The sequence below is a fragment of the Papilio machaon genome, chromosome 21, assembly GCF_912999745.1.
Source record: "Papilio machaon chromosome 21, ilPapMach1.1, whole genome shotgun sequence".
In the NCBI taxonomy this organism is placed as follows: domain Eukaryota; kingdom Metazoa; phylum Arthropoda; class Insecta; order Lepidoptera; family Papilionidae; genus Papilio; species Papilio machaon.
The window spans coordinates 4794938-4939116 of NC_060006.1; the positions used below are offsets into that span (position 1 = coordinate 4794938).

General features: G+C 33.0%; 9 protein-coding genes across 11 annotated transcripts; 2 read left to right on the plus strand and 7 right to left on the minus strand.

The window, feature by feature from the left end:
- The first annotated feature begins 20914 nt into the window (after positions 1-20914).
- On the plus strand, positions 20915-21944 carry LOC106714573 (alpha-tocopherol transfer protein-like). The gene is made up of 2 exons (XM_045683293.1): positions 20915-21119; positions 21641-21944. Exons 1-2 carry the CDS (start codon positions 20948-20950, stop codon positions 21793-21795), a joined length of 327 nt encoding a protein of 108 aa, XP_045539249.1. The 5' UTR covers positions 20915-20947; the 3' UTR covers positions 21796-21944.
- A 3698-nt stretch (positions 21945-25642) lies between these two features.
- Positions 25643-52475, plus strand: LOC106714613 (alpha-tocopherol transfer protein). 2 transcript variants are annotated; one of them, XM_045683115.1, is made up of 6 exons: positions 41838-42027; positions 42789-42960; positions 43428-43644; positions 44733-44919; positions 45632-45845; positions 52254-52475. In XM_045683115.1, exons 1-6 carry the CDS (start codon positions 42025-42027, stop codon positions 52406-52408), a joined length of 948 nt encoding a protein of 315 aa, XP_045539071.1. In that variant the 5' UTR covers positions 41838-42024; the 3' UTR covers positions 52409-52475. The 2 variants fall into 2 exon arrangements, with proteins under 2 accessions (XP_045539072.1, XP_045539071.1); XM_045683116.1 differs by lacking the exons at positions 41838-42027; positions 42789-42960 and adding an exon at positions 25643-25855.
- A 2165-nt stretch (positions 52476-54640) lies between these two features.
- LOC106714585 (alpha-tocopherol transfer protein-like) lies at positions 54641-60023 on the minus strand. Its single transcript, XM_045683277.1, has 7 exons — positions 59969-60023; positions 57511-57670; positions 57121-57283; positions 56521-56632; positions 55764-55895; positions 55128-55341; positions 54641-54828 (listed from the first exon to the last, which is right to left on the minus strand). The coding sequence occupies exons 2-7, from the start codon at positions 57668-57670 to the stop codon at positions 54680-54682; spliced, it is 930 nt and encodes a 309-aa protein (XP_045539233.1). The 5' UTR covers positions 59969-60023; the 3' UTR covers positions 54641-54679.
- A 7100-nt stretch (positions 60024-67123) lies between these two features.
- Positions 67124-71602, minus strand: LOC106714568. Its single transcript, XM_014507642.2, has 6 exons — positions 71349-71602; positions 69560-69716; positions 68551-68668; positions 68049-68183; positions 67475-67688; positions 67124-67340 (listed from the first exon to the last, which is right to left on the minus strand). The coding sequence occupies exons 1-6, from the start codon at positions 71509-71511 to the stop codon at positions 67186-67188; spliced, it is 942 nt and encodes a 313-aa protein (XP_014363128.2). The 5' UTR covers positions 71512-71602; the 3' UTR covers positions 67124-67185.
- An 809-nt stretch (positions 71603-72411) lies between these two features.
- On the minus strand, positions 72412-76375 carry LOC106714488. The gene is made up of 6 exons (XM_045683097.1): positions 76080-76375; positions 75445-75598; positions 74802-74916; positions 73530-73664; positions 72830-73043; positions 72412-72625 (listed from the first exon to the last, which is right to left on the minus strand). The coding sequence occupies exons 1-6, from the start codon at positions 76240-76242 to the stop codon at positions 72471-72473; spliced, it is 936 nt and encodes a 311-aa protein (XP_045539053.1). The 5' UTR covers positions 76243-76375; the 3' UTR covers positions 72412-72470.
- Positions 76376-77236: 861 nt separating this feature from the next.
- LOC106716509 (histone-lysine N-methyltransferase SETMAR-like) lies at positions 77237-77860 on the minus strand. The gene has a single exon (XM_014510029.2). It carries the CDS (start codon positions 77858-77860, stop codon positions 77237-77239), a length of 624 nt encoding a protein of 207 aa, XP_014365515.2.
- Positions 77861-79155: 1295 nt separating this feature from the next.
- LOC106714574 lies at positions 79156-82719 on the minus strand. The gene is made up of 6 exons (XM_014507648.2): positions 82557-82719; positions 81630-81783; positions 81406-81520; positions 80678-80812; positions 79836-80049; positions 79156-79310 (listed from the first exon to the last, which is right to left on the minus strand). The coding sequence occupies exons 1-6, from the start codon at positions 82717-82719 to the stop codon at positions 79156-79158; spliced, it is 936 nt and encodes a 311-aa protein (XP_014363134.2).
- A 2029-nt stretch (positions 82720-84748) lies between these two features.
- Positions 84749-89646, minus strand: LOC106714558 (alpha-tocopherol transfer protein-like). Its single transcript, XM_045683270.1, has 6 exons — positions 89478-89646; positions 87233-87388; positions 86400-86518; positions 85885-86016; positions 85493-85706; positions 84749-84919 (listed from the first exon to the last, which is right to left on the minus strand). Exons 1-6 carry the CDS (start codon positions 89644-89646, stop codon positions 84765-84767), a joined length of 945 nt encoding a protein of 314 aa, XP_045539226.1. The 3' UTR covers positions 84749-84764.
- Positions 89647-104653: 15007 nt separating this feature from the next.
- Positions 104654-106739, minus strand: LOC106714571 (TWiK family of potassium channels protein 12). Of its 2 annotated transcripts, XM_045683269.1 has the most exons (3): positions 105950-106739; positions 104841-105662; positions 104699-104726 (listed from the first exon to the last, which is right to left on the minus strand). In XM_045683269.1, the coding sequence occupies exons 1-2, from the start codon at positions 106680-106682 to the stop codon at positions 104854-104856; spliced, it is 1542 nt and encodes a 513-aa protein (XP_045539225.1). In that variant the 5' UTR covers positions 106683-106739; the 3' UTR covers positions 104699-104726; positions 104841-104853. The 2 variants fall into 2 exon arrangements, with proteins under 2 accessions (XP_045539224.1, XP_045539225.1); XM_045683268.1 differs by having other exon boundaries at positions 104654-105662.
- Between the last annotated feature and the right edge of the window lie 37440 nt (positions 106740-144179).

Genomic DNA, 144179 nt, shown 5'->3' on the forward strand with positions numbered 1-144179 from the left:
TTTTTTGTTGTTATTAAAAATCAAATTTTACGTAAAACAAATCTTTGATAATATCTTGGTTTTCGTTATACTCTGGCTGCTTATACAGCACGATGTGAAAATATGTAGAATTAAGATTGTCTCATCTTTATTTTCCACCCCTTCGTCTAGACGTGACACATGATATGGTATTAAGTGCTACCAGAAATAGACGGGAATGACGTCTTTGCTCAAAGGTTATTGATAAACACAAAGTGACTGGCAGTTAGTGGGCGTTCATAAATTACGTGAGGTGTTTTTTGAAATTTCAGATTTTTTTTGCTTCATTCAGAAAAAAAATTAAGTGATATTTGCCGAGACCCCCCCTCCCTCCAACGTAAGATTAGGTGAGATTTGACTCGACCCCTTCCCCCCATTAAACATCGTACGTATTTTATGAACTTGATTTTATCAAAATTTTTATTAAAAACTATCATATCTTTTTACTTTTACTTGTTTACTTTTTTACTAGTTGAATATCCTATATCCTATATACATTATTTTTGAGTTTCTTGTCTTAGTTTGGTTTCTTTTTTACCCAACATTACGTATCGATTATCGACCTAATTTTTACTAAGGGGATTCAATCAAATTCACAAAATTTGTTAAATTTTAATATTAATACCGGTAAATGTAAAATACAAAGTTATATACAAGTTATTTTAGTTACATAGTAGTAAGTTTTGTTATGTTATTGTTGTATTTAGAAACTTAATAAAAGCAGATTTGCAAGTCTAACCATGAAATTCAACAGTCATGGTATTAAAACATATTGTTGTCTGTATTTTTTAAAGAGGACGTTACGATAATATGTTGTTATACAAGTGTGTTAACAGTAAAAACCCACCTTAAACACTTCGTACATTAGCCAAGGTAAATCTTCGATACACGGCGAATTTAGTTGCTAAACGACTTACGCAGTATGATGTCATAGAAGTTTGCAAACAACGCGCATTACCGATACTTCTATCTCCAATCGCCAAAGACAGCTCGCAACCTATATGTCAAGATCGTCGTGAGAAAAGTCGCTGCAATTTTCAAGATGGCGGTGCAAATCTACACAGTTGACATGTAGACGCTGTGGTAGTAACTGACCGATTAAACAACACGCGTCGACGACTCAACTTTATCAGTACGTAGTGCACGCAACGCGAATCTCGCGACGTTACCATATAGTTACTTACAATATTAGTTTCGACGATTTATGTTGCTTTAAGCCATTCATACACAAGGGTATAGATGCCGGCAACGCGTGCTGTAAACGAACCTCTATGACGTTATATTTAGTCGCTTACCAACTGCACTCGCCGGGTTTTGAAGATATACGTTGCCTTGTGTACGAAGGGCCTAAGTGTTTGTTTTTGTTGTCAACGCAAATGATGTTATTCCCTATCGAATACCGAGAAGCACGCGTCTGTGGTTGTTTTGTGTGTCTACTTTAATTAACATGGCAGGCGATGTTACAAGTAAGTTTATTTAGGATAATGGATCAGGTAGGCAGAAATGTTCTACGTGACTTAGTCTTTGTTGAATTAAATCAATAATTTGTAATCAAACTAATTGAAATGTATTTTTTTTTTTGTTATTTTTATGTCGCAACTTTATTTGTGACTGTTGTTTAAATAAAAAAATAGCCGACTTCAAAACAAAAAAAAACTATCTCAAACAAAATGCGCTCAAAAGTAACTTAAAAAAACAATTTCAAACAAAATGCACTCAAAAGTAACGTAAAAAAACAATTTCAAACAAAATTCACTCAAAAGTAACATAAAAAAACAATTTCAAACAAAATGCATTCAAAAGTACCATAAAAAACAATCTCAAACAAAATACACTAAAAAGAAACAAAATAATGTCATGAAAACTTCTTTCTTTTTTTCTTCTCTCTTTCAAAAACCCTCTAAACTCTAAAGAAAGTTCTCTTCTTTCTTGTAACATGTCTATATTGTATAATTATTGTTATTTCGCAGTCGGTGTCGGCCGAAGTAAATAGGTGACATTTTATATTTGAGATGTATTAGACATACTTACGTTTATGTCCCTACTTAGGCCGAAACCGACTCCAAAATAACAATAATTATACAATATAGACATGTTACAAGAAAGAAGAGAACTTTCTTTAGAGTTTAGAGGGTTTTTGAAAGAGAGAAGAAAAAAAGAAAGAAGTTTTCATGACATTATTTTGTTTCTTTTTAGTGTATTTTGTTTGAGATTGTTTTTTATGGTACTTTTGAATGCATTTTGTTTGAAATTGTTTTTTTATGTTACTTTTGAGTGAATTTTGTTTGAAATTGTTTTTTTACGTTACTTTTGAGTGCATTTTGTTTGAAATTGTTTTTTTAAGTTACTTTTGAGCGCATTTTGTTTGAGATAGTTTTTTTTTGTTTTGAAGTCGGCTATTTTTTTTTCTTAAAATGTTTGTTTTATTTCTCAATTTTTAGTGAATTTGAAGTTTAATTACAAATTTCCTTAATACGTATAAGGACATAAATAAGACAAATAAAGAAAAGGACTTTCCTATTGTGTGTATACATGTGTGTACTTCAATTCAAAAACTAATTTAGAATACACCAGATAACCACTTATCCTTTAAACAATGAAATAATTATCAAAATCGGTATACAAATTGAAAATTAACGAACTAATACATCGTAGCGTGCCTTTAATTTTGTCCAGCCGCGCGCCGCAGTAGCATTTTTCGAATGCGCGTAGTTTTTAATAATTTAATATCTTCCAAACTATTGATCAGAATTACATAGTTTAAAGGCTAATGTAATCTGCATTTAATACTCTAGCCATCAAACATATTTATTTGGATAAGGATTCATATCGAATATAATATAATAGCGCCGTAAGCTTACGACGCTGTTTTTCGTGTGCAATTTAATCGAAGTTTGTTCATAATAACATGGTTTTTGTGAGACATCCATAGATGATAGATATATGCCACCTGAGACTTTTATTTAGCAAATTTAAGGATCTATAATTACTCGATACATCATTTTAATGTAGGTCATATAGTTTGACCTACGTAAGCCCAGAAAGCAAATTTGTGCTATTCATTGTAACGCGATGTAGCATTTTTCGTTTCCGCGTAATTTTATTCTTACGATATCTCCTAAACTATTAGACAGAATGATATAGTTTCAATTGCAAATATAATCTACATTTAATTCTCTTGATAATGAACATATTTATTTACATAAGGGTTAATACTGAACTTGAATAATAGCGTCGGAAATAGGGCATGAATTTAATTAATATTTCTAAAGAAAAAAATGGTTATTGTGAGAAAACTATAAAAGATAGATATATGCTATCGCGGACTTTTATTTAGCACATTTAAAGAGCTACAATTCGCCATACATCATTTTTATGTAGGTCCTATAGTTTAGCCTACGTAAGCGCTGAAAGCAAAAATGTCCCTAATTTCCGCAACAAATTTTGAAGCTATATTCAAAATCTACTAGTCTTCTAGTTATTTAAAAAAAAAAACAAAAAAATGGGACCCACCTGCAAGCACTTCCTTTCGATTAAAATAATTTTTATCAAAATCGGACCACCAGGGGCCGAGTTTCGCGGTAACACACATAAAAAAAAAAAAAAAAAAAAAAAATACAGTCGAATTGATAACCTCCTTCTTTTTGAAGTCGGCTAAAAATTTAAACTATATGTCTATAAATAAATTCTTTTTTAGAGTTTATAATTAGGTAAGTAATCTTACCTTTTTTCACTTACTAATTTAACAATTTACTAATCCAAATAAATAATCTTACTAATATTATTAAAGCGAAACTTTAGATGATTGGATGGATGTTTGTTTTGAAGGTATCTCCGGAACGGCTTAAGGGATCTTGATGAAATTTGGCACAGATGTAGAACATAGTCTGGAAGAACACATAGGTTACTAACAAAGTTTTTTTTTACTCCGCGTGGACGGATCCGTGGGTGACCCCACGGGGTGAGTAAAAAAAAACTAGCTGTCAAGCTAGTTGGGTTTATAAATAAGTGCTTTGTTTATTTATTGCATCCAAAGAGTACAACGATTTTAAAGTACTTTAGTGTACTAGAATAATTTTGTTTCCTACAGGAAAATATCATTGTTAAGATGTATTCGTGACCTACGTAATAAATAAGAGCAAGCAAAATGTAAACCATTAGTGCTGCAATTACGGAACGGTAACGAGATTTGTTATCAAAATTGCCACTTAATTACTGCGTAGCCGCTGGCATGTTCAATTTTCATCCCTTGCTACTGCTTGCCAAACTATACAGGATGATAAAATAAAATTCATAATTATTTAAACATCACAATTTCCTTTCAAAAACTTTAATTTGTCAATTGGAGTCATCCTAATGCACTAACAAGAACTAATTGTCTTATTTAGTACTAAAAATGAATTGTAATTTTTAATTTAATTTTAACTCTCAGGATGGCAAAGGTTTTTCGTAATTATTATACATTTATCCGACTTTCTTACTATGAAGGAAAATATTGTGATGCAACCTGCACAACTGCAAATTATTTCGATAGTATGTGTGGAGTCTACCAAACCGCATTGTCCCAGCGTGTTTTTTTTTTCGTTGGTGACTCCCGGCCTTAACACGTTCTCTGCTAACGCGGTCAGTGCTGACCGTCAGTGTAGTTTCCCCTTAGGCTGATTAAAAATCATAAATCTGTTCAAAAAAGTTTTATTTATTTTTTGCTTATATCTATTTATCTTTTCCTCAAATGTTATTTGGTTGTAACTAAAATCAATTTGAGCCATTATTTATGGTAATAATTTACGTCAGGCAGCATTGACCGACGCGGCCTATAGGTTGCAAAAAGCGGTTTTCCGTTACGGGGGGCCGCGCGGGTCGCGGTGTCGGGTAGCTTAATGGCTATTTGTTATGTGCTTTAATATTGTTATGTACCAAAATCTTAAAGAAAGTTTCAGTGTTTATAAAGTTACATTTTTAGAAAATGATCATTTGTGTTATTTTTTTAATAAATTTTTATGTACGGTGATTGTTGATTTTTTTTGTAAGTTCAATTTTTTTTTTTTCAAAAACCAACTTGATATGAAGAAGCTATAGGGCCACGCGGGTCAATTAATATGAGATTTAGTTTGACAGCGCTGCTCAACGGCCTGTAACAACGAATTGAAAACCCTCGTAAAACGCGGTCATCACTGACTGACGTGGCTTGAACTGAAAGTCTATATGTCAACCATCACTGACCGACACGGCCTGGACAGGAAATAACTTTATTTTCTCGGCATAGAACGTGTTAAAAGGCCGGACTACCCATTATACCCTGCGGTGTTCTCCTTCGCCTGACCGGGCCGTGGCATCTACGTTAGTTTATTCACGACCCGGCTAGGGGAGCCCCTTGGTAGGGGCTCGACATATGTAGGGAAGGGCCGAATGTTAGACCGCTCCCATCCTGATCAATGATGCATTATGTCCTCCCTCGTTTTTTACAATGATTTCCATTTAGGATGAACAGGGATCATAGTATATTAATGGAGTATTTTTTATTGAATTACAATTTTCATGTCGGTAATAATTAAATCATTATATTTTTTTTTAATTACGCATCAAACTAAACCACCAATTTAAATGTAAATGAAATAAACGGAAACTTTTTATTTGCTACTAGTTTATTCTCACTTTGGCAAAGCATAATACAGCAAAGACTATAAAGATAAGCTGACGGCCACTGTCAGCGCCATCTTTCGGTATTGTTTGCAATACAAGTCAGGCTCCTGTTGTGTTTAGATGCCAAGTTTGGCCACTTCCAAGACTCCAACTTATATAACCACACTTTATGTATCTTTCTTAATAAGGATCTTGTGCTGATATTTCTTTCCGTATGGTGTACAAGATATCTTGATAATTACGTACCGTTGCGTTGGTTTCTCAAACCAAAATCTCCATTTAGAACATATTTTTATCTCTGTTTTGTCAAATATAATGACAGGGATGACGATATGTTTCATCTCATCTTTAAAGTGAAAAATGTAAATTACGTTTTGATTATAAAATTACAAATTTATGAAAATATGCTACCATAGCCTTTTGTATTAAGATGAATAAGTAATTGAAACGATTTTGAAACTCAAACAAAAATAATAAAAATATGTACAAACGAAAAGAAAATAAATATAAAAGAATCCTATAAAGAGCAAACATCTGACGTCAAGATACAATGCGTAATATCGAAGTCTATTTCAGTATTAAAAGATTCAAAATATACAGCAGCTCGTGGTTAGATTTTCATAGGTGGGTATTAGGTAGGGCTGCTGCGGGTAAAGAAAAACGCACGTAGGTATGTAACCTCCCCAACTATTTACGTTCCGATGATAGTTTAAATTCTGTTTTGCTCAGTAACGTTTGAAATTCGTAGCAACCATAAAGTTTGTATATCACTATACAATGCGTTATCAACCTTTTTCGCGCGACAGTCAGCTAACATAACAAGCCGGACCCTTTATATCCCGAGCTCCTGTTCCTTTATTGAAAGTATTTTCTGTTGTGTACTATTGTCTTTCTTTTATCTTCGACTTTATATCACGCGTCAACAGATTGGATATTGTTTATTTAAATTTTAGACGGCTATGTATACATTAATTTATATTAACATTATTAAGAAATAGCGATCGCCCGCATTTTTCCAGGTAATCTCCAGAATCTCAGAATCTCCAGATCTTTGATAGATCTTTGACGAAAAGATAGCTGATGTACGCAGACGTATTTATAGGTTATTTTTAACTCTGCACTGACGTAGTCGAGGGTGACGGCTAGTCATAAATATCTCAGTATAATAAACTAACCAAACCTATGTAAGCAAAATAACTTTTTATTTAGTACCAATAAAAGTAACTAAGGAATTTAATTTTATACATATCATGCTGTAATATTTCCTTGGATTTTAACAACGTGTGTAAATTCTGACACTTATCTCCGCACTTCAAAGTTTTCTCGTTAAATGCACTAAAACTTAGCGCCGACAAAGATCTAAGTTTAGAAACTTCCTGCCCATTGTGGTGGCATGTTAAGTTTGACAATTAACTTCTGCAGAGGGATTTTGCTCCTTACATTTACTGTTTTATTGATAAATCATGAAAGATGAAAATAGATCGCATTTGTTTTTCTTGTTTTTAAGATAACAATAATATATGTAAATAAAAACATTGCATAATGACTGCTAAAGTCGTAGAAATGTAGATTTATTAGTAACTAGCTGTCGCCCGCGACTCCGTCCGCGCGCAGTTAAAAAAAATGGGGGGGGGGGGGGTTATGAAAAATAGATGTTGGCCGATTTTCAGACCTACTGAAAATGCTCACAAAATTTCATTAGAATCGGTCAAGCCGTTTCGGAGGAGTACGGTGACGAAAACTGTGACACGAGAATTTCATATATTAGATAGTAATTATAATCATCTGTTGATGATTTTGGCCAGAGAGACAAACGCACCAAAGTCACAATAGAATTTACATATATACAAAGCCATATACATAAAAAACAAACTGACTACTTAGGCGCGACAAACATTGCCCTCTTTGTTAGTTAAGAATAATAAAAATTACACAGACAAACAGAAGACATTGCAAACATGTTAAAAACAGAAGTGGCCATCATTGATAATGGGAACGATCACTATTTATCTTTTCGACAAAAGATTTATAGCTTGAGTCATTTTTCCCAACTTTATAGCAACTTTTAAACACAATAATCAATCAATGTGACGCGGTTAAAAACGATTTTGGAAAAATGTATTAAAATTGTGTTTCTACAGCGAAACACTTCTACAAAAACGTACTCACGCTATTAAAAAACAAGCTTGTTACTTAACAGAGTATTGATGTTTACTGTGATGTTCTCCGTGACGTCATCTGTCATATTCGAAGCTTGCTATCTCTGAGTCTGCGATCGAAGGTGACAAGCTAATATGTATTTAGTCTTGAAGATAACAGAGTAGTAGTTATACATATAGTACAACTAGGTATTTAAAGAAAACTAAAAACTGTAAATTAAAACTTAACAATGATTAAAGTAATGTAAAATAGTGCACCACCAGCTGCGAAATCACATTACTCAGGCAACCAGTGATCAGGGTTACAGAGAAAGGAACCTCTTCACAATACGCGTGGTTTCCAAAATATCTGTCTTTTGCATCTTGCCCTTAATACAACTGTTTAACGAGAGCTTCTCAAGGAATAGGTCGATATTAAAATAAAATAATAGACTTGACTGATGCAATCTGCACATATCTGAGAAGAAATTCAATGATATGTGTGAATTCAACCAAACCGCACTGAGCAAGCGTGGTTGACTATGGTCTAGTCACCCCTAACTTATCATCTCTGCAAATTATTTTTTATAAAATATTTGAATTAACTATGAGGTGTTAGTTTAATTAAACACAAGGATAAAGCTAGAGTTCACAGTAAAACGAAATAAAAATACGAGTAGGGATGCAATGAGATAACATTTTGTGCTGCGATTTAATTTTATGTGTAAAAATATTGCGTTTTTATCTGGTTTTAATAAAATAGCACATAATAAGTTATTTAAATGTAACATTGTTACAATTTTACATTTAATATCTTGATTTAATGTAACATTTTTACAATTTTGTAAACATATCGTTTGTTACATTTTTTATAATTTATACTTATTGATTCTAATTGTTCAATTGTTCTTGTTAGTTAAATAATGTAGACTTAATAACTTGATTATAAGATATTTTATTAAATTTATAACTGAAGGAGAGGTGCTTTTTTTTATAAAGTTTTAAATGACGATAGGATCTTTAAGTTCTTTTTTTAAATCAGTAAAACGTCACGAAAAATAATGTCAAAGTAAAATTTAGTTTTTTTATAAGTTACTAGCTTTTACCCGCGACTCCGTCCGCGCGGAATAAAAAATAGAAAACGGGGTAAAAATTATCCTATGTCCTTTTCCTGGTTCTAAGCTACCTGTCCACCAATTTTCAGTCAAATCGATTCAGCCGTTCTTGAGTTATAAATAGTGTAACTAACACGACTTTCTTTTATATATATAGATAGACAAGATAAAAAAGTTCCTAAGTCCGTCTCCTAGTTCTAAGCTACCTCCCCATCAATTTTCAGCTAAATCAGTTCGACCGATCTTGAGTTATAAATAGTGTAACTAACACGACTTTCTTTTATATATATAGATTGAAGAGTGAAAACAAATCATCCCACAAAATATCAATTTCCCAGGTTTTCATTTATAAGGTGTGAAAACGGGTCTCGTCTAAAGGATATAACATTTTTTATTCATAACACGTCACTGACATTCCCTCCTCCAAAATCGAAGCGGGCGGACGTGTACAGAAATCATAATTTATTGTAAACATCTCTTGTCAAATTTCAAATCATATTTTTGTATTTTAGTTGCAAATCGTAATAATCATAAGTATAGATAAATCTGTAATCTGAAAAGCTTTAATTCTCGTAATATCAGGGTAATGTTACCACGACATACTCGAATTCAATAGAAGATCACTTTGGTGTTCCCGCCGCTCGTTTGCTCCCTTCTCTTATAAAAAAGTGAGAAATTATAAGACGTATATAAATAATTTTACTTTTATAAGGCTGTAATCACATACTTATAAACAATGTTTGTATCATCGAATTAAGTAAGCCTTATCACTTCACTCATCTAAGGTGATCATGCCTTAAGGCATGACAGGTTATTCGATTTGTAATCTTCCCTTAGAGAGCGGCAAAGTCAATTGATTCATCATGGTCTCCCTGTCCTTATTCCACTCAATTCAGGTGGGTGCATCAGTTTCCATCCTCCAAATTGTTCTATCTTCCGTCTTTCCAGATATTACACCATTCTTAATTATGTTCACGCAATACCTCTATTTCTTTGTAGGCTACTCCTACCGATGCAGACAAAGCCAGTCGATTTTATATGTTCTTTATATTTAATATTTTTTTAAAGAAAACATTGTGAAAGCTTCCGTTGTTGTAAATTTAGTAGGTAGATCACACCGATAAAAGTTTTCTCATTTTCACTTGGGATTATAATTAAGATAACATTCTACTTATTTAGGTTACGATGTAATAAATTTAATTAAATAAAATAATAAACGCCAACAACTTTCCATCATTACATGCGAATTTTCACTTATAAAACTCAACAATACTCACGCTTACATAGTCATTTTAATCTTAAAATTAATAAAATAAAGTTTTAATCTATATATGTAAAATAAAGTCGTGTTAGTTACACTATTTATAACTCAAGAACGGCTGAATCGATTTGACTGAAAATTAGTGGGCAGGTAGCATAGAACCAGGAAACGGACATAGGATAATTTTTACCCCGTTTTCTATTTTTTATTCCGCGCGGACGGAGTCGCGGGTAAAAGCTAGTAATTTATATTTACTATAAAACACCGTTATATTTATAAATGGAAATTTTATATATTTTTACTGATTATTAAATTAAAAATGACATATTAGAGAATTATTTTTTTCTAGCCAAACCATTTCATCGATCCACAACGAAGAACTCCTGGTATGTAGTAGAGAACAGTCGATTGGTCAGCAAATAAAACGCCACAAGTAGTTATGGATTGGCCACACCTTTATCGGGATCCCAGTCATATTCTCAGGGAGGCCCTGGAGTGGATTCCGCTAGGAATAAGAAGACGTGGTGGTCCTAAACAAACTTGGCGGCGCTCAATGACAACTGACATGAAGACAATCGGGCTGACATGGCTTGAGACCAAACGCAGAGCCCAAGATAGTGCGAGCTGGCGGCGCACTTTGGACGCCCTCTGCCCCGCTACGGGGACATTGGACGTTAAGTCAAACCATTTCATTCCAACTAATCTTGGGAATGGGAAGTGGATTTGACGGAGGAGGGGACGCATAGGAAGAGGATATATCCTTTATCTGTATGCCCCTTCTCTGACGATTAAAGATAGGCAATGCATCTGCAATTGCAGATGTCTATAGGCGGACTCAAATGGCCACTTGCTCGTTTGCCACCTTACGATATAAAAAAAATCTTACTCTACAAAAGAGTTCTAATGTTGTTGAATGGTGTATTCGAACCTCTCGCTTTATGTTATGTAATACCTTAGATAGACTTGTTTTTCAGTCAGTCAGTCAACAAGATAAATGGTAATTGTGTAAAATCCATTAAGGTTACATGTTACTACTTAAATTAAAGCGAGTTTAATTATGGACCAGCCAGCTTGCGGCCGCCACTAATGTTCTGAAGCACCCACATCGATACAATGTTATATGAAGTTAATCTTTTAACCTTAAGCTTCACTTTTCTAGTCGTTTTTTTCGTTTATATCGTAATGTAATGAAATTGAATGATGGCTGTAAGAGAGACTCAAGAAAATAAAGTAGATCGTGTGAAACTAGAAACCAGAGCCAGACAACCATAAACTCTGCAGGGAAAAGGACAGGAAAATAATAATCTGTTCTCGTAAATTTATAAAAAAATACTTTTTGTCCGAAATAAGGAAGTAATGAGCTTGAAAGGCGATGGCTACAAAGGTAGAGGAAGACCGAATAAAGTATGAATGGATTGTGTGAAAAGAGGATATGCTTAAGAAGGGATTAAATTTAGATACGACGACTGATAGAGATGTATGGAGGAGTAGTACATACTGTGCAACTCGTAGCGAAGAGGGTGGTTGATAATGACTTTATCTCACATGAACAATTCACATTTTCCAAAAAAAAAACATTTTCGATTAAAATATGAAAGACATTTTTTTTTCACTGAAAACATGGTAAAAAGTATTTTATCAATAATTATTATTTTGATGAACCTTTGCAATGCTTTTTATTGTGGCTATATAAGGAAAGATATATAAATCCTTGAAATGTACTTCGTTTATAATTCTTTGAATTCGGTGGAAATGAATGACGAAACTTTTCTCATTTTCACTTCAAAAGATAATTTAGATAAAATTGGACATCTTTTTACATTTACAAAAACCTTAATAAACAAATGTGAATGGCTGGTTCTCCGACCAAGCTTTATAACTTTGAAAATAAACATTGTTGCAACAAAAATATTATCTCATTGTAAGAATCTTTATTGTGAATTATGCTTAATTGAATTTGTAGTCAATGTTTAGAATATCACGTGGAGTTGTTAATTGAAATAGTCTGTTTATAAAAATTAAACCTTACTAATATTATAAATGCGAATGTTTGGATGGATGTTTGTTACTAGGTATTTCCAGAACGACACGAAGGATCTCGATGTAATTTTGGTAGATGTAGAACACAGGCATGAAGAACACATATGGTACCTATGATCCCGGAAACGTTAGCGGTTCCCGTGGGATACTTTTGATTCAAATATTTACTCCACAGTCCCGAAACAGTTGAACACATTTTATTGAAATTGGACACAGTTAAAGAACATAGTCTCGAGTAGCACATGAGATATTTTTTTTTTTTTATTCTGCGTAGACAAAGTCGCGGGAAAAAGCTATGTGAGTAAAAAACAATTTTTGAGATATCTTACAAAAATATCCACTGACAATTATATGATTAGTGGTGAATAAAATAAAAAGAATATAACTTTTTTATGGATTGAATACATCATACTTATCATTACTTTGGTAGTATGTGGGATTTAAATTGATTTGATGCCTGCAAATAATTTTTAACTCAAACTTATTACGTATAAAGACCATTTTACTATAGCAAGTTATTAATTTTATAATTTTTTTTTGCACCGAAATGCAGCAAATTAAAATATTAAATTCTTAATTTAATCAACAATTAACATCTGAGTCATTATTCGCATATTATTATACTAGTTGTTGCCCGCCACACCGTCCGTGCGGAATTAAAAAATACCATTAAAAGTAGCCTATGTGTTCTTCCAGAATATGTTCTACATCTGTACCAAATTTCATCAAGATCCGTTGATCTGTTCCGGAGATAACTTCAATCAAACGTCCATCCATCCATCCAAACATTCGCATTTATAATATTAGTAAGATTAGTAAGATAGCAAGATGATAAACAAGTCACTGTAGTGTGTCTGTCTGGGTTATTTCGAAAAACAATAGAACTAAGACCTAATTTTCACTAAGCAAATAGCCACGTAACTTGCCCACAATTTGAATTTCAATAGCAGTCGCTGCCGCGCTACATAAAATAGTACTTACATTGCTCATAAAAATGTCTGTCGCGCGATCAGCGTCACCTGATTATACACGGTAATGGAAAAGGGATCTAAACTCATTCATACAGCGCTAAATTCTTGATATTTTTTTAAATAATTCAATTTTTTAAGCTTATAAAAACGAATGCACATAAACCATTAATAAATGAATGACAAAAATGCTCTCTCGTTTTGATACTCTAGAAAAACCTGGCCATTTGCTCTTAGTTCACAATTTACCGATCTTGACATTATAAACAGCAATTTATACACAAAGCAGAAGGCAAGATGGTGCATTGTTTGTATTATTCAGAATGCAAGCACGCCTGGTTCAATAAATAAAAGGATTTAGCCGGTTCAAGCTCGAGGGTTACAGTTTGTCAGAATTTACTATGCAAATGGTTTTCTGCAGACGCTACTGTTTACGGTCTCATGGAGTAACAGTCTCTGAAGTATATCCAATGTACTGTGCAAAAACAAAAATATACCATTGTGTATAGAATTAAATTCTAGCTATTGTATGAGGAATATTGAACAAAGAAGTTTTTACGTTTTCTATCAAGAAACAGAATAAGCTGCTGCTGGCCTGCTTGGAGGCTAAATTATAATCCTCTTCAATACAATTTACGAATATATAATGTGTTGAATGTGAAGATTTTAGACATCTGCAACAACTTAATGCTTCGTACCTTAGTCCCTGATAGTGAAAAGGAGAGGAGAAATTGAATAAAGACATTTATATCTTCTATCCATCTTCTCCTCCGTCGAGTCCATCTCCCTTACCTATATTTTTCTTGTTAGAAGAAATACCCCAGAATATTTTTATCATTGGAGTCATACGTAATCATCTTACTAATATTAAAAAATTAAAAGTTTAGATGTATGGATGTTTATTAGAAGATATCTCCAGAATGGCACAACGGACCACGATGAAATTTGGCATAGCTGTAGAACATAGTGGAAGTACTCAGGCTACTAATTAAATTTTAATCCCGTGCGGACGGAGTCACGGGCAACAGCTATATAAGTAATAAATACAACATGTTATATCAAAATAACAATGTAGAAAAATCAAAAGTGTGCTGTCTCAAATATGTTCTTGATATCTGCTTATTTCTTTGAATAACCAGTGTGTTTACTTAATTTATTCTCATACAATTTTATGTCTATTTTGATAGCAATTAAAGTTTTTGATATATAATATATATACCGCAATTCAAGGTTGGCATCGGATTTGGCTTCTTATAAATACTGCAAGATGAGAATCTTTGCTGAGAACAAATTGCTTTGCAAATTGAATTGGCTTCGTATAAACTAAAATAAGACGTTGAAGTCAAATTGATATTGCCTTAGGTACGCCGAGTATCATGCGCTCAGTGAAAACTGCAGCGTATTTTACAAAACAAATTGTAAAAGTAAATAGTTGCAGAAAGATAACGGAGACAGAGAAAAGGAGGATAACTTGTCGTTGTTTATTGTTCGAAATTCGAACATAATTCATAATTGTTTTTTTTTAATTTTAAGTGTCTTTCGCGTTCATTTGTTCACCAACCTTAAAAAGAGGTACAAAGTTTCTGCTTCACGTATTAATGTAATGTTGGATACGAGATAAACTAGAAAACATACGCACATCAGTGTAAATACAATAAGCGCTTAATTATATTTGTAGCTTATACAAAAGCACACTATTACAAAAACATGAATTCCCCATAAAATATTTTTTTCCATAAATATTTTGCTGGTTGAAGCCAAAACTTGACTTATGAGTTAAAAAGTTAAATTACACTTTTTGATTTTTGTCGTGTCCTTATTATATACATGAAAAAGATTTTTTATTTTTGGTTACCAATAATTTGAATTGAAAAATAAATCCGTTAGATTTGATATAGTAATAAAAATGTTACAAAATTTGTCTGGGCTCATTATGAAATAGCTATGCACTATGTTTAACCATATAAATTATAGTAAATTGATACGGATGGATTCGTAATTTAAAATAACAGAACAATATTATTTATAATCATTATATTTATTTATATCTGTTTCAACAGTATTATTTTCACTATATTATAAATGCGAATGTTGGGATGGATCGATGGATGTTTGTTTGAAGGTATCTCCGGAACGGCTCTTGATGAAATTTGGCACAGATGTAAAACATAGTCTGCAAGATCCCATAGGCTACTTGTAAAGATTTTATTAATTAGGCGTGGACGGAAGCTAGTATAATTATAAAAATAAGGACATTCGTTCGTCACAAAACAGACTTCAATAAAAAAATAATTTTCCTTTACACCGCAATAGTACCGGAAAAAGTAGATTATATAAATACATTTACTGCAACCATTAGTTAATTTAGACACACACGTAAGCACTTAGCCCAGATATTCAGCTGGGAACGTGCTTAAGTTGAAATATCTAACTCCCAAAGCGTCAGAACAAAAATAGAAGTTAAAAGTAACTTCCATTTAATGTTGTACAAGTATTAAATGATAAAATATTAAAATTGTAAAGTATACGATCACAACAGTTCACAGTTTAAACTTAAGATGTGTTACGGAATCAGTTAACATCACGTGGCGTCGTGGTCAAGCATTAATATAATCTTTAAAAAAAAGTTTAAAGAACAGTGCAGTAGTTAACTGACTAACTTAAAACAGTAATGTTTTTATCGCGTTTTATTGGCATGTTTTATATATGCTAGTTTGTATGGAAGTTCATTTTGCAACAGTCTAGTTCCTAAATAACTAAACAAATTTTTACGAATGAGTTGTTATTGCGACGTTAAAGATATTTGTTTTAAATCTTGTTTTTAGGATTTACAGGACTACCTGTTTTAAAATACATCTATTAACAACAATATGCGCATAATTTCATAGAAATATCAGATTTCGATTTCTATCTGTACATCTTTTGCATGTTAATTTAAAATTTTAAAAAATAAAATTAAAGAAATTACAGTATAAAATGAACTGCCCGTAGAATAAGGAAACTTATCATATATGCCGAATTATGAAGAATTCGTTAACCTTACGTCGTATACATATGTTGGAAATACGAGTTATTTATATTTTATTTGGTAACATGCTATATATTGAAATGACTAACAGGATGAGCTTGATTATCAAATTACAATCGTCCGTGGCGATGCAGACGTAGTGTTTGAATTTTTTATTTTTATTGAAATAATTTTACCATTGAAAAAACTAAATATTCTAAGATTTAAGACTATAAGAATTTCCTAACAATGATCGAAAGTTTGAAAAAGGTAAGTTTTTTTAACAAGTACAATTTTATTACACAAAGTTTACATTTTAATTTATTGTATAAAAAATACACTTAACTCAGTAATAAAATTTGATTATATATCGAGTATCAGTTTGAAAAAAAAAAGAAATGTGTCTATATATATAAAAGAAAGTCGTGTTAGTTACACTATTTATAACTCAAGAACGGCTGAATCGATTTGACTGAAAATTGGTGGGCAGGTAGCTTAGAACCAGGAAACGGACATAGGATAATTTTTACCCCGTTTTCTATTTTTTTTTATTCCGCGCGGCGGGTAAAAGCTAGTACAGAATAAATTGGAATTTAAAATAGAAAAACATCCGGGAATTCTTCAATTATTGTTGTTATTATACTATAATTTTTAATTGCTATAATTATTATTTGGATATGTAATAATTTGCAGAGATAAGAACTATTTCTAATAAATTAATTTGTAAGAATTTATACAAATAGGATAAGTAAATTTTGTATGCTAAATAATTCCAGGAGAGAAATGCGGAATTGTCACGAGATGTACCAGAATTACTAAACGTAACTGATAACGATAGAATTGATATTTTAAAACGTTACAATGTGTCGTCTAAAGGATTACAAGATATTATTTATTCAATTCAAGAATGGTATGAGAAACAACCACATCTACCAAAAGGAAAATTGGGTACGTAATCTTAAATATTAGTATTGTAAATGTGTAATTATAAAACAAAAAAAGTTCAGTTCAATATTTTTTGCTTTTGATTGTATACTCTTTAGAAAGCGAAATGGAACAGAATCGAACCCAAATATGTTATGAACTTAGAATGACATTTTGTTTAACGTAACCCGTTAAAGTTGTTACCTTGTTAAAGATTATCTGACTGACTCAAGATGAGGGATTTTTACCATCCAGATTGATGAAATATGAATGGAAGATGTATTAATGTAGATAAATCGAGAGAGGTCCGTGGTCTCTGATTACCCCTCTAAGTTATGGGCGTGAGTTATGTTGTTGGTGACTCAGGAGGGTAATATTTTTTGTGCGTATAGTAGTTTTTATGAATGTGGGTTCAAGTGAATTCCATTGTGGTCACCTAAACAAATGAACAGATTTTGGTGCATGATGGTACAATGCTTATTCGTCCCGAAAGTCACAGCGGTACAGTGTACAATCAGATTTTTTCTTGGTTTCGTAATTACCTAATTGTGTTACTAATTTACTACTATTTTATTTTTTTAATATTATAAGTTGGCAAACGAGCGAACGGCCACCTGGATTCGCCGCAATAGCGAGGCGACCGTTGCCCATAGACATCGCAAATGCAGATGCGTTACCTACCTTTAATTAACGGAGAAGGGGACGCAAAGAAAGAGGATATTTCTACTTCCTATGCATCCCCTCTTCCGCCAAATCCACTTCGCCTTCCCATCCTTTTCTTTATAGGAAAGGATGGGGAAAGATGACAAAAATTAGGCCTTCGGTACCACACTCATCAGACGAAACGCGGAATTTTACTTTATTGGCAACGTTTCCTGATTTGTATTATGAGTTGGTCCGAGAAGATCAAGGTATTTTAATGGTAGCTAGAAATACACATAGAGATATTAATAATTCGACACACCTGTTTCTTAAAACGCTATATATTCTTGTCCGTAACTTATCCGGTTTCTTTTATGATGACCCAAACTTGAATAACAACTTTTATTAATGAACTTATTCTCACACAAAAGTTATTCAAATTATTTAACATGTTCTAGGAATAATTACATCTCGAATATGTCCTTAAATACCGTTTTGAGATGTAAATAATAAAGAATGCACTGCTAGTATTTTAAAAGACTTAAAACATTTCTTGGTACAAATGAAATAATTTGCTTAAATGAACACAAAAAAATCGAACAAACTTGGACGATGAGACTCGTAGAATTGTATTTTTCGTCTCTGAGTCTCACAATCTCTGGTATTTTAATCTCACAAAAGTTTTTTTATTACCTATTACAGATAATCATATGATATTCCAACATTTGATGCTAAAAGGTTTTAGTATTGAAGAAGTAAAAGACAAGATTGATAATTGCATATCAGCGAAACTTAAGATGCCGGAATTATTGTTGAACAAAGATCCCCTAGATCCAAGTATAAATGAGTGTTTAAAGTTCGGATATCTTGTAATACTGCCAAAGAAAACGCCACGAAACCATCGTGTCACTATCTTCAGGTAATATAAAGACATTTTTAATAGGAGAAAAATGCGAGCAGTCGACTTATATTAGTTGATGCCCATGGACATCCGCACTGTAGATGCGTTGCCGGCCCCTAAATTACAGCTTCATCTACCGAGCGTTCATCAACTCCTACGGAACATGTTGTGATGATAAATAGTTGAACACCATCCCTAACTGCAGAACTCTCCTTGTTTGACACTTATATTAATACATAATATTGTAATCCCTATTGTAATCGTCTTTGCCAAAAAAATATACCACAATATTTATTTGTATGTAAACACACTCTTTGTATTGTTTGAGAATTGATAAGATCAATATTTAACCTCTTTGGTATATAATTAGTTAGATTTAACGTATAATATTAACATAAACTCATGAAAACTAACACATTAAAATCTTCTCTTATCCTCTTTGAATATCTAAATATATTTAATTCAAACGTGGGATTTTCACGTGGGAGTTCATATCTATATATCATAGTAATTAAGTTAACTGAAGTGTTTGTGTTACGAAATTACGAAAAACCAATTTTTAAATTTTTCTCTGTCACTCGGTGTGTCTGTCTGCCTGTCTATATCTGTCTGCAAGGCCACGTTTGTTCCGGGTAATCTCCGGAACTTTTGGACCGATTTTGATTGAACTTTAACGAGAAGGTAGCTGATGCACGACGGCATTTTATAGGCATTTATTTTTCTGTTCTGACGAAATCGAGAGAGACCACTAGTTTATCATAATGCAGGGATGAATTAAATTGTTTAAACTTTCGTGAGACATCATAATTAATTAATTAAGAAACGGCTTAACTCACGTTTGATCGTCCGGTGACAGCACCGACTAGTTCTGAAGATGGACCCCCGATGGGTCCGAAACTAGTCGGTGCCGTCACCGGACGATCAAACGTGAGTTAAGCCGTTTCTTAATTAATTAATGCAGGGATGAACCTTTATTTCATCAAAGTACAACACTAGGGTAAAGCAAACTCCAGTTTTATCACAGCTAATGACTTGAATACATTCTTCATTGTTAAGTTAATTCGAAAAGAATGTAAAATAGCTATTGAAATAAATATTTATTTGTATTTGATAGAGGTGCGCTGTAAAGTGCTTTAAAATTTTAAGGTGACATGCACATATGACTTGAACCAAACAAAACTGTAGCTATATATATGGGTGCGACATAAAGGGATGTGGGATGCGGGTGCCGGGAACACAGAGGTTCCGGGTGCAAGTGCAGGGGCATTTGTTTTCCTCCATCAGCGTAGGACTTAGGACATTAGTTTAAATCTTGTAATTAAAGATGGTTGATGTGAAACAAGAAACGGATAATTTTTTTATCTTTTTTAGGATAAAGCAGCCTATTGATCTCGTTGCATCGGACGTCGTCAAAACGGCTTTCATGGTTTTGACGTATAGAATGTATAATGAATCGTCGCTTGGCGAGCAATGGATATTTGACCTCACCAATGTATCATTTCAGAATTCTATACAAATGACACCGGCTCTGATCACAAAACTTATATATTTCCTACGGGTGAGAAAACTTTTATCAAGATATGATATGAGAATTTTTTATTAAGAATACAATTTCATTTCTCCTTATTTTCGTAGAATTCATCATCACTCTTTCCTAATTCTTGTCATTTTCTCATTCCTCATGCCACCTTTGACTCAAATCACCTATCTCTACCTAAGGCTACCTCTAGCAATGTACTCTTCCAGATTAATATTTAAAGATCTTCATGTCCTATGCAATTATTCCTTCCTCATTGTTATGAGACTCATACTATGTTAACGTTTTGCCGCTAAACTTCCGCATAACTGTACTTGAAGTATCTGAAATAAAAATATTGTTTTACTTACCGCTGTACTCGTAAGAATTCAAAATTGCTCTCAATATTGGTATTTATGGTTGGTATTTCACTTATGTTTTCTTTTAGTTATTTTTGTCACGTACAACTGTTACGTGGAGTAATACTTCTCCATTGATATTTGAAAAATAACACAAGTTAGGCTTTTACAATCACTTACCGTATTTTAACCGGCATACTCATTTATCCATATTCAGAAAACAATATAAAATCCTCAATTTCTATTTATACATCTTGACACTGAATACCCCGTTTATGTTAAAAATAATTTCTACGAACTTCTCTGTTCTATTTTTAACATAAAATACCTGGCTGTAAAAGAAGCTCTATACTTATATCGTTGTCCTTTTTAGTTCTGTTACGGTGCAAAGATAAAAGGGATACATTTTGTCAATATGCCATCATTTATAATACCCATTATAAATATATTGAAGAAATTATTAAAACCGAAAGTTGCTAAGAGAATTTACGTGTACAACAGCTTCAATGAACTTAATGATTTGTTTTCGAAGAGCATTTTGCCAAAAGAGTACGGAGGCGATGAAATAACTTGCGATGAAATTACAGGTACGTGACTAATCGTTCGTTTCTCAGATCAAAATCCCCGTATAAAACATATCGTCATCCCTCTCATTATCTTTAAAAAAACCGAGATAAGAACATGTTTTAAACAGATCTTATGCTCTCAGGAAGAACAAATAAATCTATTAAGTAATAATAAGATACTCTCTGTTAAATATTCTCTTTTTGTGCGTCTCCTCCTTTGTAAATTGAGGTTAGGCAACACATCTGCAATTACGAATGTCTATAGGCAGCGGTCGTTTCGCCATTTCGGCGAATTCATGTGGCTGCTTGCTCGTTTGCCACCTTGTAATATAAAAAAAGATACGAGGTTAGACAGACAAATTATTACCGAGAAATGAATTTATGGAGACTGCAGTGAGATACGAAGATTTTGATATAAAATTTCTTCCATAGTGTCGTGGTTTTACTTTTATTAAAAGACTAGGAAATTGAAATATACCATTGTACATATTTTTATATGTGGTTAAATTTTGTGCTATTTATGATTTTTATATTTATTTTAGAGAATTGGAGAAAAGCACTACAATCAGATGCTTGGATAGAATACTTCACTGAAGAAGACAAAGTAATGAGCGATGAAACACTAAGGACGAGATTTTTGAATTCCGACGATTTCTTTGGCCTTGAAGGATCTTTTAGAAAACTCGAAGTTGACTGAATATTAAAGGCATTTTGATCGTTCGTTACGATTGTAAATTTTAGGGCACTAACGAATTTATTGAAGTAAATTTAAATTTGTCAATCATGTGCCACAAGAAGAAAGTGACTCCAAAATATTCTCTGGTTCAAAAATTCCTGGTCTGGCATCATGACGTTTGCTCTTAGGTTATTTTTTTAATATTTTCAGTTTGTTAAGACTAGACTAGCAATGAATATTTAAATTAAGATAGATATGTAAAGGTTATAATTAAATAAATCAGACATTTTTTTCTGCCTACTTCCGTTGAGAAATCACTTCACATGGAACATACAATTCACAATGAAGACACAAAAAAAAATATACCATTTTCGCTTCTATCCACTTAAATCCTAACCTAAAAAATATCTACTTAATATTACTTTTCTATTAGAAAACTATCTATTTGTCTTTTAGAAATATAAAACCTTTATCGAGATGGTAGTGCGTAATTTCCCCGTTCCAATTAAATATATACGTATCGTGGAAACGTTGGTTATAACTTACCATTGTAAGTTTTAACTTTTACAACACGAACGTACAAGGAATACTGCCTTTCCTTCTATTTACGCATATTTTCTGCGATGAACCATACCGAAGCCTTTAAATCTACATGATTGTTCTATTCCTATTATGCATAACCTAACCTTAATTTAAAAAAAAACCGACATACTCAGGCTTCAATAGGTGAAGTTAAGTGCCATAATTTGGTTGTATTTTAAAACAAAGATTATTTTTTAATTTAATTAAAACTTAAACTGTAATGTTATATTTACAACATTCTTATTTTGAATATGCCCGAAAAAATTCAGCTATGAAAAATGTTATGGCGAGTGAGATACGATATCGTTTTTCATTATTTTGTAATTTTATTACGTACACTGTTTTGAGCCGATGTATTATAATGTACCCTATGAAACTATGGAGAAAAATGAATTGAATGACAACTCACTCGTCAAAATCGATTCTATCGTTAAGCCTTTACCCCAGTGATTGTCAAACTTATTTCTTTCACCGCCTCCTTTGAAAATCAATTATATTTCAAAGCCCCCTAATTTTTATTCAGCCCTAAAACTTAAAAACCACAATTTCATTACTTTAATTAATTAAAATGCCCCCCATTTTTTGGGCCCCTTATCGCCCCCTCCTAGGTTTCAAACGCCCCCAAGGGGGCGTTATCGCCCACTTTGGGAAACACTTCTTTAGCCTGTCACAAGGGAATTTACCCACATACATAAAACAAATTTACGTTAGTCGGGTAACTAGGAACGGTGATTAAATTACATATTACTTCGCTGATTAAATTACATATTAGCCTCAGATAAATTTTTAAAACAAAGAATAGCTTGTAAATCACATTTTTTTTTAAAACATCGTACCTTGCTGTCATACAATGAATGAACATAGATTGTTCTGACTGAACGAATAGCAACTGTTGATTGCAGTTTTGATATAAAAGCAAAATAAAGATAGCAGCTAACATTAGTTACGTTTACTGACGCAAACTGGAGGAAGCTAGTTTTGTTATTGGAATTTTAAATTAATTTGTAAGAAAAAATATTTATCAAAATAAAATATTCATATTTAAGTTACTGGTGATTATATAAAAATGGTATGTTATTTCATTTTATAAATGTAATTAAATACGACCTTGTAAATAACAATAAGAAAAACTGTTATAGTTATATTTATTTTGTAATGTTTAGAAAGAAATTTGATTTTCCCGTTTGCTTTTTCTGCATATTTGTGATCTATTTCTTCATCATCTTTATCATACAAAGAAAAATTGCAAAGCGTCGTTAACTATGACTATTGCTTGCGGTATGGGCGTGCGCATTATCGTAGTGGAGCAGTAACCCGCGGAGCCCTGTGTTTGGTCCCTTGTTGCTCACAACAGAGAAAACTTCTGCCAAGCATTTGGTAGTATACCATTCGGCGTTAATGCTTCTTTGGTTTCGTAAAGTAATTGATACCAAGTAGCCAGTCAAATTAAAAAAGCTCGCGATTAAAATCTTCCCCCCGCTTCTAGGTCACTTTACTTTGGTAGGCTTTGATTCGTTTTGAAACACCCAAACCATCGATTGGCGCTTTATTTCTGGATAGTATTGATAAATCCAGGAATCATCACCTGTAACGATATCGTAAACACGCCGAGACGAGCCTGCTTCAAATTTGTCTATCATATCATGGCACCATTCCACCCTTGCCAGCTTCTGAACATCGGTGAGGTTGTGCGGCACCTAGCGTAAAACTATCCTCCGCACCCGTAGATGCACGTGTAGAACGTGTACAATCTCGTGTAGGCTTCCTGATCAAGTCGGCAGAATATGCTGAATCTCTTGGTATGAAACTCGTCTATTGTCTTGGATCAAATTTTTCGATGCTAGTACGTTTTTTCCGTAACAGCCGTCGAAGGTCGACCACTTCTTTCTTCACCCCCCAAAGTTAGACGACCGCGCTTAAATTCATTGAGGTGGGTATAGACTAGAGCATTTACTTGTAATAAAACAACAAGCCGCTCTATGATATGTTCTAGTGTATCACACTTTCACGAACCAGACGTGCTTTGGAAACTATGCTTTTACCTATAATATACCATTCGTAAGAACATTACGGATGGGCCGACCAGATTAGAGCGGCTGTAGCTGTCCCCCTGCACGAATGCACAAAAAAGGCAGAGAGTAGGGAGGCGTGGCGGCGCTTAGTACCGCGGGTCACCGATACATGATGACCACGACCAGTCTGAAAAGACTGCAGCGACGAAGAAGAAGAAGAAGAACATTACGTTACATAGAAATGCTTGAGAAAATGCTCTAGTGTATATTCACCTTTATACTAACGATACACGGTTGCCTTAGAAGGGCCTTCATCCATAAATGCCATTGTCTATCGTGCGATTCGTCCGGTTTCAGGCGACACTTAAAATTGTAAAAAATCATAGCGCGAAAATGTTCTCGACGCAAATTCATTTTTCAATGAGACACTGTAATTTTAATTAGCTCGTAAAAAATGTGTAGGGAAGTTTTGAATTTAGAACATACCTATTTTTGCTTATAAGTTTAAATTAGTTCTTTTAAAGAATTAGTTTTTATATCATACTAGCTGTCGCCCGCGACTCCATCCGGGCGCAGTTAAAAAAAAAAACAAAAATGAAAAATAGATGTTGGCCGATTCTCAGACCTACTGAATATGCTCACAAAATTTCATGAGAATCGGTCAAGCCGTTTCGGAGGAGTACGGTGACGAAAACTGTGACACGAGAATTTTATAATATAAAATTCTCATATATTAGATTACTAATTCTTAATATAGTTAGATAGTTGAATTTGAAAACTCCGTTTTGTATTTTTTGTCTTATTGTTGTGTCCTCTCACTAAACTTTTATGCAATCCTTATCAAGGCGTTATAGTAAGTAGGGACATCTTTATTGTTAGTTATGTTTATAATCTAATATGAGATTAATTGTAAAGAAATGATTACTTATATTAACGTCTATAAAAAATTATCTTTAATTCAACTAAAGCCGGTTTCGTTGCTTCGCAATTTATTTGTAATGTTTTATACGAATTCATAATTAATTCAAGAACAAACTACTATGCCCAGTGACAACGCTTTCAATGTCGTCCAGTTTTAGTTTCACACTATTATTCTCGACGAAATAATTACTATTGCCTGCATAATCCTCCATGATTATGGCGGCGACTTACGTCTTGAAAAGTAATAATTGATCTGCGAACACGGCTGAAACACTTTATTCTAGAAGTGTAGATAAAAATAGAAAGTTGAAATTTTAAACCTCAATAATATTTACCATTGAGTTGCGCAGTATTTTCACCTACTGATTTATCTAAATAATTTGAAAACTTGTAGACCAGGAACTCAGATCTGTCATATGGAACCGAGAAGCTACTACAAGTGACGCAACACGATATGGATGTAGTTCTCAAGAAATATAACGTGACGCACAAACAATTGCAAGAAATTGTTGATTTGATACATGATTGGTATGAAAAACAACCTCATCTTCCTAAAATTAAATTAGGTAAGTATTCTACGATTAAAGACAGTTCAACAGCAATAGCTGCTGCACCAATGGCCTGCTTGACGGAAGCAATATCACGACCATACACAATCAAAATCTAACAGTGGTAGATCCCGCAACAACAATATTTGTTGGGTGCACGAATTGGCCGGGTCGACCGGTGAAATACCACGACTATACAGAAGACAGGCGTGAAGTGGAAGTAATTCCGCGGTTTGTCTGATGAGTGTGGTACCGGAGGCCTAATTTTTGTCCTCTTTCCCTTCCCATCCTTTTCTTAATAGGAAAGGATGGGAAGGGGAAGTAGATTTGGCGGAAGAAGGGACGCATAGGAAGGAGAAATATCCTCGTTCTGTACGTCCCCTTCTCCGTTAATTAAAAGTAGGCAACGCATCTGCATTTGCGGATTTCTATGGGCAACGGTCGCCTCGCTATTGCAGCGAATCCAGGTGGCCGTTTGCTCGTTTGCCACCTTATGATATAAAAAAATACAGAACACAGGGGTGAAGTGGAATTGATTCCGCGTCACGCGTCGGCGTGGAAAAAACCCTAAAAAGAACATACCATCATTGAAATGAGGATATGATTATGTTAACAGATTTTACATTTATTAATAAGAGATACAATTTTGTTTTTTCTTTTTACAGATGATAGAGTAATAGTGCGACTTTTGGTGTCGACGAAATTTCGCATCGAAAAAGTAAAAGATAAAATAGATTCACTTATATCAATTAAACATAAAACTCCCGAATTCTTATTCAATAGAGATCCTTTATCGCCAATTATTGATGAATATTTGAGATATGGCTTCTTCGCCGTATCACCAAAGAAGACTCCAGATAATCATCGTGTTGCGTTTTTCAGGTATAATATATTCTTTATTTCTATATTATCAGGTATAATGTGTATAAAATATGTATGAAAACGAATATTAACATTGGTCATTGCATCACGAGTGAACGGATAGAACAATTTTAGTTATTACTTTTTTGTGCTTATCATTTTCAAAATAGGTTTCTTATGAAATGTTTTCGATTTAAATTAGATAATACGGAACATTTGAATTCAATATTTATAGTTAATAGAGCGTCGGTGGCTCAAGGGTTAAACACTTGGTTTCCAATATGCAGGTCCTGGGTTCAAATCCCGCCTTGTATGTTTTTCGAGTTTCCATATTTAGGGCAAGCTTTATCAAATGATCGCCTGGGCGGCATTGAATGTGGCCGGTGGTACGGCCATACGTTTTTCTTTCAGTTTCTCAGTTATGGGAGCCACTTTAAAACTTCCTCTTATGTACTCATTTCGGATTTTGTCTAGCAGTGTGACATCCGCTGACCAGCGTAGCATGCGCATTTCTGTAGAGTGCAGCTTATTAAGATGATGTTTATTTGTAGCCCAACATTCTGAACCATACATAATAGCGGGACTAATTGCTGTTTTATACAAATGTCCTTTAACCTTGAGAGGCATTTTTCTATCGCACATTACGTCTGTGAGCTGTCTCCACTTCATCCATCCCGCTGTTGTTCTATGAGTAAAATCTTTTTCAATTTTACCGTCATTGCTAATTATTGAGCCGAGGTATTTTAACTGTGTCACTTTAGGTATACGTGCACTTCCTATAGATATCATAATATTATCTGGTTTTGTGACATTGTCAAAAATGCAGGACATATGTTCTGTCTTATTTCTACTGAAGAATCAGTAGAAATAAGACAGGCGCGCCATGATCCAGTTGTTAAAATCTCTCTGTACTTCATGTTCGCTGTCCGAGATAAGAACAACGTCATCTGCATACAGGATGTTTTTTTTTTTTTTTTTTTTTTTTATGGGCGGCGCTGTGCCGCCCTCTCGTACTCCCCTGGCGTGTTTGGCCAAAGACATTTTCCTTCTTTATTTATTTCATTAATACATTATAATTATTACAATAAAATACTTATCTCTAAAAATACTAAATTAAATAACTTTTTTTTTTTTTTTTTTTTTTTTTTTATAAATAAATTTTTCTTACATAAAATTTATGGGGGTTGAAAATTTGACTACACTATTTGTTTCTCTCTATTACTTTCTTTGCTATATATTTACAATAATTTACAAATACTTTTCTACTATTTCTATTTTCTAATAATTTACTTATATTTTCCAATTTCAGCTTTTCACCTATTTCTATTTCTAACTCTGCCCGGTGTTTACCGAACACCGGGCATTCTACCAGGGTATGCAGCACGGACTCCCCCCGTGCTGGATCACAGGTGCACGAGGGGCTCGCCTTGCACTTAAATCTGTGTAGGTACTGCGAGAACCCCCCGTGACCTGTTAAAACCTGTACCAGCACGGGGTCCAATTCTAATTTGCGGAGCACCGGGTAGGCGCTGATGGCGTCAGGGAAGAAGACTCTCGTTGTCGAGGCCGTGTCCCCCTCCTTATAGCGCCTGTTCCATTCGTCAAGCGACTCTATACGAAGTTGTCGCTTGACGAATGAAACAGGGCATTTGTCGTAGTGAGGTCTGGTCTTTACCCCGACTGCTGCTTGCTTTGCAAGTGCGTCCGCCCTCTCGTTTCCCTCCACCCCCACGTGTGCCTTAACCCAGAAAAATCTAACTGTCTTCCCCCCCTCTTCACATTCTTTCGCCATTTCCCATATCTCCCCAACGAGGGGGTGGAGGGTGTCGATGCTCTTTAGCGACTCGAGGGCGGACCTAGAGTCGGAGTAAATACCAAACCTCTTGGATGGACTCCTAACTACGAACTTCACGGCCTCATATAGGGCGTACAGTTCCGCCTGATATACGGTGCAGAAGTTCCCCAGCTTTAATTTCCGGCGGTTAGTCTCCGAGGCGCTATCCCATATGGATAGCGCCGCGCCGACCTTGCCGTCAATTTTGCTGCCGTCGGTGTAAATCCTTACATCGACGGCAGCTCGCTGGGCAACTTCGTCACCGTCCATCAGGCAGTCGAACTGTACCCCTTCCAGGTGGGCGGGATGCTGGGTCTCTGTATACTTGGCAGGTCTCTCCAAATCTCGGTCCCCCAACACTCGCTGGGAATGACCCTTCTTTACTTCGTAAAGGAGGGCCGCTTCTTGGACCCGTAGGTCCAGAGGAAGCAGCCCAGCGAGTGTCAGGGCAGCGTTTAGAGAGACCGTCCTATAGGCCCTTACTATCTTTTGTGCAAACCCGCGCTGCACCCGGTTTAACAACTTCTGAGTAGTCTTCTTCCGTGCCGCCGGCGCCCACACACTGGCCGCGTAGAGGATAATGGGCTCCACTACCGCAACGTATATGGTTCTGATGATCTCAGGGTTCAGCCCCCACGATATCTTTGCGGCGGTTGACAGCTGACGATGAAGGCTAAGCGCTTTTGTGCAAACTGCACGTATGTGCGCGTTGAAAGTGAGCCTATCGTCAACTGTCAACCCTAATATCTTCATACACTTTGTGAGCTCAATGCTCCTCCCGCCCATGTTCAGACGTGGGGAGTCGTATTTGATCTTTCTTGTGATGACCATAGCCTTGGTTTTTTGCGGCGCAAAATTTAATTTATTCCGTACTCCCCACTTCCGAACATGGTCGAGAGCCGCATTGGCGCCGCCCTGTATCTCCGTGGAGCTGTCACCCGAGAACATCAGAACCACATCGTCAGCGAAAGCCTGGCAGTGGATGCCCATATCCTCCAGTTCCACCAGGAGCGGATTCAGCAGCAGGTTCCAGAGCGTAGGACCCCCAATGGAGCCCTGCACGCACCCCTTGGTGGGTCTCCGGGTCCACTCGGCCCCCGCGTACCTGACACGCACTATTCTCTCACTGAAGTAGTGGTCGAATAGGCGCCTCAGGTTTACGGGGCACCGGGTTGCGGCTAAACTGCACCTCACAGCCGGCCACCAGGCGTTATCGAAGGCTCCCTCTATGTCCAACGATACCAACACAACGAGCTTTCGTCTTTCGACTTCGGCCCGAATGTGTTGAATCATATCATAGAGGGAGTCTTCGGTGCCGCGTTGAGGCATAAAGCCATACTGGCGGCGGCTGATCATTGGCGCAGTGTGCCAGCGGACCCGCCGCACCAACATTTTTTCCAGGATCTTGCCCATAATGGGCAAGAGTCCAATGGGCCGGTAGGCCTTGGGGTGCGTGTAGTTCTCCTTGTTGGGTTTCCTAAGCACTACAACCGCTGCTTCCTTCCATCTCCTGGGGAAACACGCCAAGGCCAGGCAGCGATTTGCTATCTCCAGGAACAGCTCAGGATCCAGGGTGATGGCCACCAGACAAATATCCGCCGTGAGGCCATCAGGGCCAGGAGCTTTTTTAGGGTTAAAACTCGAGGCGGCCCACATGAGTTCGTGCCTGGTGAAAGGGGGGTCACATATTTCATTATGTGACCCCTCATTTACTTTTTCGGCCAAGTTCCTCATATCTGTGTGGGCCGCGTCGTCCTCCCTAGGCGAGTCTTCTGGGAAGAAGACTTCCGCCAGCATCCTGGCCGATTCCTCCCCGTTCAGGGCAACACCGTCCTGAACGAGGGGGATGTCCTCCGGCCTCTTCGCGGTTCTGCCAATCACCCTATAGATTCCTTCCCACATTGTCTCGCGGCTCTGCCGTCCACAGAATTCTTTCCAGCTTCGGGTCTGAGCACTCTTCACTTCCAAGAGGTACCTCTCCTTTGCGTCGACATATTGCTGGACGACCCATGCTCTGCGAACTGGAGCTGCACAGCGTATCCGCCTCTTTTTTCTCAAAACCTCGGTTTTGAGGTTAGAGAGCTCTTCCGACCACCAGGGCAATCCTGCCCGTCTCCTCTGTGAAATCCCAGGCATGGTTTCCCCGCATGCTTCTACCACGGTTTCCACATACCTTCCCACCATTTCCTCGAGGCCCTCCCTTGAGGTTACCTCCCTAACCTTCTCCGTTGTCAACCCCTTTTCCCTCCATTTTGGGGCGAGTTTGCTACGAAACTCGCCCCAATTTGCCTTCCTAGTGTTGTACTTCCGGGTAGAGCATCGGATGTCCATACCCACGGATTTCTGCAGATTAATGTCGAACAGGATTGCCCTGTGATCGGAACTGGATACGCCGTCATCTGTGCGCCAGTTCGTCACTCTTCCGAGCAGAGGGGTCGTACACGCTGTGATGTCGATGCAGCTGGAGTACCTTTTCCCACCTCGGACAGTGTCAAATGTGGGCTCAGACCCCTGGTTAAGAATGTGGAGACCCAGCACGTCAAGTGTTTCCGCCACTTCCAGACCCCTCGAATCCGTTTTCTGGCTGCCCCAGTCCATACACCACGCGTTCAGGTCTCCGCCTAACACCACGCTGGCGGTACCCAACTTGTCCACGACAGAGCCAATCTGGTCCAGGTATGGTTTGATGGGCTTATTTGGCTCCAGGTATACCGACACCACTCCTATCTCCCACGCCGCGGTCCTCACTTTCGCAACAGCAATGTTGCATGTTGTGAGGTGCGGACAGTGGGTGACGTTAATGGTGTCGTCGAATAGCACAATGGCAGCCTTGACCACCGTTTCTGGGTCACGGTTAGCTGCACATTGTACTATTCTTATACCTGGACGCTGCCTCATCTCTCCAATACTACCAATGTACGGCTCCTGGACCAGGACGAGCGAGAGTTTCCTCTTTCCCGCCTCGGTGATTAGCTCTGCCGTGCACAACTGGGACCTCTGCAGATTAATCTGCATGGCGTGGTATCGGCGGTTTCCGTTGGGGGGAGCGTAGGAGACACTCGGGACCACCTTAGCAATAAGCTACGCTGGCCCTGGCGAGTGCCTCCCACCTCCTTCTCACCGGGCAGTCGACACTGAACGCGTTGTGGTCCCTCCTTTCGGATTTCGCCTTTAGGCAGTTTCCGCAGGAGGGAGGCTCACCGGACAGCCAGTTGGTGCACGCCGTCCTGAGGTGCGGACCCGCGCAGTGACTGCACACCTCCTCCACCTCCGTGCACAGTCTCTTCGTGTGTCCGTACCCCAGACACTTGGAGCACTGAATAAGAGGGGACTGGTCGGCCACTTTGACGCGCTGGAGGTCTATGTGGATCGATTCGGCTGTTGTGAATCGGCCCCAGACCTTTGGCGATACCCGCAAGACAATGTGGCAAGTTAGCTCGTTCCTGGCTTTCTTTCGGTAGAGGACATGCATCCGCAAGTCTTCCTCCTTAAGTCCACTTAGGAGCTCCTTGTTCTGCTTGCGGATGCACTGGATCACATCTTTGTCCTCATGGACTTTCAGGACGTCCTTTATGACGACCTGTGGGTCCTTATTTTTTATGTCCTCTACCTTCAAATCGCTGCCAGCACTCCGCAACCTATCCTTAAATTTCTTCAGTTCTCCTTCCGTGCTGCATCCCACTATGACTTTCCTATCCTTTGCCTTCCTGATACTGTCTATTTTCAACCCTTCGTCTTTGGCATTTACAGCCTTGCGAAGCTTTTCAAGGACCTGCTCTCCTGTTTCCTTCTCGTCGCTTGACGTGATCGCCACCGAGTGTGTGGCCTGCACAGGCGGTGGCGGTCTCGTCGTCCCTCCTACTACTACACTAGCGTATGAAGCTTTTTCTTGCAATTCGTTGTGCTTCTCTAATTTGTTGCTTAACTCCTCCATCTTAATAGTATTTTCCTTTAACAGCTTTGAATGTTCTTTTATCTTTTTTATGATGTTATTTTCGCAGGAGGTCAGGTCCTTTTCTACTTCTTTTTCTTTTGGATGTTCTTCGTTCCCCTTGTTGTCTTGTCCTTTCGCTTCCCTAAACAGCTGGTATAATCTTTCTGCCGTTTTTTGGATATCTAGTTTAATTTCTGTCTTCGTATTTCTTGCTAAGTTTAGTTTTTCTTTTATTTTTATGAGGCATGCCTTTGCCTCAGTCGAGGTGCTTATATATTTCGGTTCAGGCGGTGGTGGGGATTTTTCCACCGCCTTTGTTGTCTTCACCAGGACTATTTTCTTTGTTGCTGTCTTCGGGTCTAACTCTATTTTCTTTGTTGGCGATCGTTTTCTTTCTTCTCTTCCTTCTTCAACTGTCTTCCCTGCCTCCCATTCTCCTATACTTTTTCTCACCTTTGATATTTTCTTAGGCGAGATGTCCTTCCTAGAGGTGCCTGCTTCTTCTATTTCTTGGGCGGGGGCTTCGTCGCCTTTTTTCTCGGGGGTGCGGAACATCTTCGTTTTTATCACAAGGGTGTGTGTCAAATATAAAACTAATAACTATTTGTTGGTTAACAAACCTTATCCTACTTACTACAAAATACGGTCAAAAAACCTTGTCTAATATAATGGGTCAAAAAACCCTATGTCTAATTAACCTAGTGTCAAAAGACCTTAGGAACTAATGACAATAAAACTTATACTATATATATATAATTTTGGTCAAAAAACCAAGTTAAAACTTACAACTATAATCGGTCGTATAAACCTTATCAATACTTAAAACTTACAGCTAAATTTTTGGTCAATAAACCATGTTGTACTTAAAACTATTTACAATTTAAAAGACTATCACAGATCAAACTTAAACTAAAATTTTACAAGACTAGATTTTACACTTAAATTAAATAAAATGACTAGACTTGTTTTGAATATGAAAATTTTCGTTTTTGACCTTTTTTGACAGTTTTTGTTGTCGGATTTTGATAGTCTTTGTGTCTGAAGCTCTGGGCTGCGTCGCGCTTTCAAATGATATATTTGAATCAGCCCTTGGTCACCGGGAACATGGAGCACGTGGTCACGTGCTTTTTATTTTTTCAGTGGTATTTTCCTCGATTTTCACGGGAATTTTTTTTTTCAAATATACCGATTTGTGGAGCTCGGTGAGGCTCTTCTTGCGGTGATTTAAAAACAGTACGTCCTAGATCTCGTTTCGGAGATATTTCGATTTTTCCGGTATACTTTTTTGTACTTTTCGGTTTTTTGGTAATAACTTTTGTGGCCGTTGTCCGATTTTTATATTTTTTGTGTCTTCAGACTCGGGCAGTTGCGGGCTCTTTCAGGACACCTTGATCTTCTTCCTAGCTGCCCGGGAAGTATGACCACGTGGCGACGTGGTTTTCGGAAAATCCTTAATAATTTTGTCAATTTTCACCGGAAAAATCTGCTAGTTACGCCGTCTTGTAGATCTCGTTGCAGCGCATCCAACGGTGTATAGAAAACAGTGTGTTGTAGATGGCTTTTTCGCGGCGTTCACGTTTAAAGATGTAGAAATTTTTCGATTTTTACACTTTTTGTTATATCTTCTCACTGCGTTCACTTTTGAAAGTTCTAAAAGCAAATCCGTATTCGTCTTAACGAGACGCAACTTTTAACACCACTTTCGTTGAAATCGGTTCACTTTTTCCCACTTTTTAGAAATTTTAAAAGCGGAGCGTTGCAGAAACGATGCGTATTCGACCGTATCTGGCGCGCGACTGCATACAGGATGTTCCAAGGCAATGGCTTTTGGCTTGATTTTGTCAGGTGATCTATTGTCGTATTGAATAGTAGCGGACTGAGTGTGGAGCCTGGGTGTACGCCTACTCTAATTTCAAACAGGCCGCCTCTACCTGCGGGGCTTACGACTTGTGTTGTAACCGCTTTGTACATGTCCTGTATGAGGTTTATGTAGTGCTCTGGGACCAATTGATGTCTGAGTGCTTCCCAGATTAAGTCACGAGGGACATGTTCGAATGCTTTTTCTAGGTCTATGAAAACCATGTGTAAGTTACTCTTGTTGGTTTTAGCTTTTTCTAGCAAGATCCGAACCGTCTGTATCGCATTTGATGTGCACTTTTTTGCTACGAATCCTCATTGATTTGGAGTTAGTGATATGAGTTGTTTCAACCTGTTGTTTAGGATTTTTTCTCAGATTTTTAGTGTATGTAACATTAGTTTTATGGCCCTATAATTTCCGCATTCTCTAACATCGCCCTTCCTCTTATAAAACGGTATGAGGTAACTGTTACGCCAGGGATCTGGTATAGGTTCTCCTTGTATTATTTTATTAAACAAGATGTACAACTAAACTAATCTCTGATTTCCCAAGGACTTCCAGACTTCTGTATTTTATATAATAAAATATTATTAATTAATTATGTATTAATTAATTTGCTACATTTCACAACCTTTTTGCATCTGTCATATTATTACTACAATGTTTAATTCTAACATATTTTGTACTGTGTACATAATTTGTTTCATCTGTGTGATCTCGAAAATATGTCACGACTCGTTTTTAAAACGTCACGATCAATTTACGACGATTTATTGTAAAAAAATCCCATCTTAAAGTTTTGTTGCTTCATTATTATAGATTAGTTGGTCTAAAATCGAAATGTAACACAGAAACAAAACAGCAGGTTAATTTAAAAAAGAAATTAAGTAGTGGTATAAAATTCACGAAAAATAAAAATCAACCGATTTTCTACAAAAAATTTTTCGTTGGCCGTTTTTTGTTTCTTCTATTACTCGTTACAACAATTTTCATACATGTACAGACTATAAATATGTTCAATGTAGTGTAAAAAATATCGAGAAGCCTGAATTCTTAAAAAATCATAAACAAATCTAGACGCGATACAAACAATCTAGTGACAAATATATTTTCAGGGCAATAAAATCTCTACATTAATGAGGAAATTTCATAAAGGGAGATTTTTTTGCCAACAGACCGAGTGTAACTTGTATAGTTCACAATTTGCCGGCTTTTTATAATGTCTAGTGACAAAAAATTGCAAAGTAAGTCAATTAACGGCGACATCTCTATCGAAAAAAATGTAGTTATGTAAATACCTAAGAGGAAAAATAAATGATATTATATTATAGAACAAGATGACTCTTCCAAGAAGCTTGTGTTAGTTCCATGAACTTGACATTTTCCTACCAGTAATTTCCAGGGTTGCTGATTGGTTCTTATATCTTGGTATGATTGGTTTAAGAATTTTTATTTCATTTCAGAATAAAATCGCCTCGTGAATTCGCCGTAATCGAACTTATTAAAATAGCTTTTATGGCATTCGAATATCGCAGATATAACGATATATGCCTTGGTGATGAATTTGTTTACGATCTGAGCAACGTCAGAATCAGCAATGCAGCGCAAATGACGCCGCCAATTGTTACTAAAATGGTGTATTATATATTAGTAAGTAGCTCCAAAATTTATATTTATGTTTTAAACATTAAAATAATATTGTTTTGTAGATTCTTTCATTCACAATCATAGTTAAAATGACAGACCGGTGTCACGTTGTGTAAGTACCGCCCTGTACACCTATTTTGTCATTTATAAACAGTTCTAATTTAATTGAAGGCCATTAAGATGTATATCTAATAGTGGTAGACGCCAGTAACAACAACATCTTTTACACGAATGGACCGGCTCGACTGGTGCAATACCACGACCACACAGAAGACAAGCGTCAAGTGGTAGCAATTCCGCTTTTCTTTTGACGAATGTGCGTGCCGGAGGCTTACTTTTGGTTTACCTTCCCTTCCCATCCCATTTTATAAGGAAAAGATGTGAAGGGGAAGTGGATTTGATGCATAAGAAGGGGAAATGTAATCTTTCGGTGAGTACTTTACTCCGGCGATAAAAGGTTGGCAACGCATCTGCAATTGCGGATGTCTATGGGTAGAAGTCCCTTCGCTATTTCTGCGAATTCAGGTACCCGTTTTGCTTCTTTGCCACATTATAATATAAAAAAATACCTTATGACCACGCAATAGTGTCCAAATACAAAGTTTTCACTTAACACATTTTGTCTCTTCCGCCGTGTATGGATGTACCAAATTATATATCGATGGTTTTAAATAACACGCAACCAAAGTTATACATATTTATAACAAGAAATTTACTAGAATATAACTATAGAAACTCCAAGAGATCAATTTTAAATTGATTTTTTTTTTCATAATTTGTAACCATTTTTTATTTTTATATATTACAAGATGGCAAACGAGCAAGCGGCCATATGAATTCGTCGAAATGACGAAGCGACCGTTGCCCATAGACATTCGCAATCGTAGATGCGTTGCCTACCCTCAATCGACGAAGGAGGAGACACAAAAAGAGAATATTTAACCTTCCTATGCATCCCCTCCTTCATGACATCCACCTCCGAGGACTAAAATTAGGCCTCCGGCACCATATTCATCAGACGAAACTCGGAATTACTTCCACTTCACGTCTGTCTTCTGTGGTGCGGGCGAGCTGGCCAATTCGTGCAACTGAGGTTGTTGTTGCTGGCGTCTACCACTGTTAAAAATGTTAAAAAAGTTTAACTGATTATGTTTATTCTGAGTAGACGTAACAAAACTGTATATGTTACTTGATGTTTTAATGAAATATTAGTCTATTAAAGTTACCTAATTAGTGAGCAAGTGAAAAAAATTGTCTTAATATTTTATACATATATTTCATTTTCAGTATTGTTCTGGATGTAAAATCAAAGGGCTCCATTTTATAAACATGCCATCATTCGGCATACCGATACTTGGTTTGGTAAAAAAATTATTAAAACCCAAAATTGCTGCAAGAATCAAATTACATTCGAAGCCCGAAGATATTGCTAATGTACTCCCTAAAAGTATCTTACCTAAGGAATATGGAGGGGATGGATTTAGTTACGAAGAAAACGCAGGTAATTTGAAACAATAAATCTATCTATATATCTTCTATATATATAAAAGAAAGTTGTGTTAGTTACACCATTTATAACTCAAGAACGGCTGAATCGATTTGACTGAAAATTGGTGGGCAGGTAGCTTAGAACCAGGAAACGGACATAGGATAATTTTTACCCCGTTTTCTATTTTTTATTCTGCGCAGACGGAGTCGCGTGTAATAGCTAGTAGACACTAAATTAATTATCCGCTATTAACCAGGAACAAGGAACGTAGAGTAAACATTGAAAATAAAAACTGTTCTCATGTTTCAGAGGAGTGGAGAAAAACGATTCAATCTGATGTATGGCGACAATATTTTATTGATCAAGACAAAGTCATAAGCGACGAATCCAAGCGAACACGAGTGTTAAGCTGTAACGAAGTCTTTGGATGTGATGGTTCATTTAGAAAACTTGAATTCGATTAAAAAGAGTGATGGCCACTTTAATAATTACCTTTACATAGCCAGCAACATATATTAAAATTCAAAATATGTTTACTTTATTTTTTCACTAATGGTATTGGATTATCTGTAAGTAATTTTGAATAAAAAAACAATATTTCGCGAACATGTTGTATTTACGCTATTATGTCCCTGTGGCAGTGATGTCGACATTCTAGGACATCACGGACTGTCATGCCAAAAAAGTGCAGGCCGCTTCTCAAGACATGCAGCACTCAACGATATCATACGCCGGTCTCTTGCCACCGTCAACGTACCAAGTCTACTAGAACCAACTGGTATTGCAAGAGACGATGGCAAGAGGCCAGACGGTATGAGTTTGATTCCATGGAAGATGGGTCGGGTGCTGGTATGGGATGCTACCTGTTCAGACACGCTGGCCCCATCCCATCTTCATGGAACCAACAACAGAGCTGGTGCGGCTTGTGAAGCGGCTGAAAAGGCTAAGGTTAACAAATACAGGGGTCTCGGCTCCGAATATGAATTTGTCCCATTCGGCGTCGAGACCCTTGGTCCGTGGGGTTCTAGCGCTAGAAGGCTTTTTAAGGAAACAGCAAAAAGGTTAGTCGACATCACAGGAGACCGAAGAGCTGGCAGCTACCTTGGACAAAGAATTAGTATAGCCATTCAAAGGGGGAACGCTGCCAGTATCTTCGGAACCTTGCCTAAAGGGACACCTTTTAATGATATATTTTAGTTTTTATGTATTATATTTAATCTAATATTTTAATTTTCTATATTTTTCTTCGTTTTCTAACTACCATATATCGGACTGGAATTACAAAGAAAATCAATTTATTAAAACTATCTGTCTCTGTGTATCTGTCCGTACATTTGCGTTTGTTTCGAGTTGTTTCCGAAAATGCTTGACCAATTTGAGGTTCATTCAGATAGACCGGGGCGGAGAATAGAGCAGATTTGTTTTATCGCATATAAAATTGAGCTTTATACGATTAAAACAAGGCGTTCACGTTTACTTTTCACGTCTTTTTACCCTTGAATAAGAAAAGACTTACAAATTTAAAAAAAACAAGTTTCAATCGGATAATGCTCAATTTTACTTGTGATAAAAATCTACTTTGCTCTCTGCTCCGATCAGTGTGAACGGACCTTTAGGCAGAACTTCTCTTAGAAGGTAGTTTAGGGGAGAGGGAGTAACTTAGGCTACGTTCTTAAATTACTCTGCGCTGATGAAGTCGCGGGCGATCGCCAGTAAATTACTAACTCTACAATATAAGTAATTCATTTATTGTTAAAGGAGGTTCTCGACTGCAATGACACTTGTAATGATAAATATTTTCATCCCTTACATTTTCTTTGGAATAACAGAGACAACAATAACATGTGTGATAATGTAAGTGTCACGGCAGCCGAAACCCACAGTAATAATGAATTTGAACCAATCCTTATAAAAACTAAATGCATGGGATCTAAACTAATCATAAAAGACTTAAATAGTGTTTAAATTATATTAAACACTAGCTGTCGCCGGCCACTCCGACCGCGCGGAATTGAAAAAAACGTAATAAGTAGCCTATGTGTTCTTCCAGAGTATGTTCTACATCTGTATTAAGTTTCATTATGATCCGTTGAGCCGTCTCGGAGATACAAACAAACATCCATCCAAATATTGGCATTTATAATATTAGTAAGATATACATTTTGTATTATTATAAGGTGGCAAACGAACAAGCCAGCCATTTGAATTCACCGAAATGGTGAAGTTACCGCTGCAAGAAATACATTTATGATGACTGCAGTGTCGTGATTTTACTTTTTTTAAAAGACAAGGAAATTGAAATATACCGTCGTACATCTTAGAATTTATAATATGTGGTTAAATTTTGTGTTCAGATGCTTGATACTTCACTGAAGAAGACAAAGTAATGAGCGATGAAAAACTGAGGAGGAGATTTTTGAATTCCGACAATTTTTTTGGCCTTGAAGGTACTTTTAGAAATTAGAAAACTCGAAGTTGACTGAATATTAAAGGCATTTTGGTTGTTCGTTACGATTGTAAATTTTGGGATATCAACGAATTTATTGAAGTAAATTTTAATTTGTCAATCATGTGCAACAGAAGAAAGTGACTTCAAAATATTCTCTGCTTCAAAAATTCCTGGTCTGGCATCATGAAGTTTGCTCTTAGGTTATTTTTTTTTAATATTTTCAGTTTGTTAAGACTAGACTAGCAATGAATATTTAAATTAATATAGATATGTAATTGTTAGAATGAAATATTTTAGACATTTTTTCTGTCTACTTCCATCAAGAAATCACTTCGCATGAAACATAAAATGCACTCTGAAGACACCTAAAAAATGTACCATTTTCCATATTATCCAATTGCATCCTAACCTAAAAGATATCTACTTAAAATTACTTTTCTATTAGAAAACTATCTATCTCTTTTTTTTTTAAATATATAAACCTCCTTTGAACCGAGATGGTAGTGCATGATTTCACCGTTACAATTAAATCTGAAGGTATCGAGGAAACGTTGGTTATAACTTACGATATATAATATTCAAACTTTAACAATACGCACGTACAAGGAATACTGCCTTTACTTCTATTTAAGCATGTTTTCTGTGATGAACCTTACTTTTAAATGTACATGATTGTCCTATTCCTGTGATGCATAATCCAAACTTAATTGAAAAAAACCATTTGCTGCATTTTAAAACAAAGATTTTTTCTAAACTTAATAAATATAATGTTGTATTTGCAACTTTCTTAAGAATATCCTCGAAAAAATCCAAAAATATTTAGATATGAAAAAAGTTATGGCGAGTGAGATTCCAAGTGTGAGTGAGAGTACACTGTGTTTTGTGCGGTTGTATTATAATATACATGTCGCAGTCACGGCATTACATTACGGCAAGCTGTTATCAAAAACAGGGCGGTTTTGAAATGCACCGGCTCGACGAGTAGCCGGATTGAATGCGGCTGAATAAAAAACCGCCGGTATGTATTCGGCGCCACGCGACATTCGACACTAGGCCAGCCACAATGTAATAAATGTTAAGAAGACTGTCTAAGATCTCCATAAATGACTACTCTATTAAATTGTAGTTTAGTATCTTCTATGCCAAATCACAAAGTGCCTGATTATTATAAACTTTGAACGAAATGTTGCTTATTAACGAATTACATTAATTGTTTTGGGTTACCTTTTTATTTCATACAATGTTACCTTTATAGTTTCGTACATCTAATTTTTGGAAAAGTTTGTTTATATAATAGTATAGTAAGTAAGATGACTGTCCCTTGTGATTTATAATATTAAAGGATAAAAATTTCCGAAGCCAAATGTTTTATTCAATATAAAGCAACAATATCAATAATTCTTGTTTAGTAAGGAATATCGTAAAAAGAAATCTGTTAGCTTTTTCTGATTAATATAATTAATTTTCATTTTGTAAGTATGGGAATCCTACAGATTAAGTATTAGTACGATGTAGCTAAACGTGGGCCGTCTAATTGAATAACGTATCGTAATGTCAAACGCAAACACGCATTTCAAAACGGCACTGTTTTTTATAACAGTTAGTCGTAACGTAATACGGCGGATCACAATACTGTCACTGCGACATATACAAAGGGTACTTTGACACTATGGAGAAGAATGAATTGAATGACAACTCACTCGTCAAAATCGGTTCTATCGTTTAGGCTTTAGGTAGCCTTTACAAGGGAATTTACAAACATACAAACCCACATACATAAAACAAACTTACGTAAGTCGAGTGACTAGGAACGGTGATTAAATTACATATTACTCGCTAGCCTCAGATAATTTTTTAAAACAAAGAATAGCTTGTAAATCACATTTTTTTTTAAAACATCGTACCTTGCTGTCATACAGCGAATGAACATAGATTGTTCTGACTGAACGAATAGCAACTGTTGATTGCAGTTTTGATATAAAAGCAAAATAAAGATAGCAGCTAACATTAGTTACGTTTACTGACGCAAACGGGAGAAAGCGAGTTTTGTTATTGGAATTTTAAATTGTTTGAAAATAAAATATTCATATTAAAGTTACAGGTGATTATATAAAAATGGTACGTTATTTGATTTTATAAATGTATTTAAGTACGACCTTTTAAATAATCATAAGCAAAGTTGTTAGTTATATCTATTGTTCGTACTGTGTAATGTTCAGAAATAAATTTGAAATTTGTAATCTATTTGTTTAAAAGAAAGGATGCATAGCGTGGTTGAATATGGACTAGTCAGTTCTAAATTGAGTAGGCTTTGAGCCAAAGTTCAACTGGTGTAACTATGGGTTACATGAAATTGAGTGATTACAATATATGTGCCAATACAAATATCACTGCAGTCAAAATCCAGGGTTAGTCTATCCCCTGTAATAAAACCCCAAGGGGAAATAGATAATAACCCTGTGAAAATTGTAACATCTAAATTTGTTTTATAAAAATCTAATATCAAGTTCATCGTAAATAAATTGTTATTTATTATAAACATTTATAAAACGTAATCCTTAACTCAACTAAAACCGGTTTCGTTGCTTTGCAGTTTTTGTAATAATTTATACGAATTTATAATTATTCTAGAACAAATTATTATACGCCCCGCTTTCAATGTCGTTTAAATTATTAACCATTACTCGAGACCTAAATTGCTTACATAATCCTCCATGATCTTGGTGGCGATTTATATCTCAAAAACGAACGATTGATCTGCGAATACGGCCGAAACACTTTTTTCTCCAAGCGTGGAAAAAATATTTGGAATATATGTTGGAATATTAAACTTTGTTTTGTCGCTTACTGATTTATCTAAATAATCTGAAAAATTGTAGAACTGGAACTTAGATCTGTCATATGGCACCGAGAAGCTACTACAAGTGACGCAACACGATATGGATGTAGTTCTCAAGAAATATAACGTGACGCACAAACAAGTGCAAGAAATTGTTGATTTGATACAAGATTGGTATGGAAAACAACCTCATCTTCCTAAAATTAAATTAGGTAATTATTATATGATTAAATACAGTTTAACAGTGTAAAAGCAGGACATTGATGCAGCAGCTAATGCTGATGCACGAATGGCCTGCTCGACCGGTGCATCATCACGACAGAAGACAGGCGTGAAGTGGAAGCCATTCCGCATCACGCGTTCGCGTGTAACACTTAAAAGAATATAATAATAATAATCCCGGCCGATGTCGGCCACGGCGACTGTCTTCAACTTCGGTTTTGCCGTTGATGTGCTCGCATGTGACTTATGTAGCCAATTTTGTTTGTAAAAATCCATCAAATCGGAGTCCATATTCGGAAGCAGTCAGATGCGTTGGAGATATTTAAGTGCACAAGCGTACGCGCAAACGCTTGTGCACACCCTCGTTTTCATTCATCGTGAAAGAATATACCTTCATTAAAATGAGAACTTATGTAAACAGATTTTACATAAATTAATATGAGATTTAACATTTCAGATGATAGAGTAATAGTTCGTCTTTTGGTGTCGACAAAATTTCGCATCGAAAAAGTAAAAGATAAAATAGATGCACTTATATCAACTAAACATAAAACTCCCGAATTTTTATTCAATAGAGATCCTTTATCACCAATTATTGATGAATATTTGAGATATGGCTTCTTCGCCGTATTACCAAAGAAGACTCCAGATAATCATCGTATTTCAATTTTCAGGTATTATTTATATATTCTTAACATGCTTAAGTGAACATTAATTTTTATTGACCTTGGTCGAATTTTAAATTTTTGTGCTTATTATTTTTAAGAGAAGTTTCTCATGAAATATTTTCGATTTAAATAAGATAATACCGAACATTTTAATTCACTAAATTGTGATGAAGTTACTAAATTTCACAACCTTTTTTGCATCTGGCATATTACAAAAATGGTTTTTTTCTAATATATTTGTACTGTGTACATATTTTGTGCATGTTTTGTTTGGTCTGTGTGACCTTGAAAATTTTTCACGTCTGGTTTTTAAAAGGTCATGATCAATTTGTGACGTATATAAATTAAAGTTAGCATCTTAAAGTTTTGATGCTTTATTATAGAAGATTAAGTGGTCTAAAATCGAAATGTAACACAGAAACAAAAGAGCAGGTTAATTTTAAAAATTATAATATTGATTCAATCTACGTAGTCTTAATATAATAATGAATATGGGCTTGAACAATATTCTTGTGGTGATGACTGAAAAAATATGCTTGTTTCGACGAATTTAAAAATGCAGTTGAAGTGTTTGAAGAAGATTAAATTAACGAAAAAGAAAAATCAACTAATTTTGTATAAAAAATAATAATTTTTCGTTGGCAAATTTTTATTCCTTCTATTATTCGCTAAAAAACGTTATACATGTACAAACTATAAATATGTTCGAAAATAAAAAAGATATCGAGAAATAAGATTTTTTTTTTAAATCATAAAAAAATCTAGGGACAGAAATAATTTCATGGAAATAAAATCTCTAATTTCTGAAGAAATTTTATTAATTAAAGGGAGATATTTTTGCCAACAGACCGAGTGTAATTTGTACAGTTCACAATTTGCCGGCTTTTTATAATGTCTAGTGACAAAAACTTACAAAGTTCGCAATTTGAAGGCGACATCTTTATCGAAAAAATGTAGTCATGTAAAATACCTATCATAAAAAATTTAAATATATTATAGAACAAGCTTCTTCTAAGATGACTCGTGTCAAGAGAGTCATCTTGTAAGTTCTATGAACTAAACATTTTCCTAACAGAATTTTTATTTCATTTCAGAATAAAATCGCCTCGTGAGTTCGTCGTAATCGAAGTAATTAAAATAGCTCTTATGACATTAGAATATCGCAGATATAATGATGTATGCCTTGGTGATCAATATGTTTACGATCTGAGCAACGTCAGATTCAGCAACTCAGTGCAAATGACGCCGCCAATTGTTACGAAAATGGTGTATTATGTATTAGTAAGTAGTTATATATATATATATATATATATATATATATATATATATATATATATATATATATATATATATATATATATATATATATATAATGTTGGCTGCACAAAGTATTGATTTTTATGTTTTTCAACATCGATATAATATTATTTGGTAGAGGTACGCTTTCATTCAAAATCAGAATATACTATAATATAATATATAAAATGTCATACCAGCGTTACGTAGTGTAAGTACTGCCCTGTGCACTTATTTTGTCATTTCAAAACAGTTCTAATTAAATTTAAGGCAATTAAAATGTATATCTTACAGTGGTAGACATTAAAAATAACATCTGTTGCACGAATGGGCCAGCTCTACTAGTGCAATACCACGACCACACAGAGGACAAGCGTCAAGTGAAAGAAATTCCGCGATTGTTCATTCTACCCTTTTTTATACGTAAAAGATGTAAAGGGGAAGTGGATTTGACGATTTAATGCAAAGGAAGGGGAAATATCGTCTTTCTGTGTGTCCCCTACTCCATCGATTAAAGATAGGCAACACATCTGCAATTCTATGTGGACGGTGTGGATACGGATGTGATGTATGTGTGGCGAATACAGGTGGACGTTTTGCTCGTTTGTCACCTAATGACGTTTGTACTAAAATGTCCTAACCAATAAGCAAGTGAAAAAATCTATTGTAATAATTAATATATGTATTTCATTTTCAGTATTGTTCTGGATCTAAAATTAAAGGGATACACTTGATTAATATGCCAGCATTCGCTATACCTATACTAGGTTTAATAAAAAAATTATTAAAACCGAAAATTGCTGCAAGAATCCATATACATTCGAAGCCTGAAGATATTGCTAATGTATTCCCTAAAAGTATCTTACCTAAAGAATATGGAGGGGATGAATTAAGTTTTGAAGAAATCGCAGGTAATTTGGAAACAATGAATAGACAATAATAAAAAAAATCTTAAAAAGTGTTATGTCGTCAGTTCATATAGGATCCAAAAGAGGGGCTTGGTGCCTACTTTAAGTCAGTTCAGTCACGTTACGCTGACCGTATTCTTTATGTGTAAGTTGTTACATCACGATGTTTTCCTTACAATTAGAACGTTATATAAATGTTCACATGAGATTCAAAAATCGAAAATTTATTGGTATATATGGTGGGGAGTATTAATTTTATATGAGGTGTATTAAATGAAGTGTATAAAAAGGTCTGTCTAATAAAAATACGGGTGTCTTCTACTGGTATTTTCTGAGAGTTTTCAACGTTAAATTAAATATCTACTAATAACAAGGATGAAGGAACGTAAAGTAAACTTTGAAAATAAAAACTCTTCTCGTATTTCAGAGGAGTGGAGAAAAACTTTTCAATGTGATGTATGGCGACAATATTTTATTGATCAAGACAAAGTCGTAAGCGACGAATCCAAGCGAACACGAGTGCTAAGCTGTAACGAAGTCTTTGGATGTGACGGTTCATTTAGAAAACTCGATTTCGATTAAAAAGAGTGATGGCCTCTTCAATAATTACCTTTATATAGAATAGAATAGAATAAGTGTTTATTGCCACACAAAAGAAACTTATGAACTAATATTAAAACAAAAAGATTAAAAACGTGGCAAAAGGTAGCCAGCTCAGCTGATACAGGGACGACATCGGCCCTCCCTGAGCTGGTTTTCAGCAGGCCCCTTTGCTCTCACAACATTTGCACTTAGGTGGTAGGGTAACTTAACTAAATAACAAAAAAAAAGAGAATTATAGTACAATTTTTGAAATTTTAAACAATGTTTGTGCGAAGTTAATAATAATTATAACTTTCAATAACAATAACATTATATGGAGAGTAAAAAATTAATAAATAAATAACAACAAAAAAGGTTAAGGTGTTTAAAGGATATAAATATAAATATGAATACATAACAAACTGTTTCTCTATAGGTTAAATGGAATGATATGATTGAAAGTGGCAGTAATCTTATATATTTACGTCATTGATTGGTTTGTGACTCCAATAGAATTTTTTTGTACTTCTTTGCAAAACCTGAATGCGATATTATTTTATTTAGTGGTGGAGGAAGATCGTTCCAAACCTTCGAGGCTGAAAACTTAAAACCACCTCTAAAACCAGTAGTACTGTGCTTTGGAACTATCATTTTTTTTTGTATAGTGCACCTAGTAAGATGGACTGACGTGTCTTTTCTCCATTGTAGCTTCTCGTAGAGGTATTTCGGGCGAATGCAGATGACCACTTTATGGGTAATATTAGCTAGATGCAACAGTCGGCGCCCGGACATTTTTAATATATTGTACTTGTTATAGTTTGGAGTAATGTGTTCCCGCCTTGGTATGTTAAAACAAAAGCGCATACAAGCATTTTGCACACGTTGTATGGCCCGCTGCGTCTTAATCAACAATCTGGGTCCGTAAACTGCGTCGCAGTAGTTGAACCGAGACAGTATCAATGAATCCACCAGCCTTAGCCTGACGCTCTCTATGAGAAAGCACCTCACACGGTAAAGGACTTTTAGCCGATAGTACGCATTTCTAACCTTTAAAAGTTTCAATAAACAGCAACTTATATTTAAAATATTTTTTTTTTGTTTTTATTCTTTGATAGTTATATTGATTGTATGTGATATTGAAAAAAAAAATGTATTTCGCGAACATGATGTATTAACGTTAATTATGACGAAAATCAATTTCTTAAATTTTTCTTCTAACTTAATGTAATTGATTTTCATTTTAAACATTGTTTAATTTTATATGTTAACCCTACAGATTAAATATTAGTACGATGCGGATAAACGTGGTCCGCCTTATTGAAGAACGTATCTGGCTACTCGTTAAACCGCCGCATTTCAAAACGGCCCTGTTTTCTGATAAAAGCTAGCCGTAATGTAATACGACGGATTATACAATGTGATTATGACATATACGTTGGGTACTTTGACACTATGGAGAAGAATGAATCGAATGACAACTCACTCGTCAAAATCGTTTCTGTCGTTTAGCCTTTAGCCTGTCACAAGGGAATTTACAAAATAAAAAATTTAATACAAACGCACAAATATAAAACAAACTTACGTCAGTCGGGTAATAAGGAAGGGTGATTAAATAATTGTACTCGCTAGCCTCATATACATTTTTAAAACAAACAATAGCACGTCACAATCTTTTTTTTAAGATACATCGAACCTTGCCGTCGTACAGCGAATGAACATAGATTGACTGAACGAATAGCAACTTTTGATTGTAGTTTTCATATAAAAACAAAATAAAGGTAGAAGTTAACATTAGTTACGTTTACTGACGCAAACAGGAGGAAGCTAGTTTTGTTATTGAGGTTTTAAACTGATTGAAAATAAAATATTCATATTAAAGTTACAGGTGATTATATAAAAATGGTACGTTATTTGATTTTATAAATGTATTTAATAAGCGAAGTTGTTAGTTATATCTATTGTTTGTACTGTGTAATGTTCAGAAATAAATTTGAAGTGGCGACGAAATGAGCGGTTCAACTGGTGTAACTATGAGTTTTGACTGTCGTGACACTTGTTTGAAATTGAGTTATTATAATATATGTGCCAATACAAATATCACTGCAGTCAAAACCCAGGGTTAGTCTATCCCCTGTAATAAAACCCTATAATAGATATCCAAGTCTAACCCCTGTGAAAATTCTAACATCTAAATCTAGTTTATAAAAATATAATATCAAGGTCATTGTAAATAAAATATGATTTATAATAAATATTTATGAAACGTTAGCCTAAAGGCAGTTAAAGCCGGTTTCGTTACTTCGCAGTTTAATTGAAATATTTTATATGAATTAATAATTATTCTAGAACAAACTATGCCCAGTGACGGCCCCCTCTACCCTCTTTAAATGTCGTTCAAATTATCCTCCACGATTTAACTACTATGCGATCATTATTCGAGACCTAAATTGCCTACATAATCCTCCGTGATCTTGGTGGCGATTTATATCTTGAACAATTTTTTTCTCAAAGCGTGGAAAAAAAAACAATGTTGAAATTTTAAATCTAAATAATCTGAAAAATTGTAGAGCTGGACCTCAGATCTGTCATATGGCGCGGAAAAGCTGCTACAAGTGACGATACACGATATGGATGTAGTTCTCAACAAATATAACGTGACCCACAAACAATTGCAAGAAATTATTGATTTGATACAAGATTGGTATGAAAAACAACCTCATCTTCCTAAAATTAAATTAGGTAATTATTATACGATTAAATATAGTAAACAGTGTAAGAGCAGGACATTGATGCGGCAGACATTGATGCATCATCACGACCATACAGAAGACACGCGTAAAGGGGAAGCCACACCGTATTACGCATCCGCGTGTAACACTTAAAAGAGTATTATAATACCTTTATTGAAATGAGAACTTATGTAAACAGATTTTACATAAATTAATATGAGATTAAACATTTCAGATGATAGAGTAATAGTTCGTCTTTTGGTGTCGACAAAATTTCGCATCGAAAAAGTAAAAGATAAAATAGATGCACTTATATCAACTAAACATAAAACTCCCGAATTCCTATTCAGTAGAGATCCTTTATCACCAATTATTGATGAATATTTGAGATATGGCTTCTTCGCCGTATTACCAAAGAAGACTCCAGATAATCATCGTGTTTCATTTTTCAGGTATATTTGATATATTCTTAATATGCTAGCATGGAAATTAATTTCTATTGACCTTGGTCATCGCACCACTATATATGTGCTTATAATTTTCAAGAGGAGTTTCTTATGAAATATTTTCGATTTAAATTAGATAATACGGAACATTTGAATTCACTACCTATGTTATTATTTCACAATCGTTTTTGCATCTGTCATGTTGTTACAATGTTTTATTCTAACATATATTGTACTGTGTACATATATTAGGCATATTTTGTGTGGTCTGTGTGACCTTGAAAATTTGTCACGTCTGGTTTTTAAAAGGTCATGATCAGTTTGAGTCGTTTAAAATCGAATTTTAAAGTTTTGATGCTTTATTATTGTAGATTAAGTGGTCTTAAATAGAAATATAACACGTAAATAAAACAGCACGTTATTTAAAAAAATATGAGAAGTGGTTTAATCAACGTAGTCTAAATGTAGACTTGAACACTATCCTTGTCGTGATGACTAAAAATAATCTTGTTCCAACGAATCTAAAAATACAAATACAGTGGATGAAGATGATGATTAAATACACGAAAAATAAAAATCAACCGATTTTATAAAAAAAATTTTCGTTCGCCATTTCGTTATTTCTTCTATCACTCACATAAAAAAAAAAAAACATACATGTACAGACTATAAATATCTTCGGTGTTGTGTTAAAATTATCGAGAAGTTTGTATTTTTTAAAAGATCTAGACGCGATAAAAAAAAATCTAGGGACAGAAATCATTTCAGGGTCATCTCCATATTTATGAAGAAATTCTTAAAGAGAGATTTTTTTGCCAACCGACTGAGTAATTTGCGTAGTTCACAATATAACGGCTTTTAATAACAACTGGTGACAAAAACGTACAAAGTTAGCAATTTGACGGCGTCATCTCCATCGAAAAAAATGTAGTTATGTAAATACCTGTATGGAAAAAATAAATTTTATTACATTATAGAACAGGCTTTCAAGATAACTCTTTTAAGAACCTTGTGTAAGCTCCATTAACTTGACATTTTTCTACCAGTAATTTCCAGGGTCGCTGATTGGTTCTTATATCTTGGTATGATTAGTTTAAGAATTTTTGTTTCATTTCAGAATAAAATCGCCTCGTGAATTCGTCGTAATCGAACTTATCAAAATAGCTCTTATGACATTCGAATATCGCAGATATAATGATGTATGCCTTGGCGATGAATTTGTTTACGATCTGAACAACGTCAGCTTCAGCAACACAGTGCAAATGACGCCGCCAATTGTTACAAAAATGATGTATTACATATTAGTAAGTAGCTCCACAAAGTATCGGTTTTTATGTTTTAAATATAGATATACTAGCTTTTACCCGCGACTCCGTCCGCGCGGAATAAAAAATAGAAAACGGGGTAAAAATTATCCTATGTCCGTTTCCTGGTTCTAAGCTACCTGCTCATCAATTTTCAGTCAAATCGATTCAGCCGTTCTTGAGTTATAAATAGTGTAACTAACACGACTTTCTTTTATATATATAGATAATTCACAGTATAAGTTGAAATGTCGCACTGGAGGCGTCGCGTAGTGTGAGTACTGGCGTGCACATCATATTGTCGTTTCAAATTAGTTCTAATTAGGTCATTAAAATGAATACCTAACAGTGGTATACACCAGCAACAACATCTGTTGCACGAAAGGACCGGCTTAACCGCTGCAATACCACGACCACACAAGACAAGCGTCAAGTGAAAGCAATACCGAGTTTGTTCATTCCACCCTTTTTTATACGGAAAAGATGTAAAGGGGAAATGGATCTGACGTTTAAACGCATAGGAAGGAGAAATGTCGTCTTTCTGTGCGTCCCCTACTCCGTCGATTAAAGATAGGCAAAGTATCTGCAATTGCGGTTGTCTTCGCTTCGCTATTTCAGCGAATTCAGGTGGCAGTTTTTCTCGTTTGTCATCTTATTACGTTTGTACTAAAATGTCCTAACCAACAAGCAAGTGAAAAAAAAATTGTAATAATTGATATGTGTATTTAATTTTTCAGTATTGTTCTGGATCTAAGATCAAAGGGATACACTTTATAAACATGCCAGCATTCGCTATACCCATACTTGGTTTAATAAAAAAATTATTAAAACCGAAAATTGCTGCAAGAATCCATATACATTCGAAGCCTGAAGATATTGCTAATGTATTCCCTAAAAGTATCTTACCTAAAGAATATGGTGGGGATGAATTAAGTTACGAAGAAATCGCAGGTAATTTGGAAACAATGAATAGACAATAATAAAAAAAAATTTAAAAAGTGTTATGTCGTCAGTTCATAGAGGACCCAAAAGAGGGGCTTGGTTCCTACTTTAAGTTAGAGGTATCGTGGCCTTAGACAACCACGCTGGCCGTATACCTTATGTGCATGTTACATCACGATGTTTTCCTTTATCATTAGAACATCGTTTAAATGTTAATATGGAATTCAAAAATCGAAAATTAATTGGTATCCCTATTATACGAGGTGTATTAATTATTTAAAAAAAAAAGGTTTGTCCAGTAAAAATATGGTCATTTGCTGGCATTTAACCAGGAACCATTTATTCCGCTATTAACCAGCAACAAGGAACGTAGAGTAAACTAAATAATTTTTTTTTCTCGTATTTCAGAGGAGTGGAGAAAAACGGTCCAATCTGATGTATGGCGACAATATTTTATTGATCAAGACAAAGTCATAAGCGACGAATCCAAGCGAACACGAGTGCTAAGCTGTAACGAAGTCTTTGGATGTGATGGTTCATTTAGAAAACTCGAATTCGATTAAAAAGAGTGATGGCCACTTTAACAATAACCTTTATATAGCCAGCAACCTATATTCAAACTATATTTACTTCATTTTTTATTCACTGATAAAATTGGATTGATTATTGAAAAAAAAATGTTTCAAGTATTTTCATCCCTTACATTCTCTTTGGAATAACAGAGACAACAATAACGTGTGTGTAAAAATTCAAGTGTCACGGTGGTCGAAACCCACAGTACTAATGAGTTTGAACCGATCCTAAAAAAACTAAATGAATGGGGCCTAACCATAAAATACTTAAACAGTGTTTTAATTATATTAAAAACTATCTGTCGCCCGCGACTCCGTCCGCGCGGAATTAAAAAAAAAACGAATAAGTAGCCTATGTTCTTTCAGACTATGTTCTAAATATGTACCAAATTTTATCAAGATTCGTTGAGCCGTTCCGAAGATACTTTCAAACAAACATCTATCTATCTAAACATTCGCATTCATAATATTAGTAAGATATAATTTTTTTTATTATTTTAAGGTGGCTAACAAACAAGAAGCCACGGAGTAGATGTACAGAAAGAGAACACTTCCCCTTCTTCGGCGTCTCCTTCTTCATCAAATCTACTTCTTCCTCCAAGAGAAAGAGGACTAAAATTTAGCCCCAGGAACGCACGTTCATCAGACGAACTACGGAATTACTTCGATTTCTTTTTATATATCGTATGGTGGCAAACGAGCAAACGGCCACCTGGATTCGCCGAAATAGCGAGGCGACCGTTGCCCATAGACATCCGCAAATGCAGATACGTTGCCTACATTTAAAAAACCGAGAAGGGGACGCACAGAAAGAGGATATTTCTCCTTTCTATGCGTCCCCTTTTCTGCTAAATCCATTTCTCCTTCCCATCCTTTCCTGATAAGAAAAGGATGGGAAGGGAAAGAGGATTAAAATTAGGCCTCCGGTACCACACTCATCAGACGAAGCCTGTCATCTGTGTGGTCGTGGTATTGCACTGGTCGACCCGACCAATTCGTGCACCCAACAAATACTGTTGTTGCGGGATCTACCACTGTTACTTGTGGTCACTCACGTGTGGTAATTCACGCCTGTATTCTGTGTGGTCGTGGAATTTGTATTGAATTCATCCAACAGATATTGTTCCTCGCGTCTACCTCTGCAGAACCCTAATTGTCAACCCTTTTATCACACGGCACACGTTGGTAGATGTTACCAGAAATCATTATCTAATATATAAAATTCTCGTGTCACAGTTTTCGTTCCCGTACTCCTCCGAAACGGCTTGACCGATTCTCATGAAATTTTGTGAGCATATTTAGTAGGTCTGAGAATCGGCCAACATTTATTTTTCATTTTTTTTTTAACTGCACGCGGACGGAGTCGCGTGCGACACCTAGTCTATATATATAAAAGAAAGTCGTGTTAGTTACACTATTTATAACTCAAGAACGGCTGAATCGATTTGACTGAAAATTGGTGGGCAGGTAGTTTAGAACCAGGAAACGGACATAGGATAATTTTTAACCCGTTTTCTATTTTTATTCAGCGCGGACGGAGTCGCGGGTAAAAGCTAGTTATTGATATATTATTACGCGTAGGCTCTCAAAATGCGACAAATAAATAACAAAGTAGATACTTATACCGGAAGCTGTTTCAGTGCACATATTTAAGTTAATAGTGTGTATAAAATATGCTCTTTATAACCATGTTGACGTCTATAATACCAACCAACGGCGGTCAAAGGGTTAAACACGTGTTTAACTAAACTCTGTCTAACTTAATTTTTCAGAATAATATATACACATATATTGTTTATTGCTATTTATTTTTTGAAGGTACTATAACTTTTATTGTGAACATATAACAAAGTTTAAAAAACGCTTTGATTTATATAAGAGTCACTCAGGCATGACTGAACGAATGAATGCATTAAAACGACGCACTAGTTTCCATTATACTGGCTTAATAATAAGAATCTTTGTTATAAAACTAATATCTTAATGTTTTTTCATATTGTCCAATTTAGTGATTTTATCAGTTTGGCTTCTAGATATTTATTAAATTGGCATTTAAACAAAAACACCACATCACTATCATAGTGTTATAAATTTTTATGTTTTAAATTCTTAAATAATTATTAAGGACTAAACAGTTTTAATTAAAACTTCACTTTATATTATTTATATATATTACTATTTTTTTGTATATCGAATCATAATTTAATTTAATTGCATCTAAGGAAATTATTCTAACACCAATACATTTTATTGAATGTAAATTCAATCAAAATCTAACTTCTTAAATGAACCCACAATACACTCTTCGTCATATTTTTCTCGAGGTCTCTTGCTTTCGTCGGAAACAAGTTTAGAGTAATCAATAAGCACTCCTTTAATTTTTTCATTATACACGTCTCTATTTAGACTTTCTGAAAGCAGGAAAAATAAAAGATTAAAAAAAAATTTGGCTTAACAAGGTCTTATAAATAAAATACTGCAATTACTAGTATTCTGTCTTTGAACTCTTATTTTCGAAAGACAAATTGGGTTTCAATTAATACTACACTCAATTTAAATACAAGAAAACTTTGATAAAAGGAACACAGAATTACCACCGGATCCAAGTAATGTTTTATCCTCAAAAAAAAAAAAAACTATGACGAAAAAATTATACTTGATCAAGGTGGTGTCAAAGAATTTAGTCATATCCGAAGAAATTGTCACATACCAGTAAATTCTATTAGTGACGGCAAATCTCCGCCGTAATCCTTCGGCAGATACTCTTTGGGCACATACTTGTGCAGGCTTTCCATCGTATCGTGTATTATAACACGGTCAATCATCTTTGCTTTTACGAATTTCTTCATGAAATTTACAACATGATGTCCGAAAACTGGTGCATTCACACAATGTATATGTTTAACCCTTATCCCAACGCTTTCCTGGAATTTAGAACTTCTATAAATATTATATCAATTCACTGATATCAATAATCGAATTAAAAACTATCGTATATTTTAAGTTGGATCAAAAAACTACCAAGTCATAGCAAGACATGGTAACGAAATTTAATTATGATTTTGAGGTTTCGGAGTTTTTATGTCGAAAATACGTCTTGACAAGAAATTCTTATATTTACCAAGATAAAATAGAGTAAGGTGTGAACTATTAAGCTAGTCGTCTCATGTATATTAAAAAAATATCATCCTTTAATTCTCTCTTTGTAGAGCGCGCTCATTTTTTGACAGAATCCATGATCTAAGTTGAACTTTAACCCTTAAGTTTCCATCATCACTCTCATTCTTTTCGTTCACATGCAGTGGAACACACAGAGACGCATAACAGTAATCATGCAATACTTCACCTGATATAAATTCACTGCCTTTTGAAGTATAACCGGATTCACACGCAACAAATGTCCGAGTCCCGTATTATTTAAGTCTACTATCCAAATATCAGTGAACATGTAATCATACTTTAAACGCAGATCAACCGTCTGAAAAAACATATAATAAATCAATTTAAAAAAATATAAGTGGTTCACTGCATGTATAATTTTTTACACATATCCTGATATCCTGTATAAAAAAACATTATGTTCATCCCCTATATCTAAAACACTGGACAGATTCTTATGAAACTTTAGTATGATGTTCTGAAGATGCCACAAAAAGTGTATAACTTATATAATATAAAAAAAAATAAAAAGGTTTATTAGTTTTAACAAAACATTTGTAACGAAGTTCCTTATCGCGCGTTGTGAATGCGGGCTAGACGGAAAAAATTCTTACGAAAAGTTGTCACGACACTTTTTGCTATAGTATGTTAACGACGAATGAGCGCTACTTCACCATGGCAACGACGTGACAATATATAACGAAAATTCATAGAAATAAAATGTACTTCTTGTGAAGACTTAAGGTTTTTATTCATAGAATAAAAATTGGTTCCTTCACTAATTAATCGAAAGGAACTTCGTTCCATCCGGGTGTCCCTTGACACCTCTCAAGTTTTTTTTTTTTCATCTACTATTTATAATTCTGATATTGTTTGAATTTGGTATAGCAACGCACGACGGGTTCAGCTGGTTAAAAATAAAAAAGATCTCAAGTAATACTTACAAGTATAATATTTCTGTACATAACTTCGGTATCAAAAGCGGACGCATCACCGCTAAACCCGACAACTGTTATTCTTTTCCCATCAAATAATTTTGGAATAATTGCTTGACGACTGAAAAGAAAATGTAATGATTTTTTGCATGTTTCCCCCATATAAGTACCTAAAGTATCTGAACTGATTTAATAAAACTTTGTTAGGATTTTCTGACGACGAAACAGAAGGATAAATCTATAAAATTAACAAGATTGGAGTGTGTGTATGAAAAAAAAAATCGTACACATAATTGCGTTGCTTATAAGGAAAAAGTAATTTTTCTGTCTATCTGTCTATCCGCTATTGTTCGGGTTAATATCCGGGCAACATTTTATTGTATCTAATATGTGCGGGAAAACGATGACGCGAGCGACCACTAGTCTAGAATGAATTTAAAAATGTTTTTACGTTTTTTTATTTTTTTTTGCTTGTTACACAACTTTGTTTCCCATTTTTTTTTATTGGTTATATATTTTTCGTTTTTTTATGCAGTCTTGTAAATTTATTGTCATTGCATTTCGATTTTCGCAGGCCTTAAATTAAATGATACTTATGAAGTAACTTACAAGAATGTCCACAATTTTTGGTCCGGCTTTGCGAGTGCTTCAATTCTACTTTGTATCAATTCTGGTGCTAGAGCTCTGTATTTGTAAAAATTATCAATTCGTTTCTTTGTTTTCTCACGAGAACCTTTTGCAACGACGAGAAATTTCTCAATTAAATGGCGTTCTGAAAATTAATAACATACAAATTAATGCTTAAAGTTTTTTTTAAGAAATATGATATCACAGAAGAAATCTTTAAATAAGTAATGACTTAAAAAAAAAAGTAAATTATAAATTCTTGTTTCATATGAGATTTTCTTAAATGATTGTGTAGTTTATAATCATTGTTATATAAGTAAAGTCCAGTAGAATTTAATTAGAAAAATTATATGAATAAATAAATCTAACTACCTATTGGTGCCTTAGCTAAATGTGGTTCCTTTTTAAACCACTCGAGTACAGCGTCGATGTCTTCTTCTAGCACACTGTCTTTTAATCCTACTTCTTTTTTCACTACCTGCTTATCTTCTTCTGTATAAAGCAACAAATTTATTTGTCCATCTAAATACATCTGAAAAAAGAAAAACAATATTACAACGACAAAACTCACGAACGTAACCCAGAGGGATAGGCAGAGACCGCGGACTTCCATTTGAAGCAGTCCCGACACACCTCTATTGCTTCTACATAAAGCAACGCACCTCTATTTCGAGTTTTCATAATACCACCCAAAATACAAATCTTACTAATAAATGCTAATGTTTAGATGGATGGATGTTTGTTTGAAGGTATCTCCGAAACGGCTCAACAGATCTTGATGAAATTTAGCATAGATGTAGAACATAGTCTGGAAGAACATATAGGCTTATATATTATTACGATTTTTTTCCGCGCGGATGGAGTCGCGGGCGTCAGCTAGTTTTAAATACATGAAATTTGAAAATTTTGGTTTTTATACACGTTGTAGCATTTTGAGTGTTATTGTTATTTTTTCTCAAGTCAATTCGCGGCAATTTTTCGTCGACTTCTTATGCTATTTACCAGTTTCAATCATTTTGTATACTTTATCTCTGTTTCGAATGTTATCCTTAGACATTTAGCTGTTACGTGGTTCCAAACATCCAATCGCCTTTAATACCCATGTGACTCAGCAAGGTGTTTTTCACGTTTGTATGTATGTAAGTTTATTGGTAAGTTTATATGACTACCTGGAGCCTAAACGAATTAACCGATTTTGACGATTAAAGTGTCATATTATTGGTATTTCTTCCTTGAGTTTTATTAATTAACAAATAGTGTTATATTAATATTAGTACGGACTCTCTGAATTACTTACATGACTTGCTGACATTTTTATAAATTAGTACAACATCGGCAAAGACTAATTATTTTAAAAAGGCCGAGTGTATACACTTCGTAGAATAATAGTTAACTACTTCTTAATTTGCCCTTTTATCCCTTCTTTTTTTATCTTTTTTTTTTATGGTAGCGTAACGTTGACAACGCAAAATAGCAGTATCGTAATCACATTATAATTTAGTAAAAAAATAAAACATTTAAACCAAAACCGCACTTCAGGCAATAACAAGTATTTTATGCCAAATAAAAAAAACAAATAAAAAACGTTATTCTTTAACACATTTCGTAAAATCTTTTATTATAAATCCGTTATTCACGACATTAATAAAGTAATTTTTAATTACAACTGTTATTGAAATAAAAATCGCATTGTTTCAAATGCATGTAGTATGTATAAAATATTACAATGTAATCATGATATGATTTATTACTCACTAGCTTTTACCCGCGACTCCGTCCACGCGGAATAAAAAATAGAAAACGGGGTAAAAATTACCCTATGTCCGTTTCCTGGTTCTAAGCTACCTGCCCAACAATTTTCAGTCAAATCGCTTCAGCCGTTCTTGAGTTATAAATAGTGTAACTAACACGACTTTCTTTTATATATATACTAGCTTTTACCCGCGACTCCGTCCGCGCGGAATAAAAAAAAAAGAAAAGAAAACGGGGTAAAAATTATCCTATGTCCTATTCCTGGTTCTAAGCTACCTGCCCACCAATTTTCAGTCAAATCGATTCAGCCGTTCTTGAGTTATAAATGGTGTAACTAACACAACTTTCTTTTATATATATACTAGCTTTTTCCCGCGACTCCGTCCGCGCGGAATAAAAAAAAAAAAAAAGAAAACGGGGTAAAAATTATCCTATGTCCTTTTCCTGGTTCTAAGCTACCTGCCCACCAATTTTCAGTCAAATCGATTCAGCCGTTCTTGAGTTATAAATAGTGTAACTAACACAACTTTCTTTTATATATATAGATATATAGATAAGAGATATGGTGATAATCGCACAGGGTTGTTTAACGGTCACTAAGGGAAGCACTCAGTTAAGTAAATGGTTTCTGCACTAAAGATTAAGTCGCTTTTAAGTCACTGAATGCGAAAGTAATGTTAATATCAAAAATGGCAGATAATAATTTGTCATATGTTTAAAAATGTTTAAAATTTATATTTTACTAGGTCAAGTCACTTCCTTCTTATCCTAACAACATCCATTTTTTAGCTAAATTTCATATAAATTTAATTAGTCGTTTCGGACTTTCCTGGTAAGAAATATCCATCCATCCATCTAAACTTTCCCATTTATGATATTAGTTAGAAGTAAAATAATCGTAACGATCCTCATCAAAAAAATTATATATTTGAGTCAGGTTGCTTAAATTATTCCAAAAAACCATTTTAATTCCAAAGAAAATGCCAAAAAATTAAAAATTGTATTTCTGTAATTTTGTTAGCCAAATATATTATAGCTTTAAATCTTTAAAAAAAGGTTCGAAAATACTTTTACATACCTTAAGTGTGAATATCCAAAATAATCAAAACGAAAAACGTATTTTTAGTATAAAATTGTTAACACGTTAGTCGTAACTGACGTCTTGTTTAGTATTGACATTGTTTCCTCAAGATCAATCATATTATGTGGTAAACAAAAACTTGTTTTATTTAACCTTCAACATTTTGCAAGTAAAATATTAAAAAACAGAAACGCATCACAACCATCGTTAATAATATCTTAAAAATTATAATTTCAGAATAATATTCTTACACAATTATACTTAAAAACAAAATAAATATTTATAGTTGTCATTTATTTATTTTTCCTTTGGCTAGATCAGTGGAACGAAACGTAGTTCTATTGTTTAAGTCCTAAGGGTTTCCATTTATGAAGTACGTGTAAAAAACACTATTTCTTCATTAAAAACCAATCTTACTGTCCCGAGTCAGACGGTTAAAAAATAGTGTTATTTCAATTGTTTTCTGGGAAGACAAAAACATAACATTACGAGTGTTATGTTTTTGTTGGGTCCCACGGTTAATACCGCTCTAGTGAATAAATACAATAGAAATAAATCGTGTTGGTAATTCAGATAGGTTGGCAGTTCATTCTTTCAGTATACCCAATAGTTATCACTTCTTATGATCATGAAGACAATCGGACTGATTTTTTTTTTATATATAATAAAAGGTGGCAAACGATCAAGGCATCTGAATTCGCCGAAATGGTGAAGCGACTGCTGTCCATAGACATTTAATCGATGGAGGAGGAGAGGCACAGGAAGAGAATATTTCCCCATCTTCCATCAAATCTACTTTCCCCTCCCACTCTTTCCTTATGAGAAATGGTTGGGAAGGGAAAAAAATACTAATATAAGGCCTACTGCACCAAACCCAAGACCAAACGCAGAGTCCAAGATAAAGCGAGCTGGCACCGTACTGTGAACGCCCTCTGCCTCGCTGCCAGACATCAGGATATTAAGTCAAGTCAGGTTGATATCATTGTACATGAACAACATGTATATACATGCAGTACACACACATATGCAGTATACATAAGCAAAAATTTATGTTCTCTTTTTAAGAATTTTGCAGTACGAATTAACGTGATTTTTTTACTTAACATCTTTAATATGCACTTTTATTTCAAATTGTTTTGAAACAAAAAAAGAAAACCATCACTTATTAAATGAATTTTAACATCAAACAACGTCAACAATCAACATTGACAATTATTTCTCGTTTGTGGCCTTTTCTTCTTAATAATTCAATCCATCAAAATTAATAGACCCACTTGCTTTATCTGGAAAGTTTCACGTTACATGATCCATGTGGAATGTTTGAAAATTGCATACATTTTTGCTTTCAAACCTCTTATTTTTTTATTTTATGAGTACTTTTCGTAACATTAAATATATACAACGCATAAAAAAGTATACTTTTTTAAGTAGTGGCTTCACTATAAATTAAGTAATACATTGTAGTGTGCAGAGATTCAAATGTAATTTGTGTTAAAGAGTGGACATTACGACTACTTTACTTCAAATATATAATTCATAACCTGTATACTACACACCGTAACATACACACTGTTCCGGAGATGTATTCAAACAAACATCCATCCATCCATAAACTTTCGCGTTTAAAATATAACATATATTAAATCTCTTTGTAAATAATAAATATTTTATTTATATGCGTGTATTTTATTTAATAGGTCATCAAATATATAACTTTTATGAATTAAAAGCCCATATTTTTATAACACTATAACTTGTACATACATGAGGCATAATTTTACACTACATTTCCTTCCCACCTTATAAGGAACGGGAAGGGGAAGTGGATTTGACGGAGGAGGGGGCGCAAAGGAAGAGAATTTATCCTCTCTTGGTGCATCCACTTCTCTGTCAATTACAGGTAGGCAACGCATCTGCAATTGCGTGAGGTCTATCAGCAGCGGTCGCTTCGCAATTTAGGCGGATGCGACCGCTTGCTCGCTTGCCACTTTATGATATAAAAAATATTTAAAAATATTTCTTATTAAAATGAATGTATGTATTTTATGTTTTTATATTTTTATTGTAATAATTTAATTTTTAAGTAATTCATCCATGATATCATATTCAATTTTACTGATATTAAAAATCCGAATGTTTAGATGTATACTCGTAGATGGACGGATGTTTGTTAGAAAGTATATAACAGCTTATCGGAGCTGTTCTGTTCAGCTGTTCAGTGAGTAACATTGGTATAGATGTAGAACATAGTCTAAAGAATACACAGGCTAATAAGTTTTTTAATAACTTGCAGACAGAGTCGCGGGCGTCAGCTAGTATGTTACACAAATAAAAGATCTTTTTTCAACGTAGCGAGATTAAATTGCAGGTTTAAAAATTAATTAAAATTCTTGAATCAACTTCTTTTTATCAGGGGTAAATTTTTGTTTAAATTTAAATATTTGGTGGAAGGTAATTTTGTCGCAGACTTACTGCGCAATTATAAATTATTAGCTTTTACCAGCGACTTCGTCCGCGCCTAATAAAAACAATGTACACAAGATAAAAAAAGTTCCTATGTCCGTCTCCTAGTTCTAAGCTATCTCCCCATCAATTTTCAGCTAAATCAGTTCAACCGATCTTGAGTTATAAATAGTGTAACTAACACAACTTTCTTTTATATATATAGACTAGCTTTTACCCGCGACTCCGTCCGCGCGGAATAAAAAATAAATAGAAAACGGGGTAAAACTTATCCTATGTCCGTTTCCTGGTTCTAAGCTACCTGCTCACCAATTTTCAGTCAAATCGATTCAGTCGTTCTTGAGTTATAAATAGTGTAACTAACACGACTTTCTTTTATATATATAGATTATAGATAGATTTTTAAAAGTTTTGTTTATACTCGTAACTTAAAGATTGGGTAACTTCGTACGTAAGAATAGCCGTTTAATGCACAAATGGTCTAAATATGAAAAAATAAAAGAACGTTAAAGGTGACGATTAAGAAAGAAGTAAATATTTTGATACTTACATTCATAGATTTAAAATTAGATATAAAAAAAAGGAACTGTTTTACCGACTCTACTTACGTTTTACTATTACTACTTTGTTTTCAACAAGGCAAGATACTGATTTCTGATTACCATCAATACTGGTCCGTAGTTAATTATAAGGGTTAAAATAACATAGCGATAGTTGGTCCATTTACATAATGCGTATGAGGTTGCAAAATGTTAATATTTGCAATGAATAATGCAAAAATTTAAATTTTTTCCGTCATTAAAACAAAGAACTAAAATTACTTTGTTTTCGAATTTAATTGTTCTGAAATAATTGTAATTATCGAAGTGGTTTTTAAAATAAATGACTGACTTTTAAATACAGGTTTGAACAAAAATAAATACAGATGAATTCATTGGAAGGTCAGGAGTTAAATTTGGTTGAAAGTCGATCCGAGAATAATAACTGGTGAACAAGACCCAATACAATCTTGTTTTATGGATAATATCACCTATTGTTGAGTACGTGTAATTGTATATTTTTAACACCATGTACAACCTTTTCTTATCTCTGTTATTTTCAAAGACAATGAGATTGATGAAGGGTGAGGGATATACAGGATGTTACGGTAACGGTAACAGGTAATGCGGTAAAAAAGGATATATAGATTGATTGAAAGATAACATGAATATGAAAGGTATGGTATATTCTACATTGTATTTATTTTTCTTTACTTAACAGTAATCTGTTGAAAATCGTACTCCTCCGAAACGGCTTGACCGATTCTCATGAAATTTTGTGAGCATATTGAGTAGGTCTGAGAATCGGACAACATCTATTTTTCATACCCCTATTAAGTTTTTTTAAACTGCGCGCAGACGGAGTCGCGGGCGACAGCTAGTGTTACGATAAAAGTTTGATTTGTTTGAACGTTCATGTAAAGTTGAATCAAAACGTTTGATATTTAAACTATTCACCTTTATGGAGATTCCGTACTATGACATCTATTCTGATGATGCTCAGAAGTTAGATACGCGGAAGCTTTGTTTATAATTTAAAAACACCGATGACCCCTATCAAAGGTAATCGTGTTATTTATTTGACGAATATAAAATAGCTGACAAGGACATTTTCAAATGTAAGGATCGGAAATATTAAAAAAAACAGACAGTATTTAATTTTATAAAAAAAAAAGTAATTTGTTTTTGATGGAAATACTTTCTAAGTGAAGGAAAATATGACTAAGAGGGAACGGGAATCGGGAAAAAAGTATCCTATCCTATGTCCGTCTCACTACGAATTTGTAGTCGTGTAAATAACACGTATTTCTTCCATATTAAACTAGCTCTCGCCCGCGACTCCTATGTGTTTTTCGATACTTTGCTATACATTCATCCATCCATCATCGATATATCTTAATATTCTCATTTATAATATTAGTAAGATGTAGAAGATAGACGTGACAGTATACTCTAATAAGGGCTTAGCAAAAGGGATGTTTAAGAAGGGAGTTATTATTAAAAGACAAATGATAGGACGAAATGAAAAAAAAAAAACAACAAACATGTCAGTTTAGTTAATTTCTTTTACCGGATGACGATTGACGTCGAAAAGATATGTTAGAAGGTAAACACTTTTTTTTTTCAAGGTACACGTACATCAAAGTTAATGATAATACTTAAATGACGAAAATTAAAGACTTGAATGTGTCATAATATCTTATAACATGTAAATACATGCATAATTTGCGACCAATGTCAATTCAAACATTAAGAAATTTAATATTCATAAACTTCCGGCAATAGATCGATTGGTTCAAATTATATATACAAGATTATTTTTAGTACGCGAATATTCCATACTTATGTTCATGTTAATTATATTGTATTATTTTTTTAAAATTATTATTTGTATAATTTTGTATTGTGTATAATTTTACTAATGTTATAATTGCGAATGTTTGGATGGATGTTTATTCAAATATGTCTCCAAAACCCCTAAACGGATATCGCTGAAATGTATAAATGTAGAACAAATTCTGGATACTTGAGTCAAATAGGCTTCTGATTGAAAAAATGAAAATGAAAAATAATTTATTGCAATCCAAGAAATTAAGTTTAAGTTTACATTGAACAGTTAAGCTACGAAACTTTATGGATACAAAAGGGTTGCTTTTATAAGTATTGATCAGTACCTTCGCACTGGATTATGTATTAAGTTTAAGAAGAGGTTGTCATACCTAAAATTAAGTATGAAAAAATTTGTACGTCTTGAAATGTTTTGAACAATTGTTTAAAATATTTAGGAATATTCACACACATAACAAAATAATAATCCATGTTAATTAATTTTGGTCTTTTGTGGTTAACGTTTTAATTTATTTATTTAATTTTGATAAAACAAATGAGTTTTTGCTGCAAACTTTTTAGTTCTCGTGTTTGCTGCGGTATTTTAAAAATTGCTAATTTGTATTTTAGTATGTATTTTTATATTGGTCGTGATGGTTTAAACTTAAAATACTGAGATTCATTCTCGTTCATTCTCTTAATCTAGGTATTAAATGGGTACTTATTTTTGTAGTATGTATGTGTGCGTGTGTGAGTGAAGAAGTGTCACTTAAGTTTAGTATTTACTTTTCTTCTAGTAAAGTCAAAACTCAAATAAACAAAAAAGTCCAACGCTCCTACTCACGTCTATATTACTTCACAGGACGACTATGAAATAAATTTGTTATAACTTTGACCTGCAGTGTTCAACTAGAAGATTTACTGGCCGAAAACGTGATAATGTGAACACATTAGTAGAAGAGATATAAAAAAAATGGTAAACTCGCATGGACAGATGCTCGATAAAGTTTGTTTGTAAACTATAGTTCGCAATAAAGTATCGCAATTTTTTTAACAACTGGTAATTTACTAACTACGTGCCGAGGTTTTACTCGAGATGTAAATTGTTATCCTCCAAAGGTAAGTTTGCCTGGTGTAAAAAAATAACAAATAGTATGTTTTGTTAAAACAATTGATTGTATTAAAATATCTACTATTTTTGTAAATCAGGCGACATCATCAATATCAAAATTATTTTTACACCCATTTTCTGGAAGATTTATCAAGACTTACTTTTACTTAACATGATCTTTTTAAAACATATAGATTTGTTGTGCAGTTAAAATGACAAGGGTCTTTTTTGTATCACAGTGTTAAACCTTTCTGTTTTATCTTATAATTTTTATATTACATTTTTTAAGGTTTTTAGTTTTAGGTTCCAGAGTAATTTATATTTGTGATTTCCCGATAATACTATATTTATGAAAAAAGTATTGACAAAAAAATAACAAATAAAATTTAAGTATGTTTTCAACAATTCAAATGATATTATTCATTAGAATTGTTGTGTATTATATTCGGATTCATTTGTTTCTAAATCTTACTTCTTACTAATTTTATAAATGCCAAAGTTAAGATGGATGGATGGATGGGTGTTTGTTAGAAGGTATCTCCGGAACGGTTCAAGGAACTTGATGATATTTGGCATGGATATAGAATATAAGCAGGAAGAACACATACGCTGCTTAAAGTTTTTTTTTAATTCCGTGAGGACCGAGTCGCGGGCGACAGCTAGTATGTAGTAAAGTAAAATATATAAAATTGTATACAGTAAAATAAAACTAAAAATAGTGTTTTTAATTTCTTTAATAAATATTCGTTACAATTTTAAACCATCATTTGAATAATAATATTTTCTATGCACCGTTTTATATATAATCCTATAGTAATACGCTTTGAACGTACTTAGAATAAATCTCTAGAATATTACGTATACCCTGTTCTTAAATTAGATCTTAAAATTATAAACAACGTTATTCATCGTAAATTCCTTAGTAATGCGCTAGTAACATTCTAACCGTGGACACGCATTGTTGAAACCTTTACAAAATGTATTCTCAACGGCCCTCTTTTTTAAAAAAAAAACCGGACGGAACGGACGGACGGAAAACGGAAATAACAATGTTCATATGTGTATAAAGTTGTTTCCACAGTAGAACTTACGGTAATATTACCTATCGTTATTCTACAGTTTTAGTTCAATTTATTGCACATTTTAGTCAAACTTAGTAACTAAGAACATATAACATAGAACATAGTATTACATAGTGTGATGATGGCCTCCATACCAAGTAATACTTGTATAAACATTTTTAAAACAATGTATGTATGTACATATGTATTTAATTAGTCTACCGTAAGTGTTCTAAACGTTCCTGGCATTCCAGCGTATTGTTCATTAAAAACTTGTGACTGTCGGAGAGTCTCATCGGTTCTTGTTTCACGCTGCCCATCTAAATATGCCAGATGCTCATTTGAGCTAAGTAGTTCAACCCATGATTCTGCAATGTTAAAAGTTCTAATTTATTGGTTTTTCTTGTAACTTCTTTAAAACACCTTCAAGAATTTAATAGCAAATATTTTATGTAGTACTTTTGATATTTTTTAATTCATTTACAATAACAAGGCTACGCACCATGAAGTTCCTTTACACTTCGTTCTTCCCCACCAAAATCAGAGGGTAAAATATTCTTTGGTATATGTTCGTATACGGTATCTATAGTTTTGTGTATGGAAATGCGTTTGATTAATTTTTCACTTAAGATCTGCTTTAATATTGTAATCAAAACATCAATAAATTTCGACGAAGTCGCAATATGAATACCTTTTAATTTCATACCAAATCCTTGCTGTAATAAAATAATTATAAACATCAGAACGCATAAAAAGTAATGTCGAATAATTTAGATGTGATCATAGAATTCAAATAAAAGCCACAGAATGTTCATGACACGTGACATAGTATCTCCATCGACAAAATTTGTATCGGGCGTAAATCGCACCTAAAATCTCATATTAATTTTTACGATGACGACATGAAGGCGCTTGTCGCAAATATTCTTGCTAGACCCACAGAGTAAAAATAACCAGAAAAAAATACAGGTGATTGTAGAAAAAACATTTAGTATAGTGTCTAATATATTTAATTAGTAAGCAATAAAGCCTTTTAGAACTAAATTACTAGTAATTGAAATATATTACATACTTACCATGAATATAGTTAATGCTTGACGAAGTTCGATTGGATTTAATTTTGTAACAAAATCCATTAAATTAATTTCAGTGAAGTCCGTAAATACTACAAAGCCATTTAAATAATCGTGCACTTTTAAATATTCTGCAATCTGAAAGATAGACAAGATTTCATACTTTACGATAATGTACAGAGTTTTTGTTGACGGTTTATTTTAATAGAATTACTAAAGACCGAAGCTTTCCCGACGAAAAAATAATATTAAACGTGAGAATTAGGAAACTAGATTTTTTTTGGTTAAACTTCATACAAGATAGTTGCATGCATCATGAAATTTTGAGCAAAAAAATTACCTGAAATGATATAATTTATCACAATTCTGACATACCGTAATTTTTAAAGGAACCGTTTTCTAAATTTCAAAACTATCCTGTCTAAATCTAACAGGCTTTTTGTTCAAAAAACGACTCTCAACGACATCTCTGTCATCATAACGAATTAAAAATTCGAATACTTACGATAGTGCAAAAAATATAATAATCCATATACTGTGAAGCCTCAAATGCCCCTCCATAGAATTTGACCAGAAACACCCGATTATGATCCAGCGTCAATTTCGGTAATATGACTGGTTTTCTGCAATAAACATAACTTATTAATTATAAATGAATTAAATCAAAAGATCAAAGGAAGGCTAAATAATACGAGTAATAACCACTATAACTGAACAAATTTGAAGATGAGTAAGGATTTTTTTAATTAAATTTCTTTCTCATAATTCTCTAATAAGAAGAAGATGAAAAGAGGACTAGAGTTATCTATTCATTAGACGAAATTCAGAATATTTCTTCTTCACGCCTGTCTTTTGTGTTGTAGTACTAATGTTCCAGCTGGTTTTATGTTACAAAAATACTTGTTTAAATGATAACATATATGAATAAACAAGTATTACGCAAATACAAATAGAAACATAAGAAACTGATAATTGTTATGTAAATACTTCATTAACATTTATGTTGACAGCTTTGATAAATATGTTTAAACCAGCTGTCGCTCGTGACTTAAAAAAAAGTTAATAAGTTGCCTATGTATTCTTCCAGATTATTTCTACAACTGTGCCACATTTCATTAAAAACCGTTGAGTCGTTCCGGAGATACTTTCAAACAAACATCCGTCCATCCATCCATCTAAACTTTTATATTTATAATAATAATAAGAATTAGTAAGATAAAACATAATTTACCACGAAAATACTTATATTACATGAATCTAGAGTAATATTACTAATACATTAAAATATTACAGAAGTTTTCAATTAAATTTTGACTTTGCCTCAAGCGGTCGAATACTATGTTATTAAAGTAATGTAATTACTCATTCAAACTTTTCAGTTTACATTCTTTAATTTGCAACATTGAAAATATTCCATTAATTTTCAGATTGCTTTTAAAGTTGAATTTAAATCTGAATTACTTATATATTTGCTGAATAATATTTTATGAATATAATATATGTGTATATCTTACACAATGTCATTAAGATTTCCAAGATCATGTTTCACGTTAACTCTTCTAAAGAATGTCGGTAGTAACGTTCTAAACGTGCAGATGCTGTCAATTTGTGTTTTAGCTCTTTCCATTGACCCCTTACAGGCGATAATTGTGGTCTCTAAATAATATGGATCTGAAAAAAAAATCTAATGTAAATCCTATGTAAATAAATTAATTTGTATATTTATGTTACTTTCTAGAGGTGAAGTAAAACATAGTAAGGAAACCTTCACCTTTTTTAGCACTAAAAAGATGTAAATTCAAATATGGGAAGGCTATTGTGATTGACTACAACTATTCAATCCTAAAATAAGCTCGAGCTCTTCGCAGAGACGTATATGAGATGATTACTGAATGTACATAAAATGTTAGCGATTCATTACAAAAAAAAGATAATTTACATATAATTATGCATTTTAATACAATGATTAAGAAATAAATATTTTAACATATGCCAAGATCACAAAAACACAAGTGGCCTTGGAAAAGACATCAACGAAATAACCTAGCATTAATATAAAAAAACCTGTCTGACTGTCTGAGGCATTAATAGATGAAATACGTTTTAAAAATAATCTATCATGATGTAATATTTTATTCAAACCAAATAACCTGTAATGTGTTATGCACATCTATATCACTTTATTTTTTGTAGAAATGGCCGTCTCAATGTAATTCACATATATATATAAATCCACATAATTAATAGTCTATTATTAATTAAAAAAAACAAATCCCGACTGACTGGGTCTCTAATAGATGAATCAGCGCCATCTATTGTCTGCATATTAACATAAACATTTTTAATTTTCAATTTAAACTAAAATAAAGTGGAATGTTAAATGTATCAGTTTCTAAATTTATGGTGAGTTAGATTTGAACTATTTTTTTATTTTTTATTAGGATTTCATCTATCACGATCATTTCATACTCGTATGTTCTGCGTCGATACCCTAGAAGAAGCCGAATCGATTCTCACATTACTCATTAAAATCGGTTTAGGCAGTAGGCTCTAGCCCTACACAAAGCAATTTACAGTTCATACTTCATACATTAAAAACAAACTTAAATACGCCCTAAAATACATTATCCTCCTTGTCAGTCGGGTAAAAAACATTACCGTCTTTGTCAGTCTGGTAAAATATTACCTTCTTTGTCAGTCGGGTAATAAGGAAATCCTCTAGATGTAATAAGTTTCATATATTTAGCATGCTAATTGAATTTCATTGCTCGGATGAATCTCTATATAGGTAATTATGTAGAAGACAAATTAAACATCTTTAGGTTTTTAATTTTTGAATTATGTAAATTGTAAAGATTAATAATTACTATGTAGCTCTATATACTATAGTAGGTATAATTTACTACTGTTTATTTTTTTGTTTCAATTTAATAATAAAAAATGTATCGTACCATACAACATACGGATCAAACTTTTTCCAATAGGACGGATATAGTAATAATAAATATTTGATCGACATCTAGTAACTAGTAGCTCTCTAAACAGTTGGATTAAGGGCTATATACAAAGGGCAGTTATTTTAGATATCGCGCGCATAGTAAGAAAGTTCATATCCCTGCAGCCCTGACCGCTGGTTGCTTGAGTCTTGACATTCCGCAACCGGTTATGCATTATTTTTTTATGTTTTTTCATTATTTTTTTATAAAGTGTCTTATGCATAAAATAAGTATAAAAATTAATATGAAAAATATAGTATGTATAAATAAATAAAAAAAAATAAAAAAATGAGAAATTAATATTTACCAAAATTTTTGTTTTTGAAATGTGTTTGCTTTTTCGTCCATTCGTCCAATATTTTAATGGCTTCTTGCATTCGACCGGGCTGATGTAAATTACACTTCTTACGTACGTATTCAAGAGTATCTGGATTGAATTCTAACAGTGAATTTTTAGGAATGGAGTCCATCTCCAAATTAAATAGCACACAGGTCCGTCGTTAAAGGAGAACTGATCAAAACTGACGTTAACTCACGATTGAGTAATTTCGATAGCCAATTAGTATCATTCAACGAGTTCCAGTCTTGTTTTTTTTTAAATATACTTAGAGTTTATTTCCAGCCAGTTCAAATTAAAAATAGTTGAAATTATACATAGACGTAACTTGTATATACTTTTTTATTACGAAATTTAATCAAATACCAGTTTACTATTCTAGGTACTCAATCAAATTTCTTATCGATCATTGAATTACAGCTCTTATCGTTTTTCAGTTTAAATCAAGTTACTTAAAATGTTTTGCTTACACGTGCTACTAAACAGATGGATTAATAACTATAGCATATATTAATTTAATAATTTATTTTTAATTATTTTCCCTTTTGTCTATATTATGGATAATTATTTTGTCATTTAGTTTACATAGCTCGTATTCATCATTCTAGTCTAGTCTAGTGTGGGCCTAGCACTAATATTTGTGACAATTGTCATCGTTTTGTCAATTATGTCAAACTTAGTTAATTTTTGGTGTACTTTACGCCCGATTGGGGCGCTATACAAATTTTAATACAAATTTTGTCGATGATAACGATACGATGGTTATTGTCATAAATATTTGTACTAGGTCTAGAGCACTATAACATATTTTTCATAGACTAGCGGTCGCACGCGACTTCGTCAGCGCAGAGCGATCAAAATTGGTCCAGCCGATCCGAAGATTATTCATAGAAATGCGGACTTGCGTACAGAAAGACTGAAAAGAAAACAAACAAAAGAACATACATAAAGTTTGAAATATGATTTATTTTCGACATTGTATACAGATTCATCGATTTTATTAAAATGTATATACTCGTAGATGATGTTGAGATAATTTATGAATGAGTATCTACACTTATTTTGTATTTTATTATTCACTTAAAAATAGTTTTAATCTAAACTTAAAGTTCTAAATGTTCCAGCGGTTCCCATGTACTCTTCATTAAATTTGTCAGTTGGTCTGTAATTTTCATTTGTAACTGCTTGTTTGATTATCTGGTAGTACTCTTGAAACTCTTTGGAACTCAAAACGTTTATCCATTTTTCTGAAAGTAGAAGTAATGCATAAGCTTGTATAAAAATATTTTCATCTCACTCATTCTTTCCCAAAAATCAGAGACAATGTTATGTTTTTTACATGTATTTTGATAGTCAAAACATTTACGTGCTTACGGTAACTAAATAACTGTATTTCGCTATTGTTTTTACTTAGGACTACATTTTTTTAATCATAATGCGTCTTTCCTTACCGTGAATTTCAACCAAGGATCTTTCATTTCCCCCAAGTTCGGAGGGTAAAATGTCTTTCTGCACAAACTTATGCAACGATTCTACATTATTATGTACTTGAATGCGTTCTCCAATCTTCTTGCTTAAAATCTGTTTTAGCATTGTAACTACCGTTTCAACAGATTTTGAATGAGAAAGTATGTGAATACCTTTTATTCTCATACCGAAACCTTTCTGTTAAAAAAAAAATGGGTTTTATATTATTTTTACGCCAACTTAGAAATATTTGTCACATTTTGTTAATTGACAATTAGTCTTCACTTAGTCTAAATTTTTATTTCTATTAATATTTCAAAATTATATGTGAATATATGGATTTTTGTTATTACGTAAATCTGGAACCGATGAACAGATTGAGATGACATTTGTCACAGATATATGTCAGATTAGCTGTCACGAACCCGTACGGCCGGAATAAAAAAACGTAATAAGTAGCCTTTGTGTTCTTCCAGACTATGTTCTACATCTGTGCCAAATTTCATCATGCTCCATTGAGCCGTTCCGGAGATATCTTCAAACAAACATCCATCCATCTAAACACTCGCATTTATGACATTAGTAACATATGAAGTAAGATTACAAAATTGCGCATAAGGTATTCAATTTTAACTCCACACGGATGAAGTCGTGGATGAGTTGTTATTTTTTTTTTTTACTTACTGTTAAAATATTAAATGCTTGATTTATCTCGACCATGTCCAGGCTCTTTATGAGTTCTAAAATATTAGTTTCTCTATAGTCAACAACTATAATAAATCCTTTGCAATAATCGTATCGCTGTATATATTCAGCCAACTGTAAATTAAACAAATGCTAACAAACCCCTTAACGGTTTCAGGAAACCACATATAAATAAACATATTAAGCGCCAAACAAGGAAAACAAAAAACAATTGCAATATAAAATTTTATCTCGCCAATGATGTTGGGCTCGGCCACCAGTTTCTCGATCTCGGTATTTTTTCTCATGCGCCACGTTCCACCCTCTTTGGCGAGATAAAAGCGCAACGACTCCGCTGGCTCGGCCACATAGAAAGAATGGATGATGTTCGTGGTGTCAAACGCGCATATATGGGACGACCGAGTGGTCGGCGTCCAGTTGGTCGTCCCAGGTATCGCTGGATGGGTGGGGTGGATAGGGATCTGCGGGACCTACAAGTCCGAGACTGTGTCGGGACGGCGCGGGATTTGACTGAAAATTGGTGGACAGGTAGCTTAGAACCAGGAAACGGACATAGGATAATTTTTACCCCGTTTTCTTTTTTTTTTATTCCGCGCGGACGGAGTCGCGGGAAAAAGCTAGTATATATATAAAAGAAAGTCGTGTTAGTTACACTATTTATAACTCAAGAACGGCTGAATCGATTTGACTGAAAATTGGTGAGCAGGTAGCTTAGAACCAGGAAACGGACATAGGATAATTTTTACCCCGTTTTTTTTTTATATTCCGCGCGGACGGAGTCGCGGGTAAAAGCTAGTAAATTATAAAAAAAACCTAGTTGTATAAGCGGCTAATAAACAATGATATCATAAACTTATTTTTTGCTAGTCTCTTAACGCCTTTAACACAATAATTACGGTTAATTAAAATACTAAACTCTTAAGAATAAATTGTTCATTGTTTAGTTTTTTTTTATATTTGTATTGTAAACAACATCCATAGATTAATAAATATTTTTATACACGACATCCGGATGTGACGTGAGACGTAAAACCCATACTCATAGTCATAGCTTAGTTTGGGTGCCTGAAAACGTTAAAGCCCCAGTAACAATATTTATCGATCAAAAACTCCTAGAAGATTGAAGAAATTCGCTTGCTTGATTTATTTCTTTTTTGCTTATAAATATTACGTAATTTTTTTATAAACTGCCAGTAATATATTTAAATATTAAAAAGAATTAATTTAAGTAATAATCGTTATGTTATTTACAGCTATTCCAAATCTAAAGTAGTTTGTGAAGCCATTTTCAAATCGTTTGCCGACGTTCCTCAATACATAAGTTCTGTAATGGTCCTCAGTAAGTTTCGGCATAACACCATCGATTCTGAAATACACAATTTGAAGATAATTAACTTAATTAAAATTTAATAACTTATTTGAACTAATTTAAATACGAAACGTTCAAACTTATTTTATAATTAATCTAGAACTTAAAACAACACATTTTCGAATAATTTACATAATCCGTTGGTATCTACGTGTAGGTATATAATGTATATAGAATATTCACGTACATATGTATAGATACAGGATGATTATATTTTATAAGATTTATTACACATCAAAAACATTGTCTTAAAAGTGTATTTTTTAGTATAAACAATGAAATTATTGCTATATACTGATGAAAATTATTACGTAAGACATTATTATAAACTAAATTACGGTCAGCGAGTGACGGACCGTGACCGCAAATCAGTCCTGTCCTACTCACCTTGAAGAAGGGTCTACGATAGGTTTGAAGGTAGTCGGTGCCGACATCGGATTAAGTGTACATGTTTTTTTATGACAAATGTTTCACATGTTTATTTTTTGTGAGGCATATTACAGATAGACAAAAATATATACTTACAGAATATTAGAATCTTTATAATCAAGCTTAAAGTCAACACTCTTGTATAACGTTGGTAATAAAGACCTCAACGTGCAAGATCTGTCCAAATTTATTTTTGTACGCTCCACAGAACCTTTACCGAAAATTATCAATCTTTCTAGATAGTCTCTATCTGGAAAGTGATATAATAAGAAAATATCAGTCAATAAATTAGTACTACAGCGATATTCATATGAATTTACTAATTCAGTCTTCATAAAACTGGTAGCATATTAAAAAAATCTATGAGTTCGTGTGACTTTACCCTTACATGTGAATCACATTGAATTGGTTATACGAATACAGACTTACTGTGAGTTTTTTTAAGGTTTTTTTGAATAACTCGCAACACTACCACGAGACCTGATGAGACTTAAATTGAGCTTTTGAAACTCGGAGTTTGACCTTATTTTATTCTAAAGCCCGCTACACACGTTCAGTTTTAATTGAACAGTTCGACTGTTTAGTTAAAACTGAACGCTAAAATGACTGAAGGAGTAAACGACCACGGCTAGAAATATGTACTTACATATTTTTACATTACAGTTTAAATATAAAAGGGATTAAAAAAAAATTATATTCTTCATTAGGATATAAAGTACAATTTCACTTACCAAAATCTTTCTTTACGAAATGATCTTGTTTCTTAAGCCACTCAACTAATGCATCAATAGATTCATCCATTTTTCCCGGTTTATCCAGACCATATTCCTTACGTATACCGACAAGAGTATCTCGATGGAAAGACAAAATTTCATTATTCGGTATTGAATCCATTTTTTTTTTCACTATAAATCCGTCTCTAATACGCGTGATTATAAAACAATACTTTTTTTAATAACAGGTACGATCAATAAGTAAAGCTATGACGCAACCAATTCTATTAAATATTAGAGACAGACTGATATTATGGGCCTACAATATCGAGTTATAACTAACTTACTAACCTCGATGCTTAGTTTGCAAAGACCTTTAATATCATATATCAACAGACGGGACATTACAAACCAAACCGTACCCTGAAAAAGATGTACTACAAGTACAGTTTCAAATGTGCTTTTGTCTATTGAATAACAGAAAACTATTATGTTTAAAACATTTTATATAAAATTTTCATATTACAATGTTAGTTACCATATTCCGAAACGGTTTGACCGATTTTTATGAAATCCTATATACATATTCAGTAGGTCTGAGAATCGGCTACTGTCTATTTTACTAACACCTATTTTTTTTTTAAATGCGCAAGGAGTCGCGGACGACAGCTTATGTTTGAATAAAAGTGTTATGTCCGCTCTATTACTTGTACGAGGGTCACACTGAAAGTTCTTAGAAAATCAAAAACTGAGCAAACTAGCAAGTTGTTATTTACATTATATATTTTCAGAATATTACTATTAACATTAATACATCGCTGCATTCGATAGAACCACCGAGAAGACCACTTTGTCCAATCGTCCTTAGGGGTCTCTTCGATGGCCTTCTGGAACGCAGCCACTGGTTGTTTGGCGTCCATAAAATTTTTTCCTCGAAGTTTTTCTTTTATTTTCGGGTATAAATAAATGTAGCAAGGTGCGAGGTCGGGGCTAAATGGCGGGTGACCCAGCAATTCCACGTCTGACGACGCCAAATAGTCGATCGTTCGTCCGGCGGTGTGCGAAGAGGCGTTGTCGTGATGAAGGAGGATCCTACTTCAAGGTCGTTTTTCTCGATCTTTTTCCAAGACAAGTGGCAAACATTTGTTAGTATACAACTCTGCAGTAAGTAACTTTTAATCTTCTAAAACAATTGTCGCATAATGACCGGTCCTTCCGAAGATTGAGGCCACCATCTTTTTTCCTACACTTCGACCTTTCTTCAATTTAGTTGGCAACTCCTTGGAAGGAAACACCCCCTGAGCAGATTGTCTCTTGGTTTCCGGATCATAGCAATAAATCCAGCTTTCGTCACCCGTAAGCATGTCGAACACAGCTTTTGAGTCACCTCCGTTAAATATTTGTATCATTTCATGGCACCAATCAACACGACGGAGTTTTTGGGCCTCGGTCAAATAATGGGGTATCCACCGGGCACAAAGCTTCCTAATGGCTAAATGTTTGTGGAGGATTTTTTGCACTTGAGTCATATCGATGCCTAAGCTTTTCCGAATCTGTTGATAGGTTACTCTTGGATCAGTCTCTTTCATACATCGCACAACACTGATGTTAACTTCAGTCGTCGCCGCAGAAGGCTGTCCTTGACGCAGAGCGTCGTTGAGATTGGTGCGACCACATTTAAACTCACTAAACCAGTTATAAACAGTGGCCCGAGAAGGGTCTTCAGCGTGAAAGGCCAATCGAAGTCTGTCATAACATTCTTGTTGACTTAAATGACACCGAAAGTCATACAAAATCATGGTACGAAAATTTTCTCGCGTTAAATTCATACTGGACTGACACCAACAACTTTCAATTTGCCGCCAAATCGTAAAACAAATGACAAACGAATTAAATTAGTACTCAATAATATTAGCAAAGAGTTCTATTTTCAAAATTTAATCTTATTTTTTTAATATATTCTTTAAAAGTAGCTAGTTCTAAAAACTTTCAGTGTGGCCCTCGTATTATATTTGAATTTCTTTATTAGCTTGTTTTTGTGAGAGGTTATCTAATAAATGATGTATTTATGTGTCTATGTTTATTGATATGATTTAATTACTCAAATGTTTATGAAGATAAAGTGTCTTCCGTTTTTTACTATTGTAAATGAATAACAAACAATCAAATTTCTTTAGATAACAAAGTTTTTTTTTTTTTAATATCAGTTCTAAAATTATTTTTTATCAATAATTTATTGAAGGGAAAAATAAGAAACGAAAGACCAAATACAAGACTTTAAATATTCATTATATTAAATAATATAAAATTTAAATTTTAAATATAGAATTTAAAATTTAAATTTGTATTTGGTCTTTCGTTTCTTATTTTTTCCTTCAATAAATTATTGATAGAAAATAATTTTAGAACTGATATTAAAAAAAAACTTTGTTATTTAATGAAATTTGATTGTTTGTTATTCATTTACAATAGTAAAAAACGGAAGACACTTTATCTTCATAAACATTTGAAGTTTAGAATTATTATTTTTTTACTTTATTATAATAAATAAAGTAAAAATATAGTATAATAAAAAGTACTTAGATAAATTATTATTATTTTTAATAAAATTATTATTAGTATTATTATTTACAATAATAATTATTAATTACCTTTAACATAAAAATCAATAATTATTATTGCAAAAACGAAAGTAATGTAAAACAGCCATGACATAGATTTAACCTTTCCGAGTGTATTAAAGTTGCCAAGGTCAACAACTTTGTATTAATACATGTTGTCTCTGTTTTATTCAATGAGAAAGAAAGGAATAACAATATGTATATTTTAATACGTAGTAATAAAATACAATATAATGTTACGTTTTAAAGTTCAAGATCAAGGATGAATAGTTGTTATCACCACGATTAATACTAATGCTTCTCTTTACGATAAAATTGTCTAAGCAAGTTAACATTTTTCTCTGTCTGATCAGGTGTGATCTTACTTAACTTAACTTAATTTTTTATATTTTTTAATAAATTATAATAAAAATAAATTAAAAATAAAACTCATATTTTATTTACTATTTCTCAGGAATTATTTGAAAGTAATTTTAATCAACAGTAAATGTTCTAAATGTTCCTGCGATGCCCATATAATCGTTATTAAATTTGTCTGTTTGTCTGTAAATTTCATTAGTCGTGGCTTCTCTAACATTTTCGAAGTAATCCTGAAACTCTTTTGAGCTTAAAACATTTAACCAATTACCTGAAAATAAAGGAGTATTATTAAAAAATCAATTTACAACTAAAGCATATTTAAGAAATCAAACAATGTTAATCGAATAACTAACCTAAAAAAAAATTAATTATTGATACAAAGATAACACTTTGTAATAATAATTCCCAGACATTATATTCATGAAAAGCCCCAATAACATTTACCTACTCCCCTGCCACATCACATCGCTACGGCCTATCCATTTTCATTAATGATTCGTAATATTTTGTTCGTAAAAACTATCGTGTCCATGTTTTTGTTAATAACAAAGTAAAGTTAATAACAAATTAAAAAATTTAATTTGTTATTAACTTTATCAAAGTTAAGTAAAAAATAATAATAACTACATATTTAATATCTTATATTCGAATCTCGCCGTTCAACTATTTTTGTAAATTCGTGAACCATATCGTAGCAATTACCTAGACCTTAGTTGAAATGGTATCAAGAAATTAATATGAAATTGTTTATTAATATTAATAAAAATCAAGTATAAAGAATAAATTATCTTACCATGTAGTTCAATCAGTGATTTCTCATCCCCGCCCAATTCTATTGGCAAAACATCTTTTTGTACGAATTTGTGCAAAGATTTCATGTCCTTGTGCACTTGTATGCGCTGTCCGATCTTCGCGCTAACACATTGCTTCAGTATTGCTATTAACGTGTCTATCGCTTTTGAAGCATGGATTATGTGCAAACCCTTTATTTTCATTCCGTAACCTTCCTAAAAAAACAAAAATTGTTAAAAAAGTATAACTCCTGCACTAAACATTGGTTAATGGCCATTTAAACACGCTTAATGTACATTTATTTTAGTAAATAATCACTAAGTGATTACCGGGTGCGGTGGCCGGGGGACGGACATACCAAACACATGATGTTAGATGAATCTTTTCAGGGTCTAAGTGAACACTAACGTGAACAAGCACTAAGTGACTAATGTTTGGGTTCTGAGAACATATCGTGTATCTTCCCTGCATAAAACATATCAACATACCTCTCATACAATTATGTTTTAAACAGGGATTTTGGCTCAGAAACCAACGACAAAATATTGCAAATAAATCGATTTTCTTACACGGTTCTTTCGTTATCGCCTCGGCTTTTTTTCCTAATAGTTGTAGCTTATAAAATACTTGATCCTGTTTCTATTGACATTTATTCTTTAAGATTTTTTTACATTTTACAACATTTATGTAAGCCTATGTAATTTTTTTTAAACCTGACCAGTAGTTGAGTTTATTGTTTAAAAACAAAAATATATACAGCCAGTACCAGCTTCTAAGAACATCACAAACGTTTAGTTTTTAGGTTAGAAATGAATTACAAATATATAATACGTAACTACTTACTGTTAGTAATGTAATAAATTGTCTTAATTCGGTGATGTCGATGTTCTTTACCATTTCAATTAAATTTGTTTCTCTGTAATCTAAAATGGCTATCAAACCTTTACAATAGTCATGTGCCGTTATATACTCGACCATCTGAAAATCAAATTCAATGTTTACAATAGTGTTAATTAAATAGATTTATAATCTATGAATGTATTCCACGGGAACTGTATTTATTTCTGTTATCAATGGTAACCTATGTGTTCTCCTATTCTCTACCTCTATTTTAAATTTCATCGAGATCCATGCAGCCGTTTTTGAGGTTCCTACAAACAAACATCCATGCATCCATCCATATTATCATTCCCATTTATTAGTAAGATAAGATAGATAACCAAACCTAATCTAACATGCTTAGCACAAAATGAAGAGAAAAATGGCCTCCGAATGCCTTTGATTAGAATAGATAGATTTCCTTGATATTGTCTTAGACGTCAAAATTGTATGAAACACAAAATCCTTAGGTCTAGCTATATTTGGTTAAGTGTTTACTGCGGGATTAATGTTATCTCTGTCTATATCAAGAAGTACTTTATACTGATACTTCTATATTATAACTGGATTGTTCAGCCGCCGAGCTCTTAGGTCGTGATATCCATAGATTTTTTTATTTAAATAGTTCAATTTACTTAAACAACTACGTTACCAAAATAAGCAACTGTCGACTTGACAAAAATAAAACTTACAGAGAGAGTAAAGCGGAAGTAATTTGTGAAGCCATTATCAAAACGTTTGCCAATGTTTTTAAGTGCATAACATCTGTAGTGGTCGTCAGTCAGTTTTGGTAAGACTGCATCGATACTGAAATAAAATTATTTAAAATAATTTATGCATTATTTATTGTCACTACGTATAAAAGAAAACGTTTGCGTCATTCTATTGCCAAAAAATAGTTATATTTATCACTCACATGGTTTCAGATTCCTTATAATCATGTTTAAAGTTAATTCTTGTGTAGAAAGATGGCATAAAAGTCTTCAATGTGCAATTTCTGTCCAATTTTACCTTTGCTCGTTCCACAGATCCTTTGGAGAAAATTATCTTTCTTTCCAAATAGTCTCTGGCTAGAAAATATTATTTAAAAGATTAATTTTTACATTGGATATTATATAAATTATGTTTACGGAAAACGGACCAAGAACATTATGTGCTTGGTCCGTTCGTTTGGTCCAATTTAATAATAATTTTATTTGTCAATTAAAAAAGAGGAAAAGGATGTGATGCAGGAGGGGACACACAGTAAAGGGAAATCTTTCTGTGCATCCTCTCCTCCGTCCATTATAGGTAGGCAACGCATTGCATGGCTGATGTCTATAGGCAGCGGTTGCTTCCCTATTTCGGTGAATTCAGGTGGCCGCTTGCTCGTTTGACGTCTTGTAATAAAAAAGGCACAAAATACCACAGTTTATAGCCTGTCTATGTATTGAGGTCAGTGCATTCATGGGAAGATTACAAATCGAATGACAATGATCCAGACACAATGAAACTTTCAAAGTATGAACATAACATTATGTAGAAAAATACCGTATATATAAAAAGCGTGTTACACAAAACCCTGCCGTGTCAATCGGATAACAAATTAAAGCGTGGTTCACAAAAATCAAAGTATTATTTTTAAATTAGTTATGACCAATTAAAATAACAAATAATAACCCGTGCTGGGTTACAAGATCAACTATTGTCAGCTCGTATTATCTTCCCACCGAGGTGCTCGGAGCCTAACCAAATAGGGTGACTAGATCAGAGTGAACCAGGCTGGTCCTGTGCGGGTTGGGTTAGTTCGTTATAAGATCAATTTATTTGCAAAAAAAAAAAAAAATATAAAAATATTTCTTACGGAATTCTTTCTTCACAAAATGATCCTGCTTTTTAAGCCATTCCATTAATAGATCTATAGCTTCGTCCATTCTTCCTGGTTTGTCTAAATCGTATTCCTTGCGGATGCTTACAAGTGTATCTTCATTGAAATTTAATAAAGAACTTTTAGGTATTGTATTCATTTTACTTAATCTGCCTGATCAAAATGTAATCAATCTAAAGCGCTTCAAAGCAACGACTGTGCAGAAGTTGATATTAAATCTTTGTTAAATATCAAAGCTAAGTTAGCTTATATAGTATTGTTTTTTTACTCTAGCTAATCCTCTCATCTTTGAATGTGTACGAGTTTTTTTTAAACCGTTATTATATTATACCCCAAGTGTATAACTAATTTAGTATATCATTTTAAACAAAGATATCGTTATCATTACAGCTTATTAACATAGTAACATATAATAAATAATTTTGTAATAATTCAAATGAATTAACTTAACTTTGTTCGTCGAGAAGCTATTTCTATGTATATCTATATGTAATAACTGTAGATATAAGTAAAAAGTTATTTCAACTAAAATTATTTTGAAAATAGAAAAAGAATTTCGCTTCTTATGATCTAGGAAGTTCTCTTTTCAAATCAAGGATAATTTTATTTTTTGTTTCAAAACTGTCGTTCGAAATTTAAACCAAAATTTAAAAAAAATAATAATAATAAGTGATGCCGTAGTTTTATACAGAAGTAAAAAAACAACAAAATATTTTCCGAATTTCGATGCTGGCAGAATCATATTAATTCCGAGATCATAACAACGTGTACTAAAGTCTGTTAAATGAGCCATGTGTTAATCTTCCAATTAGACGCAAACAGCGGACATAAAAAAAAATTACTTAAATACTACGACCTTTCGACCAAAACGTTGAAACAAACCACGAAGACGAAATACACAAAAAATAAACATTCGAAATTCTCACAGTTGAACAAGTAAAAATTGCGATTTATTTTGCGTTTTCTTACTAATACTCGTATTATAAATGTGAATGTTTAGATGGAAAGATGGATGGATGTTTGTATGAAGGTATCTCCGGAACGGCTCAATGGATCTTGATGAAATTTAGTACAGATGTAGAACATAGTGTGGAAAAACACATATGCTTCTTATTACGATTTTTTTATTGTGCGAGGACGGAGTCGAGGCCGACAAGTAGTACATAATAAAAACATACGATTTTTTTTTTCATATTGAACTAAAATTATTTTCAACCTTATGACTCCTACCACTTGTTGCAGTTCTTTACTTTAACTTACGAATCTTTCTATTTGTGCAGTTGCTTAGTGAATGACTGTACCATTGATGAAATACCTTACTTATTACTAATAATATTAATAATATTATTAATTCAAAAGTTTATGGTTGGCTGGATGTTTATTTTTACGTATCCCCAGAACGGCTAAATGAATCTAGCTGAAATTTAGCATAGATGAAGAACATAAAGCCTTTAAGCTTCTTTCTAAATTCTGAACAGACGAAGTCACGAGCGAAAGTTAGTTGTAAATAAAGGTTACGGATTGTTCAAATTAAACTAATGATTTTTGGTATTTTTTTTATTAATCTGTAAACTATTTGATTCCTTAACCCTCTTAATAATAATGACTATAAGTACTAAAATGTATACTTACTATCACCAGTTTTATTTTTATTTTAAATAGGACATTTTTGAAATAAAGTTTACTGAATTACTTTGAATTGCATCTAACATAAGTCTGTATTACAGTATGTATAAATATTTATCAATATTATAAGAGATTAGAAGTATTGAAACAGAATAATTGTGTCAAATACCTTTATGTCGGATTACTTTTATAAAGTTTTTACTTATCATTTACCTATGGCCTGATGATTTTACCAATGAACTCTAAAAGTTTACATCTATGTTTTTTAAAAGATTGATATAAAAGATCATAAGTTTTTGTTCAGGAGTTCCGACATTTTAACCCAAGGACAATACAAGATAGACAACGCGACTCATGTAGACATAAATTTCATTAACCTGTGTTACATCACTGCTAGACATAGGCCATCTCCAATACCTTCTACAGTATGAGGTCATCCATTTACCGCATCCAACGATCAGATGGAGGAATAAAATTCTGGAATCGTGGGGTTTCCAGGTGATCCTAGAACCTAGTGCGGACTAGTTAGTGGCTTCATGTAGACGTAGCTTCTTATAATTAATCAACTGTTAATTTTCTGAATGATCCCGGCATTCCCATATATTCTTCATTAAATTTAGAACTAGTTCGTTTTGTTTCGTCGCTCACCAACTTATCCATATCTTTTATTATTTGCCTTGCTTTCTTAGTTGTAAGTTCTTCTCTCCATTGTGCTAAAAAAATAAGAGAAATATTTGTTCACTTCATGTTTGTTAGGTTGGTATGAATATATTCTACGTAGATGTAGGTCGCATGAAGAAAAAAAGAAATAAGATTGAATGTGGATGGATGTTAGAAGAAGACTGAAGAAAGTATGGATAGATTGTGTGAAAGAAAATTCAGATATGATAAGAGTAAGTGATATTGCAGAAAAATATTCGTTCCAAATAAAGTAACCTAAACATATTAGTAAGAAAAACAAAACAATTACGATCCCTATTTTTCAAGATTTCTAAACTACGTGCGACCTAATTCTCAGAAGTCTTCTAGTTATTTAAAGTAGTAAGTTTGTTTAACTCATCATCTCCCTGTACTTATCCAATTCTATGTGTGGTCGACACAACAGATTACTGTCTTCCAAATTCATGTATCATTCTTTATTTTTACCGACACTCCTTAATCAAGTCACTTTTCACGCGATTCACCCTTCTCTTCTAAGGCCTATATATATCGACATACTTTAAAGTTTTCCTTGTCATATACTTTGTCTATAATACGAATTAATATAATCTAAGAGTAACACTTACAAGCTAATTTTTCAACATATTGCTCGTCACCACCATAGTCCATTGGCAGGATCTCTTTAGGTAAATGTTGTCTTAGATCTTCGTACGAACTGTGGACGTGTATTCGACTGGCTACTTTTTCTCTCAGCGCTTGTTTCAGTATAAATAGAAATTTGTCCACGTATGGTGGGGCATTTATAATATGTATACCTTTAATTTTTGTACCGAGACCTTCCTGTAATATTATTTAATTATCTGGTACTTCATGTTATATACGTAATTTATCTTTAAAAAACTTACACATAAACATAGGATGAAATAAAGTTGTGAATTCAAGTGAATCAATTTTTTTCCCTTTAATATTTATTTTCATAAAAATCCTGGAAATCAACGATTAAAGTTATAATACTTACACTGCATAGTATTTCACCTTTCTTTAAAATAACTGGATTAATTTTACTTAAAAGGCTCAAATTTACATTGGCCAAGTCGACTATGTACCTTTCTGACAAACAGTAGTCGTAATACAATCTATATTCACCAATCTGGAACGAAAAAGAACCAATAAATTATATCATAATGTTTATCATTATTCTGCTTCGTGACAATTGTTTTTACTTTATTAGTATCAACTAAAGGATGGCTACTGCAGAAAACCGATTTGCTTGGGTCAAATCTTCTATCAGGATTTAGTCTAAAACTGTCTCAACCACCCTCTTGTGTTGATTTACGTTTATAGCTCTTTTACAATTTTAATTTTGCTAAAACTTTCGTTTCCTTTTTTAGAGAAAAACGGTCTCTTAGGACCTGAAAGATTGTTGGAAGAAGGAAGACGAAGAAGGAGGAATATACATCAAGTATACTTTGTATTTGTATGTATCTGATATGTACCAAGTACTTAGTATTACCTAGTTTTTAAAACTCTTACCATAAAACAATATCGCAAGTAACTTAGCAAATTAAAGTTATCCAGTTTTCCTGGAAAAAATTGTGTCACCATGATCCTTGACTGATCGACTGAATATAGTCTTGGTAGTGGAGTATATATTCTGAAAAAAAAAATAACCATTACTTTTATGTTTAGTTATTATTATTATTAACAGTGGTAGACGCCAGCAACAACAACATCAGTTGCACGAATTGGTCGGCTCGCCCGGTGAAATACCACGACCATACAGAAGACAGGCGTGAAGTGAAAGTAATTCTGCGTTTCGTCCGATGAGTGTGGTGCCAGAGGCCTTATTTTAGTTCTCTTTCCCTTCCTACTCTTTTCTTATAAGGAAAGGATGGGAAGGGGAGGTGGCTTTGATGGAGTAGGAGATGCATAGGAAGGTTAAATATTGTCTTTTTGTGCGTCTCTTCCTTCGTCGATTGAGGGTAGGCAACGCATCTGCAATTGCGAATGTCTATGGGCAGCGGTCGCTTCGCCATTTCGGCGAATTCATGTGACCGCTTGCTCGTTTGCCACCTTGGAATATAAAAAAAAAATTATACAAAAAGACACCATTTATTTAATGACGTGTGAACATTGTTATAAAAATTATATTCTTCGCTTAAAATATGTATCACCTAAATGTATTTGTTAAGATCGCATTTCGAAAGTCTATCCATATTACAATAATTATGATCTCTAGTAATGTCTAATTACAGCGTGCGGTATAAAGGTTGACATATTTGTAAGTTACAATGTTAAACAATGTCTAAGTTTTTATAGTTAGGTCTAAAGAATTTATTATAAATTCTTACTGTCATATTTTACTTACAAGCCTTGTAATAGTTCATCAAATTCTTCTAAAGTCCTATTCAGTACGAGTTCTGGCATCATTCCTCTAGAAGTAAGTATCTTATCAAGTCTAGTTTTCGTGGCCTCTACAGATCCACGCGCTAATAGAAATAATCTTTCCAACATATTACGATCTGAAATAAAAATAAGTACATTTAGTACAAATATTTCTAACAAGTCTCTCAAACAATTTGATGATTTACGGTAATAATTTTTTTTTTTTTATAAAGTAACATTTTCAAAGGAATCTGTGCAATGACGTATCTTAGTTTAATAACGAAGATATCAAATCCTTTTCCTCTTTCCCTCTTATCCATGTATGTCTATCACATTTTCTATCTCTACCACACATCACGTTTTATTGTTATTGTATAGCTTTCGTATATTTAATCTAAATTACTTTCTATCTGTCGCCCGCGACTTCGTCAGCGCAGAAAAAAGTAATATATAATATGCCCGCATGCATCAGCTGCCAGTACGTCAAAGTTCCGAAACAATCGGTTCAGCCGTTCTGTAGATTACCCGGAACAAACGCGGCCTTGTGTACAAGCATAAAAAAAAATTAAAAATTGGATTTTCATTTTACCTAAGCATCATGTGTGCGAAACACGTTTATTTTTTTCTACAACAGACATTTAAATATTACTAATATGTATAGACAGTTCTCAAGGAACCGAGTTCACAGAAAATGTAGTAAATATAATGCAACTTATTATAATGCCTTTTAAATGATAACATAATGGTATTTTTAATGAGACTTTATAATTGGCATTAACAGGAAAAATTCTTAGTTAATATAAGTCTTGTTATTTATAAGAGTATAAAACTAATATATTGCTTTTTATAAGCAAAGATTTGTATTTTTCTATGTAACCAATAAACTCAAAGCTACAGAACTTATTTACAAACTTATTTTGCCGTTATAAAGCTTCATTATCACTGAGTAAAATGTGAAAAATCTCTTATTAGTTTTTTTTTAATTCCATGCAGACGAATTCGCCGGCATAAGTTAGTTGTCAATATGAACAGCGAAGTGTAACTATAGTTATTTTTTATTATATTACACAAACAAAAACAAACAGGGCACAAAATACAAAGTTACAATAAAAGTGTATATAACTTGTCCAGACACTTTGGTACTACGCTATGAAATGTAACAGAAGGTAAATTAGATTTTTTTAACAGCAACTAAGTGAGATCGCTAGTACCGTCATATACAGGGTGCACATTGGGTAATAATTTTATAACGCTCGTCTTCGAGTATTAAATAAGTCGTAGTAGTAATATTATAAATTGATAAGGAGATCTGACCCGGTGGTCAATAGTCAAACTAAATTGTGATAGCACACTAGCGCCCTCCTGACGATATGGAAAAAGTGATACAAGGTCCTTTTCGTACTGAAGCTGTCGTGTCATGTTTGTTTTTCTATGCCATTTACTAAGCCTACGTAGGTTTAATTATCAATTATCAATTTAGACACGGTTAACAGGTATCATTTTATATAAAATTAAAACTCAAGACTATGTGTGCTAATCTTAGAAATGCTGATCGATTTCTCTAGTATGCAAGAGCAAAAAAGGTTCAAAGTCGATTATAAATAGCTGACAATAACCAGCAATCAAAACCATTGGTAACTGATAACTTAATTTAAAAGTATTCTTCAAATGTCTTCACGTCAGAATTTGTTATACAGTGGATGATAAAATCAGAGCAAACACTACTAATTGACTGACACTTTTGAATTTAGATTTGATTAGTAGTAGAAATATAATTATGAAGATTAAATGATACTCGTAGAATTTCATCCTTGGAATTTCCAGTCAATTTAAAAGAACAAGTTAATCTTACTAATATTATAAATGCGGATGTTTAGATGAATGGATGGATGTTTGTTTGAAAGTATCTAGAACGGCTCAATGGATCTTAATGAAATTTGACATAGATGCAGAACATAGTCTGAAAGAACACATAGGCTACTTATAACCTATTAAGTTTTTCTTAATTCCGCGCGGACGACGTCGCACGCGACAGCTAGTTTACAACAAAAAAGAAAAACAAATGAACATTAATAATCCGCGGCCGACAGCTAGTTAAACATAAAATTTAAGGATTTTTTTTAATTGCAAATATAAAAATAAGATAGCGCTGTATACAATGATTTTTTTTTTGTGAAGATGACACATTGGTGTCACGGCACTTATAAGATGTTAATAACGACTCACCTAAATTATTGTATGCTTCTACGAGATGATCTTGTTTCTTACACCATTCATCGATAGAATCCAAGCTCTCTTTTATTCGTTCTGGTTGTTCAACTCCACATAATGATCGTGATTTTTCAACATCTTCTTCAGTAACGATGATTAGAGGATGACCTGTTATAGATTTCATTCTGAAAAATTAAATCAAGTTTCATGCTTGTAGCTGTTCAGTATACTTTTACGACGGCCACTTATTCGTTTAAATAAATAATTAAGTGCCTGTCGTAAAATAATAGTTAAATTTCAATTCGTAATATTTGCGTCAATTTCGTAATAATTTCATAATAATGATGGATGGATGGATCCATCTAGGATTAATGTTTGATGATATTTTCAGAAATGCTGCGTGGATCTCGATGAAATTTGATAGAGGTAGAGCAAAGTCTGGAAGAACACATAGGGCACTTATTACTTTCTTTTAATATAAAATACTGGTTCAATAAAATACAATGCAACTGCTACTGTATTCAACAACAACAAACTTTACATTTATTGAAAGTAAGCTTATTTTTAAATTAAATTTTTCAAAAAGTTTACATGTTACATGTTCATTCCAAGACATACTTTGACATATATTTCTAAACAGTAGGTAAGTACATGTAGCATGTACATGTAATAACATAATCTCAGTGGAACAGTACTACAATCATGTTCTAGTTAAATATACGTTATTATTCACACATAACCTTATATATAATATTTTTACACTAGCTACTACAACTCTTTAAACAGTAAATTAGCCAAAACCAAAAACTTAACTAAAACCATTTTTGTTTAAGTATCTAAGGTATTTTTACATTATTATTTAAATTTTAATACATTTGCTTCAAATTTAATAATCTGTTGACAGAGATAACATAGTATTGTTTTTTTTTTTTATATTTCTTAGTGGACAATTTAAACGGCAGATTTTGATTCTAATTAAGTTCCAAGCTTTTGTGTGTGAAGTGGTGGGTTTTGAACCAACTAGTTTTAAATTCCTGGTTCGTAACCTCAACTATTAAACTATCTTTTAATTAAAGATTGTAAGATCCATTAAAATCATATATAATTACTCCCTTAGTTCATGCAATAAACTGTCAAAGTTTAATTGCATTCAGATTACCGGTACTTGGAACTCATAAAATACGAACAAGTCAACATTTATTTCAGTATATTATTATGCATAAGTGTCCGTGACACAAATAAGATTGTCTGAACAAGTTATATTGACACACTATAGATTATAAAACTTCATAAACATGTTATATTCAACTAAATTTATTTAAATGTTTATGATATTGACTCGGATATAATAAACTTTGATAAAGGAAGATTTTCTCAAATATCGTTTTTCTTTCTTTCCAATAGATGGCGTTTCTTTTAATAAATGTATTATTATTATTGATTATATTGTCATCAGTTAGAAGAGTCGTAAGTGTTAGAGCAAAAGACTCATTTTAGACGCAATTTTTACATTGTATTACATAGTATCATAAAGCAGAAATTAACCTTTAGTTATTAACAAATACAATGTCGTTTGATACGAGTAGTTGCCTTTAAGTGTTTGTTCACCTGGAACGCGCGGGTGTTTGCGGATCTATAACTTGTAGTCAGAAGTTGAAAACACAAAGATAGGTGACGATCTTATTGAATACTTTCTTTTGTTTCTAAAGAAAAGTTTGAACAGTGGATATAGCATGAATTGACAATCGACTCATGTCGTCAATCAACTTTACACCCTAGTACCTTTTCTAGTACCAATTAGAGTAAAACTTTTACAAACTTTGAACGTCATATTTATTAACAGCCTAAAAAATAAGTTTCAAGCTTATTACTGTAAAAATGACGAGACTTCTATTTAAATTACCAGCTCTCTTTTAACCCCTTACAACCTTTTTTCACGTTAGTAAGTAATCCGTGTGCTTCCTGTGGCTCTAGACTACACTATCCATGTACCAAATGTAGTTAAAATCCGTTTAGTAGTTTTGGCGTGAAAGCGAGATAGACAGACAGGGATTTTTTTGCATTCAGAATATTAAGTAAGGATTAATCCTTACTTAATATTCTGAAGGATATGAAAATCGCCATCGTGTCATCATCCTTAAGGATTGTCACACAAGGCGATTGTCACAAATATAAGTGCTAGGCCCATTGCTTGAAGTTACTTGACGCTAGTTCATCGTATACACACAAAAAAATCGCAAACGTTTGGCACTATCGCTAGCGCACCGCGCGCGTCTTTCGCTAGCTCGCCCGCTATATAGACCGCACGTGCGATTCTTACGTGAACACTTGCATGTTACATCATATTTTTGATATATATATCGCGACCGCACCCGCCATCGCGCCCGCTTTTGAACCTGAACAAGCACTTATTTGATGTAGCAATCCTAAAGTATTTACTCGTTTGAAACTTTTTTTTTGTCACAGTTGTGAGGAAATTTCTTCTGTTTCTGTTACTTTATAACATACGAGTGTTTTTTATAAACTGTGCAATGTATAAATATACAATTATAAACTTATCAAATGAACTTTGATATTGAACTCATCATAGCTTATACGAGATAGAGAAGCAAAGTAAAACGACCTAAATATTGTCGTATTTTAATATATTGATAAGCTAAATAATATTTCTCTTTATTTACACTAAAGATGTATTAAGTACGGACGTATCTTAGTTACTCAGAAATGTGAAAATATTTATGCAAGAAAACATAAGGAAAATTACCTAAATAAAATTGTTCACCGAAGCTACTAAGGTTAGTCAATTTAACATAGTTCCATTTTCACACTCATAACCATTTAAGTCCTTAAGGGTTACTCCTTTAGTGTTGAATTACAGTTGAAAATCTACACTAAGAAATCACTTAAATAAGCATTAGTCAAATCTGAGTTTACTATTATTTTAAATTGTACCTAATTGTCTTCTTTCTTTGTGATATTGTTTGAATTTTGTCGAGATTTATGTCTTATTTGTCCTGGTTACTCGTACATTATGCTCTAACATTATCTGCAATTTTAAACTTCTCAAATACTATAAATAAGCTACCAATAGTAAATTAGCATTATTTAGTTTATATTTGTGTCATCTTGTTCGTATTTTTTTCTTTTAAGATTAAAAAAAAAATACAATTACATTTTGCATTTTACAGAAGAATACATATAATTTTGATATATCAATAGTAACAAGAGCTTGTTATCAAAATACGAGTAAAGGAGAAAATGAAGCTTTTGGTATTCCTCGCTTTAATTATCTACGTTTCACTAACAACTAATTGTGAAGATATATCGAAGAATAATGAAAATAATTTAGATGTGACAAATAATGACTATATGAACAACTACACTACAACAACTGCTACGTATCGAAAATCCAAAGCAGTTATAAAATCACATTCAGTTTGTCCAACAGGATACATTCATGTTGGACCTCTGTGTATTCCAAAATAATAAAACTTTCTTCAATTGTGCTTTAGTTAATTTGTCAATTATTTATGTAATAAGACTCTTCATAAACAAGGCAACGTATATCTTCGAAACCTGGTAATTTCAGTTGGTAAACGATTTATGCAATAAATTTCATAATTGTTCGTACATAAGCCCGCGTCTCCGACATTTTACTCTTTCGTCAGCTCAGAAAGCCATTCGCTCGCTATTAGAATTCGCTGTTATTTTCAAGATGGCGAAGCAAATCTTTACAATTGACATATGTAGGCAAACAAGGATATCTCGCTGATGAGAGGCGCTGCTATCGTTAATTCTATAAAAAAATAGTTAAATGTTGTGTATACTTAGCACGCGCTCTGCGAGATGCTCGCGACGCCTAAATACAATATTAGTTTCTTCAAAAGTTTTTCGTTGCCTTGTTTACAAAAGGGCTTACTGTGAATTTTGAATGCAGTGACATATGTAATGACACATATTGTTGTGTCTTTTTAGTCTAAGGGTATGATAGGGATGACAATATGAAATATTAAATACAAATATCAGTGCAGTGATGTACTGGGATGAATACAAATCTGAATAAGGTATTATTAAATAAAAATTATTTCTTGTTACTTAATTTTTTTTTTTGTTATTCTATATTCGACTGCATATGAAGGTTTATTTTTGTATGGGAAAAGACACTAGAAGTGTATTATTTTCTTCCTGTCCTAAACATATTATGTGTAAAATTATGTAATGATTAATTTGACTAGGCCGTTAAAGTGAAACAATTGATATTGGAATTTATTTTTTCGAACTTTTTTTGTTAAAACAAACTATTTACAAGCTTCAATTGTTTTACTTATTTACTATTTGTACACTATTTATTATCTTTCAACACTATAATGTAACAACTTACTCTTAATACACAAGAGAAGACACTGTTCACTGTTCTAGTTCAGTAGACAGTGCCTCACCAATTTTGTGAGAAATCCTTTTTGGTGCAATAAAGATTTTTTTAAATACTTTTAACTCACTTGCCTTGCGTATGTTGTCCAGTCGACCGTCAGCAGAGCACACCGTTTGCACAATGTCCTTTAAGGTGAGAAACAAACACGTAGTCGTCAAAAGCGCAAAGATTATTTTTGTTTACATTTTATGTAAGTACTTAAAATATTCCATTTTAACGTAATATTTTGATAATGTATTAATAGTTGAATAACTCATTGAATAACAAAGTCCAAGATAAACTCCTTTTTTATCCTACCTTCCGTAAGGTACAGTTTTTTTTTTGTGAATATGAAGTTGTACACTTTGGTTAGAGATTTTATTTTACACAACAAAATTATCTTTTGACATGACTATAATAAAATTTTGAAATGTTCAATCAAGCAAAGAAAAAATAAAGAATAAAGCGAAGCAGTTCGGTCGATCGTCTTCTCTATTGAAATTGGATTTTTTTAATGGTTTCGTGAATTAGGAAGCAGTGTTGTAATCGTTTATGATTTATCAAATATTACAAAACTGTTAGAACACCGCGAAATCATCAATGTCACCTCTGCAGCACATCATCACGAGTATGTTGATGGTTTAAACAAACATTCGATTAGTTCAAACATTGTACGTACAGTATAAGAGTGTTCATATATTCGTTTACGTCATGCACTTACCGCATCTCCGCTAAATTGTGTAGTCAGACAACGTAAATCTATAAAACCAAGATGTATGGGTGTATTTATGCGTTAGGTTTTGCAAATTACCTTTATTTTGGCAGATATATTTAAGGTTTTACATTCTTTGAATACTTATAATCTTTGACATCCATTTAAATAACCTCATGATACTATAAATGTAGCGTAAAATACAAGCAATTATAACTTAGGTTTAGACCTCCTTTTCACTGAGCGATTGGAATATAGAATCAGTCCAACTGGAAAATCTAGGTTTCTCATACATAGTCGTGCGCGACTAGTGTGAAAAAGAAGTTTTGCAACAGACGGTGTAATAAATTTGAGTAATAAACATTATTCTGATATTTCTCCATTCATTTATTAAGGTAAAGATTAAAATTGTACATTAACAAAAGTAATAAAAAGGGAAAAAAGAACAATACCATTCGGGGCTATCGAAAGAAAAGTTAGACATTTTTCTTTTGAACTTAACATTAAGATGCTAGAAAGCGTTATGATGTTTAACAAAAACGACGAAGTCAAACTCGGGCCATTTCTATTTTTAAAATCAAACTTTTCTAATTTTATTTTAATGCGTGTTCTCTGTTAAGAAAAGTATACGAACAAATAAAATAGGACTAACAATAAAATTATTCTCAACGTTCTCTTGTTTTCCTTTTTTCGAGTTTTATTTCGCTAAGGTAAAGTACACAGTGCATAATAACTTAATAATGTCATATTTATGAGAAATCTAGTAGTTGTCCTTGCAAATAGCTGCGAAGAAATACATATTTGAAGCCAGTCAATTCGCACTGGAACAGAGTGGTTGATCAATATCTAGTTACCCCTAACTTGGGCAGGTTCAAAAATCGTGTTAGCATAGTTGCGCATGTACTTCTTAAAGTGGGAAAGGATCAATGAAAATAATAGCCCAATTTATGCCATTCTAAGTACGATAAGACCTCTTTTTTTATAAGAAAAAGGGGCAAACGAGCAGCGGGAACACCAAGGTGTTCATCGACGCCCATGGACATCTGCAATACCAGAGGAATCGCAAATGCGTTGCCTCTTTTGATTTTATTCTACTACTAACTGTCGGCCGCGACTCCGTCCGTGCGAAGTTAAAAAAAAACTTTATTAGTAGCCTATGTGCTCTTTCAGACTATGTTCTACATGTGTCAAATTTCATAAAGATCCGATCAACCGATCTAGAGATACCTTCAAACAAATATCCATCCATCCATCTATCCATCTAAACATTCGCATTTATAATATTAGTAAGATTGCAACGCTAAGTAGTTTCCAAAAAAAAAGCTAACATTATTTCATTCATAATGTGTAAATTGTCCTAATCTAAACATTTTAATACTTGATAACTTTTAGGGAAAATGTTTTTGTTATACACACCACTTAATAAAATTATATTTTCCAAGTCTACAAAAGAAAATTTCCTAAAAATAAAAATGTTTCTATTGTTCGTAGGTCAGCGATGTTTTCTTTTCAACTTAATGAGATGTTTTGAGTTAACATTTATTAGTGCAATTAAACTTTATCACACCGTTATAATATTTAATCGTTATTGACCCTTACTTCATACCAGAAGGCACCTGTTCTAAAGTAATCGCCTTTTTTAATAATTAAACAAAGAACAGATAAAATTATATTTTAAAAAATCTACTAGTCTTCTAATTATTTTAAAAATTAATAAAAAAACGGGTCCCATTTGCAAGCACTACCTTTCAATAAAAAAAAACATCTAAATCAGAGCACCAGGGGCGGAGCTACGCGATAACTTGTATAAAAAATACAGTTGAATTGGTAACTGCCTTCTATTTGAAGTCGGCTAAAAAATATGCCCTTAATTGAAATAAATATGTGAGGTAAAATCCCCAAATGCCACTTCATTAATAATTATTTTTTGGTATTATTTTATGAAATGAAAAATTAATAGTACCAGAAGAAGATCATCATTAACCTTTTAAGTATACGTTATATAATACGAAGTATAATTAGAGTCTGTTGTCGTATAATCAAGTTAAGTTCCTTGGATGCTATACTCGCTGGTACAAATTAAATTTCTTAGTAAACATCATTTCCATTTAGTATTATATTTTTACATGTAGGAGAAAATGTTTTATTACTGTTGTATTTTTTGTTGAAGAGAAGAACGAAAAAAAGTTACAAAAAAGGAACCTTGAATCTTATTAGTATTATAAATGCAAATGTTTAAATGGATGGATGTATGTTTGTTTGAAGGTATCTCCAGAACGGCTCAACGGATCTTGACGAAATTTGGCACGGATGTAGAACATAGTCTGGAAGAACACATAAATACATATAAAGCTTTTTTTAACAGCTAGTGCACAAAATAATATATTTTTAAGAACCCCAACAAAATTTTAGTTTGTACTTAAAATAATATATTGCATTAAGATCGAGTATTTGAAAACCTATAAGATTTGAAGGACAAAAATGACACTATAACTCATGACTGTGACCAACATGGGTAGGCAGATGTCACGGACTAACAGTCGCCTTGGTCCTGGTACAACTCTCTCGCCCGCCATACATTTTACGCTTACGTGCATTTTATGTACGTGCTATATATACTCGTATTAAAATTTTATGCATAAATTCTCCTTCGTCGTTGCAGGCTTTCCAGACTGGTCTTGGTCATTATGTAAGCCAGTTCTGAATAAGAATGAGACAATAGGTTACACATTATACCTAAATATCAGTACAAAACCCCAAAGTCAAAAGCAAATTTTAATAAAAAAATTGAGCCTTCCAACAAGAACTTGTTTTGTTGTAAGTAGATTGTGTAAAATGTTTCTCATCGCTCTTGCAATTTCGCGGCGGTAACACAATTTTTTATGAAAATTGTCGCTTCATTACTCCTCGGCGGTGGTCGGCGCTCTTTCCTTTTTTATTATTCCCCTTTTACCTACTAAAATTGAAATGCATCAAGTGTACTTAATTAGAACTTGACGTGGTAGAGTTCAAATAAAAATTTATTTATTTAACTTTATTAAAGTTTGATAAAGCTTATTAACAATATTTTACTATTCAATGGCTTAAAATGTCATTTTTTGTCTGTGTATTTATTTTCGATTATTTTATTTTTTAAATTTATGACACAAAGATGAAGTTGAAGTTTAAATAATTTTGTCATTACAGCTTTATAAAGGTAAAGTTGTTTCAATATGTTTGTTATAATGTCATATTTATATTGTATTTGATTTTCTAATTGTTGCAGCCTGAACATAATATTTTGTGACAAGAAGAGCGAAAAATGTCTTAAGGAAGTTATTTAGATGATTGTTTACTAAAACATACTAAAAACTAAAAATATACTAATATTTTTTGGTAGTGATAAATATGACATATGACTTAGGTTGTTCTTCAAGGAAAATGAATTTATTATAATTATTTGTGCTTTTATTATGTTTTTTTTTTATTATTAATGTCATTGCATTAAGAATTAGAAAAGCTGGAATAAGTAATTAAGACAAAAAAAATGACATGTTAATTTTTTTAGTGATGACGTAAGATTTGAACACTTTCTTTAACATTTTTTTCTTGAAAGAGGTATATTATACGAGTAGATCGAAGATCATTAAATATTAATTATAGAACAAAACGTTATGAAATTTTAATAATAATTCGCATACTTTTATTTAACTTGTCTTCAACTGGATAATGTTTTGAGTGAATGGCTTTCGTTTGCTTAAAAGCTCCCCATAATTTACGGAGAAAATATTTTTCTGATATCGAAACGGCCTCGAATCGTAATAAAACTCATCATAAAGCCTTTTATTTTCGTTGTAAAGATGTATACGTGATATGAATTTTATCGCTGTGGTATATTTCTATAGAAAAATTGATCATTCATAAAATGACTGACTTATTAGCATTCCTAAAAATTTTTTCCTGAAAAATCATAAAATGAAATCGCCTACAGCACATCTGTTATCAACAGTTTCACGAAGCCCATAGGATCCTTAGTTTCTTTACAAGGTTAAAAAATATTAACAATTCAATTTTGGAACTGCTAAATTAAGAAATAATAATTAAATATACAATTTGAATGTGTCATCATAATTATCATCAGCCTTCTATATGTCTCCGCTGAGGAGCTCGGAGTACCCTAAGTTAGATATTACTAGGCCATAGTCAACCACGCTGGCCCAATTCGGGTTGGTTGACTTCACACAAATCTTTGAATTTCTTCGTAGATTTATGCATCACGATATTTTCTTTCATTGTAAAAACGTCGGATAGATGTAAATGTGTCGAAATCGAGGATTGCAAAACACTTTATTGTATGGCGGGATTTGAACCCAGGACTTGTAGATTACAAGTCAAATGCTTAACCCCTGAGCAACTGACGCTATTTGATGTTACTTTTAATTTTAAAATTCAATTTATTTTTATAGCTCTTTTTTGAATACATTGAGAGGTTAAGACAAAAACTTACATTGTGTAATTTCCTCAAAAAAGAAACCTTGTAAATTACTTTTATAAAACAAAATAACAAATAAGGATTCACATAATTTAATCGAAATAATCACTTTGTATGATTTCTGTGCAGAAAGTTAAAAATTATGTTGATATAATACCATTATTTTTGCTATAAAGTCATTGCTAAGGTTTTTATGACCAAATAAAGAAAAGCTTTATGATTTTTTCTCATTTTTATTGGATTTTACAGCTATCTATGGTATTTGAAATTCTGTAAACGGCTTTCAAATAATGAACTAGGGCGAACCTTATGGCACGTTTCCACGGTGCAGAACAACATGAACGGAAAATGACGGTTTAACGGTGGTAGATCCTGCAACATCAATATTTATTGGGTGCAAGAATGGACCGGAAAGACTATTGCAATACCACGACCATACCGAAGACAGGCGTGAAGTGCAAGCAATTCCGCGTTTCGTCTGCTGAGTGTGGTGCCGGAAGCCTAATTTTAGCCCCCGTTCCCTTGCCACCCTTTTCTTATAAGGAAACGTTGGGAAGGGGAAGTGGATTTGAAGGAGGAAGGACGCATAAGAAGAGGCTATATCGGTTATCTGTGCGTCCCCTCCGCTTGCTCGTTTGCCAAGTTATGATATAAAAAAATCAAAATTAAAATAAAACGGAAGTAAACAATGCACCGTGGAAACTATGTCATATGTTGTGAGTATCCGTCTGTGTCTGTCCGTCGAACCTTGGTTACTTAAATTGTTATGTATTAAATGTTTTTTTACTTCTAACGGGCTTAGTGGTCACTAAGGAAGTCATCAAATATCAAAGTGCGGCCGTTAGTACCCTAAAAATAGATACGGAGTCCACTTTAAGCCATTATTAAATATGCATAAATATAAAGAGCTAAATAAATATGAGAAATATTGTTATATGGTAGGTTAAGTTACAACAATGGTATAGTCCAGGGGTGACTAAAGGCTTGATCCATCGACTATTAGTCCAGTGGATCGTAGTAAGGCAAACAGTATAAATACGTAAAACAAAACTAAATTCTGACACAATGCTCACACTTACAAATGCAATTATTTTGAATACAAAAAAAACTACATATTCGCGTACTTAACCTTGCTGTTTTATTTAAGATTTCACAAAGTTTGAAATTGATAAATAAGGTTTCGTCAGTAAACAGTAGATATCTGGTTTAACCTTGTTGGCCACCCCTAAAATTGACTATATACTATAGACGATTTCTTTTCGATTCAAAACGATGAGATTAAATATTTGAGCATCGAGTTGATACATATTCCAGAGTTTTATTGGCAATAAACTTGCTCGTGATAGCATCGTTTTATGAAATATGAATTTCTTTTGAGAGAAACAATGTAAATATAAGCTCTAGAAGTTCAAACTTCCATCTCGATATCTGCAGAAACTTATTTGTGAATTTTAACTATTCATATATGTCAGGTGCTTAGATTCAAAGGTTTTAAAATGCAGGATTTTTTCGACTAAATTTCTAACGTTATACGAATGACTAATTTTAACTTTATACTTTGCACAAATGGGTCTAATTTGAAATTTAATTGCTGGTACATGTATTTACTTATTATCCCACTTTACATCAGCATCAAAACCTCTCTAATTAACCGTCCTCAAAAACATAGTATTTAATATCGTAGTCGTATTCCAAATACATTATTAGTTGAAGACAAGTTAAATGTATGACTTATGATGAAAGATAAGTTAATAAAAGGTTTGCCTTTTGCCGAAAACTCTTCGCCGAAAAGTTAACGTAGGCGCAGAAAGGGAAAAACTTTTTCTTTGAAGAAAAGTCAAAGTGGAAAAGAGTAAAAATCAGAAAATATACTTTATGTTCTAATTGCCTCCATAAGGAAAAAATAATCAACTAACTAATTTGCAAATATATTCCTTATGAATTATACCTATAATCTATGTAGTTTAGAGCCTCTTTAAACTTCTATAGCAAATTATAGCTGTCTATATTTAAATATATAAAACAACTCGCTGTTGCCCGCGACTCTGTCCACGCGTAATTAAAAAAAATAATAATAGCCTATGTGTTCATCCAGGCTATGATTAACATCTATAACCAAATTTTATCGAGATCCGTTGAGCCGTTCTGGAGATTCAAACAAACATCCATCCATCCATCCATCCATACAGACATTCGAATTTATAATATTAGTAAGATATTAGATTAAATCAGTAACTTGTAGTCCATATACTGATTTTGAATTTTATGTTTAGGTCACTCAATTTTGTCATATTTTGATAACTTCACCATATTATTTTTAGTCGGCGATAAAAAAGGTTCTCATTCATTTACAGTCAAACCTGGATAAGCGAAGGTACCGCGATATTTTTCTCGCTTAAAGAATTTTCTTTCTAAATCGAATTTTTCTCTCATGGTAGTCATTCGTCGGGACGGAACAATGACTCTCGCTTATCCATGTTCGTCTATTTTACTTTATTTTCCTTCGGCTTAATTATCTTAGACAAGAAATCTTATCTCCAATATATCAAGAATCTACTACTTCTGTGACTGTTTTTAATTGGTGCATACAGTTTTACATAAAAACATTTACCAGTGGCCGAACGAATAATAATTTATTATTCGTTCGGCCACTGTAATACCTTATAGTGTTGTTTTATAGCTTGAAATGTTTCCAGTCAACAATAACGGATTGCGCAGCGATACGCCAGTGTCGTGACGCTGCGAGAAAATAAAGCTTAAAGGACATCTGCTGGAAATGTAATGTAATCCACTCGGAGTGAATTCATGTGTAATATAAAACATTTGATTGTATCCTTAATTTTGTTGTCTATTATTCCTTAAGCTAATGAATCATCACACTATCTTACGATTTATCACGTAATTATTATTTTATTGAAATAAGAGAAGTTTTGGTTTTTGAAAAACTAGTGCTTGATCACAATCTGCTTTATTATTATTATTTTTATATCATAAGGTGGCAAAAGAACGAGCGGAAACATGAATTCGCTGAAATAGCGAAGCGACCGCTGCACATAGACATCCGGAAATTCAGATGCGTTGCCTATTTTTAATGGACGGTGGAGGGGACGCCTCCACTCTTCCGTCCAATCCGCTTCCCTTTCCATCCTTTGATTATAAGAAAACGGTGGGATTAAAATTAAGCCATTATTTACTATAATTAGGACTAAAATTACGTTTTATTGAAAAGAAACTTTGAAGTGACATTTCGAAACCATTGGCGTATGCTAACACAACGAAACATGATACTCAGACGAACGTAGAATTGTTTTTCATGTAATAACATAATGGATTATTTAGTTAATACATGTACATTGTTCAAGTATATCTTAAAAAATTACATAATATTATTATCCGTAAAAGATTTCGTAAACCGGAGCCTGTAGTTTCTCTCATTGCGGTCTGAGTGGTAAAGTTACCCTCTCAGCAAGGCGAAAATGGCTTTGTTCTAAAAGTTCACTCGAGACTTCTTTCAATATTCTATTTTTCTACTTTTATTTAAAGTTTGCAATGATCCAATTTTATTTAGCCTTTATTTTACAGTCCGTTTTTGCATACTATGAACATTTCATGCATAAAAAATATTTCAAATCAGAAATAATGATAAAAATTTACAAATATCTATTTAAGTACACTACTTTTATTTTGTGGCTTTTTTGTGTCGGGAGAAATCTTCTAAAGATACCCTGACTTTAGGGGAAGACAGAATTAATCATATTTGACCAAAAGAAGAGGGTTCCAGGACCTCTTAGGAACGCACCAGAAACCAATTTGAGCCTAAAGTGCCATCCTACATAGAGATAGAGTCTCTTATAAAGGTGTAAACGTATTACTGTAAAATTTTTATTATATGAATACTTACGGATGGGCATTTTACCGTCAGTCAATTCTTTTTAAGTTTCCATGCTTCTGTACTCTATTATCATTTACAGCTTATTTCAGCAACAAACTTCTTCCTATTGTCTATATTCCTAATGATTACATAAATGAAATTTGTACTATAGCTTGGATTGCTTTGGATTATTGAAATGCCATACTTAAGTATCCTCTTATACAACTCCGTTGTGTGTGATGAAGAGACTTTATTTTTACCTTTACTACAAAGGGTAAAGATTTTTCTCTCGTATGTAAATTTGGTTTTATGTAATTTGGATTGTATGTATGGAAATTCATTGTGACGACTTAAAGGCTAAACGACTGATCCGATTTTGACGAGCGAAGCGTGTGCTTCAAGGATGTGTAATAAGATATGTCTACAGTCAGTCGGATTTTTTTTAATAACACATTTAATTATGATTTTCACACCATTACAAAGGCATATAACAGTTGCAGTAGTACTATAGTGTGTACTTTGTAAGATCAAACCATGTATTTCTCCTACACTCCTATTGATTCAGTGGTAAGTAATAGTCTACTATCTATTGTACGTGCGTGTATTGAAGTTGTTGGTTGATATATCGTTGGTCTTAACACAATAGTGCCTTTAGCTATTCCTGTTATATATGCATATGTACACTTAAACATCAATAGTTCTTGTAACAATGTGTGTGTTGTAGTAATCTAGAATGTATATAGTACCAGCAATGAATGAGATCATTTCCTATATTAATTCTATTAATATCCACTATCTCTTCGATTTGTCATCTCGTAGTTGTATGTGACGACATATCTAACATGCTAAAGCTGCAACAATTACAGGATATATGGTCTTTCTTCGTCTTTTAGTGTTGAGGGATAGGATAGTACCATTGATGTAAGTCCTTTTTTGAAAAACATATTTTCTTATTTTCGAAGTCAACCCTTGTAAACAGGAATAAGGGTCACTAGAATTGTTTTATATTTTAATCATTAAAGGAATGTTCTAAGTTAATGTGGTGGTGCTGCAGCGCTTCAGAGATGTTTGCAGAAGCGCGCGTCGACTGGAAAAGATGCGTATCCCTGGTGCGTAGGGTCAACTCAGTCCTAACACCATCCTTGCTATGATTACCTGCAGGCTGGATTGTAGATATGTAAATCACTGCCTAAAGCTCCACGTGGCGGTGAATAGTTGTATATAGTAATTAGGTTTATTGTTACTTAAAATAAAATTATTATTATTATTATAAAATATAATAAGTACAATGAAATAACCAAAGACATACGAATATTATTTCATTTTATTGACTTATAATTTTACAAAGAAACTATTCACATGAAAATATTTTACATCTAAATTTTATGATATAAACAGTTGACATATAGATTTTAGTTAAAAGATGTTTTACATCATTTACTTGCTTATATTATTCTTTATTTATTTTACATATTTACAGTTATTTACATAAAAGAAAATCTAAGAGAACGTTATGATATTAGATTTCTATATCAGACTTTATATTTTGATTTAAATCATATGTATTTAGTCAACAAGTGACGGTAAATTATATAACTATATTTGTAACAAATGTTTAATTAATGCTTAATATGTATAAAAAATTACTTCAAAAATCTAATTATTGACATGTTCGAGCATTTCTGGCAACGCATTGTACGCTACCATGTTACCAAAAGTTCCCTGTGGCTCTTTTTTTGTCACTATCGCTACAATTTCTTCTTCAAGTGGCGGCGGAGGAAAATCCGGATTCGTATCAACTGTTGAAGAAATATCATCTAGACTTAGAACTACTTCCCTATTATCAATTTCAATTCTATTACGATCTATATTAGAATTGTCTTCCATAATACTATACAAGTTTTCTGATTTACCTTTATACATTTGTCAGGAACTCATATAAAATGGATCGTTTATGTTGACTTCATCATTGACAGTGTTATTTTTCTGTGACCACTCCTTTTGTTGATGTTTTATCCTGTATATAATTTCATCATGAATAACTCCAAAGCACATTGCTGTTAAAGCTAATCCTGTCAAAGTGTACACTGAACAAAACCATAGTGTTGTAGAATTAATCGTATAATATCTAACACCGTGAATTGTTGTATAGCTCATACCAGGAATTATGCTACCAAATCCAATTGTACTTAGCGCCATAAAACAAAAATAAAATCCATCTACGATACTCATATTATCTAGGTTATATAGAATAATTGCACCCAAAGTAATGTAAATGAAAATTGCAGCAAGACATAATAAAACTGGAGCTAAAATACTTAAGCCGTGCATTGAAAGTTTAGAATCTGTATCAGGCCAACTTATAACATCATCTTTAACCGTGCTTGTAGTCGGTCGTTCTGAACAAGAGGAATCTTTATGACTATCAGTTTTCAACACGTAACATTCTTCCGTAGGTGTTTTGCTTGTATTTTGACTGTTTAACATTTCTTCTTGCTGTCGTCGAAGCTTCATTCTTCTTTCCTTTTCGGCCATGCGTCGTTCATCGTAACAACAGTAGCCACAATTGGAACATAAACAGCAACATAATGCTCGACTAAAAACGCTACGTGCCATTTTAGATAAAAGGGAACCAACACTTGAGAGATAGACTAGTGTGAGGGGAATTCCTATGATTGCATATATAATTGTTGCTCCTTTCCCAAGAATTGTCCTCGGTGCGATGTTACCGTATCCTGAAAAAGAAAAAAGAGTATCAAAATTATTCAGTAAATTCTGTTTTTCATGGTGCAACAGTGATACAAGTTATTAATTCTATAACAACAATAGTAGTTGCCAAAAGAACATTAAGGCATATGAACTTTTGGCATTGATATAGTACCGTAAATTATTTCGTATCTGTAGTAATTGGGTATAAGAAATAAGTTCATTTTCCGATAAGTTTTCCTTTGAATACAATAAATATGAATCTTTGTGTCTAATAGTTAATTCAAAAGTGGAAAGATAATGACAAAAATCTTACCAATTGTGGTTAACACGGTTAACGAGTAGAAAAACGCAAGTGCCAAATTCCATTCATGTTCTTCGTAATGATTGTTACTGTCACTGGTGCCAAATTCTCCGAGAGCCAATTCTTTATAACTGACTCCATATTGAGTAGCCATTTCAGTTGTCACTCTTTGAATCAATTCATTTTGAAATTTCAATATTTCCTGTGCAGCCAGTCGAGTCCAATTCTCTCTGTATAAAATGTTTAGTGAAACAGTGATCTCCCAAATGTTCTCAACTGCTTTACTTCTTGCGTCCCAAAAATAATTAGCAGAAACAGTAAGGTTGCTATAATCTGGATCATTTTCCTCAACTTCTTTTTTATTCGTGTTGTTGTGATCGTATTGACTGATCTTTTGTTTATCGGGTAATAACCGGGGTCGTGCAGTTATATCTGTTTCGCCTTCGATCGTTAAAAATATAATTGATCCTAAGAAAGTATACGCCAATAAAACAAAGAATATAACCATGTTGGTGAGAGATCCAATAATAAACTGTTTTCGTCTATACTTGGTGGTTTTAAAACAAAAGCAGCAAATAACTTTTTGGCGTGGAGTTTGTGCTCGTTTTTTGCTAGTTGAAGCCATCGAATCCACGTCTTGGCATGTTTCCAGGAGGATCCCCCCATTAAGAGCCGGTTTGGCCGGTGTATATTGCTCAAACCGGTTAATTGCTTCTTTGTCCAGTATTATATGATTAATGTCCATTTTCAGGCATATGTTACGTTTCTCTTTTCTTTGCCTCCATTATATCTTCTTACTGTAATGTCTACCTGAAACAAGAGAAATCGACATTTAGTTAAGAAATTTTAAATTAATCCAGCCCAAACATGAAGATGAAAAATGAACACTGAGAAGATATTTCGTTGAAATCTTTGAGAGTGCAACAATCATAGAAAAGAAAACTGTAGTTTATCTGTGAAAGGGATGTTTTTAATATTTTATCGACTACTAAATAAAAACGATTAAATACTTTGCAAACTTTGAACGAAATCAATCTATCAAGATTTCAGAGCGATTGAAGACGTCCGGATTGAATGAAGAAAATACTTTAATACATTACAGTACTCGATCACGACCATTAGGGACCTTTCCGATAATGATCCATTTAGATACTGGACGTCGGACTTATCTTAAATAACTTTTTAGTGATTTCTTTTGTGGCATTTTCCAGATAAAGCATTGCTGGTCCACAAATTAATTAATCACTAACAAAGCCTTCAACGTTTGTTCATACACGTGGGTAGAATGTACTCGTACATTTACTCAATTCACGTAGTCTAACCTTATTTTCCTAGACGTGTGTAATTAAAGGTTTCTACATCAAAGCAATACACACTCGTGCCTGTTTTTAATTGCTTTAACTATTTCTTTTCAATGTTATCATAACAAAGACTTAAGCAAATATCTATATTTTCAAAATATTCTGAGCTAAAAAGAACTTCTCTTCTTTTTCTTTTCTATAAAGCTTTCCTTCCTACGATGTTATACAGTATAAGTTCATTACTACAAACAAGAAACTTTTTACTGTATTATTAATTCGTGGCTATTTATATTATATCAGCTAAACAAGGAAGTCAGCAACTAATGTTACAATACAAACAGAGCATAGACTTGTTAGCAATTCCCCGAATATTGCTTATATTCTCGGCCGCTAGCCAATTTTGGCATCCCCATATTGTACACATACAAAGCAGAATTTGAAAACTTTATTAAACTTTTTTAATGTGCTTTGTTTGAAAGTAGGTAATAATAATATTAGTGCTATTTGGAATTAGAAGGTTGTCTAAAAATCCATGTAAATATTAATTATATTCTGATTTAGAGAACCAGATTAGATTTTTTTTTACATCATTTTGTAAACCTCATTTATACCTAACTAAAGCCTACCTATAATTGACACGCCATTAGCCATCTAAGAAACTTTTTAATTAATTAACCTCGTGATGAAAATGCTATACCTACCTTGACATAAACTTATAAATTAAACATTAAAGATAAATGCATTTGAAATATTCCTGTAAATTACTTCAAGTTTGTCACAGCACTTAGACTTGATTTTAAGTCGAAATTGTTAAAGTGCTTCGGTACTTTGTTTGAATTGCTAACAGGTTTAACTCTGATGTCCATGTACACAGCACTCAGATATACATGTTACTATAAAAGTATAAAAATAACTACGGTGAAACCTAAATCAGACGTAAAACCCAGTCTGCTGTTTATTTATTTACAGTGTGTTTGAAGGAACTAAATGTAATTTATAGGAAAAATGGTCAATGCTCGAAATAAGCAATAATACATAAAATTTCGGACTTTCAACATAACTTAAATAATCTTAGGGTTTTCTGAAGTTTTTGCTGTTACAGTAATAAATATAAGATAATTAATTATTCAAACTTTCGTGAGACATTATCATTAACTTAGGAACGGCTAAAACACTCACGTATATATATCCGGTGTCGTCACCGACTAGTTTCGAGCCCTTCGATACCAAAGCGTCATTGGTGTTAGTGTTGAAGTTTCCGGGGGCACAAAATGTACTGATTATATCCACAATATCGTCTTCAGCACTGACAGCACTTGATGTTGTGTCTCGCCGCGTTCATTACTAATAATAACAGTCCCACTCACCCTGATGAAGAGCCCCCGAAGGACTGGAAACTAGTCGGTGACGACACCGGATATATATACGTGATTGTTTTAGCCGTTCCTATATAAGTTAAATATAAGATAAACACTTCTCAGCAACATAGGCAATGAAATCGAAGTTTTATTGTATTTTACAATATTCTTTAATAAAACTATGTATATCTCTAGTGTATTGTAAATTTACTAAAGAATGATAAGAACTATAAAAAACTAAGATTTATCTTAAATTATTTTTAAAAACAAAAGAAAATTTTAGACTTACGACAATAACCAGTCGAGAGAATATTTTAACGTTGTATTGGAAAATTTTCGTCTCCCCGTTAATATTGAATATAATCTCGGTCTGTTTTCATGGTTGTTCCATTTAACTTTATTGCTCCCTTTGGAAGGTTAATTGGGTAAATTTATTCGTATCTTTAAAATAAAGTGATGTCGGCTGTTTCAGCCTTGGCCTTCCCCATTTGACAGCATATTAATTAACTTTAATGTTGCATCGTTTCACTTCACGGCTTTTATAATTTATTAGAAACCTGATACCTGAATATAAGCTGCCATTATTTTTTTTCATCTTTTTCAATTAACATGAAAAAAGAAATACACATTGATATGCACGTTACGTATTACGTTTTCATAATAAAAAAAAATCATTGATAACACAAGTAAAGTTCTTAAATTAACTTCTTAATATGTTTTTAGACACATAAAATATTTAAATAAGGCAACCTCAAACAATTTAATGCACGTCATAATATATGCTAGGAGACTAAGTAAATAAATAATGAATGATTACGAGATAACAGACTATGAATTATAGAGTGTCACAAGTGGAATTTGGGTCCCCCCTGTATTATGTAGTCCACCTAACTATGTATTTACTGATGTTGATCGAGATGACATAGAATTTCGTTCCCACGACTAAGGGCCAATGTGCAAATTCACAACTTTTCAGGAGAGGCTCTCAAAGATTCAACCATATAGGAAAAGATACCGCATAGACCCTTTTACTTCAAACAAAACACTTTACACCTGTAAGTTCACGCAAAATACGCGCTTGTCGTGGAGTTGCGGAGAACTGAGCCCCTACTACACCTGTAAGTGTGTATTGTTTAGTGCATGTTTTTAACTAGATTAAGACGTAGGTTTTAACATAAAAAAGTAAAAATCTTCAATTTGTTACTTTAGCCCTTATACAAAGGACCCATCGAAAGGTATTTTCTTACTATAGTTATTTCGTTTTTATTTCAGATCTTTCGTAGAAATTTCTAAGGGATTAAAACATAATTCTAATAGGTATGTTAATAATACGAGCGTAGGTTTTATATAGTACGGAATGTGGGGAAAATATTTAGGGGCGCCAGAAAGCCGCCGGCAGAGGCTTGTCGGCCGGGATTAGCGATGTTTCTCTAATGTCAGTAATGACGTTCAAATACGTGGCCGAGGCTCACGCTTTATTCACAATACAGAAATAAAGCTAGGCTTAAATTAAAATATATTTTCGATACATTTGTTTAACAAGGGAAAGCAATAACTGATTTAATTTATATAATTGAAGCATGTAAATATTAAATTAAAATTAATTCAAGTTTATAATGCTATAATGGTAGAATTGTCTTGAATGAAATAAGACTTTTAATTTAAATATGGGTGTTTTTTTTTAGGATTTAAACATGCTTAATGATTTTAAGTACTAAGTCAATCCATAAAAAAAATAAAAAAAACGTGGAATACCATACTCCGTATATAATGTACGAGTACATCTATATATATAAAAGAAAGTTGTGTTAGTTACACTATTTATAACTCAAGAACGGCTGAATCGATTTGACTGAAAATTGGTGGGCAGGTAGCTTAGAACCAGGAAACGGACATAGGATAATTTTTACCCCGTTTTCTATTTTTTATTCCGCGGGAACGGAGTCGCGGGTAAAAGCTAGTCTATATATATAAAAGAAAGTCGTGTTAGTTACACTATTTATAACTCAAGATCGGCTGAATCGATTTGACTGAAAATTGGTGGGCAGGTACCTTAGAACCAGGAAACGGACATAGGATAATTTTTACCCCGTTTTCTATTTTTTATTCCGCGCGGACGGAGTCGCGGGTAAAAGCTAGTATTTTATATATCTTTGTTTATGTTTTCTTATATTTAATATTCAAATAGTATTCTACTGTAGTATCATAAATATAGAGCAATGAACAAAATCTTAGAATAAAAATAACAAAAACACACTTGGTGTATTAACAATAACTACTCTATAAATAATAAAAAAAGTCGTATTTTGTCGTCTTATCAGAGCTGTTGAGAAAAATTGGGTCGGCATGAGTGTTATCGTTGAATTAGGCGAGGAAGCTTTATGGTCGTCTGGCGTTGTACAATATCGCCAAATGTTAGTGTGGCGTTACTGATACGTTGTTATGGATACGTTCTACGAGTTAAGCAGATGTATACACGGTATTATAAATACAACTCTAGATTTTCAATGCCAAAACCCTTGTACTAAACATATTTGTATTGGTCTAATTTACATAGAAACTTACTTCTAACCTACAGTAAAAAAACAAAGCTAGTAATATGTTTTGTACATCTATATATATAAAAGAAAGTCGTGTTAGTTACACTATTTATAACTCAAGAACGGCTGAATCGATTTGACTGAAGATTGGTGGATAGCTTAGAACCAGGAAAGGGACATAGGATAATTTTTACCCCATTTTCTATTTTTTATTCCGCGCGGACGGAGTCGCGGGTAAAAGCTAGTGTTTTATAGCTTTAAAAGCGCATAGTAAGTCTTTTCATAGACAACAATTATTCTATGAAACAATAACTTCTAGTTTGAGAGACTTAAAAAAATAACATTCCACACTTTAAAAATGGTGAAACTTTTATACATATACCCATTATGACGCTCACTTCTTCCACATAGTTTTTTTAATAATAAAATTTTAACCTTAACACCTTCGGAATAAGGTCTACTTTAGATTGTCAAATTTTCTATTGTAAAGTTTAAGGATGTATTTTTATCTCGAAGTGAACTTAAAGGATAAATAAAAATTGTCTTGGCAAGGATTCGCGTCTCGAATTTCTATTACATTGGACTCTATCCGTGGATACAAAGGATAATATGTAAATATCTACAATCCAGATAGTTTTGAGACATTCAAAATAAAATAATTTCCATTGACTATTGTAATACCAATGCCTTAGTTATTTTACGATTGAACGGACGATGAACGAGATCTGAACTGAACCAGAGACTGAATTGTTGTGTAAAATAAAAAAAACAAAAACACACCTTTTAGGTGATAAAAATGAAAACAATTGTAACCTAAAAAATGAGCGTTTTGTTACGTATTTTATATGTTCCGTCTAGTTTGTTATTTTATTCTTCCCGATAGAACATTTAGGTTTAGTTATATCGATACGTAACCTTATAGTATTCAAGCCACATAACAGTTTGTAGTTAATAGTTACAATATTGCTGCAGTAAAATAAAAGACGTTTATGTGCACTGTTATCGTTCAATAAACGTAAATATGGCCGACTAAAGTGTTCTCTACAAACCGGTTGTATTTATTTACTGGTTTAGTTAAGCGTTTTTCAATATATACAGTTATATACTAACCTAAATTGGATAAAATAAACAAGGAAGTTACGAAATAATTACACTTATATATACAATTTTTCGAACGTATTTCAAAATTGACGAGTGGTCGCCGTTTTTTATGCTTTCTTATCTTTTGTTAAATTAAATAAAAATTCTCAATTATTTTTAAATGCTTTCATTTAAAAATTAAATTATTTATTTTTAGGTTATTAATTTGAAAGTATAATATTTTAAAGAGACAAATGCACGTAATCATGTGCAGTAGCGTCGTGGGTGAGCAGAGCCTCACGACAGTCGATTTGGCTTATCTCCAACACACATTAATGTCCTAATAATATTTCTTTAAATTTGAAATTTTTGCGAATAACGCCGAATATAGCTAATGCCCTCTCTCAGCTATAATTGTGCCAAGTTTCGTGTCTGCGCCTGTGTGCTCTATATTTTAAATTATCCGTAATATATAATAAACACTTAGAATATTAATAAGTTAAACAGAAAATACATTTATTAAAAAAAATAGTTTCAATCCATTTATATCGCATAGACGATAGACCTTGACGAAGAATCTTTAGAAAATGGAATAATTTCTTTGGAGGCATAGAACAAGGAAGGCCAATCTCATATATTTATAAAAAAAAACGTAAATGAGATAGTCCGTACAGAGCCTGGTTAATAATAACGGCTTTAGATCAATCTGCTTTCGATTAAAATTCCTATAGAGCTAGGTACAGTAGGCACTTAAAGCCTGATACTAAAAATTTTAACCAATAAAAGTATCAACATAATTATTATAAATATTAAATTAATACGTTAAACTAAGCACTTTTGATCCATAGACTTTACAAGATTAGACCATCCTAGTGGTTGTTCATACAATGACCATAGAAACAGTCGTTATGAACGTCATTGTGTAGTGTAAACTGAACAAAGACGGTAAACAAATAGGGCACTTAATCTCTTGTTAAATGTATCGTTACGATCAGCAGAATAGGTTGGCCTGAACAAATGGCACGGAAAAGGGTTTTGGTAACCTCCTCGATGGTAACAAATAACAGGCAAATGGAAGCGCGTAATCGATCTATTATGTGCCTTTAATCTGATTTACGACAACAGCTAGCAAAGCGAAAATAACTGTTAACACCAAGTAGTAAAGCTCATTTTTCTACATCCAATTTTAAATAACATACTATCTTTCAAAAGACAACTGGTTAAAGACATGGTGCAAATCTTCATTGTGATTCATTTTTCGTAGTCAGTATTATTCTAATAATAATGATTAACCAAAGTATTTAACCCATAGAGGTAGAAATGCAAGTAGTCCTTATTTAATCTGTGGTCTTCCATAACAAGTAGGATGTAATTTTTCATATTAGAATTATCAGTCATTTATTTTTCAGCAATAAAAAGTATAGTATTATATACTTGTACAAATGTTTACTACTATTTCAGTAAGAATAAGAAAAGAAACAAATTGTACATATAAAAATCCCCAGAGCAATTTTGAAGAGTAATTTACTAACAAGAAACAATATTGTTAATGTTCAGAAGTTACGTTTTCACAAACAAACAAGTAACGTAAATGTAACAATAGCCCACATTATTCCGAATCTATATTCCAATCGCGGGTCTTTGAATTCGCAACAGAACCATTTCGACCCTCATCTTTGTGAGAATTTAATTGCTAATCATGCGAAAACGATGGAATTTGAGATTAAATGCGCCCGCATTATTTGTTACATACCCGCGGGAACCTACTCGTATGTTACATTCCAAAGCGATAATGCACAAATATATCCATTATCTTGGTATTAAAAATTGTTTACGTTTCTAAATAAATTTTAGATAAAGATAGTTTCATAATTATGTATACTTCATGTTGACAGCAACTTTGTCAGCATAGATTAAAACAAATGAGTGTCTATTGTTTACGAAAAAGACAAAAAAATCCTCCCACTATCCATAAAAAGTAAAATAAAATATTTTCCACGCTACGTTCTTTTTTGTACTAATTAAAAAAGGTTCAGTCATTCCACAGTTGCCTGACAAACAACATTCATCAAAACTTTTTCATTTATTAAATACTAGCTGTCGCCCACGACATAAAAAAAACTTTATAAGTAGCCTATGTATTCTTACTGACTATGTTCTATATCCATGTCAAATTTCATCAAGATCCTTTCAACCGTTCTGGAGATACCTTCAAACAAACATCCATCCATTCATTTAAAAATTCGCACTTATAATATTAGTAAGTAAGATATGTAGATTCAATAGAAGGTCCTAAATTACAATTATATCCTTAGCAGTAGCTCTTATCCGTGTCGCTTATATCAATTAACCATGATCTCCGTAGGCTCATTGCATATTAATTACTCCAAATTAGCTCTACTCACATGAACTGTTAGGTCATAACTTTGATAATATGCCGTTGATAGTGTAATATTAAATTTACTACGACATTAAAATCTAATAAACTTAATACGTGAAATAATACTACGAGTAAAACAATAGCAACTATTCCATAAAATTAACTGATTTTATATTTCTTTTGAAGATACATTTTAAATATTCGCATTGTGAAAAGATCAACAAATTTTGTCCCAAAAGCTGTCAGTCGCCAACAAGGCTGTATTGTTTACGCATTACAATTAAGACGACAAGTAAAGACTTTCTCAAATCAAAACTTTTTAGCCTCGTTAAAATTGTAATTTATTTTGACAACAAAGATTGTTTACAAATGATAATGTTTAGCTTTATTTTGAATTTACCGTTCCCAGTATACCGTCGTAGACGCTCAGTTTCACGTAGAACCATAGACGAGTAGAGTAGTAGAGTCGTAGACAAATATTACATTACTACAAAATATACATTTAGGTGTTTTAATTGAACACGTTTTTTAGCCCCTTGAACGCCATTCAACGTGGTTATAAAAGAGTATGTTTTCCCTTAAATATGTATCACCAAAATTGCTTCCGGTATAAGTACTTTGTTATTTAATTGCCCAGATTGCATTTTGAAAGCCTATCCATAATCTTATTTCAATAACCATGATTACTGGTAATTTCTTATATACGCATACGATAAAAGGGTTTAAATAGATTTAAGTTAAAATGTAATTTTAAAGACTCTGTTAGTTTTTTACGGTTATACCCATAGAGTCGTAGTTCCGTAGAATCGTCAATAACCAAATATTAGAGATTTAAAAAGACCAAATTGATGCACCTAATATTAGAATTAACTATACATCAACTGTCTATCCCTGTTCCCGCATACAACACATCATGAATATAACATGAAGTAAGATTGTTTCTAAAAATGAGCTATTGTCTTGGGAGTACAATGCGGTACCTTGGTTTATTCCAAAATTCATTTCCTCACAAATAAAGGTTTGACTCCGCAAATCTATTCTCTTTTCGATGAAAAACATTTCAGCTTACAATATATTTATTGTTCGACCTATTGAGAGAAAAATGTATTATATTTATTTCGCAATCACCGTTTCTCTTTTGTCATATTATATTTTAACATCGGCAAAAGGCTTACACGTCTCATATGTAGGATTGTAATAAAAATCAATTGAAGAACTATTGCCACAGAAAATGTAAAAGATCAATTGGAATTCCTTGTCTGAAGTAGCACGACTTCACAGAATAACACTCATATTTTATCTACTTCTAGGTAACGATTAAAAAACATGAGACAGTTAAATTTCAATTCAGTTGAAAGAAAGAGTATTGGGCCCATCGATCGAAGGGCCGTTCGTTCTAACGGGCCAAAGTCAAACTCCCGCGAGGAATACTTTTGAGTAAGTCGCGCCGGAAAATCTTTCATAAACCCGAATTATTGAAAAGATATCTCGATTTTGATGTCTACAATGTCAATGAATGACATATTGCAAAACAGGTCAAAATAAACAAGCCACTTTGGAATCCTTTCTTAGAATATTCGAAATGAAAGGAGAATATTCAATTTTTTTTTTTCATTTAACATAAAAAGGATTGTACCAAAGTCCAATGCCTTTTTCTGCTTTTAATGTTGTAAGAGATTTGGAAAAGTAATGATATTTGCTTTAACCGTCCCTTTTAAGATTTAGGATGAGCACGAATTCGTTAAAGATGATTATATAATTCATAATGTACAATGCATCTAAGAAAATCTAAGATCCACCTCGCTCGTAAGGCAGTCAAGTGTTTACATGTTAACATGTCTGCGCACTCATACTGCGGTTACTATCGTGTTTGTCCACAACAACGCAAGAAAGGAATTTAGATAGTATATCTATATATATTATTAAAATTGGATTGTCTGTATGTAGTAAGAAAATAATGATAACACGTGATGTATTTGGGTTGCTGATAACGAAAAAAGACTTCTTTTTTATTTTTGTGTGGGTCTATCCGTAAGGCAGCGTTTGTTTCTAGTAATCTCCGGAACGGCTGGACTGATTTTGACGGGATTTACACGGCAACACAATAAATGGGCGAGCGCTAATATTTTCATATAATTGAAAAGTTTATAATGCGTTACGAACAATAATAACGAAATAAGCACTGACAAAAAGTAGGTTCAAATAATACCATCTAACTTTGTAAGTGCTTACTTTTAAGCATCGAACATTCAACATACATAAAATTCATATTTGTCGTAAAAATTGACCAAACAGTCCATTTTCCGTTCGGTAGGTCAGCGTTATATGTGAGCAATATCGACCCGCCGATAGTCGGCGTAACGATGCGAAGCTTTTTACCCCGTGTGACAAATAGGCCTTTTAAGGCACTGAACAAGGCTTTATCTACACATTTGATGTAAAAGAGGTTGTATTATATTGATGTCGGGTTTTCACATTTTTTTCCTTAAGTAGAGCTTTTTGTAAGAACTTGCTCAATTTATTCATTTCTGGACGTATCGTATTTATCATATGATTTCTTTGTGAGGATAATCTATTTACAGATCTAGTAAATGTAGCCTACGACTCCGTCCCTGCGAAATTAAAAAAAAAAACCTTAATTAGTAGCCTACCTGTTCTTCCAGACTATGTTCTACATCTATGCAAAATTTCACTGAAATCCATCCACCCAAACATTCGAATTTAGAAAGTTATTAAGATTTACGACTACAAGATATAAGTATGTAAAAAGATTTCTATCTACCTTATTTACGTAGTCCGAGTATAGACAGAGTGTGTAGTAGAGATGAATTGACTCTCTATATAATTTAATTAAAAATAATTTTCGGATCGATCTTATGTACCGATTATTGCTTACGGCTGTTAATTGTGGTATTCTTCTTATAAAAAACCAAAACGCAATCTTTAAAGTTTAAAGTTCATTCGGTGAAGTCGGCAGTCAATACTTTTAATTTATCTTTCATTTTGTACGCATTACTAAAGAATTTGTTAAAATCAACTTTCATAGACGAAAATAAGGAATAACTATAACTAGTTCTACACATATTCAGCTGATGTTAATCCTCATACGCAACTCTATCCTGGGACTTAATTATGCAATTCTGAGCTCTAATGTGTAATTAATGCAAATCGCAAGGGTCTAACGTTGTAAAGGACTAAGCAGGTAAAATATTTATCTTGCGAGTTCAAAACGGCTACGTAAACTTTGGCTCGTTATGCATTCTCTTCAAAGTTCAGGTAAGTGCTTTACCACGAAAGTTTTTACTGTAAATTAAAATTGAAACTCTGTTGTTTTGAAGATATTACGAAGGTATGTTTTAAAAAGGTTTTGGGTTTAAAATTTGGTGATGTCAACACTTTCAGTGGCAATATGATTTTTACTTTAATTTCACTCGCATGGTGAGTGAAATTAAAATTGTTAAACTTAATTAATCTATTCATGAGTTAAATAGAAAAACTACACACACTTCTTACTGATTTCCTAGTTTTTATAGATTCTCTGTTTAAGGGAGTTTTGCAACAACGAATTCATAGCAATGAAAGACAATTTATTTTGCAAAAAATATTAGAAATATTGAAGAAATCTGATCAATTTACTTCTTCCAATTAAAACAACAAAATAGAGTTAGATGCTAAAGTCAAAAACTAAAGTTTTCAGAATATGAGAACTGTAAACGATTCCTCGCCTATTAAAACTTAAGCCGTTATCTACGACGTTAACTATCTTTGAGTATTAATTTACTTTTTAGAAACTTCGAAACAGCTTTTAAGTTAAAAACAAAATGACCTTAAATATTGATTTGAATAAGGAATAAAAATAAACATTGAATGAAGAAAAACTGTTTTGTGATTGTTATAATATTTAATTTTAATAATTGTACTGCTTTCATTTATTATTTCTATAAAAGAAAAGGGGACAAACGATCAGCAGAAACATCTAGATCATTGACGGCAACGGACAACCGCAATACCAGAGGAATCGGAGATGGCTTGCCGGCCTTTGAGAAGGTGATACGATAACTTCTAGAAGGACTGCTAGAAGGACCACAACGAGGCCGTGGACCACAGAAAGTGAGACACTTTTATTGGGAGTTGGTGTGGATGGTATCTGGCGGTCTATTGTGTCGTTAGATTGCAGAACTCATCTGCAGTAATTGAATTATGAACTCAATTTCTAAAATATAAAATTGAGACAAATGTAATTTGTACATAAGATAAACTTTAGCATAATGATACAACAAGAAAATGTACAACGTTAACAATTAAACCACACGATCACGTCGCCAAAAACACGACAACGGTAAATGCAAATATGTTCCCTTATCACCGACATCTATACACTCTATGCCCACAAAACTGGAGCTCCAGGCATACCGGCAGATTCGAGTTAACGAGGGATATTCCCCACTCATCCTACACTACGTTGACTTGATTAAAACAGGCGGTACTAAGATGTTTGTCGAAATGATTATGAATTTACCGCACTGTTTTTAAAAAAAAAAAAAAAAAATCTTATGATTTGAATATAGAATAACTTACAGAAAATTTACTAGAATTAATACGACTTTTACCATTAAAATATACCCTAAAAACTACTGAACAGATTTGCATACAATTGTCTCTATTAAATCTAATATATAAAATTCTCGTGTATTGTTAAACTCTGGGTATTTGTTAAACTCCTCCGAAACGGCTTGACCGATTCTCATGAAATTTTGTGAGTATATTCAGTTTTTTTAACTGCGCGTGGACGGAGTCGCGGGCGACAGCTAGTAAATATTTATTTATATTTAATTAAATAATAATTAGCATAACATGCGTGAAACAAATAATTTTTTGTCCGTTTTATCATGAAACATTAAAGTCTACAGATGTGTTAAAATAGCAAACTTAATTAAATAAAATATGAATGGTACAATGCGGGTAACTTAATTTATTTGGAAGAAAGAGCACCAAGGAACGAGGCAATTTTTCTGTAAGTGGAATACCGTAAAGTGACGCTACTGCACAAAATACTGGCTGCGATAATTGATTGGACCGCAAACTAACTGCACTCATAGGTGGAGTGAAGCCGTTCATTGTACAGTGGCGTAATTGAATCATGACTACGTATCGGCTCTGCCTGTTTATATAGGCTTTCAACTAAATTCGTAACACATCAAGTGACATTGCTACATCTAAATAGCAGTTATGTTGATGTTACATGTTAACATATTTATAACTGCGATTTTAGCTTTCATTTAAAAATAATTTTATTAAAGGAAAATTATTCACAAACAACAAATTATAAAATCAAACCGATTTGGTTGAAAAAAACGTCGTATCATTTAGTGTCAGTGTCATAATTCAATAAGTGACGTAAACTGATTAAAAATTAAATACTAAATTTTATATAATTTGAAATAAACCAGATGATTGATACATAAAGGCGGTATATTTTTGACTGAGTATATATTCCAAACCTAAATCATGTTATTTTTATAGCTTTAATATAATTTAAGTATGGAATAATTAACTAAGCTACAAATCTTGTAACATATAATTAAGATTTATAAATTAATTATCAGTGTCAGTGTCACCCCTTGTTTGTATTCTTAAGTAAGCGGAAACGGTTCTAAATCCTGCGGTGATACAAGTTCAAACTAAGTTATGTTCCCAAGTTGAACGTGACTTGAATCACTATATGCGTCTAATGAAATTAAAGTCTAGTTCCTGTTGAAACCAATAAATCTAATCAACGACGTACGTTATATACAGTCGAGGAAGCTTATCTCCTACCTATTTCGATGATATGTTATTTGACGCTTTAATTCAATTATGTTAAAAAACTTTAATAACAACATACATACGTGTTAAATTATAGCTCTTAAGGTAACTCTCCATTATGACATATATTACTGTATTTTTTAAGAGAATTTAAATTAACATTAACGGTAACAGTTTTCGGTATTCTTAAGTGAGAAGGGAATTTATTTCTTCGACTGGAGACAGAATTACTTAACTGTTGAATTATATGTTAGAATTAAGTAAGCACAAACTTTATACGTTTGGTAACTTTGGCAAATTAGTGTGGCCATTTGAAGTTATTCCGGGTTTTGTTAAAAACGATCTCTATCGTATTTGGAATTGCTGGTGAGAGAGTAAGAGAATTTCTTAGAAATATCTTTCGTATTTGAATAATTAAATAATGAAAAATCGATAAAAACGTGTGTAATCTAAATTTCAATATAGATGAAAGTTATGAATCTTTTTTAATGCACAGTCATCATGATAGAGAAAGAAGTCTCAAGATATGTTCTGCTTGGTTGTACTTTATTACAAAACTGTGACTTCATACAACATTTGTAGTGTTATTTTTTAAAGAAAACTTGTGAGCTTTACTAACGAGATTAATTTCACATTGCATCAATTAATTCCCATATGAATACGCGAACTTACAGCTACGCTCATAATACGCTTCAATGAAATGAATTTTTAAAAAGTGATAAAGTTTTTATGAAGACTATTTCATAACGTACTTTCTGAACCCAGTCTGATTTTAATTGCAAAATATAATTTTAATAACGCAAAAGTTTAATAAATAACATTAAATATTAGTGTGCAAAAAATGTATTGTTATTTTTTTGCGATTTTTATGTGTCAGAAAATGGTACGAAAGTTTCACCACAATCTGTTCAGTAGTTTAGTGATGCATAGAGGACAAAAAACTATAAAATAAAAAAGTCGAGAGGTGTCAAGGGACACCCGGATGGAACGAAGTTCCTTTCTATTAATTAGTGAAGAAAAACTTAAGTCTTCACAAGAAGTACATTTTATTTCTATGAATTTTCGTTATATATTGTCACGTCGTTGCCATGGTGAAGTAGCTCTCATTCGTCTATTGCAAAAAGTGTCGTGACAACTTTTCGTAAGATTTTTTTCCGTCTAGCCCCCTTTCACAACGCGCGATAAGGAACTTCGTTCCAAAAGTAATAGTAGGCATATTTTTGTGCTGTGTTGCTCTTTTTCAAATAAAACATCCAAAAATATTTTCTAAATAAATAGGAACCGAATAAATCGGTTATCGTAAGCATTGATATGTTTGAGGCTTAGGTCCAAGGCAATAGGAACGGTCAGATTGAATGTAATCCAGACGCTACGCCCTTGAACCCTAAGTCACGTAAGCCAAGTCCCAGACGTCATGACTTCGGATTGGACCATTTACAATTACGACTCACGAGATACATTTCGGTCGACACATAAACCTAAAGTCCTCTTCACAATGAATAGAACAAAGAAACTCTCACACGTTATGTTCAAGGTAAACAGTAACCTTTTGCTATAACTGCTATGTCACCTTTAACTGTTATAGTATGCGTAATAATTGTTAAGTACATTAATCTTAACATTACGCTTCATTACGACGAAAAAACAATATGCCTACATTAGTTCTATTTCCATATTGAACTTCAACAGACATTACACTTGAACAGAGAACTTAATTTTTTTTATTAACTAGCTTTTACCCGCGACTCCGTCCGCGCGGAATAAAAAATAGAAAACGGAGTAAAAATTATCCTATGTCCGTTTCCTGGTTCTAAGCTACCTGCCCACCAATTTTCAGTCAAATCGATTCAGCCGTTCTTGAGTTATAAATGGTGTAACTAACACAACTTTTTTTAATATATATAGATTATTGATTATAATAATTGTACATTTCGATATGTAATAAAGCTAAAAAATACTAATAAGAAGTAAGATATTTCAGTCTAAGATTTTGTTTATGTAAGAAAACATCATCCAAATCGACGGAGCCTGGAAATTTATTGCCTGTCATAACTAAGTTTCGCTAAAGTTTCATTGGTAATGATAATTATCAAAGATTCTAATTGCGTTAGGGGCCATAAATTTGAATTAAATTACAGTTTTTTTGGAACGAAATTCCTTATCGCGCGTTGTGAAAGGGGGCTAGATGGAAAAAATTCTTACGAAAAGTTGTCACGACACTTTTTGCTATAGTAAGTATGTTAACAACGAATGAGCGCTACTTCACCATGGCAACGACGTGACAATATATAACGAAAATTCATAGAAATAAAATGTACTTCTTGTGAAGACTTAAGTTTTTTATTCATAGAATAAACATTGGTTCCTTCACTAATTAATCGAAAGGAACTTCGTTCCATCCAGGTGTCCCTTGACACCTCTCAAGTTTTTTTTATCATATAAATCACATACAAATCTTATACGAAAACAATCTTGTGTTCCAGCCACAATTCAATGTTTTTGTCGTAATCCTGACACTAATAACAGGAAATATAAGCGCTTAGTAAACGAGCATTCTTCGTTATTGTTCATATTAAAAATATTTCATGGAAAAATAAATTTACCAAAAACTCCTTTCGACATACCATCATTTTCCGAACTCTTTAGAAAAAAGTTTAAAACTTTACTAGTATTAGATGTATTTTTAAATACATTTATAAGTTAATAAAGGTTAAGTGACTAGTGTTAAATGAAAATCGTCTGTTCAAAAAATAGCAGAAGCAATTAGTTTCATTACTAGCCAGATTTTGCCACAAAAATTAAAATCACATTAAGAAATCGCTACAATAAATGTTATAAAATGTAAATTTACTCAAAATTTTCAAAATGACGTATTCTAGTTGTCATGAGAAATAACTTCGTGCTGGGACTAAAAAGCCAGTCACTCTCACAGGTCTTCTCGACAGAAAAGTCGAAAGATTATATTACGTTTTTTTTAAAGGTCAACCAGCTGTTAAGCAGGGAGTAGCGATAGCTTACTGAATGGCGATTTGGGTTCCTGTGCATGTGTATGCAGAGTCAGTTAAACCTTGAAGGTGTGTAGTGGGCTTAAAGATTGCTGACGACCGCTTGAGGCTATCGATATCGAATGCTTGAAGTTGTCCGTGTACGTCGGCCCTAAATAAAAAACTTGAGAGGTGTCAAGGGACACCCGGATAGAACGAAGTTCCTTTCGATTAATTAGAGAAGGAACCAATGTTTATTCTATGAATAAAAAACTTAAGTCTTCACAAGAAGTACATTTTATTTCTATGAATTTCCGTTATATATTGTCACGTCGTTGCCATGGTTACTATAGCAAAAAGTGTCGTGACAACTTTTCGTAAGAATTTTTTCCGTCTAGCCCCCTTTCACAACGCGCGATAAGGAACTTCGTTCCAAAAACAGTAAGATTATATTTGGTCCTAGGTTTATTTTTACATTACAACTTAGCAATTAGGTAAATATAATTTGCATTATTTCGTTTTAGTTTACGATCAGTAATTTAATAATAATGATTCATTTAAGACCACATTTTAAACTTGTTAAGCTGAAAACCAGTTGGCTACATAATTAAACATTACCAAACGACAACATGAACCATAGTAAAACTTGGCAATAAATATATTTATTTTGAACCAATGTTTTTTTTTAATATTTCTTGTTTGTTACGAAATGTAAACGCTGCAGTCAACATTTTATTTATACAGGAATAATTTCAACTACGGTTTTCTCGGTATTTTTCACCGATTAATAAAAAAATGTTTAAATACATAGATGTATATAAAGAACGTAAAGGATTTTTATTTATTTACTAGCTGTCGCTCGCGACTCCATCCGCGCCGAGTTAAAAAAATATTAATAAATAGCCTATGTGTTCTTCCAGACTATGTTCTACATCTGTGCCAAATTACATTAAGATCCGTTGAGCCGTTCTGGAGATACCTTCAAACAAACATCCATGCATCCATTCAACCATTCATCCATTCATCCATGTAAACATTCACGTTTATAACATTAGTAAGATTTAGGATTGATAACAAAATATGTTACATATTTGAAGGTGAATTGAAAAACAAGGAAAAATAGATTATACAGGTGTAGACCAAGATTACATTTCATATGTTTGACAAGTTATTTTGAAATGTAAATAAATCCCTTGATTTATATTATTCGGAGGCGGTTTGATACAGGGGGTTAGTCTACAATTAATTACATCGTAAAACGGCTGCCGCCTGCCCGACTGTCTGGATTTAAGTAATTGTATATTGTAGAAATTAAATTTAAAGGGGGTTTTAAATTGTATCAAAGCAATAAAAGGTGTGGTTTATTTATTCGACTAATTACGACAACAACAAACATTTTATTTATTAATGACGTCTTAAAATGTTCCAGAGTTTAATGTTTTACCAGAATTATGGACTTTTGCATTTAATTATAAATCTGATCAAATTCGAAAAACATTTTCAATTTAAATAAAGACACTGGTCTATATTAACCTATGTATACTTTAATTTTTTTGTGCCTAGCCAAATGTGAACAAGGTGAAAGTTAAGTCATTAACTCTGTGATTTTTTCATAATATATGTACAATGTACATTTTTATGTAAGCCATATGAAAAAATCGTTATAAAATATATTAGTTAAATAAGCTTACCATTCTTTACTCGCTTTTTTTCGTTAAAAAACCTACGTATTTTTTCTTTTTATTGTAATCTCGTCTACACAGGAAGCCCATTTGATCCTCGTTTATAAACAGGAGGCGGCGTTTGTTTGCAAATCAAAAGCCAATATCAGTTGCGATCGATATAGCTAGTAGCTCCGAAGTATTTGCGCCTGGGAAATTTTATTTGAAAACCTATCGATAATCATATTCTTGTTTAATATAAAAGACTAGCTTTTACAAGCGACTACGTTCGCGCGGAATAAAAAAATGCACACAAGATAAAAAAGTTCCTATGTCCGTCTCCTAGTTCTAAGCTACCTCCCCATCAATTTTCAGCTAAATCAGTTCGACCGATCTTGAGTTATAAATAGTGTAACTAACACGACTTTCTTTTATATATATAGACTAGCATTTACCCGCGACTCCGTCCGCGTGGAATAAAAAATAGAAAACGGGGTAAAAATTATCCTATGTCCTTTTCCTGGTTCTAAGCTACCTGCCCACCAATTTTCAGTCAAATCAATTCAGCCGTTCTTGAGTTATAAATAGTGTAACTAACTCGACTTTCTTTTATATATATAGATTACTATTAAGCGACTGTGATAATGAGAACATAGTTTCGCTTTAAATACGTTTAATGGGGAAAAGAAGAGAAAGAAAATCATATACTTTTTTACAATTGTTAAGACACAATCTGTGCAAATTACAATGAGGTCATCCGATGGATCCTATGTGGTCGATGGTCCTATCCTAACGACCAAAGGAACAAATTGATCACTTTTACTTTTTTGTGTTAAAAGCTACCTCTTAGTTTAGTTACCAAAATGCTCTAAACCAAATACATATTAACAGGTGTAAAGGTTATTTTTTGCTGAAGTAAATGGGCCTATGTGGACTATTTTCCTATGTGGCTGAAAATTTAAGAGCCTCTTCTGAAAAATTGACAATTTGCACATTGGCCCTTATTCGTAGGAGCTATCGTTAAAGGTTTACAATTTTGAGCTGTTTTTTATCGCGAAGTTTTCCTGGAACACTTATATTCATGTAACTTAAAAAAAAAAACTATTTTTACACTAAGAAAGTTTATTTAAAATTCTATTTATTGCGAGGAAGGCAAATTAATTTCAACACTGATAATTTTTAAACCGTTGCGTTCCTTAAAACTAGTATTTATAGCATAGTAGCTATTATTTATAAATGACTGTTGTTAAAAGAAAAGTTTTTCGTTATGATTAATGGCAGCACGCTATCCATTGCAAACGACTGGGAAACTCTATTTGTACGTAACTCTTCAATTTTCTATTTGATGTTATCCCATATCATATAATGCTAGTAGGGAATAGTTGCCTCCGATGTTTGTTATTTATTTAGGATTCCGTGTGTTTCAACTTTGATTCGTATAAGACTATCTGTGTTGAATTTTACTCGAATGAATTTCAATATTGTACTTTGATATAGCCTATGTTATGTACCTCAAGTAATTTTTTAGAAAATAGACCTTTAAAGATTCTTACCCATTTATTAGGAAACACAAATAAAATGTGTAAAAATGGTAGTTTTTCTTAGTTCTGTTTTGATACCGAAATAATTGCATTTAAATAGTTTAATACAATTTATTATGAATAATTTTTAAGTTTACCATAAAAAATTATACGTAATTGATTACTCTTACTTCTTACTAATATTATAAATGCGAATGTTTAGATGGATGGATGTTTGTTTGAAGGTATCTTCGGAACGGCTCAACGGATCTTGATGAAAATTGGTACAAATATATTACACAATCTGGAACAACACATAGGCTACTAATTAAGAAATTTCATCAAGATCCGTTGAGCCTTCCGGAGATACCTTCAAACAAACATCCAGCTATCCATCTAAACATTCGCTTTTATAATATTAAGTAAGATTTATTTATTATTTAATAAGTATTAAACAGGAGTGGGGCTGTAAAATTATTTTATATCATTTTTCGTATGCTTATGAAAACCATATAATAAAAATATACCTTTACTCCATTCTGTTTTTATCTTGTTTTTATAACAAAACATAAAACGTGAAAGTGCAATCACTCAAAATTAAAACATTAATTATATATTACAAATAGCTGTCGCCCGCGACTCCGTCTGCGCGCAGTTAAAAAAAACTTAATAGGGGTATGAAAAAAATATGTTGGCCGATTCTCAGACCTACTGAATATGCTCACAAAATTTCATGAGAATCAGTCAAGCCGTTTCGGAGGAGTACGGGAACGAACCAATGTTCGTTCCCGTACTCCTCGTAATTAACACGAGAATTTTATATATAAGATTAAATTCGAGTGTCTGTATGAGTGTTGAACATGATCGATTTCCTTACTTATTACGAAAATCCAATTTTTATTTTAATGGGTGTCTATGTATCCGCAAATCCGCGTTTGTTCCAGATAATCTCAGAAACGGCTGGCACCGATTTTGACAGGAGTTTTACTGGAGCGTAGCTTATGTGTGCGGGATTAACGTAGGCTATTTTTTATCCCTTCCTGACAGTAAGCCGCGGGCGATCGCTAGTTATTTAATAAATTCGAGTCTAGAGGAAAAACATCCTGAAATTAATTACAAAAAATTCTCCTGCTATATGCTACTTCCTAAAAATATAACATGTGCGTTAAAAAAAAGTCAATTTTTTTATTGTTTACGCCAGTGTTTCCCAAAGTGGGCGATAACGCCGCCTTGGGGGCGATAACGCCTCCTTGGGTGCGTTTGAAACCTAGGAGGGGGCGATAAGGGGCCCAAAAAATGGGGGGCATTGAAATTAATTAAAGTAATGAAATTGTTATTTTTAAGTTTTAGGGCTGAATAAAAATTAGGGGGCTCTGACATATAATTGATTTTCAAAGGGGGCGGTGAAAGAAATAATTTTGTCAATCACTGGTTTATGCAATACGAGTCAACTTATTGTAAGGCAATTTATTTTGTTTTATTACTTCTTTGGCCTGGTCTTAGTCTTATAATAAAAAGAAAGTTCGTTTATATCGACGAGACATATAAACAGTCCACGTTAAGTTTCAATTTATCTACTTCAGCGGTGCTAGACTGGCTTACTAGTATATTCGTATAGAAACTTCACAAAAATCACCTCTAAAGCTTGTCGACTTTAATCATCTACGGAAGGGATATCATGATAAATTCTCTTGGATATTGGGGAAAATTTATAAAAAAAGGGTCAGATAACAGCTTGTGTTGTAATCTAAACGGCTGTTGATTTTTCAATAGAATGTTGTAAGTCAAAAGGTAGTTTGAAAATGTATTTAATTAAAACGATAAATGGTATTTAAGATTTATTTTCCTATTAAAAGTATTAGATAGTGATATTACAATACTCATGTGTACGTTTTGTCATCCCTGTTACACCCTTTGTAAGCAATAGAGAAAAAACGTTTATATCATTTCAGTGGAAAATGTCGATACGTATTTTACAGCGTACACTATTAACATGTGAAATAGTTATAATTTGCATTTCTCTTCTAAAACTCGCCGAAGAAAACATGAAATAAATAGCATGAAATAATGAAATTTATTTATGAAATTATTAACGCAAGTATTGTATGTAAATTTAGGTTAGGCAATAAATTAGCACTGAGTCGAGCGTGTAATTATTTTCGATGAAATAAGTAGGTATTATCTATCATATTGCGGTCACAGTCGATTGCTCTATTTATCACAAAGTTCCAACAAATTGCAAATCTGATTTAGTAAATGTATAACGTAATGAAAGGTTTTGGTTGACATTGCAATTTGTGTGAATATTACAATTTCAATTTAACAAACGCCGATAAAACACGAAACTCATCATCATCAACCTGCCCTTATCCCTATGGAGGGTCGGCGCAGTATGTACTACTCCTCCATACATCTCTATCAGCCGTCATATCTGAATTTACCCCCTTCTTACGCATATCCTCTTTCACACAATCCATCCATACTTTCTTTGGTCTTCCTCTACCTTTATAGCCTTTATATAGATAAAACACGAAACTTTGAAATATTATCATTGAAAAAAAAATTAGAAAACAATATTATGATTTTGTTTTGAATTTTTTCAGCAGTGGAATACCACAGTTAGGTTTGCTGGTGGGTATAAAATAGTTTTAGAAAAATAATTTATTTTTATAGGCACATTTGAATTTACAGTCGAACCTGGATATAAGCGTAAAACCTCTTTCGAGTCATTTTCCAGTGAGAAGTTCGGGTTAAAAAAACTCTACAAGCGGGAAAAATATCGCGGTTTCTTTAACTCCCCCTTCTCCAGATTCAAAAGTGTAACCATCAGTCGGATATTTTTAACTTATGACAGTACTAAGTATAATGAAATGAAAGAACTTCTTAAAACAAGGCTCACAACATTTCACCTTAAATATTAATTTAATGTTCCACGAGAGCGTTTCATGCTATTCTATTAAATACGAAACTGCATAAAGCTGAGAAGTTATACATTTAAATTTTCAGATGCGTTGGAAACAATGTGCAGAAACTAAGAGGGATTATACTTTAGGTTATTTATTTCGATATTAAATTATAATTATTTATCTTACTAATATTATATATGCGAATATTTAGATGGATGGAAGGGTGGATGTTTCTAAGAAGGTATCTCCGGAACGGCTGAACGGATCTTGATAAAATTTGGCACGGATTTAGAACATAGTCTGGTATAACACATAGGCTACTTTTTTTTTTTTATTCCGCGTAGACATAGTCGCAGGCAATAGCTAGTTTGTTAATTTTTATTGTTAACAGGTTTTAATGAAACTTTGTAAGGATGTTACGAGGATGTTGTTCAAAACATATGTCATGTGTCAAAATAAAGTGTCTACTAAAATACTGTGAACTATCTATCCATTTTGCTGAATCAAGTTTTAAACTTTCGTGAACAATTATCCAATATTATTTTAATGAAATAAGATTAGAGGACAATTAGAGTGAAATTAAAAATATTATTTTCCCAATATTATTAACATTAATAATTTTATCAACCCCAATGTAACTAATTTGATTTCTAGAAAAAGATTCTTAGTAACATTGTTAGGAGTCGGCCATCTTACACAGTTGGCGGCCATCTTTGTTCTATATTACACTGGGGTTATTTATTTGAGCGTCTTACGTTACTTTCACGTGGGCTAATGTTCATGAATTATGGAATAAAGGTATTTCGGCTTTAACCTCTGAAGCAACTGGAATGTGCCATTTCTGTTGACGCTACCTTAGCAAAAACAATCAAAATGTGACTCTAACTTAAAGTGTTACTTGTCGTTACGTATAAAATTTTAAAAATTCGAAATGTTTGAGAATTATCATGAATCTAGATTTCTAATATTTATGTAAACCATACTGAGGGAAAAAAAAGAAGAAATTTTTCAAATTGTTCGTTTTAATTATTTTTAAAAAAACAGTATTTTTTTAAAGTATTTATTAAAATTTGCAAATTCAATAACGATCTTTAGACGTTTTATAATATTAAATTTAAAGGAAAGCTAAATTAATTTAAGAACGGTGTCTACAATTTTACTTTAATGAAATTTATAAAAACTTACTAACAAAGTACCTTCTCAAACTATTTAAGTTTTAATCATCATATTAGAAAACAGAAATTATTAAAATTTTCTTTATTTTTTAAATAAACAAAGGTTTTTATGTAAACATGTATAGTAAATAAACTTTGAAATTAATGTTCAAATACATGACATATTAAAAAAAAATTAAGTAAGATGAACTTAAAGCGAGGACAAATAAATGATGCAACTCAATTAAGTTAGCAACTATCTAAATAACGAAATGATTAAGTAACAATATAAGCTTATAGTTTAAACAAAAAAGTTTAATATCATTAAGGTAGGTAGGCAAAGATCACTGACCTCCATTTAACGTGGTCCAGACACACCTCTTTCGATTCTTCAACATTCAATCTACACATGCACATCGGTTTTGTTTGCTCTTAATAATGACCTTCTTGATTACTTTATCAATCTGAACAGTAAAAGTCCGTCTGAGACGGCCCCAACCGACAATGCCACTCACTTTCGTGCCATAAATTTCCTCAGTTAATCTCCTTTCATTCACCCTTTCAACGTGTCCAAACCATCTAAGCATGCCTTTTTCAACTTTAAGCAAAAAAAAAACATGTCTAGCAATTTTTCTCTTTATTCGGAAATTCATCTTAAAATGGGAACTCATAACATCACATGTAGTTTAAATTAGAATTGCGTTGTACAAATCTTTGAATTTTTACCACAAAAGCAATGGAAAGTTTACCAAAGAATATTGGAACGAAGTTCCTTATCGCGCGTTGTGAAAGGGGGCTAGACGGAAAATTTTTTTACGAAAAGTTGTCACGACACTTTTTGCTATGTTAACGACGAATGAGCGTTACTTCATCATGGCAACGACGTGACAATATGTAACGAAAATTCATAGAAATAAAATGTACTTCTTGTGAAGACTTAAGTTTTTTATTCATAGAATAAACATTGGTTCCTTCACTAATTAATGGAAAGGAACTTCGTTCCATCCAGGTGTCCCTTGACACCTCTCAAGTTTTTTTTTTGAAGTATTCCTGCCTCTGACATTTCACGTAACGCTAACTAGTAGAATGTCCAAATGTTATCAACGCCATCAGAATGGTTTGATTACACATATAAAATCACTGTATTTTATTTGCAGTTATGAATCCATTGATGTTAAACATTTAAACTACTGAAAACGTATTGTCATATCTCATTCGATCTGATTCGAAAAAAATGTTATAGTCTATCTGAGAATATAAAAACGTTGCCTGAGGGCGGACGCGAATTCTTTATTACATAACTTTCTAATGGACGCAAATAATTTAGTTCCAATTTTTTCTGTAATATGGCCAGGGTTTATATGTTTTTGTTCAAGTTATACATAACAATATATTATCTATGGATAATTTTGCCAGAAGAACCCCACAGTTATATTACTGATCGAGTTAGGATACTTCAATATATAAAAGACAACAAATAATATGTGAAAAACTCGTACAATTTATTATGTTTAACAACTATTTGAATTCCCGACGTTTACGTTCTACTATCTAACAGAGTGACTGCATTTTTAGACCACTCTAACATCGTAAATTCTAAAATCCAATTTACTATAGAGTTAGAGGCAAATAACTCTAGATCCGGACGGCACATTACTAACACGGAATGCAAATAACACCCTGTTTCACACTGCGTAAAAAGAAGCATACCAACACAAAGTTTCATAAATTTAAACACAAATTATTCAACTACATATATAACTTTTTCGTGTAATGTTTGTATATATACACAAATATATATTTGTGACCAAATCAATCCGACCTCTGATAAAAGTGAACCTCAATGTATACACATAAACAAAAAAGATCATTTTTTGAAAGGCCTTGAAACTTTTATTTAATACTAGCTATCGCCCGTGACTCCGTATTCTCATAGACTATGTTCTACATCTGTGGCAAATTTCATCAAGATGAGCCGTTCCGCAGATACCTTCTAATAAAAATCTATCCATTCAACTAATCTTTCACATCTATATATATAAAAGAAAGTCGTGTTAGTTACACTATTTATAACTCAAGAACGGTTGAATCGATTTGACTGAAAATTGGTGGGCAAGTAGCTTAGAACCAGGAAACGGACATAGGATAATTTTTACCCGGTTTTCTATTTTTTTATTCCGTGCGGACGGAGTCGCGGGTAAAAGCTAGTTTATAATATTAGCAAGATTACTGTCTTCAATACATTCGTTAATCATCATCAGCTCACTATACTTCCCCACTTAGGGGCTGCAAGCCTATCCTACGTTAGGGGTGACCAGGCCATAGTCAATCACGCTGGCCCAGTGTGGGTTGGTTGACATCACACATGTCATTGAATTTCATCTCAAATATGTGCAGGTTGCATTACGATGTTTAATACACCGTAAGAACTTCGGATAAATGTACATATGTAAATCGAAAATCGAAAAACACATTGGTAACATGGCGAGATTTGAACCCACGACCTGCAGATTGCAAGTCAAGTGCTTAACCCCTGAGCCACCGACGCCCTATTCGTTTCGAAATTCGTTAATAATAGTTATTAATATGTCCTTTATTGTGTTTACTAAATTGAAAATCCTTTTGTGTATAATCTGTTCAGTCCACTAATCAATCAGCTCAATGGAAATGTTATTTTTTATTCTATGAACTCAATCTACCAATCGACCAAAAATCCACCCTTTCCCATTATAGTCCGATTACATATCATTGATACTAGAATACAATACATGTATGTTATATGTGAGCTTGTAACACAGTCCAGTTCACATTGCCTAATGACCGTTAGATCAAACATACATTACCACGTGTTCCTCTGTTCCTCTCAATTAAGTAAATGGACAGGAGGCAGTTGAGGTTCGGAGAGTAATAAATCATTCCATGTCTATGTTACATCCGCTTTATTTAACGTTTAATTTGATAAAATTTTATTAAATATTAATTTTATTTGAAGAGTTTTTGTGTAAGATAAATATTTTATTATATTAATGTAAATTTGAATTTTAACAGCTTCCAGTTTACAACGGATTTTCCTAAGCTCCATTTTAAGTCGTTAGTCATTGTGATGAGAAATGCTTAACATATTTTTATCGATCGCAAGTTTATGTGAAAAAAGTATGAAATTGTAAATATATATTACATAACTAGCTTTTACCCGCGACTCCGTCCGCGCGGAATAAAAAAAATGCACACAAGATAAAAAAGTTCCTATGTCCGTCTCCTAGTTCTAAGCTACCTCCCCATCAATTTTCAGCTAAATCAGTTCGACTGATCTTGAGTTATAAATAGTGTAACTAACACGACTTTCTTTTATATATATATAAGATACCTAAACGAAAAAGACATCACGTTTATTAACAACATTTTCCTTCGAATTCGGCAACTATAGTAATTAAAAACATTTACAAGGAGGAAAAAAAAGATAACGTGTTTACATCTCGGGATTTGCCCCGCAAACATTTTCTTAAGACCTGTTTTATTTGCAAATTTCATCACAATTTACATTGCGTCAGATCCCGCTACTCGGAGAGAGACTAAACTTTGTTAATTTTGCGGAAAGTTGTTCACTCGAGGGGCCTATTACGTAGGCTTTTGCCGAAATTCGACATCCACAGAGATGCTTCAACTTATAAGTTGTTACCAATCGATCAAAATTGTTAGCTGTCTGATTCACGCATTCGTTTTTCAACAACGCAATGATGTTTTATTACAATAATTACATACTAGCTGTCGCCCGTGACTCTGTCCGCGCAGCATTAAAAGAAAAACTAAGTAATAATAGCATAAGTAGCCTGTGTGTTTTTTCAGACTATGTGCTAAAACCGTGCCAAATTTCATCAATATCCGTTGAGTCGTTCTGGAAATACCTTCAAAAAACTAAACATTCGTATCTATCTATATATATATAAAAGAAAGTCGTGTTAGTTACACTATTTATAACTCAAGATCGGTCGAACTGATTTTGCTGAAAATTGACGGGGAGGTAGCTTAGAACTAGGAGACGGACATAGGAACTTTTTTATTTTGTGTGCATTTTTTTTATTCCGCGCGGACGGAGTCGAGGGTAAAAGCTAGTTTATAATATCAGTAAGATAATTTTTTGAGTTCTTTCAATGCTATGAACTAATTATAGTGTTGTAATTGTAATTTGAAAGAAAAAATCTGTTCTTTTCTATTTTGACGTATGAAGCTCTTACCAAGGTCTTGGTAAGAATTTTCTCTGATATTACTTTTATTTTGTCATTTTCGTTCATAAAAATAGACGTTTATTTACTAAGTAAAGCAGATTTTATCATGAATTAACTATTATTAGACCAATTAGTGAAGACGGAACCGAATATATTTATTATTAAAGGATATTTATTAATAGGCTTAATGTGAGTCAAATATAGATTTATATATCCGTAGTCATATTGGCACAAACGGAAACGGAATTCTTATCACAATTAATATTTCTGAGTTTTGGAGTTGCATTCTTCATGGTCTACTATTTATAGGATTAACCGTGAGAACAGAAAATCTCGTTTAAAACATATTTTTATCTCAGTTTTGTCAAAGATAATGGACAAGGATAACGATATGTTTTATACAGTGATTTTGGTCTTAGAAACCAACAGTCATTCAGTTTTCAGTAGCTTAATTTTATTCTTGTATGTACTTGCCATTTGCTGCGAACTTCAAACTAAGTGGGCTTTAATGACGCGCGTTAGTTTCCTCAGTTTGTTGAAGAAATAAATACAGACAGGATTAACTAAACTCAAAATCGGGGCGAAAATGTATCTCGTTTCGATTCTAAAAATACCTTCTTTTCTTATAATTCTATACCCTATATAGGGACAATTTAAATAAAATACAAATTGGATTCGAGCTCATTTCAAATTAGGAAGTATATTGAATAAAGTAATTTCAAAATTGGTTACTCTGTATGCAAAGGTCTTTCTCGAAACTTCTCAACGAATACAAATTACAATACAATTAATTTAATATACAAAAAATAACAAAATATATATTTTTGAAGATAATGTCGTTTTTTTTCTTCAATCAACAACATCGAAGGAACCGACAATACTTAATCGTAACTAACTTTTGTGTCTATTAACATAAAATTTAGTTAGTAAAACTTAGGTTTTAGAAGTAAATCTTAAAATTGACCAAAGGTTCGTGCTTTTACATTAACATATCGAACTTGATATAGCGACTTTATTTGTTGATACCTTATCTGTTTAATCCTTACAATTTGCGTACGCAAATTAAAAAAGGATAGTTAAAATAGTCATTGTGAGAAAACTATAAAAGATAGATATATGCTATTACGGACTTTTATTTAGCACATTTAAAGAGCTACAATTCTTCCATACATAATTTTTATGTAGATAATAGTTAGGCCGACGTAAGCGCTAAAAGCTAAAATGTCCCTAATTTCCACAACACATTTTGAAGCTATATTCAAAATCTACTAGTCTTCTAGTTATTTAAAAAAAAAAATGGGACCGATCTCCAAGCACTTCCTTTCGATTAAAATAATTTTTATCAAAATCGGACTACCAGGGGCGGAGTTCTGCGGTAACACACATTAAAAAACAAAACAGTCGAATTGATAACCTCCTTCTTTGAAATCTGCTAAAAATTAAAAGAAAATGAAATACGAATATTATAGAATGACTTATTCACGCAATAACGTTACAGAATTACTTGTAGTAAATGTACATAATAGAATAATTAGTGAATATATGATCTCGTATTTATCTTTTATCACAATTAGACATTGTTAAAGTTTCCACCAGCACGGTTAAGCGATATAGTTTGTGAAACCAAAGTTTCTATGTCAAATAAATTAACATTAATTAGTTATTGAAACAGGATCCAATGTTGGCACTCGGTTTTGAACTAATTTAATTTGACATGTACTTTGTTAACTTCCTTGACATGTACTTGTTGAGGTTATAACATCTAAAAACTTTGAGGAAAATAAATCAGTAGATAATATAGTGAAAACTTATCTCACTCAGTGAGCACAAGTATATATAAATAACATTAACTCGTAAGCCCACCTCCGGCAAATTCTGGAATTCCCAAAAAATCCTTGTAGGACTGTAACTGTCCCGCATTTCTGGTATCGTATTTCATACTCAATGTATCAGTATGTTTAACATATTTTAACTTTACCGTAATAACAGCGCCCTCTCACCGAATCAGATAACATTATCGATCTTTATTAAATAAGCAATCTCGTTTGACGCGTTGCTTTCAGATGATTAGTCACGTGGCCTCGCTATGTTCAGATCGGTTTCCGACACACGTACATTCTTATTACCGCGTCACGTTCCGCTGACTGTTAATGTTATTGCCCTTGTAACTTTCCCTCGTTCGAATCACCTACAATTATTTTATATGGAGGAATTTAATTTGCATTAAATGTGCCAACCAATGATTTTTTACAGTAAAGATGTATCTAAAAGCAATTGGTTGAAATGAACAATGCAATTCATGCCCCTAACCCGGAAAGAAAGACGAACTTTTTTAGCCTCTTACAAATTTAAGGTTAAATAGTTTTCAAAAATTACAGTTGAATTTCATAAGAACCAACGTAAGTGCCAACGAATATGTTGAAAACTTTTTGTTGCCCAAGTACAAATTTGTATAACCCAACAAAATAAAATTGGCAACTAATCGTTGATTCGTGTCATCTTATGATGTATTTTTTTTTTCGAAATATTATAATAGAAAGTCAAATTATATTAAATTGACAATGACTTGTGGAAGTTATTCCAATACAAAAGAAAATTAATTGTATTGAATTTCGGTGAGTAATTGTCCTGAAGGAAGGTTAATATTAATTGCTTTATAAGAGAGTAACGATTTGAGCATCCTCTGACCCGGACGTTGCTTTATTGGAAAGGGGCGGTCTAAAACAAAAGGTAGAAAGCCTCAGAGCATTGTTATAACAGTTTATTGTCTTCCAATGGTATTGAATATTCAACTTAAAACAATAGTTTATTATTGATGTTCATTTGTTTTTCTATATTATTGTAAACTAGCTGTCATAAGCGACTCCGTTCGCGCGGTATTAATTAAAAAAAAAAAACTTCATTAGTAGCATATGTGTAGCAGCATATCTTCGCGACTATGTTTTACATCTATGCTAAATTTCATCGAGATCCATTGAGCCGTACTAGAGATACTTTGTAACAGTCATCCGTCCATCCATCAGGAGAATGGAGGAAAACGAAAAACAATTACGGACCCGACGCGACGCGGGCCACTGACCGGCATTCCGTATGACGTCATCGGCACGCATCGCAATAGTTGCCTCTTGGAGCATCGGTGCCGAAGTCCTTATAATGCGGATCAGTGGATGCACATGTATGATGCGATACGTGTGATGCCTCAGATAAACTATGGACGCTTAGCTTAAAGGTAATTTAAGCAGTCTTTCAACGTAGATTTCTCATAATAAATCTTTGCTAAGAAATCTTTAGTAACCGCCTAGGCTTTCTGATTGGGAGTTAAAAATAACACGGCCTTTAAAAACAACATAAGTATTTTCATACTATTGATGTAGATTGTTCCAAATTAATATAATAATATTTCTATTACTTAATAGTCCATTATTATTTGCAAATGTCATCAAAATTTACATTTTCTTAAACTTTACAGCGAAAGGCTAAACTTTGTTAATTTCAAGAAAACTTATCCTACTGAAGGAGAATATTACGTCTTGGAAAATCAAAAGACGAAGAAAACTTGTTAACTTACAGTTTACTATCAATCTAGTGCTTTTTTTACTTAATATACATTAAGTATTTTTATATCTTATTAAAATTTAATTAAATTAATAATTAATTTATGTTTATCTTCTAAAAAGTAACTAAAGTAAATTTCAGATTGATTGGCTTCGTCCGAAAGTAAATTAAGAGGATTACTTCCTTGGAGGCCAGAGTGTGTTTGTGTCGTTATTTATTCGATTAGTAAGGAAATTGATGCACGTAAGCGTCCCTTGTGGGGATCCGTAGCGTGATATTGGACGCGACCAACCATGCAACCACAACCAATCAACTAGGTACAATAGTTAACCCTTTCACTATGACTTCTCAAAGCTATACGGAATTACTTTGGTTATAAATATTTTATACAATTCTTGTATCGACGTTGGTATCTAAAAATTTTCAATTTTAATATTGGACCGTCAAAGATTTCCTATCCAGATTAAGTCTTGAAATCAAATGTTATTTTTTGGTTTACTACGTAGATTTTGATAGTAATGGAACTAATTAAATTTTCCATCAAAATATGCAAGCCAAAGCATTCTTTTTTTGTAAAATATCAGCATATTTCATGTAAGCTATATATAGGCTGTTCTAGGATATGGTTCACGACAATACTTGAACCATCCATTACGTGATCAAATGCCGTACACTTAACCAATAGACTTTTTGTGCTACTAATCTTTTATCGGCATTTTACATCGAATTTTTTTTTTATTAAGCTTACATTAACAGATAATTTAAAAAACCTTTTATTAAGTATACAATTGAAACTGAGAAGATAAAAAAATGTATTATTTAGAAGTTGAGTTACTGCATTGATTGGTTATTCAATCTACGACTGTCCGATGCAACTGTAAATTGAATCAAAGAGTTTTGCAATTCGCCTCTCTGTCGGAACTGATCAATTTTATCGATTATGTACATTGAATTTCAGTTCACTTGTTGTAAAGCAAACTAAAAGTTGCATGTAGTTTAGTAACAATGCTTTCAGATAACCACAAACCTAGACACGTGCAGACAGGATTTCAAGATTTCTGATTGGATCCACTAGAAAATTACAACTAAAAAAACAAATGACTAATAATATTACACGCTGATTACATTTACAGATTCTGCGCTATCTCTTAACGACATAGCTCATAGAAAACTGAAACAAAATCGGTAAAACTGTATTTTTTGACTCAAATTTGTTTGTTGCAGATTACTTTTGAACATGGCAACATTGACAAATAGATTAACGTAGACAACTCTATATGAAATGATATGAAAAACATATTAACAAGAACGGAAGGGCTTACTTAAGCCAAATAAATTATACTGCACTTTTGTATGAAAACAAGAACTCTTATAGCTTCAGATTTGCATAATACAAAGAACTTGTATAATTAATCACGGCCAGAGGTCCAAGTAGCCGGGAACTTTCCACGACAAAACCTATCCGACCTTTAGCTCATTTATTATAATAAATAATGTACTGCTCCTTCTGTTACTGCAATTTTAGGAGAGTAGCCCAGTTTTTATGTAATATAAAAGTGCCAGTAGTCTAATGAATAAGATTACGGACATCCAATCACATGGCCAAAGGTTCGAATCTCGCCTTGAACTTAGCCTAAATAGACCGAGTTTCTGGACTACACTATAGTTGTTTCTTATTTCATGCCGTTGAGCGGTTCTGGAATTACGCGCTAACAAGCATCTTTGAATCCGAGCAAATATTCATGTATAAAAACAATTATAAAAATATTAAAAAGATAGAATATAGAAACCTCAATGGCTTTTCTACCTTTTACTTTTACGTTTCAAATCTTTCTATTTCAGAACAGCTGCATCTACAGCTATTATATCAGGAGTCAACAGTGGTAAACGCCAGCAACTACAACTTCTGTTGCACGAATGGGTCGGCTCGATCGTTGAAATAAATCAACAAGACAGAAGTGAAGTGGAAGCAATTCCGCGTTTCGTCTAATAAATATGTGCACCAGAGGCCTAATTTGAGTCCCCTTTCCCTTCCCACCCTTTTCTTATAAGGAAATAATGGGAAGGGGAATAGAATTTCAAGGAGAAGGGGACGCATAGGTAGGGAAAATACGTAAATTTCTGTACGTTCGCTTTTCCATTATGGATGTCTATGAGCAACGGTCGCTTCGCTATTTCGGCGAATTCAGGAGACCGCTTGGTCGTTTGCCAGCTTATGATATAAAAAAATCAAAGTTAATTGAAGGACTTTATATAACGATGAAAAGTAGCATATTAAATTTGCACACTTTATGGAAATTGAACAAGTAACTCAAATGGTCGTACCTAAATTGAAATATTATATTTTCTAATTTAACGCCGAAATTTATTCTCTCCGCGCGGGTTTGTGCGGTGAAGATATCAAATGAAATTGAATATATTACATCTTATTTTACTTGCACCTGTTTCGGAGTAAAATTTTAACTAAAGGTCATTCAGTTTTTATTATATTATTATATACTATTTGATGCAAAAGTATTTCAAAAGAAACAAACTAACAGCGAAATAATGAATTTAACTCTACTTCTAAATAATCCTCGCAATAGTATAAACTCAAACCGAACGTAAATAAACAAAAATGTCAGACGTTCCGCAATGACGGATGGAAAGAGACTGCCTTGAGCAGCAGCGCATGCTTCCTTATAAAACCTTTTGTGAGACTACCCTCAACAGTCCTAACATATATTTTTTTATAAATGAAAATATTGCATCTTAAAAGAAAACTAACGAACACACACAAAACTAACGAAAACACGTAACGAACATAATATAAAAAGTGGCACGATTAAGGAATGCTGAAAATCAGAAACATTTATTGGATTTATCGTACAATACGTTACTGTTGTACGTACTTAGATGTCAGCAAAAGTTTTTCGGATTACACTTGGTAGTGTAGTAGCAAAGTGCCTGAACCGTTTGAACCAAGTTAGAAATGATTACAAAATTTCAAGATGAATCTTATAATTTGTAACAAATTCATTCCAATGACTCTCCTCTTGGCCACTTCATAAAACGAGATATAAAAAAAAGAATATTATCAGTATTAGAAATACTTTTTATGTTCACAATTTCTCACAATAGTTTGTATATAATTTTCTAGCACGGATTTTACATGGTGTGTACATTATTTATAACAAAGTCGTGTAACTTATAGAAGAGATAATAAATAAAATGCGATTTGTGAATTTAAACGTGGATTTCCACTACCCACGCAGCTTACAAAAACATGTATTATAATTTTTTTTTGCAAAAAAGAATTTGGAGGATGATTTTACATGTTTCATCAGTGGATACTTATATTAATATAATGTGTAATAATAAATATAACGTGAAATAAATATTTTTGTTCTTAATATTGAGCCCCTTTTAATACTATTCTGTGCCATGTCAATTTATGCAATAAAATATTAGATGGCTGATACAATATCTTAGCTTATTTTAGTATCAAACTAATTCAACACAATCTCCTAATACGATAAACATTAGTTGACTTAAAGCGAGACCACATCAGACCACGTCACCACTGATTGGAATACAGTGTACGCAAGACTTTTATTTTTTAATGAATGCTTTGACTGGCGCAATGGTCGTGCAGTTGTTCTTTTGAGGCGAGAAATGCACACTGAAAACTGCTGCCCTCCTTTCGCACTACTCATTTTTTCATCAAAATCGGTGTCACAAAGAAAGAGGGTTTTTATGTTGTTTAGCAAACAAAAACTCATTAAAATGTTCAGTTGTACAATGCTGTACATATTAAAAATTGTAAACTTATGTACTTACACTACTGGCTCGCTTGAGTTAATTAATAGAAAATAAAATTGACAGAAAGCTAACTTCCTAGGAAAGAAAGCTTTCTACTAGTCGAAGTTGTACTACAATTTGAAAATAGGTTCATCGGTGCATAAATATATCCGAAATAATCTCTGTTTTGAAATTATTTCCTTAACCTCTTTTTCTATTCTATTTCTTTCGTGTTCTAAGGTTACAAAAGGACCCTAATAGGAACCCATACGTATTGTAAACATAGCTTTAATTTTTTTTTTTTAATTCTAAGAATATGAGACACATTTAAAATTTGTGAATAACCGCCAAAATTAAAATTAATTATGATCAAAAAGGCCTATAACCAACAACTTATTATTACAATAATTAGTTGTGTATAAATATCTTGTATAGTTCTCGCTCCGTGTTCTGAATAGTTGGCCTGCTTTTTCATTGCTCATTTTTTAAAACAGAATTTCAAACAAATATGAGCGAGTGCACTTACTGCTATTAAAATGAAGCTCATTTGAAATACAACTACTACAATATTGTTGTACTCTGTTATGTACCTCTATATTTAAAGTAGGTACATGTACATTATAATAGGTCCTTACATATGAAATTGGCGTTTTGTATGGGAGGAACAAAAAGTCGAATAATTTTTAATATAATATATTTAATTAATCAAAGTATGAACCATTATTTTCTATGCACTTTTGCCATCTCATAGGTAGTTCATTGATCCCTTTAGTAAAAAAACCAGTCGGACGGGAATCAATAAAATCTTTGAAGGCGATTTGGACTGCCCCATCGGAGTTGAATTTTTTCCCTTGCAAGAAATTATCCAAATTTCGAAAAAAATGGTAATCTGTTGGAGCAAGGTCCGGGGAGTACGGAGGATGTCTTAGACTTTCCAATTGAAGCTCTTCTAATTTAGTAGCCGTCTGTTGCGCAGTGTGTGGTCTAGCGTTGTCGTGAAGCAGCAGTGGCGTGGAGCGATTGACCAGCCTAGGTTGTTTAGCCGCTAGCTTTTCCATCATGGTTTGCAATTGCTGACAATAGACATCAGCCGTAATAGTCTGGCCAGATTTGAGAAAACTGTAATGAACAATACCGGCACTAGTCCACCAAACGCTTACAAGTAACTTTTTTGGGGTTAATTTTCGCTTGGGGCAGGATTTGGCTGGCTGGCCAGGATCCAACCATTGAGCTGAGCGCTTCCGATTATCGTAAAGAACCCATTTTTCATCACAGGTAATGATTCGGTTTAAAATGCCTTCATTATTGTGCCGGTTTAGTAATGTAACGCAACTGTCGACGCGCGTTTGCCGGTTTGCTTCAGTCAATTCGTGAGGTACTCACCTTTCAAGCTTTTTAATCTTCCCAATTTGCTTCAAGTGAATTAAAACAGTTTTATCACTAACATCGCAGCCTGCAGCTAACTCGGACGTGGTTTGCGATGGATCCGCTTCCACAATAGCCTTCAACTCTTCATTATCAACTTGAGTCTCAGGCCGTCCACGGGGCTTGTTCTGCAGATCGAAATTTCCAGAACGAAAACGTTGGAACCAAAAACGAACTGTGTTTTCTTTTGCAACACGACCGCCATACACATCATTCACCCTTCGAGTCGTTTACGCAGCACTAGTGCCACGGCGGAACTCGTACTCGTAAATAATGCGATATTTTAAGTTTTCCATTTTGTAAAATGAGTAACGCAAACAGAAAAAAACAGAAGAAAAAAACAAATGAATGACGGTCATCGAACCACAAATACATGAGTCTATAGCTGTACAAATTTGAATTTGGAATTCCTTACCAAAGAGGAGAAATTCGTGATTAAAGTGGCCGGTACGAAAAACGCCAATTTCATATGTAAGGACCTAATATTATATAAAAGTTTAGATTCTTTGTTATTCAATCCACTTTGTCAGCTTGCAAGTTTAATACCTAAGTACTACATAAGATCAA

Excerpts from the sequence above, each read along its gene's own strand:
- LOC106716509 (XM_014510029.2), bottom strand. The coding sequence starts at position 77,860 with ATGATTTTGTATGACTTTCGGTGTCATTTAAGTCAACAAGAATGTTAT.
- LOC106714571 (XM_045683268.1), bottom strand. The coding sequence starts at position 106,682 with ATGGACATTAATCATATAATACTGGACAAAGAAGCAATTAACCGGTTT. Across the intron at positions 105,663-105,949 it reads AACCGTGTTAACCACAATTG|GATACGGTAACATCGCACCG; the intron begins GTAAGATTTTTG and ends TTTCTTTTTCAG.
- LOC106714585 (XM_045683277.1), bottom strand. The coding sequence starts at position 57,670 with ATGTATTTAGATGGACAAATAAATTTGTTGCTTTATACAGAAGAAGAT. Across the intron at positions 57,284-57,510 it reads TTTAGCTAAGGCACCAATAG|AACGCCATTTAATTGAGAAA; the intron begins GTAGTTAGATTT and ends ATTAATTTTCAG. Across the intron at positions 54,829-55,127 it reads GTCACTAATAGAATTTACTG|AAAGTCTAAATAGAGACGTG; the intron begins GTATGTGACAAT and ends TCCTGCTTTCAG.
- LOC106714568 (XM_014507642.2), bottom strand. The coding sequence starts at position 71,511 with ATGGACTCCATTCCTAAAAATTCACTGTTAGAATTCAATCCAGATACT. Across the intron at positions 69,717-71,348 it reads TTTCAAAAACAAAAATTTTG|ATCCATATTATTTAGAGACC; the intron begins GTAAATATTAAT and ends TTTTTTTTTCAG. Across the intron at positions 68,184-68,550 it reads ATTATATTTTTTGCACTATC|ATTGCAGAATATTTAAAAGT; the intron begins GTAAGTATTCGA and ends TCTATCTTTCAG.
- LOC106714613 (XM_045683115.1), top strand. Across the intron at positions 42,961-43,427 it reads TCTTCCTAAAATTAAATTAG|ATGATAGAGTAATAGTTCGT; the intron begins GTAATTATTATA and ends TTAACATTTCAG. Across the intron at positions 45,846-52,253 it reads AAGTTTTGAAGAAATCGCAG|AGGAGTGGAGAAAAACGGTC; the intron begins GTAATTTGGAAA and ends CTCGTATTTCAG.
- LOC106714558 (XM_045683270.1), bottom strand. The coding sequence starts at position 89,646 with ATGAAATCTATAACAGGTCATCCTCTAATCATCGTTACTGAAGAAGAT. Across the intron at positions 86,519-87,232 it reads TGAACTATTACAAGGCTTGT|TATATACTCCACTACCAAGA; the intron begins AAGTAAAATATG and ends TTTTTTTCAGAA. Across the intron at positions 86,017-86,399 it reads ACTTGCGATATTGTTTTATG|ATTGGTGAATATAGATTGTA; the intron begins GTAAGAGTTTTA and ends TTTTCGTTCCAG.
- LOC106714574 (XM_014507648.2), bottom strand. The coding sequence starts at position 82,719 with ATGAATACAATACCTAAAAGTTCTTTATTAAATTTCAATGAAGATACA. Across the intron at positions 80,813-81,405 it reads ACTTCCGCTTTACTCTCTCT|ATGGTCGAGTATATAACGGC; the intron begins GTAAGTTTTATT and ends TTTGATTTTCAG. Across the intron at positions 80,050-80,677 it reads AATTTATTACATTACTAACA|GAAGGTTACGGAATGAAAAT; the intron begins GTAAGTAGTTAC and ends TTGTTTTTTTAG.
- LOC106714488 (XM_045683097.1), bottom strand. The coding sequence starts at position 76,242 with ATGGATTCAATACCGAATAATGAAATTTTGTCTTTCCATCGAGATACT. Across the intron at positions 75,599-76,079 it reads TTTCGTAAAGAAAGATTTTG|ATAGAGACTATCTAGAAAGA; the intron begins GTAAGTGAAATT and ends ATCACTTTCCAG. Across the intron at positions 72,626-72,829 it reads ATCCTTGGTTGAAATTCACG|AAAAATGGATAAACGTTTTG; the intron begins GTAAGGAAAGAC and ends TTCTACTTTCAG.
- LOC106714573 (XM_045683293.1), top strand. The coding sequence starts at position 20,948 with ATGCCATCATTTATAATACCCATTATAAATATATTGAAGAAATTATTA. Across the intron at positions 21,120-21,640 it reads AACTTGCGATGAAATTACAG|AGAATTGGAGAAAAGCACTA; the intron begins GTACGTGACTAA and ends TATTTATTTTAG.